Raw genomic sequence first — 144,179 nt, 5'->3', positions numbered from 1 at the left:
TTGTAAGCTATGAATTGTACAATAACCCGACCAGTGTTATCTTGAGAAAAGTGTAAATGCGCAATGTTAAAGAGAAAGTGTAGGTTTCCTATTTAGGAACCAGTGTTAAAGAGAAAGTGTAGGCTTCCTATTTAGGAACCAGTGTTAAATTGTAGCGCAATATGTTGTACATGTTTAACACATGAGTGTGAGGTCATGGGTATTGTATAATTCACGAGCAGTGTTTGTGTGCTAAAATGATTTTAGGGGTTGGACCTGAATCAGGAGGGAGAGGCCCTGACGGACTCTTCGGAGTGTAGGCCTTGGGGGTCATCGGGTTTGAGTGCTCCTTTAAGCCTATGCTGATCCCATATGGTTGGAGCATTCTTGCAAAACATCGTGACCCTGACTGGTCTCCCTATGATCTTACTTAGTGAGAGTGACCTGACAAACTCATTGTGTGGTGTGTCTTGTTATGTACTCCTAAGCGCCCCTGGGTGGTTTTTCACTGACATGGTACCACATTGCATATAGGCTTGAGTCTTAGCATAACTGTCTCATGTGCTTGCTAATTGTTTATTATGAAAATGATGTGTTATTATGTCTTGATCAGAGCGTGTGATTCTTGTGTAATGTGATTGATGATTGAAAAGTGAACTTTGAATGACAAAGTGGTGGAATTACGTGTAACTAAGTTTTATTTGGTTTATATGATATGTATATCTAGTTATCTTGTTTCTCTATTAGTTAGGAATGTGATAACTTACTCCCTGTGTGTTGTTTGTGTTTGGATCCTGTGATGATCTTGAACTTTGTGTTCGGGGGAGCAGATGACTAGGTGAATTGCTTTAAGGAACCATGTGCTGAAGGATGTCGGGACACAACGCTCTGATAGGATGTGGCATTGGGGTATATGATTTTATAGACGGCCTTGTTTAAGCCGAAGTGAATTTATTATTTATTTAGAAGAGTTTTATGATGATGTTTGAAAGGTGAATGTGAGCATACTACCCTCTTGAAAGGCTTGTATTTAAATATATTTTAAAAACTTGAATTAAGTTTAATTTTTTTTAATTATTTCTTTTATTATTAGTACATATATGTGTGGGGTAGAGGGTGTCACAAGATGTGCATTATAATTCATTCAAGGTATGATAATGTATACTACTGACATTCTGCACATATGAAAGACAGTATAATCCTTAAAATATAGCCACAAAGTTTCAATTTTATTTGGTATTATTCTTGTGTCTAAGCATGGACACAGTTAAAGACAAAAATACATGACAATAAAAAATAGAACAGTTCCAACAAGAGAGATAATTGAAACCCTGCCATGAAGCTAAGCATCACCTTTTTCAAGGGATGAATTGGTTAAGCCAACCGCTCTCATCAATAACATCTTCCAATGTTCAAATAAACCCAATACTCACCAACAACATTGATGTTGTCATTAGACCAATTCAAATTTGGCATCACATCCATATTGTCCACGAGTGCTTGCTCTCTTTCAGTCATGGTTTCTCCTCCATTTTCAATAGCTGGTGTCACCTCTTGGACTTAGAGCATTTCAATTTTCTTCGTAATCTCCTCCAATTTTTTATCAACCAAGAATGTGATATTATTCAAATCAATAATGTTGTCATTGTCAGTGTTGTTCCCATCATCAAAGTATTGACACATGAAAAGGCCAATTTCCTTCTTCCTGTTTTCATTCCTCAGTTTCTTCAGCTGCCCCTGGGCTTTGATTATGTTTCTTTTTTAATGGTTCTCTTAACATAACATTCTCTTGCTTATTGCCAATTCAAAAACTCCCCTAAACCTAGAAATGACACTATCCACTCTCTGGTCATATGGCCAAACCTCAGCCTTAGGTTCATCTGGAGTATAAATGATAGCACACGCTTGAATGTCACAAAGAGTAGTGATTTCACCAACCTTTTTGAGCAAACCTGTTGAGAAACATTGCAGTCCATAAGGATAAAGGATCAAAAGTGAGAAATGGTTAGAAATTAAAATTTTATGAAAAGATAAATATGCATGCTACAAGATAAATAATTATTATATTTCCTTCTCATGAATGGCAGGTGATGATTACATTGTTTTGATTTAGTTTTTAAGTAAGTACACGACTGAAAGAGTGGTGATATTTGAACACTCATTATCTACAAACACTCCATCAATACCTTGATTTCTCTCTATTTTCCTCTTTCAGTCACATAATATCACCAATCTTATCAATCATTTATCTTATTTTCTTCTTATTTCTCTCTATTTTCCTCTTTCAGTCACATATTATTTGGAATACACAAATTTTGTTTCTTCCATGGGTGGAAAAGTTGTTAGCTTTAGGAACTATTTTTCTACTCAAAAGTATATAGATGAAAACTACCAGTTTTAAAAGTTATAGACGAAAACCAAAAGGCTTAATAAATATGTTTTTAGTCCCTCATATTAAAAATTATATTTTTTACTCCCCAAATATGAAGTTTGGGTAAATCCATTCTATGTAAAATAAGAGATAAATAAATCGAAATTTCATGGCCTTATTGATATGACTAGGAAAAAAACTTATTACCTAAAAATTCAAAATATTTTGTGGATTGGTATGAATTTTTGACCATCACAACTTTTTCGGAAATGTTTCTTTTAATTCATCACGCAGCAAAAAACCATGATAAATTGTGCATCAAAACCACAAAATCTTTAAGCTCATATCTAGCATATTAGCTTGTGCATCAAGTTCTCCCAGCACAATTAGTTTCTTAACAAAATGCCAAGGACTAAAATTGAGTACCTACTCCATCTTGTATTTTCTAATAAAGAATATGAAAGTAAATAAATTCATACCTGCATCACAAATTTTAAGGGATGAATTGGTTAAGACATTAACATCTTCCAATCTTCACATCAATCCCATCCCCATCACCATCATCGATGTTGTCATTAGACCAATTCAGATTTGGCATGGCATCCACATTGGCCACAAGTGTTTGCTCTCCTTCAGTCATGGTTTCTCCTCCATTTTCAATAGCTGGTGTCACCTCTTGGACTTGGAGAATTTCATTTTTCTTTGTAATCTCCAATTTTTTATTAGCCAACAATGTGATATCATTCTGATCAATAATGTTTGCATTGTCAAGGTTGTTCCAACTAGCAAAGTATTGACACATGAAAAGGCCAATCTCCTTCTTCTTGATTTCATTCATCAATTTTCCCTGAGCTTTCATTATGTTTCTTTTCAAAAGGTTCTCCTGACACAACATTCTCTTGCTTTGTGCCAATTCAGAAACTCCCCTAAACCTGGAAATCACACTTTCTAGTCCCTGGTTAGATGGCCAAACCTTAGGCTCAGGTTCATCCAGAGTATAAATGATAGCACATGCTCGAATGTCAGAAAGGGTAGTGATTTCATCAACCTTCTTGAGAAAACCTGTTGAGAAACATAGCAATCTATAAGGATAATTGATCGAAATTAGAAATGATTAGGAATTGAAATTTTATGAAAAGATAAATATGCATGATACAAAGCTAGCTAATAAAGCATATAGTTAAAATAAATTGGAAGAGAAAGAACCATTTTTTCTTTTCTTGAACGTTGTTTTCCTCTTTAGGGGGTTGTTTATGTATGTATGGCGAAGCTTCTTTCTAGCCATGACAGTCACTAGAAAAGAACAGTTAAGAAATGAGAAGAAGGAATTTCTGAAATGCTACTTTGATGTGTATTTCTCATGTTTGTTGTGTTGTTTATATAATTCTTTTTAAGATGTAACTAGACTTAGTTTAGGAAAAGTATTGGTAGAGACATTTAGTCATTTGAGATTTTGAGGTGTATTAACATAAAAATGGTGATTAAATTCATGTATAATAAATAATTAGAGGGAGTTTATAGTAAAATATTTAAATGTTACTTTGATGTGATTTTCTCCTTCTTGATGTTGTTTTGTATACATAACCTCTTTTTAAGATGAAACTAGGTTGAATTCAGGGAAAGTACTGTTAGAGACATTTGGTATATAGAATTTTTCGTGTTATCTGAGTTGTATTAGCTTAAAATTTGGTAACTAAATTGTGTTACAATAAAATAATTTTTAATTGGCTTTCCATATATGGGAGATAAAGGAAATGACAATTTCATTCAGATAACAAAATTAATATTTGTTTTATTCTTTATCTGTCTATTTAAGAAGATAATGTACAAATTAAAAATATAATTAATATTTTATTAATTTATCAGTTCATGTAATACTTTAATTATTATTATTATTTCCTTGTCATTATTTAATGATTACATACATTTTTTGACTTAGTTCTTACATGAGTACATAAGTGAAAGAGTGGTGATATTTGAACACTAATCTTATTAATCATTTATCACCAATTTTATCAATCATTTATCTCTCTTGTCTTCCTATTTCTTTCAATGTATATACACCCTTTGGGTTATCAAGAATTATTTCCCTAATTAAAAGTATAATAATCAATAGTTGTATTAATATTTATTAAATAGTACTCATATTATTTGGAATGCACAAATTTTTTCCATAGGTGGAAAAGGTGTTAGCCTTAGGAACTATTTTTTTTCTTTCCAAAAGTATATAGATGAAAAACTAGTGGTTTTAAAAGTTACAAACAAAAGCCAAAAGGCTTAATAAATATGTTTTTAGTCACTCAAATTTGGATATGTTGTTTTTAGTCCATCATATTAAAAATTATATTTTTTACTCCTCAAATATGAGAAATGTTTTTTTTTTTTGGTTCATCATGAGGCCAAAAAACACCAGAAAATTGTGCATCGAAACCACTAAATATAAGTCAAGAAGAATTGAAAAACATTCTTCAAAATCAAGTTTGCCTAGAACAATTAGTTTATTATCAAAATTTCAAGGACTCAAATTGAGTACCTACTCCAACTAGTTTTTTTTACTAAAGAATATGAAAGTAAATAAATTCTTCCATGCATAATGGATATGCACTCTTTTTCAATGCACGTTAACTTGTTGCTAAACAGTGAAAAGTCAAGGATTAATTAACTTTTTAGTCCCTTAATTTTTTCAGATTCTAATTTTTAGTCACTCCATTTCTTACACAACTTTTAATCCTTTATTAATTTTTCATTAGCAATCTTATGTGGTCCCTTAAAAAAAATTGTCCAGTTTTAGACTTTCATTTATATTTTGAATGTCAAAATTATTCTCAAACATAAAATAAATGAGGGACTAAAATGGACAAAAGAGGGAGTAATTTTGAACAATAGAAATAAACGAGGGAATAAAAATGGAATTTTTTTAGATGAACTAAAAATATTTATTGAAAATTAATAGAGGACTAAAAGTTGTAATATTTTTTTAAGGAACTAACAATTAAAGTATAAAAAGATAAGGGAGTCAAAACTATATTAACCCAAAATGAAAGTTAAAATGCATCTAAACAATTTTTGCTTGTTGCTTTTCATATATTTGTAATGCCAACATGACAATATGTTAAATTTATATTTAGATTTATTTTTGGTAAAGTTATTTGATGATTACTTTCTAAGGTTTTCATTTCAGAGCAAGAAGGAATTTTTGAAAAATCATACTTTGATGTGTATTTCTTATGTTTGATGTTGTGTTGTTTACATAATTCTTTTTAAGATGTAACTAAACTTAGTTTAGGAAAAGTATTGTTAGAGACATTTGTTAGAGAGATATTTTGGTCATCTAAGGTGTATTAGCATAAAAGTGGTAATTAAATTCATGTACCATAAATAATTAAAGGGATTTTACAATAAAATATTTAAATGGCTTACCATATGTGGAAGATAATGGAAATGAAATTATCTTATTGAATTTGAAATTAATATTTTTTTTATCTGTCCATTTAAGAGGATAACATACAAATGTAATAATATATACTTCCTCATTGCAAAATAAGTGTTGCATTTGAAAAAATAATTTGTCCTAAAATGAGTGTTATGCTAGTTTTTTAGTGTAATATTATCTGTGTTTTTCACTAATACTTCTAACAAGTATCACTTTAACTTTTCAACAACGTAATTCAATAGTAAGATTAGTTTTGTAAAATTATTACTCTTCTTTATGCATTTATTAACTTTTATTGATATGTGTAAAAAACATAGTATGACACTTATTTTTGAAGGAAGGGAGTAATTAATATTGTTTTTATTTTATATGTCCATCTCTAGCTTTAATTATTACAGTATTTCTTACTCATTAATGATAGGTAATAATTAATATAGTGTTGAATTAGTTCCTACATTAGTACATAATAATTAATAATTGTTTTAATATTTATGAAATAGTGCCTATTTTTAAAAAATACAAAAAAAGTTCTTTTATAGGTAAAAAGGTCTTAGGTTTAGGAAATATTTTTTTGATATATATATACATACATATATATATATATATATATATATATATATATATATATATATATACACACACACATATATGTGTGTGTGTGTGTGTGTATAAACTATTAGATTTAATTAAAAGTTAAAAAGAAAAACCAAAATTTGAAATTTGAGTTTTTTTAGGAATACTATGTTAGTGGTATAGTTGGTTGTTGGATTAGTTTAGGCATGCATACATAGTCGTGCAAGTAGATAATTTATGTAAAGTATCATTTTCTTGAGGACTTTGGCTTTATGGCTATTCATGCATGGTTAGGTTATTTGAATAATCTAGCCATAACAATGAAATAACCAATATATGAACCAATAAGTCATTGATTCGATTGGTACTGGACTCAGTGCCCTTAAGCAAGGTCTTGGGTTTGAGTCTTGTGGATGGAAAAAATGAAGTTTAAAGGAAAAAACCCCACCAAAGGGGATCAACAACAGCTAAACAACTAGTCATATAATTTAGTATATATTCATAAGCGGTTATGAATATATAACAAGTTTTAAAAATAAATAAAAAAATTATTTTTTATTTTATTACATTTTTATAATCGATTTTATGCATTAATAATCATTTATGTTTAATTAAAATTAATTTTAAAGATTAAAACTATTTTTTGAAGACCAAAATTAATTTTTAAGTTAAGATATATAACTAGTTATACAACCGCTTTAGTTATAACAAATTATTCAACAAACCTCTAGCTTTGGCACTTGTTTTCATAGTAATTTTCAATTGAAATTTCGAAACTAAGATTGGTATAACATAGGCACCTATTATAGAATAAATTTTGAGCCAAAACTACAAGCACACTTCCCTTTCACTTTTTTTTTCCTGGATACTGATTTTCCTGCCAACTTGTGTGATTTTTCGTATTTTTTCCTTTTATCCAAATCACTTGTTTCTTTTTTTATAACTTTTTTCCAGATTTCTAGAAATTTCAGTAAAAATTTCAGCTCAAAATTCGAAGTAACCAATTCTCAGTAATTTTTACAAGTTTGTATGTCCAAGCTGCCAGCACCAACGATTTGTTTCTTTAAGCATGGTATATTGATTGCCTTGGGCTTACTTTCAACCTTCCTATGTATGTTGAACTCACTAGGATTGTTTAACACAGTTTTAGGAGTTCAATATTCACTTAGGATCAACATTTCAGCCAGCAATTCAATCACCAAAACTCAAATTCACAATAGACACAATCATAAGGAAACCTAAAAGTTCAAGAAAAGGTTCACAATCAAAGACTCTCTAAGAATTTTGCATGAACATGTTAAGGACTAATTAACATGAAAGATTTGACTCAAATCAAATAATAGGCTAAAATAATTTCATACACTCATGAACAAATGAGTTAGACAAAGAAACAAGAAAATAAAATTCAGCACAACATAAGAAATCTTATGTGACAAGTTTCATGACTAGACATGACTTCTATGACAAAACTACAATAGGTGAACAAGTCACTCTAGATTTTTGAGGTTTTCTTCTACTTTAATATTTTTGTAAGAATTTTATGGTTTAGGCTTCAGCCACAAAAAATAACAAGACAAAACTCAAAGGAACCTAAACTCAACACAATTCATGGTTCAAGAACAAGAACAAGAAATTTGAACCATAGAAAATCAAATCTAACTTCTATAGCAAGTTTAATCGATGCAAACTCTAAAGAATCATGTTAACAACATTTAGAACAAGACATGTGAGGAGATACATGGAGAAAAATGAAGAAAAAACAATGGAAGAGAAGGTAAAGCAAAAAATTAATGGAGGTTTAAGGAGCACCTACTTGAAGCTCTTGTGCTCTTATTACCACTTGATGGAAGCTTGCTTGTGGGGCTTCTATGGAGGCTGGATCTTTGAGCTTCAATGAGGTCCTTTAATTGTGATTTTCCACCATGGAGATGCAGCGGAAGACAAAGGAGAAGAGGTGAGAGGAGGCGCCATCCACTAGGGAATAAGCCATGGAAGAAGGAGCTTCACCACCAAGATGAGCCTTGGATAAGAAGCTCGGAAGGATGCTTCAATGGAGGAAAAGAAAGAGGGAGAGAAAGAGAGAGGGGGGAGCACGAAATTGAAGGAATGAAAGAGGGAGAGAAGTGGAACTTTGAAGTATGAGAATTCTTTTGACTCTTCCCTTCCCCTTAAACAAAAGATTTCAAAGGACTAACCGCCTGAGATATCTTTTGTTTCCCCTTACAAAGATTCAAAGGACTAACCGCCTGAGAATTCTTTATCCTAACCCATTGAAGGGTACATCCTTTGTGGCACAAGTAGAGGGTACATCTACTTGGGTTGTTATATTGAGAACAAGATAGGGTGCATCTCTTGTGGATCAGTTCAAGTAAAGGGTACATCCACTTGGTTGTTCAAAGAGAACAAGGGAGGGTACATCCCTTGTGGATCTTTGGCTTGTAAAGGTTTCTACAAGATTGAAAGAAATCTCAAGAACCGTTGATTGCTTGGGGACTGGAGTTAGGCACAGGTTGTTGCCGAACCAGTATAAATCTTGTGTTTGTCTTCTTCTTCCCTACACTCTTTAATTTCTGCTGTGTATTTTTAATTGTCACTTTTACTTTTGGTTAAGTTTTTGTTTCTGTTCTTTACTTTCTTAACTTAGTAGTAAAAGCCTTGTTGAATCTAGTAACATTAAGAATGATAAATTTTTAATTAGTCAAGACACATTAATAATTAATTCAACCCCCTTTTCTTAATTATTCTGAGGCCACTTGATCCAACATCAAGCTGTTGGTTCCTCTTTTCGTCTTCCCCTGCATGACTATTTATAGAAAAAACCATTTAGTGTAGAGAAATTCGCCTAGGCGAGCTATAGCTCACCCGGGTGAGTTTGTGACTTAGTGTTAAAGGAACCATTCTCCCAGGTGAGTTGCTTGCTTAGGGCTGAAGTAATATCTTAGCCCAGGTGAGCTAGATGTTAGCCTGGGCGAATTTAGGGTCTAAAATCTTCATGAGAAGACCATTTTGCCCTTCCTTTTAGCTTTGTTTCTAGATCTAACAAACAACCATCAAAACCTACAAAATCATGGATGAATATTTCATATTTAAACAACAATATTAGTAAATGTACAATATATAGTTACAACTAGTTCTAAGGATAGTTTATAAGAAAACTATTACAATTAAAGAATAAGTGCTAACAATTTAATCCCAAAAATAATTGAAATTTGGCACTTATCAAAGACTTGGGGAATGTGAATCTCAAACATGAATGAACTTTATATGTATGTATGTATTTGTGGAATGTGATCACTCATGATGTTGTTATTGATGATAATAATTGATATGAGACGATGTTGGTGCTTATGATAGTATTGATATGAGATGATGTTATTATTGAGATAATAATTGATATGAGACGATGTTGGTGTTTATGATAATATTGATATGAGATGATGTTGATGTTGATAATGTCATTAAGATGAGATGATGTTGATGTTGAGAATGACATTGAGATGGGATGATGTTGATGTAGATAATGACATTGAGATGAGACGATGTTAATGTTGATAATGACATTGACATGAGATGTTACTAATGTTGATAATGTCATTGTGATGATATATGCTGTGTATGTACATGGGGGGTGCAGTGACCAAGTTAGATATCCCTAGTGGGAGAAATAGAATGGTTAAAGAGTTTTAAGCATATCTAGAGTGAAGGGGTGGCTTAGAATATTTAATTATCCATGGTCAGTGCATTGATGGTGGTCATGTGCCATACTTCAAACTGCATGGAAATAGTATAAACTTTGTCCGTAAGTACTTGTAGTTTTTCATGAGGGAAAATACTTGTACTTGGGGGATGTCACTCGATTTGGAACTCCCTTGTGACTTAGGCTAATCACCATAGGGGGGGAGTTGCCAATGCACAAAAGGATGACCTCGACACTTGCTGCTTAGTTTTCCTAAGTGTGAGTGTCACGTGGACACGCTGAGGCTATTTCCTGATGACTGGTACCATATTTCATTAGAGAGTTGAGGTCACGTGCATGCATCATACTGAGCATGATTGATTGGAATTGTGGAAAAGTTGCTAAATAGTTGTTAATTGTATGTTGAATTGATGGATTATTGTGTATGCGCATGGTACTTGTTGTTGTTTCTCTTGCTAATTATGGCATTTGATAATTGTTAGTTTCTTTTATAATAAACTCACCCTTACAATTTTGTACCATGTGGTTGGTACCTGTGATGATCGCAAAGTTTCGTTCGTGGGAGCAGATGAACAATAGTAGATGATGTGGAGGGAGATTCTTTTTTGTGGGAGCCTCCAAACCGATGTGATAACGTTGGTATTATTTTGAGATAGAGTTGTGTTTTGTTATTAACTCCTTGTAGTGGCTCCATGATTGTTTATTATTTGGGCATGTAAATCTCGGATTTAGATACATGTAAAGACTACATTATTTTTTGTCATGTGAATGGTATATAATGGTTTAAGATATACATACATATATATATATATGTGTGTGTGTGTGTGTGTGTGTGTGTGTGTGTGTGTGTGTGTGTGTATGTATGTATGTATTTATTGATTTAAGTGTTTGAGCATTGTTTGGTTAATGTATATCGCGAAAAATTTACTCTCATTTTCATAATCAAATTAATAGAGATTTTCATTTAAAAATTGAAATTACACGTTTTTAGAGTTAGTGACATTGTAGTGACGAGGCGGGTCATAACAACCTTGATGTATGAATTTTTTTCCATATTTTGGCCAAGTTTCAGCCCATTCTGAGCTAGTTGCATGTGAAATGACCAACATGCCCCTATCACTAAAACTCATATTTAGATGCTAAATTGAAAATTTTGACCCAAACCTAACTCTATCAAAGTTACTTTTGCTGAGAGTGTGGGATAAACTTTGAAAACCAAGTTGTTCAACCAAACTCCACAAGTCAGTTTACCTCTACGACACAAAATGCACAATTACATTACACAACTACACTACACTACTACTCAATGCAAAATACTCTACTACTCACGCAGACTCTACACAACAACATTAACATAACCAATGCAATATATCCAATATTTAGTGGTATGAAAAAGGAGAATGCAGAATGCAACAAAATGCAAAACATGCAACCGATGTGTATTTTTTCTTTTTCCAAAAGATAGATGCAAACCTACTATACTAATATTAGTTGTATGTATACTATGTAGAATAAAGGATCAAGATGAATGTTTTCTTCAGTTTCTTTTCACTATGATTTTTCTTTTCAGATTTTTCCATCTTTTTCTTGAAGATGGGACAATCAACCCTCAGATGTCTAGGTTGATTGCATTCAAAGCATTTTAGAGAAGAGGATGAATTTTCTGTCCTTCTCTTTGATTTAAAATTGGGTCGCCTCTGATTTCCTCTTATTTTAAGAAACTTGTTGAATCTTCTTACAAAAAGACTTAGATCATCATCATCATCTGGATCATTATCCTGATCACTTTCTTCTTGAATTGAAGATGATGCTTTAAGAGCAATTCCTTTCTTTTTCTTGTCATTTTCTTCATGTTGGTGTAATCTCAATAATTCCATCTCGTGTTCTTGCAACTTTCCAAATAGAGTGGCAAGGGACATGTTAGATAAATCTCTTGATTCATAAATGGCCGTTACTTTGGGTTGCCATTCTCTACTTAAACATCTTAACACCTTGTTTATGAGATCCTCATTTTGAAATTCTTTTCCTAAGGCTGCTAGATGATTTACTATATGTGTAAATCTCTTTTGCATGCTTTGAATATTTTCATTTGCATTCATTCTAAATAATTCATACTCATGAGTTAGTGCATTTATCCTAGATCTTTTAACATCTGTAGTTCCTTCATGTGTTAATCGAAGAGTGTCCCACATTTCCTTAGCACTCTTACAATTTGAAACCCTGAAATATTCATCCATTCCCAGGGCAGATGTTATTATATTTTTGGCTTTTAAGTTGTATTGTACTCGTTTTCTATCCTTTTCAGACCATCTATCTCTAGGTTTTTCTATAGTTATGCTTTCACTTGATGAACTACCATCTATTGAAACTCTTTCCACTGTGGTGGGTATATAAGGCCCTATTTCTATGGCTTCCCAAATATTTAGATCTATTGCCTCAATAAAAATTTGCATTCGGGTTTTCCAGTAATGGTAACCCTCTCCATTAAAGATTGGAGGTCTATTGATAGAATTCCCTTCTGGAAATAAGGAGTTTGCTGAGGCCATCTTTTTTTCTTGAAGCTTCTAAACTTTATACAAGAATGAAGCAACGATACCACTTGTTAGACAAGCGGCCTCAGATATCTTAAGAAGGGGGGGTTGAATTAAGATATCCCAAATTACTTTCCCTAATTAAAAATTTATTTCACTTTCTTTTCAAGTTATAGATTCCCTTAACAATGAACTTCTTAAATATTAATTCAAATAAAACAATTTGAATATGAATGTAAAGCAATAATAAACAAAGGAGATTAAGGGAAGAGAAAGTGCAAACTCAGATTTATACTGGTTCGGCCACACCCTTGTGCCTACGTCCAGTCCCCAAGCAACCCGCTTGAGAGTTCCACTATCTTGTAAATTCCTTTTACAAGTTCTAAACACACAAGGACAATCCTTCCTTTGTGTTTAGAATTCCTTTACAACAAGAGACCCACAGTCTCTTAATCCCTTAGAGAATGAGTAGAAGAAGAAGAATGAATCTCTCTAGAAAGAGATAGATTTTACAGATTGAGCGCTCAAATAATTCCTTAATGAATTGCAATTGAATTGGCCAAGGAATTCTTAAGAGGATAAAATGAATTTTCTCTCTGAGAGGATAAACACTTTTTGTTCTAAAAAAACTCTTTTCAAATCGTGTCTCAAGTCACACATATATAGGCCTATGATAGCCATTCAATAACCACATGGAAGGATGTGACTGTTGAGAATGTTTTCTGAAAAACTCCTCTGGTAATCGATTACAATAAGTGTGTAATCGATTACACTCTTTAGAATTTAAATTAAAACGTTCAAAAACTGCTGGTAATCGATTACCATATATGTGTAATCGATTACACAGTGCAAATTTTGAATTCAAATTTTAATAGCTGTTGTAAATCAGTTTTGGCCACTGGTAATCGATTACATCCTCTGGTAATCGATTACCAGAGAGTAAATTTGTTGAAAAACACTTTTTTAACTTAAAATTCTTGGCCAAACCTTTTGCTAATCCAATTGGAATTTCCTTCCATTTTAATATCCTTTCTAAGACTCTATAGACTGTCTTGATCATCCATCTTGATTATCTCTAATTGCTTTGTCTTGAGGAAATCTTTGAGAAGCATATGATTCATGTAATCCTTTGGCATCATCAAAACATTCATCTTGATGAAAGCATACATCACATGGGATGAAAATGATATGGAATCCTCTGAAGATTATGAAAATGAAGAGATAAATCTCTGCCTTATGGCTAAAAGTTACGAAAGTGATGAAGAGGTAACATCTTCGAATAACTTATCTATTTCTTTTGATGAATTGCAAGATGCATTTGCTGATCTGCATAAAGAGTCAATTAAACTTGCAAAATTAGTTTCATCTTCAAAGAAAACAATTTCAAAGTTAGAAAATGAGATTTCGAAATTAAACAAAGAATTAGATCTTCTTAGAAATGAAGTCTCAATTTCTAAAACAAATGAAAAAGTTAATATCTCCACTATTTCTGACAAGAAAATATCAGATTCTTGTAGTTGTTGTGATAAAGATGTAAAAGAAATTAAAGACTTGAAGAATTCACTTGCAAAATTTTCATATAGTAAAAATAATTTAGATGTTATATTAAGTAAACAAAGATATGTGTCTAATAAAAATGGACTAGGGTATAAATCTGATAAACAACAAAAGTTTCATAAAAACTTTTCCACTTCCACACAAAAATGTAATTCTAATTCTATCACTTGTTTTTACTGTGGAAGAAGAGGTCATGGCATATCAACTTGCTACTTCAAGAAAAATTACAGTAACATTAAAATGATATGGGTCCCAAAAGGATCCTCAGTTTATACTAACATACAAGGACCCAATAAAATTTGGGTACCTAAGTCAAAAACTTAATTATGCAGGTATCTTTGAGAAAGAAGTGGTACATAGATAGCGGATGCTCAAAACATATGACTGGAGATGCATCAAATTTTACACATATCTATCCAAAGAAAAGCGGGCATGTAACATATGGTGACAACAACAAAGGTAGAATCCTTGGAGTGGGTAAAATAGGTACAAATTCTTCAAACTCCATTGAAAATGTTCTACTTGTTGAAGGACTTAAGCATAGCCTGCTTAGCGTTAGTCAACTATGTGACAAAGGCTATCTAGTATCATTTGATTCTCAGAAATGTCTTATAGAACATAAGCATGACATTAATATAAAGTATATAGGACATAGAGTCAATAATGTTTACATGATAGACTTAAGCATAAAACAAGAAAACAATCATTTCTTTCTTAGTAAAGATGAAGATCCATGGTTATGGCATAAAAGAATTGCTCACATAAACATGGATCACTTAAATAAATAAATTTCAAAAGATTTAGTAGTTGGTTTGCCTAAATTGAAATTTGAAAAAGATAAACTATGTGATGCATGTCAAAAGGGCAAACAAACAAGAGTCTCATTCAAACCTAAAAATGTTGTTTCAACCACTCAACCCTTACAATTGTTGCATATGGATTTATTTGGTCCATCTAGAACCATGAGTTTTGGAGGAAATTACTATGCTCTAGTTATAGTTGATGATTTCTCTAGATATACTTGGACATTATTTATTACACATAAAAGTGATTCATTCCAAGCATTTAGAAAACTTGCTAAAATCATACAAAACAAGAAAAATCTCAAGATTGCATCCATTAGAAGTGATCATGGGGGTGAATTTGAAAATAAAGATTTTGAATTATTTTGTGATGAACATGGTATTGAACATAATTTTTCTGCACCAAGAACCCCTCAACAAAATGGAGTTGTTGAGAGGAAAAATAGGTCATTGGAAGAAATTGCAAGAACTTTATTAAATGATACTTTTCTTCCAAAGTATTTTTGGGCTGAAACGGTCAATACTGCATGTTACATCATGAATAGGGCCTTAATAAGACCTATTTTAAAGAAAACCCCATATGAGTTATTTAATGGTAGAAAACCTAATATTTCTCATCTACATGTTTTTGGTTGCAAATTCTTTGTGCTCAATAATGGAAAAGATAATCTAGGAAAATTTGATGCAAAATCTGATAAAGGTATTTTTCTTGGATATTGATTACAAAGCAAAGCATATAGGATATATAATAAAAGAACTATGAATATCGAGGAATCCATTCATGTTACCTTTGATGAATCTAATGATATCTTGTCAAGAAAGAATATGCTAGATGATATTGCAGATTCTTTAGAACATATGAATATTGATGAACAAGATTCCAAAGGAAATGATAAAGGAAACAATGAAAATCCTCCAGAAGAAGTCAAATCCAATGATGAACTTCCAAGAGAATGGAAAGCTTCAAGAGATCATCCCCTCGACAACATTATTGGTGATATCTCAAAAGGGGTAACAACTAGACATTCTCTTAAAGATTTATGCAATAATATGGCTTTTGTATCTATGATTGAACCTAAAAATATAAAAGAAGCCATAGTAGATGATAACTCGATCATTGCCATGCAAGAAGAACTGAACCAATTTGAAAGAAACAATGTGTGGAAATTAGTAGAAAAACCTGAAAATTATCCTGTTATAGGAACAAAATGGGTTTTTAGAAATAAATTAGATGAACATGGTATAATTATTAGAAATAAAGCCAGGTTAGTAGCAAAAGGATACAATCAAGAAGAAGGAATAGACTATGAAGAAACATATGCTCCTGTTGCAAGATTAGAAGCCATTAGAATGCTTTTGGCATATGCATCCATAATGGATTTTAAACTTTATCAAATGGATGTTAAGAGTGCCTTTCTAAATGGCTTAATTCAAGAAGAGGTATATGTTGAACAACCCCCTGGTTTTGAAATTCCTGATAAACCAAACCATGTTTATAAATTACAAAAGGCTCTTTATGGTTTGAAACAAGCCCCTAGGGCGTGGTATGAACGCTTAAGCAATTTTATTCTAGAAAAAAAATTCTCTAGAGGTAAAGTGGATACCACATTGTTCATAAAGAGAAAAATATATGTTGATGATATAATTTTTGGATCCACTAATGATTCATTGTGCAAGGAGTTTTCCCTTGATATGCAAAGTGAATTTGAAATGTCAATGATGGGAGAACTAAAGTACTTTCTGGGATTACAAATCAAGCAAACTCAAGAAGGCATATTCATCAATCAATCCAAGTACTGCAAGGAATTGATCAAAAGATTTGGGATGGATAGTGCAAAACACATGTTCACACCTATGAGCACTAGTTGTTACTTAGATAAAGATGAATCTAGTCAATCTATAGACATGAAACAGTATCGAGGTATGATCGGATCTCTTCTCTATTTATCTGCTAGTAGGCCTGATATTATGTTTAGTTTATGCATGTGTGATAGGTTTCAATCCAACCCCAAACAATCATATTTGAGTGCAGTTAAAAGAATCGTGAGATATCTATTAGGTACAATAAATTTAGGATTATAGTATCCTAAGAACTCAACATGTAACTTAATAGGACATTCTGATTCTGACTTTGCCGGATCTAAAACTGATAGAAAAAGCACAAGTGGAACTTGTCAATTCATTGGATCCGCTCTTGTCTCATGGCATAGTAAGAAACAAAATAGTGTTGCTTTGTCCACTGCTGAAGCGGAATATATTTCTGCCGGTAGTTGTTGTGCACAGATTTTATGGATGAAGCAACAATTATCTGACTATGGTATCCTTCTTGATCGTATACCTATTAGGTGTGATAACATTAGTGCCATAAATCTATCCAAAAACCCAGTTCAACACTCTAGAACTAAACATATAGAGATTAGACACCACTTTCTTAGAGATCATGTCCTAAAGGGAGATTGTGTATTAGAGTTTGTTGATACTAAGAATCAACTTGCTGATATTTTCACAAAACCTCTCCCCAAGGAAGTGTTCTTCTCTATTAGAAGAGAATTAGGTCTCTTAGATGTAAGAGATTTAGCAAAATAGGGATTGATTGGTTGATTGATTGATTGATTTACTCTTATTTATTGTTTGTAGATTAATTTGTTTGTTTGATCTTGTTTGAATTCTTGTTTTTATGATATAATTTATGATTTCTTGTGTATATAATAATTGAATGATTGAATTTAGTGTGTTAGTATTGAAAATTAATCATATAGGATGTATTTTAGCATAAACATAGATAGTCTCTTAAGAAACTAGCCTAGGATAGGTTCTGGTAATCGATTACCATTTAGTGTAATCGATTACACTAGAACAGATGGCCTGTAATCGATTACACAATATTCATGTAATCGATTACCAGTAGGCTGCCTCCTCCTGTAATCGATTACCATTACTTGTAATCGATTACCACGCGTCCTGCTCTATAAATATCACGTTTTCAGAAATCTCCTGCGCAGCCCCTTCCTCCTTGCGCCGTACCTCCATTCCCAAACCTCCAAACCTTCCTATCTCACTCATTTCTTCATCAAATCGACTCCCGTAAAGTGCAATCTTCTTCTTTTTCATTTTTCTTTTGATTTCACCGATTAAAATCTACAAAAAAACTCCCTTAAATGGTAGAATCGTCAAAGAAACGAAAGGGTTCTTCCGCCTCCGCTTCGGCTTCAAGAGCTCATCGTTCTGGAGCCACTAGCGCATCCACAGCACCAATTCCACCCTCATTGTCCTCTTCCCCAGTGTTTTCTTCCGACGAACAGCAGAAATGGTACTCCAATCTTTTCTCATCTTGTTCCATTATCGACCCTAAGTTTATTGATATGGAATTCTTTTCTGCTGAAACCTTTGATTGCATTCAAGCCTTTCAGAACTTAGGTCTTCTACCTTTTATGTCATTACAATTGCCTATTTATCCTGAATTGGTTAAAGCTTTTTATTGTAATCTTAAAATTCAGGACAGCACTCTGATTTCTGAAATTTTTGGGATAAAAATGGTCATTGACCAATCCCTTTTCCATGACTTAACCAAATTACCCAGTGACGGTGTACCATTTGAAGGTACACTGAATGACGACTGGAAATTTGATTTCTCTGCCCGTGATGCCCGCCAGTTGGTTTGCACCAACAATGCGGATATGACCGGACGTCTTCTTGCCGGGTCATTGGCTTTTGAAAGCCGCATCCTTCACTATTTAATTGTGCGTATTTTGCTTCCATGGTCTTCCAACCTTGCCCAGGTTTCTGAGGAAGATCTAATTATCATGTGGGCCTTTCATACAGGGTGTCAACTTGACTGGGCACACTTAGTCAGATATCGCATGCATAAGGCATTGCGATTAAATGCTCCACTACCATATCCACAGCTTGTCACTCTCTTTTTCCGCCATTTTCAAATTCCTCTTGATTCTGAACCTTACGTTCCAATCAAGATATCCTTTTTAATTGGTGCTGCTGTGATTTCTTCTTTTGGTTACCGCAAAGAGCATGATGGCTCTTGGGTCAAAAAGGGTGCTCCACCCATTGATGATGAAGGCAACCTACCAGTTGAAGATAATTCCTCTCTTCTTCGAAAGCTTTTGGAAAAGTTCGATGGTCTTCAGACTTTTGTTGGTGACAAGTTTGATACTATGGAATTGCAAGTCGACATGCGGTTTGATGCCATGGAATCAAGGATCACCAAAGTTGAAGAAGATGTCTCCTTCATCCGTACTTGCTTTGATCCACCACCACCGCCTCCATCATCCTCTTAGCTTATATGTTATTATTAAGACTAAGTATTATTAGTGGTTAAGTATTATTAGTACTCTGTTTTATCGCCGTGTATTTGCCTTTTTATTGCTCTAGTTATCGTAATCTTGCACTATAATTATATTTCTAGACATTGCTTTTGTTGATTATGACAATGTATGGATTTATTTTGGTTTAATGGTTGGCTTTGTTTGGATATTTATTGTGTTAATGTTTGGATATTGATTGCCTTGCTCTAGTTCTTTTTGATGTTGCCAAAGGGGGAGAGAACTTGGGAGAGAACATGGGTTAGAAATCAATTAGAAATTTAGAAATTTATCGTTAAGAAAAGTTAGGCATACATGCCAAAAGATAGGGGGAGTAAGGGTTGTGTGAACGTGCTATCATCTTGCATATAGCTTGTCTTGATTTCAGGTATTGTCATCATCAAAAAGGGGGAGATTGTAGAATAAAGGATCAAGATGAATGTTTTGATGATGCCAAAGGATTACATGAATCATATGCTTCTCAAAGATTTACTCAAGACAAAGCAATTAGAGATAATCAAGATGGATGATCAAGACAGTCTATAGAGTCTTAGAAAGGATATTAAAATGGAAGGGAATTCCAATTGGATTAGCAAAAGGTTTGGCCAAGAATTTTAAGTTAAAAAAGTGTTTTTCAACAAATTTACTCTCTGGTAATCGATTACCAGAGGATGTAATCGATTACCAGTGGCCAAAACTGATTTACAACAGCTATTAAAATTTGAATTCAAAATTTGCACTGTGTAATCGATTACACATATATGGTAATCGATTACCAGCAGTTTCTGAACGTTTTAATTCAAATTCTAAAGAGTGTAATCGATTACACACTTATTGTAATCGATTACCAAAGGAGTTTTTCAGAAAACATTCTCAACAGTCACATCCTTTCATGTGGTTATTGAATGGCTATCATAGGCCTATATATGTGTGACTTGAGATACGATTTGAAAAGAGTTTTTTTAGAACAAAAAGTGTTTATCCTCTCAGAGAGCAAATTCATTTTATCCTCTTAAGAATTCCTTGGCCAATTCAATTGCAATTCATTAAGGAATTATTTGAGCGCTCAATCTGTAAAATCTATCTCTTTCTAGAGAGATTCATTCTTCTTCTTCTACTCATTCTCTAAGGGATTAAGAGACTGTGGGTCTCTTGTTGTAAAGGAATTCTAAACACAAAGGAAGGATTGTCCTTGTGTGTTTAGAACTTGTAAAAGGAATTTACAAGATAGTGGAACTCTCAAGCGGGTTGCTTGGGGACTGGACGTAGGCACAAGGTTGTGGCCGAACCAATATAAATCTGAGTTTGCACTTTCTCTTCCCTTAATCTCCTTTGTTTATTATTGCTTTACATTCATATTCAAATTGTTTTATTTGAATTAATATTTAAGAAGTTCATAGTTAAGGGAATCTATAACTTGAAAAGAAAGTGAAATAAATTTTTAATTGGGGAAAGTAATTTGGGATATCTTAATTCAACCCCCCCTTCTTAAGATATCTGAGGCCGCTTGTCTAATTTTGCAGTACAGGAATAATTTTGCAGGCCTTGAAAGGAATGCAAAAACACAAAAAATGAAGTGCAGAATTTAAGATAGAATAGAATTTTGAAAGCAGAATATGAAATAGATTTAATAGCAATTCAAATTATCATAGTTGCTACAAGCGATGATCATATTGTGAAAGTTTAGTCAATGTCATTAGAGGTAGTTCAATGGAATTAATCCCTAAATTCATTGAGATATCAAATTAGATTGAAACATCATCCAATCAATTTGTGATTAAATTTGAAATTAGGAAATGAATCCATAACCTAATTCAGTTCCAATCCTAAGCACCCTCATAATCATGAAAATGAAAAATAGGATTGAAGAAGAAGATGAATATTCACACAGGATTTGAAATACTAAACCAGAACTTAAATTCCTTCTTGCTTGGACTAGATCCTTGGACTGATTAGGTTTTTAGCCTTTCATGATCATCACCAATGGAAGAGCAACAAAATTTGTGCAAGAAAAATGAATAACAATTGAGAGAAAAAGAGAGAAAAGAGTTTTTTCTAAAAGCTTGCAAAAGAAGTTTCTAAATTCTATTTCATACAAAATGGAAATAACTAACTAACTATACTAATATATATTGTGACTAATTGGAAGGAAAAGATGGGTCTTGATTAGGCCCATCTAATCTATCTAATTAAGCTAATTACACAAAGCAAAACCTAATTTCGCAGCCCAATTATCCAAGTGCAAAGGCTCTGACTTCCAAGCCTAAAATGACCCTCAAAACAAAAGAATTGGCCTAAGCTTATTTCTAAAACAATTGTAGCTTTTTCCCTTAGCTTTCTAGGGATTACTCATATTCACCATTTGGCATTTGGTAGTGTCCTATATGATGGAAGATTGCTTGAGAAGCTTCTAAGGAGGCTGGATCTTTGAGCTTCAATAAGGTTATTCAATGGTGATTTTTAGCCATGGAGTTGCAGCGAAAGATAAAGGAGAAGAGGTGAGAGAATGTGCCATCCACTAGGGAATAAGCCATGGAAGGAGAAGCTTCACCACCAAGAGCGTGCCTTGGATTAGAAGCTTAGAGAGGAAGCTTCAATGGAGGAAGAGAATGAGAGAGAGAGAAAGTGGTGTGGAAAATTGAAGAAAGGGAGAGAAGTTGAACTTTGAAGTATGTTTCACAAGACTCTCATTCATCCAAGTTGTGAAAAGTGTTACACATGTTTCTATTTAAAGTCTATGTCACTAACTAAATGATATTCACTTTATTTCATGTGAATCAAAGAGGAATTTCCAAGGATATGTCAAAGGTATCTTAGCATATTCCCTTTAGATGCCACAAGAATGGAAGGTGTAACTCGAGCACATGGGAAAGGAATATGCCACAAGAATATTCTACAGGAATATTCCAAGAATATGCCAAAGGCATCTTAGCATATTCCTTAAGAAGCTAGAGGGGGGAAACTCCACACCCCTCTAATAGCTAAGCTCACCCCCATGCCAAAATACATGAAAATACAAAAAAGTCTCTATTACAAAGACTACTAAAAATGCCCTAAAAATACAAGGCTAAAGCCCTATACTATTAAGGTACCCTTAACTCGTAGGGTAGGGTGTTATTAATTTGTAGGATATCCTACAAACCTAAAATTGCAAAAATACAAGGCCCAAAAGAAGGAAAGCCTATTCTAATATTTACAAAGAAAAGTGGGCTCATACTTAGCCCATGGGCCCAAAATCTACCCTAAGGCTCATGAGAACCCTAGGGCCTTCTCCTGCATCTCTGGTCCAATCTTCTAAGAGTCTTTTATCCAATGCCCTTGGGGGGTAGGATTACATCATCCCCTCTCCCTTAAAAAGGATTTGATCTTAAATCCAGAGGTTAATGAAACTTTGGGCTTCTTCTCTCAATACCTGTAAAAAGAATAAAAACATATATATTAGTGGTGTTGAGTATGTTAAAGTAGGGTGAGGTCTAAAAACCTCTTTCCTGGGTACCTTCCCATGAGGGAACATGGTTCCTCACCAACTCAATGAGTGGTGCTACAAGTATAGAAAAATATAGGACAAACCTTTTGTAAGAGTTTGTTAAGTCATGCAAGCCCCAAATTTCTCTTATACTTGGCGGAGTAGGCCACTCAGGAAGGACCTTTATTCTCTTTGGGTCTGTGGAAACCACTTGATCACTATTTAAAAAATTAAGGAAAGTAATGAAATAAAACATACCTTTTTATATTTTCATGTTGATTACTCCTACCAAAAAGTATGATAAACCTAAGGTGTTCCATATGAGCACCTAGGTTTGTATTGAAACCAAAAATAAGAACAAACCTACCTAATGAGTCCCTATGTATGTGAATCATGAAGATATTGGATGCATGGGTGGTTTTACCAAAGAGGGTTGCACCACTCAACACATTCATCATACCACCTATCATAGGGATTTGGTGCCTCTTAATACCTATTTTGGGCACCAACAAAGCACAGGGGTTTAAGCTCTTACGAACCAAACCCTCATCCAACAACTCTTTTACTTGAGGAATAACCTCAAGCTCAAGAGGTATGGTAGTGCTAAGGGAGGTTTCCCTTGATAGGAGAAGATAGAAGGATTATTTAAGAAGGAGTGTTCTTTTGATATCACCTTTTGTTGCAAAATGATTTTCCTTCTTAACGATCTTCTTGGAGGAATCCTTTTCCCCTTTTTCCTTCCCCTTGGCCTTTAATAAAGACAAGGCCTTACTATCCTTCTTTTTCTTTTTCCTTAACCTTGGTCTTTCTTTGGATAAGAGTGAGAGCCATAAGATTTTAAAGTAGGCTTTCTTTTAAGTTGTTGCTCTACCCTTATGCAAAGTTGGACTAGGTCATCTAGGTCCCTATATGGAAGAGCTCAACCTTATCCCTCACTTCCATATTAAGTCCACTAAGGAACCTAGCAATACTTGTTCTTTCCTCCTCCCTAAGCCCAGCTCTCAAAAGGAGTAGTTCCATTTTTTACCTATACTCTTCAACACTCATACTCCCTTATCTAAGCCTTTGAAGCTTGTCCCTAAGCTCCCTTTCATAGTAGGAGGGGATGTGCCTCTTCCTAAGGGGACTTTTCAAGTCATTCCAATACTCTACTGGAGGATTCCCATAAATCCTTCTTTCCCTAACAAGGGAAGTCCACCTATAGAGGGCATAATCTTGGAAGCTAAGGGTAGCCAAAGGAATCTTCCTTTCCTCACTTGTATGATGGAAAGCAAAGAGTTGCTCAACCATCATTTCCAAATCTAAATAAGCCTCTACATTGTCCTTTCCATTGAAGTATGGGAGGTTAATGTTATCCTCTTGAGGCTTTCTTTCCTTTTCTCTCCTATGGGAGTGAGGTCTAGGATATGACCTATGCCTTCCTCTATAATAGTCACTAAGTTCTTCACTTAGGCTTTTGCAAGAGTCATGACTACTATAGGAGGCATGTTTTTATTTTCTTAACTCTTTTAGTATTTTCCTTCTTTCTTTTTTCCTTATTTGTTCCCTCTCATCTTGACTTATTTCTACCCTCTCTTTTCCTTTTTCTTTTCTTTCTAGTTTTTCTTTCCATAACTAAAGGGAACTCAACTCATCTAATATTCTAGATAGAGGGTCCTTATGACTAGCTAGTACCCTCCCCATTAACACTAGATGAATGGTGACTCATGTTGGTTCCTAAGTTGTGGTTCTTTCTTGTTGGGGGTTTGCAAAAGGTAAAAGCTAGGGTTCAAAAGAACTCAAGAAAAGCGTGATAGGAAGAAGAAAGTATTATATAATAACAAGATAAACTGGGCGTGACTAGTAAAGAAAATAAGCTATGAAGGTAAGCAAGACACTCACTATCCTAAGAGTGTTTGGATGACCTTATTTAAGGTTCCCAACAAAACACTCACTATCCTAAGGGAAAATTGCCTAAAATTATTACACACAAATGGAAGTAGGGTGACCTATTGGATGCTCCCAACTTACTTCCAATGAAACACATTTTTGTTACAAAATTTGAAAGCAAAGCAAATTGCCAATTACAAAATTAGAAAAAAAATTCCTCAATTTTGGTGGCTATTCTCTCTTTGGTGTTTCACTCAATTTGGAGTGCTTCTTAGTCCAATAGCTCTTAAGTGTGTTAGCCCCTTGCTTCTTGACTCAAATTCTCCAATTGATGTCACCAATCCTCCTTTCCAATTTCCTATATGGCAACTCATAAACCAAGAAACAAAGAGACAAGCAATGATGTAGCTCCATGTGGAGCTTGTAGGCCTTGGATCTTCTTCATAAATGGAGTCCTTTTCTTCTTGAATATCAATGGAAGTGAACTGGAGAAGGAAGAAAGATGATTGGAGAAGTCACTTCAAGGAGAAGATGAGTCAAGAACAAGCTCACCACTATAGGAAGCCATGGATAAGAGCTTGAAGGTAGGCGAAGATGAGTGGAGGGAGAAGAAGAGAAGGAGCACAAAATCTTATGCCTCAAATGAGGTCTAAACTTTGAATTTTAATTCTCAAATGATCAAAGTTGACCAAAATGCACACACAATGCCTTTATTTATAGCCTAAGTATCAAACAAAATTGGAGGGAAATTTGAATTTCTATTTAAATTTCACTTGAATTTGAATTTGAATTTGTGGAGCCAAATTTGGAACCAAAATGTCACTAACTATGATTAGTTAATTTTAGCTATGGTTCAGCCCACTAATCCAAAATCAAGTCCAAGATTCTCCATTAAGTGTGCTTAGGTGTCATGAGGCATGTAAAGCACGAAGGACATGCGCAAAGTGTGACTATATGATGTGACAATAGGGTGTAGCAAGCAAATGCTCACCTCCCCCTCCATAATTTAATTGGATTGGGCTTCTCCAATTCAATTAAATTTATCTCCCAACACAAACACACATCAAATAGTGCACTTAATCCATGTGAAATTACAAAACTACCCCTAATGCAAAAACTAGTCTAGGTGCCCTAAAATACATGGGCTGAAAAATCCTACATTACTATGGTACCCTCCCTACACTATGGAGCCCTAAATACAAGGCCCAAAAATAACGAAACCTTAATCTAATATGTACAAAATTAAGTGGGCTCATACTTAGCCCATGGGCCCAAAATCTACCCTAAGGCTCATAAGAACACTAGGGTCTTCTCTTGCCTCTATGGCCCAATCTTCTTGGAGTCTTCTATCCAATTCCCTTGGGGCATTGGATTGCATCAAGCAACAACCAAAGACCACAAATGAAATGAAAGCTAAACCAATAGAGTTTTAACATGAAAAATTTTCAAGGATTATTCAACAATTAAAGCAATGAAAAGCACATAAAAGCAAACTAGGACTCAAAGAGAAACCTAGAATGGCTCTAGAGTAGAGTAAAAAAAACTATAAAAAAAAGACTCAAGAAATATCTAGTTTTGACACTTGTTTTCACACTACTTTTCAATTGAAATTTCAGAACTATGATTGGTCTAAAATAGGTATTAATTATAGAACAAATTTTGAGCCAAAACAACAAGCACACTTCCCTTTCACTTTTTTTTTTTATTTTTTTCCTGGACACTGATTTTTTTCTACCAAATTGTATTATTTTTTCCTTTTACCAAAATCACTTGGTTCTTTTTCTCTAATTTTTTTCCAGATGTCTAGAAAATTCAGTAAAAATTTTAGTTCAAAAGTCGTAGTGACCAATTCCCAGTAATTTTGATAAGTTCGTATGTTCAAGCTTCCAGCACCAGTAGTTTTAGGCTTTGAATTTGTTAAGCATGGTATATTGATTGTCTTAGGCTTACTTTCAACTTTCCTATGTATGTTAAACTCACTAGGCTTGTTTACCACAGTTTTAGGAGTTCAATATACACTTAGGATCAAAATTTCAGCCAGCAATTCAATCACCAAAACTCAAATTCACAATAGACACAATCATAAGGAAACCTAAAAGTTCAAGAAAAGGTTAACAATCAAAGACTCTCTAAGAATTTTGCATGAACATGTTAAGGACTAATTAACATGCAAGATTTGACTCAAATCAAATAATAGGCTAAAAACAATTTCGTACACTCATGAACAAATGATTTAGGCAAAGAAACAAGAAAAATAAAATTCAGCACAACATAAGGAATCTTATGTGACAAATTTCATGACTAGACATGACTTTTGTGACAAAACTACAATAGGTGAAAATGTCACTCTAGATTTTTGAGTTTTTCTTCTACTTTAATGTTTTTGTAAGAATTTTATGGTTTAGGTTTCTGTTCGACCAGAATACCTGTTTACTCCCTCTTCCAAATTGGTATTACTTGTTTTTATATGGGAGTGGTCTTACCAACAAGCGCATCGGGTCGCCAAGTAAAATAATTAAAACAGAATGAACCGAGTATCGAACACAGGGAACTTGTTCATTTAGCAAAGTTTTGTTAAATAAGCAGGCATTTGCAAACAGAAATTAATGATTGTGAATTAAAGCAAAAATATGTTCTATCCTAAGTAAAAGCAATAAACGAGAACAAGTAAGTGTGAAAACATATATCTAAAGGCATTCGGTCCTCCTACTGAGTAAGTTGATGCAATTAAAGATGTTTTTCTAATTAAAGATGTTCTTGTGTTCTATGCTGAGGACGAAAATACCAAACACCGATTCCTCTAGAGTTTGGACTAATTTAAATCAAACTTCGTTCGCAGATCCCTCTTGTTGAACTTAGCCTAATAAAGAAAACTAAAACCCTGCACATTATCCCTAGCAATGCAGTTATTCAGTCCCTGCTCTATCAAGTTTTAAGGAAGCAGTACATTTCCCAATGCTAAAGTCCCTAACGGCACACACAAATGGGTGATCAAGCCACAAGTATGCATACAATAAGCATAGATAGAAGCAGTGAAGACATAAAACAACCTTAATTAGATATGAAAAAGAGTTTACATCAACTACTCAATAAGAATCCCCAACTGAGGGTTTTATCCTTTTATGGCAAGGAAGCGCTTTTTACACTGAAGAAGAGGAATCAAAAGAAATTGCTTGCTTACAAAGGAGTGGGGATGTCTCCTCCACCTCTAGGAATCTCACAATCACTCAAAAACTCACTAATCTCCCTAAAAGATGAAAACTTGGCCCCTTGCTCTACTCTACGCTCTCTGAAATTCACACTCTTCAGGCCTCTGAGTAGTGAATAGTTCTCTTCACTCCCTCTCAATTCTGTGCAAATCAAGCTTAAAAAGGGCTTCCTGATCTTGACGTCGCGCTTAGCGCCAATCTCGCGCTTAGCGCGAGTAAGTGAATTTGTCTTAGCGACAATCTCGCGCTAAGCCTGGAAAGCAACAGACGACTCACTTAGCGAGCTAATAACGCGCTAAGCACGTGCTTGCATAGCAGATGTCTTTCCAGATTCCCCTTTACTTGCTAAGCATGCTGGTGTTGGGCTTAGCCGTTGATGTGCATTAAGCGCATTGAGCTCACTTAGCGCGATGAATTCTTTGGCACTTCTTCAAAATAGCTCCTTTTTGCCTGAAATTAAAGAAAATTTAACATTAATTCCATGTAAAGAGGCTTCTACTGAGCAGAGATCAAAACAAAGCAATTTTATTTACAATCCTACCAAAAAGAACCATAAATTGGGAGATTTATATACATTTTGGAAAATTTTTCTATACAAAAGTTAGTTGTAAATGACGACTAACAGTTTCAGCCACAAAAAGAAATAGCAATACAAAACTCAAAGGAACCTAAACTCAACACAATTCATGGTTCAAGAACAAGAACAAGAAATTTGAACCATAGAAAATAAAATCTAGCTTTTGTAGCAAGTTTAATCGGTGGAAATTCTAAAGGATCATGTTAACAACATTCAACACAAGACATGTGAGGAAATACATGTAGAAAAATTAAGAAATAACAATGAAGGATAATGGAGGTTTAAGGAGTACTTACTTAAAGCTCTTGTACTTTGATACCACTTGATGGAAGCTTGCTTGAGAAGCTTCTATGGTGGCTGGATCTTTGAGTTTCAATAAGGTTCTTCAATGGTGATTTTTAGCCATGGAGTTGTAGCAGAAGATAAAGGAGAAGAGGTGAGAGGAGGCGCCATCCACTAAGCAATAAGCCATGGAAGGAAAAGCTTTACAACCAAGAGAGTGCCTTGGATAAGAAGCTTAGAGAGGAAGCTTCAAAGGAGGAAGGGAATGAGATAGAGAGAAAGTGACATGGAAAATTGAAGGAAGAAAGGGAGAGAAGTTGAACTTTGAAGTATGTCTCACAAGACTCTAATTCATCAAAGTTGTGACAAGTATTACATATGTTTCTATTTATAGCCTAGGTCACTAACTAAATGAAAAGTGAATTTCATTTTCATTTCATGCGAATCTAAAAGGAATATTCCAAGGATATGCCAAAGGCATCTTAACATATTCCAAGAATATGCCAAAGGCATCTTAGCATATTGCAAGAATATGCCAAAGGCATCTTGGCATATTTCTTTTAGATGCTACAAGAATGGAAGGTGTTACTCTAACACATGGGAAAGGAATATGCCACAAGAATATTCCAAAGGAATATTCCAAGAATATGCCAAAGGCATCTTAGCATAGTCCTTGAGAAGCTAGAGGGGGGAACTACACACACCCTTCCAATAGCTAAGCTCACCCCATGCCAAAATACATGAAAATACAAAAAAGTCTCTACTACAAAGACTACTCAAAATGTCTTAAATTACAAGGCTAAAACCCTATACTACTAAGGTACCCTTAACTCGTAGGGTAGGGTGTTCTTAATTTGTAGGGAAAGCCTAAAAGAAGGAAATCATATTCTAATATTTACAAAGAAAATTAGGTTCATACTTAGCCCATGGGCCCAAAATCTACCCTAAGGCTCATGAGAACCCTAGGGCCTTCTCTTGCATCTCTGGCTCAATCTTCTTAGAGTCTTCTATCCAATGCCATTGGGGGGTAGGATTACATCATCCCCTCCCCCTTGAAAAGGATTTGACCTCAAATCCAGAGGTTCTTGAAACTTTGGGTTTCTTCCCTCAATACCTGTAAAAAGAATAAAAACATATATATTAGTGGTGTTGAGTATGTTAGAGTAGGATTGCATCACTATAGGTCATGTAGAAGGCAGATAAGTCAAGTAAGCACAAAAAATCCGAAAATAAGCAACAATTATCAATGAGGCCTATATATTTGCCTAAGTTGAAACTGAGTTGAGGTGAGAAAATAAGAGTCAAAGAGAGGTCCTATGAGCTAAGAAGAATAGAAAAACACTAAACTAAAAATGCTCAATCAATGCACAAACACACAAATATTATGAAGACCTTGAAATGGGAAAACATAATCTTTGGGTGGAATATGAAGAACACAAGAAATCAGTGAGTTTCTTGAACAATAAGCTTTTGAAGTATCAAGAACTTAAGGGTAAAAATTCATGAAGAAATAATAACCTTAAAGACTATATTATCCAAATTTATCAAAGGAATAGACAATCTTAACAAGTTGTTAGGATATTATAGAAGTTCTTCTAACAAATCTGGAAATGGATATGATGGAAAGGTATATGTTCATGATGAAGACACAATTGTATGTTGTTTCTATGAAAAAAACTGGACACATGAAATTCAGATGCAGGGATCGTCCTAAGACGGGTTCACCCAATCATTTCATGACTAACACAAAAGGACCTAAAAAGATTTGGGTACCTAAGAAAATATTTTTTTTTTGTTACAGATATCCTTGATAGTAAGAAACAGATTCCTGTCATGGTACCTGGATAATGGTTGCTCACGACACATGATGGGAGAAAAGTCTATGTTCCAATGCTTAACTCTCGATCATGGTAGAATAGTGATGTGTCATTATTTTCTCATATTTCTTAACCCTTTTTGTCACCATTTTAATTACTGATTAGCCTTAATTATCAAATTAATAATGCAGTTTTATCATTTAGGCCTACTTGACTAATTTTGTGTATTTAATTTAATTTCAGGAGAAATATAAGCAATTGGACTTGAATCCGGAATTGGGCTTGGACTTGAAGAGAGCAGACAATTTTATTTTATCAAATCTTATCTTATCCAGATTTTATTTCATCCAATCTTATCTTATCTTGTCCAGATTTTATTTTATTTTGTTTATGGGCTTGGACTTGAAGAGAGCAGACAATTTTATTTTATCAAATCTTATCTTATCCAGATTTTATTTCATCCAATCTTATCTTATCTTGTCCAGATTTTATTTTATTTTGTTTATGGGCTTGGACTTAAAATAGAATTGTAAGCTTTGGGGCTGAGAACCAATATAACAACACCAAGATTTTAGTTTTAGGGAGTTTTGGGAGTTTTTCGAAGAGAAGAATAATTCTAGGATTTTAGAATTCCAATTTTTACTGTTCATGCGCACTGTTCACGTAGAATAAAATTTGTTTTCTGAAATTTCGTTTATGCTTCAATCTACAATTTCGCTTTCTACTGATTAATGGAAGGCTAAGTCTCCAGCGTTGTTTTCTCTCGAGGATCAAGCACAACTCTCTTTGAGGTTTTGTTATTATTATTGAATTCTGATCAGTTTTTCCTCTTCGCCAATTACTCTATATTTGTTTCTATTAATCCATGCATGCTTAGTGCTTGATTAATTGTCTCTGCGCTTAATTTACGTTCATGCTTAATGATCACTTTCGTTCATGATTAATTGGTGTATGTGTTGCTTAATCACATAATGACAACCTTATGTTAATTTTTGCTTAGTAATTTAATTTAGGGTTGGATTAAGTGGTTGAACTGATTAAGGATAAATTCTCGTTACCTAGGATAAGAGACTTGCTTGTGAATCAAGGGGAAACAACATGTTTTAATTCTGTTATTTTCTAATTCAAATTTGCTTGTTGTTTAATTTACAAAAACAAACAACCCATCCCCCAATTCGTTACTATTTTCTTACTATCTGTTATGAGCGTTTGGTTGACCATTGCTCGTTGGGAGACGACCTAGGATCACTTCCTATATACTTCATTTTTAATGTTTGTTTGATTCGGGTACGGCCTCAATCAAATTGGGTGTCATTGCCGAGGAGCAGTGGTCCAAAGTTTCATAATAGTGTTTAGTTGTTTTGAGTCTAGCTCTGTTGTTTAGTGTGTGAGTGTGTGTTGTTTTTTTTTTGTGTAGTGTTCTATTTCGCATTTTAGTCGTGTCCCTTGTTTAGCACTTCCCTGTTTCAGTTGCTCACAAAATTGCGACTGATTTTGTGTAATGCTGATTTTTTTGTGTAATGTTGTGAACAATGTTTAGTGACTGAACTAGCGACTGATTTTGCAATTTAATTGGCGATTTTTGTTTTGATAGTTAGAGTTGTTATTTTTGGCTGATTTTTTGTGTGGTAGTTTCTTTGGATCCATATTTTGTGTGAAAAATACCAGGAGCACTTGGTGTGGCTGAATTTGAGAGAGACAAAAAAATTGGGAACTTGTTTTTAGCAAAACTTAAAACAACCATAACTTTTGCTCCGGGTATCAGAATGACAATTATTATATATGCATTTGGGGTAGAAGAAAATTTCCCATGCCATGGCAATAGACCGGAGGTCCATTGCCATTTTAAACTTAAAAAATCAGCCGCTTACTAAGTTTTTTTTTATTTTTTAGGTATTATTGTCTTATTTTTCTAAACTTTCCTTAGGTAGTTTTCATTGTTAGACTTTTGAATTTTTGTTTGAAATTTTTTGTGCTATCTTTTCATGATTTTAGGGTGTTGTTCACAAAATTTCAGCTCATTTGGATATCGTTTGACTATAGTTGTAGTTTTACCCCCTTGTTAGGTGCTTGTTGAGAAACACATTATTTGTTGCATATAGTGCATGACTAGGGGCAATCCAGGTGATTTAGAATCCTTTGATCCTGAAATAGATAGAACCTTTCATAGATTAGCTAGGCATAGTGTGCATCCTGATCATTTTGAGCATTTTGAGCATTCTGAGCATATGTTCTCAAGACTAGACTAACACACTTGCTACCTAAGTTTCATGGTCTTGCAGGTGAAGATCCTCATAAGCATCTTAAGGAGTTCCATATTGTTTGTTCCACCATGAAGCCCCCTAATGTCCAGGAAGATCATATCTTCCTAAAGGCTTTTCCTTATTCTCTGGATGGAATGGCAAAAGATTGGTTGTACTACCTTACTCCCAGATCCATCTCCAGCTGGGATGACCTTAAGAGAGTGTTCTTGGAGAAATTCTTCCATGCATCTAGGACCACTGCCATCAGAAAAGACATTTCAGGCATCAGGCAACTTAGTGGAGAAAGCTTGTATGAGTACTGGGAAAGATTCAAGAAATTGTGTGCGAGTTGTCCTCACCACCAGATTTCTGAGCAACTCCTTCTTTAATATTTCTATGAGGGACTTAGCAACATGGAGAGGAGTATGATTGATGCTGCCAGTGGTGGAGCTCTTGGAGATATGACCCCTGCTAAGGCTAAGAATTTGATTGAGAAGATGGCTTCCAACTCCCAACAATTCAGTGCAAGAAATGATGTTATTGTCCTTAGAGGAGTCCATGAGGTGGCCACGGATTCATCTTCATCTACTGAAAATAAAAAGCTTGAGGGAAAACTTGATGCCTTGGTCAACTTAGTAACTCAGCTTGCCATGAATCAGAAATCTGCACCTGTTGCAAGAGTCTGTGGTCTATGTTCTTCTACAGATCACCATACAGATCTTTATCCTTCTTTGCAGCAATCTGTAGTCCATGAGCAACCTGAAGCTTATGTTGCAAACATTTATAATAGACCCCCTCAGCAGCAAAATCAACAACAGCAGAATAATTATGACCTTTCGAGCAACAAATACAATCCAGGTTGGAGGACAATCATCCAAATCTGAGATGGGCAAGTCCTCCACAACAACAACAGCCTGTCCATCCTTTTCATAATGCTGCTGGTCCAAGCAAGCCATATGTTCCTCCTCCAATGTAGCAGTAGCAGCAACAACAACAATAAAGGCAACAACCAACTGAGGCCCCTCCTCAACCTTCCTTAGAAGAGTTAGTGAGGCAAATGACCATCCAAAATATGCAATTTTAGCAAGAGACAAGAGCCTTCATTCAGAGTCTGACAAATCATATGGGGTAGATGGCTACTCAGTTGAACCAATCTCAGTCCCAAAATTCTGACAAATTGCCTTCACAAACTGTGCAGAATCCAAAAAATGTGAGTGTCATCACCTTGAGGTCTGGCAACCAAATTCAAGTGCCTCCACCAGTAGCAGCACCTGCACCTGAACCTGTCAAGCTTCATTCTACACCTGAAAAAGAGGATGAGATAGTTGCACAAAAGAGAAAGCTTCCTAACAAAAATTTTCATGCAGGTGGACCTTCTTCTAGTAATTCTAACTTACAGCAGCCTTTTATCCCTCTTCCATTCCCACCTAGAGAAATTCCAAACAAAAAGATGGAAGAAGCGGAAAAGGAGATCTTGGAGACCTTCAGGAAAGTAGAGGTGAACATACCTCTGCTAGATGCCATCAAGCAAATTCCATGATATGCCAAGTTTCTAAAGGAGTTGTGCACCCACAAAAGGAAGCTCAAAGGAAATGAAAGGATTAGCATGGGCAAAAATGTGTCAGCATTGATAGGTAAATATATTCCTCACATTCCTGAGAAATTTAAGGACCCAGGTACTTTCTGTATACCTTGCATTATTGGGAACAATAAATTTGAGAATGCCATGCTAGATCTAGGAGCATCAGTTAGTGTCATGCCTTTATCCATTTTCAATTCTTTATCTCTTGGACCTTTGCAATCTACAGATGTGGTAATTCATTTGGCAAATAGAAGTGTTGCTTACCCCGTAGGTTTCATAGAGGATGTGTTGGTTCGGGTTGGTGAACTTATTTTTCCTGTTGATTTTTACGTTCTTAATATGGAAGAGGGATTTTCCCATGGTTCAGTTCCAATTATTTTAGGCAGACCATTTATGAAAACATCCCGAACCAAGATAGATGTTTATGCTAGCACGTTGTCTATGGAATTTGGTGATATTGTTGTTCATTTTAACATTCTTGATGCCATGAAACATCCATTTGAGGATCATTCTATTTTTCATGCTAAGATAATTGATCAGATTGTTGATGATTATATGTTTGATTTTGATTATGTTCTTCATGGTAGGAAACATCCATTTTTATCTGATCTGCATACTTGTCATTCCTTATGCATTAAATCTAAATCTGAGTTTGAATTTGATCTTGTATCTGATTTTTATCCTGAGAGTGAATTTGAATTTGAGTCTGGTTCTGATTTTCTGGGTGTTGTACCTCTTGATGTTGATTTTTTAGAGTCAGAATGCACTTACCATGTTGCAAGAAGTACATATACTTCTGACTTGCTTTATGAGGTATAGGCTGAGGAACCTTCCTCTTCTCCTACCCTGGTTCCTCCCACTGTTTAGCCACCACCCACACCAAAGTTGAAGCCCTTACCAGCAAACCTCAAATATGCTTACTTAGAGGACAAGGAAAAATTTCTAGTGATCATCTCTGCCTCCCTTGCTGCTAAGCAAAAGAAGAAGTTGTTGCTAGTGCTCAAGAAGCACAAAAAAGCCATTGGATGGACTTTAGTAGACATTCCTGGTATTAGCCCATCTACCGGCATGCATAGGATACTTTTAGAGGATGGAGCTAAACCAGTGAGGCAGCCACAACGGCGACTCAACCCCGTTATTCTAGATGTGGTGAAAAAGGAAGTGACCAAGCTCTTACAAGCAGAAATCATCTACCCCATTTCTGACAGCCAGTGGGTGAGTCCAGTCCAAGTGGTCCCTAAGAAGACAGGCCTCACAGTGATTAAGAATGAAAGGGATGAGCTTATCCCCACAAGAGCGCAAAACAGCTGGCGAGTTTGCATTGATTATAGGAGGCTGAACCAGGTAACCAGAAAAGATCATTTTCCCCTGCCATTCATTGATCAAATGCTTGAGCGCTTGGCAGGTAAGTCCCATTATTTTTTATTGATGGTTTTTCTGTTTATTTACAAATTCATATTACTCCTAAGGATCAAGAAAAAACCACATTCACTTGTCCCTTTGGCACTTTTGCCTATACGAGGATGCCTTTTGGCCTATCCAATGCCCCTGGTACCTTCCAGCAGTGTATGCTTAGCATTTTCAGTGATTTTTTAGAGAGTTGCATAGAGGTGTTTATGGATGATTTTACTGTTTATGGATCCTCTTTTGATGATTGTTTGGATAGTCTGGATAGAGTTCATAATAGATGCATTGAAACTAACCTTGTGCTGAATTTTGAAAAATGTCACTTCATGGTAGACAAGGTATAGTTTTAGGGCATATCATTTCCAGTAGGGGCATAGAGGTATACCCTGCAAAAATAGCTGTTATTTCACAATTGCCTTACCCCTCTTGCATTCGAGAGGTTCCTTCTTTTCTTGGTCATGCAGGGTTTTATAGGCACTTTATCAAGGATTTTAGCAAAGTGGCCCTTCCATTATCCAATCTGCTGCAAAAGGAGGTGGAATTTGATTTTGATGACCAGTGCAAAGAGGCTTTTGATTGCCTCAAGCGTGCGGTGACTACCACCCCTATCATTCAGGCACCTGATTGGACAACCCCATTTGAGCTAATGTGTGATGCATCCAATAACGCATTGGGGGTTGTCCTTTCTCAAAAGATTGATAAGCTGCCTCGGGTGATCTACTACGCTTCCAAAACTTTGGATGCTGCTCAAGCAAATTACACTACCACAGAGAAGGAGCTATTAGCGATAGTTTTTGCTCTTGAGAAATTTCGTTCATATTTGCTTGGTACTCGTGTTATTCTTTATACTGACCATGCAGCTCTGAAGTACCTATTGAAGAAGGCTGAATCAAAGCCTAGATTCATCAGGTGGATGCTTTGGCTCCAAGAGTTTGATTTGGAGATTTGTGATTGGAGCGGTGCACAGAACCTCGTGGCTGACCACCTAAGTAGGATTGAGCGTGTGTCTGAGGACTCACCCATTCGGGATGATTTTCCGGATGACCATTTGTACATTCTGTATAGTATTTCTGATTCCTTCCCCACTCCTTGGTTTGCTAATATTGTGAATTATTTGGTTGCTTCTGTTTTTCCTCCCTTAGCATCTAAAGCTCAAAATGATAAAATTAAGAGCGATGCTAACATTATATTTGGGATGACCCCTATTTGTGGAAGTTGTGCAGTGACCAGATTATTAGGAGATGCATTCCAAACCCTGAGATCGACTCGATCCTACAATTCTGTCATTCTTCCGCACCAGGTGGCCATCTTGGCATACAGAGGACAGCTCGCAAGGTGCTTGACTGCGGTTTCTATTGGCCCACCATCTTCAAGGATGCGTGGAGAATTTGTAGCACTTGTGAGCCTTGTCAGAGAGCAGGAGGCTCACTTTCATGGAGACAACAAATGCATCAACAACCCATGTTATTCTGTAAGGTGTTTGATGTCTGGGGTATAGATGTTATGGGGCCTTTCCCTGTCTCTTTTGGTTTTGTTTATATTCTCCTTGCTGTTGATTATGTTTCAAAATGGGTGGAAGCCAAACCCACCAGAACTAATGATGCTAAGGTTGTTGTAGATTTTGTTAGATCTAATCTGTTTTGCAGGTTTGGAGTCCCTAGAGCCATCGTTAGTGATCAAGGCACCCATTTTTGTAACAAATCCATGTATGCCTTGCTCAAAAAGTATGGGGTCGTGCACAGAATTTTCACACCTTACCATCCCCAAACTATTGCGCAGGCTGAGATTTCAAACAAGGAGATAAAAAGGATCTTGGAGAAGATTGTGCATCCGAATAGAAAGGATTGGAGCACCAGGCTGGATGATGCTCTTTGGGTGCATAGGACTACCTATAAAGCACCCATGAGAATGTCCCCTTATCAGGTTGTCTTTGGCAAGGCATGTCATCTTCTTGTAGAGATAGAGCACAAAGCCTACTAGGCTGTAAAGACCTGCAACTTCTCTATTGATCAGGCTGGAGAGGAAAGGAAGTTGCAACTGAGCTAGATGAGATCCGTTTCGAAGCCTATGAGAATTCCAAATTCTACAAGAAGAAGACCAAGAAGTTCCATGATAGTTTGATAGCTAAGAAGGACTTCGTGGTTGGACAGAAAGTTCTATTGTATAACTCTAGGCTCGAACTCATGAGTGGTAAGTTGAGGTCAAAGTGGATTGGTCCTTTTGTGGTGACTAATGTTTTTCCTTATGGTACAGTTGAGATCAAAAGTGAATCCACAGATAAGAGCTTGAAGGTCAATGGACACCGGCTGAAACCATTCCTCATAAATCCCTCCTTGGTGGATATAGTGGTAGAGGAGACCTCTTTACTTCACCTTAATTCTCTCCCGTCATGACTTGGGGAGTTTTCTTTTTCTATCTCCTTCTTTACTTTTATTGCACTTGTCCAAATTTATCGATTGTTTTGATTGCTCTTGATCTTATGATTGTGCTACATTGAGGACAATGTGTTTAAGTGTGGGGGGGAGGGGGAGATTGTTCTTTTTTGTTCTTTATTTGGAGTTTTCTAGGTTAATTTTGTTAGGTATTCTAGGTTAATTTTGTTATTTTGGTTTTATGTTTTGTGTACAACATTGCATGGTTCTCTTTGAATTATAGGTTATGTACAGATAATGAGTAACTATTTTTGAAATAGGAGTTTTATGGCATTTTGTGAATAGAAATCCTTGTTTTTTCTCTACATTTCAACTTAGTTTTGAAAGTTTGAATTGAAAGTGATAGATTTACCCTTGGTGAGAATTTGAGCCATCATCATCTATTTTATTCGGTGTGTTTTGCCCCATTGATTGCTTGCACTATAGTCTTGGCTTGACTCTTGTTGATACTTCTTTCTTCACATGCATGATGGGAGATGATTTAGGCATTTTGTTCTTATAAGCCTCTAGCCAAATGAGCCTACCTTGAATTAATTCCTTTGATAGCCCCTTTGAGCCTATGTTCCCCTTTCTTTGTTTTGAAGCTCATTACAAGCCTTAAGTGAAAAACCATGATCTCACCCTACCCTTAAGGAATTTTGGAGCTTTTGGAATTGTTTTGGGAATAAGTGTGTGTGTGTGGGGGGGGGGGGGTGGGGGGGGTATGTTTCATTGGATGATATGTTTTTGTTGGTCATGCTTGATGATGTATTTTGGTCATGCTTGATGTATATACATATATTGCCTAATTGTTGCTTTATTTTTCAAATGCTATTGTTCACGTTTAAAAAAAAATGAAAAAAAAAACAGAAAAAAAGGAATGAAGTTGAATAAATAAGGTCTTGGTTTGAAGACTTGGATTGGTTTGAGGACTTGGTTGATTTTGTTTTGGGTTTACTTTTTATGCTTAATTTTTAATTTTGGATTTGGGGTTTATTACTCTTTCTTAGTTCCCACTTATTCCCCATTGCTCCTCTATTCCTTTGGGTTTTAGCTACTTATCCCATACTTTCCTCTACCTTGCCTTGGCCCCATTACAACCTTAAAAGACCTTTTGAACCTCATGTGTATGTGTTTGTGGTGTGGTTGTCAATTTTAGAGTCTTGCCAAGTCTATGTGGTGTTTGTTTTCATGGGTGCTCTGAGAGTAAACAGTAGCCTAGACACTTGAGAGATAGAGTGCATATCTTATGAGGCTGTATCACTTTCCATTTTTGAGTTGATTGACTATCTTGCCATGTTTGAGATGCTTGGATGATTTTCATGACTGTCTTGATTCTTTAACTCTCTACGTGTTAGATGTTGCCCATTCCTTTCATTCATTGAGATTCATTGAGAAATATGTAAATGTTTTTGTGTTTGTTTGTCTCTCTTTAATGTCTCTAGATTTGTTTCTTGCTTTGTTTTTTTATTTTGCCCAGGAGTGCAAAAGGATAAGTGTGGGGGGATTTGATGTGTCATTATTTTTGTCTATTTCTTAACCCTTTTTGTCACCATTTTAATTACTGATTAGCCTTAATTGTCAAATTAATTATGCAGTTTTATCATTTGGGCCTACTTGACTAATTTTTTGTTTTTAATTTAATTTCCTGAGAATTATAAGCAATTGGGCTTGAATCCGGAATTAGGCTTGAACTTGAACAGAGCAGACAATTTTATTTTATCAAATCTTATCTTATCCAGATTTTATTTCATCTAGATTTTATTTCGTCCAGATTTTATTTCATCCAATCTTATCTTATCTTGTCCAGATTTTATTTTATTTTGTTTATGGGCTTGGACTTAAAACAGATTTGTAAGCTTTGGGGCTGAGAACCTATATAACAACACCAAGGTTTTAGTTTTAGGGAGTTTTGGGAGTTTTTCGAAGAGAAGAATAATTCTAGGATTTTAGAATTCCAGTTTTTACTGTTCATGCGCACTGTTCACGTAGAATAAAATTTGTTTTCTGGAATTTCGTTTCTGCTTCAATCTACAATTTCGTTTTCTACTGATTAATGGAAGGCTAAGTCTCCAGCGTTGTTTTCTCTCGAGGATCAAGCATAACTCTCTTTGAGGTTTTGTTATTACTATTGAATTTTGATCAATTTTTCCTCTTCACCAATTACTCTGTATTTGTTGCTATTAATCCATGCGTGCTTAGTGCTTGATTAATTATCTCTGCGCTTAATTTACATTCATGCTTAATAATCAGTTTCGTTCATGATTAATTGGTGTATGTGTTGCTTAATCACATAATGACAACCTTATGTTAATTTTCGCTTAGTAATTTAATTTAGGGTTGGATTTAGTGAGTGAATTGATTAAGGATAAATTCTCGTAACCTTGGATAAGAGACTTGCTTATGAATCAAGGGGAAACAACATGTTTTAATTCTGTTATTTTCTAATTCTAATTTGCTTGTTGTTTAATTTACAAAAACAAACACCCCCCCCCCAATTCGTTACTGTTTTCTAACTATCTGTTATGAACGTTTGGTTGACCATTGCTCGTTGGAAGACGACCTAGGATTACTTCCTAGATACTACATTTTTAATGTTTATTTGATTTGGGTACGGCCTCAATCAAATAGTCACTTTCGAAGGGAATCAAAAAGGTAGAATAACCAACATAGTTAAGATAGGTATTCACCCATATCCCTCTATTGATAATTTTTTATTTGTTGAAGGTCTTAAACACAATCTACTAATCATAAGTGAATTATGTGACAATGGATATGATGTCTCCTACAACAAGGATGAATGTGCCATCCTATATGATGATGGGTCCCCATTATTATCTGCCAAGAGAAATGGAAACCTCTACAGGATAAGATTGGGGGAACTCTCAAATCAAAAGGTGTCATGCTTACTTTCTATCAAAGAAAATCACTCATTATGGCATAGAAAACTTGGCCATGCAAGTTGGAAGTTAATCTCCAAACTACAGAAAAACAACCTCATAAGAGGTTTACCAACTATGTCATATAAGGATGATTTACTTTGTGAGGCATGTCGAAAGGGGAAACAAATTAAAAACTCTTTTACTAGTAAAAACATTTTTTTCACCTTTAGACCTCTCCAACTATTACTACTTGATTTATTTTGTCCAACCAAAACTGCGTCTACCAGTGGTAAGATGTATGGACTTGTCATAGTGGACGACTACTCTAGATAGGCATGGTTTATGTTCCAAAACCACAAGGATGAGTCTTTTGACATCCTTAAATTCTGTAAATGTTTTCAAAATGAAAAAGGAGTATGCATTACTTCAAAAAGGATAGTATGGGAGGATTTGACTCAAAAAGACTCCCTACAAACTGTGGAAGCGAAGGAATCCTAACATATCATATTTTTATCCATTTCAATGGAAATGTTTTATTCTTAACACAAAGGATAGTATGGGAGGATTTGACTCAAAAAGTGACTATCGTATATTTCTTGGATACTCTAAAACTTTGAAGGCATTCAGAGTGTACAACTCAAGAACCTTAGTTGTTGAAGAAGCTATCCATATAAGATTTGACGAAAATAAGCCTGATAAAGAATTATCAGAGCTAGATGAGTCTTGTGTAGATTTACACCTGGACTATAGCTCCATAGCAACTAACTCGTCTAGACAGGACCTAGAGCTAGTAGCATCCACTCAATAAGAAGCTCATGCTAAAGTTAGAGAACCAACTAGATGCGTCATGAGAAAGAATCATCCAGAAAGTCAGATCATTGGTGATCCAGCAGATCATGTTCAAACAAGATAGTCATTAAGAATACAAGGACACATTGCATTGATCTCTAAGACGGAACCCAAACACATTGACGAGGCCATGAAAGATGGCAATTGGGTGAAAGTGATGCAAGAAGAGCCTGACCAATTTCAGAAGAATGATGTTTGGAAGCTAGTCGAACTACCAAAAGGAAAGAAAGTAGTTAGAGCAAAATGGGTATTTTGCAACAAACTGGACAAAGGTGGTAAGGTTATGAAGCAAGGCAAGGTTATTTGCCAAAGGTTACTTACAATAGGAAGGTATAGACTACAAAGAAACCTTTGCACCTATTGCACATGTATGAGCAATATGCATTTAACTTTCATTTGAGGCTTATAGCAATATGAAGGTGTATCAAATGGATGTAAAAAGTGCATCTCTAAATGGCTTAATCCAAGAGGAATTTTATGTTGAACAACCTCCAGGATTTGAAAGTGAAACCCTTCCTAAACATGTTTTTAAAATCAACAAAGACTTATATGAACTTCAACAACCTCCCAAAGCTTGGTATGAAAAACCAAGTTCATTTCTTTTGGAAAATGGCTTTGAACGAGGAAAAGTTGACACAACCCTCATTTGTAAGAATTATGATTCTCAACTTTTATTAGTACAAGTGTACGTGGATGATATATTTTTTGGTGCTTCTTAAACACCAAATTTACTAAAATTTCATATCCATTTTATGACGTTTATTTGGCATTTTAGTTAACTTTAGGCCTTGTTTTGAATCAAATTAGCTTTAAATTCAGTTTTTACTTTGTCTTCGGTATAATTTCATGTTTTAGTTACTTTTGATGAATTTTTTAATAGTTTTTCTAGCCAAAAACCGGTCACTCTAAGCATAGCTCTAGATGCCTAAAATTAGCATAATGTTTTGGAAGGAGAAATTGCAAAAATTGAAGATAAAAGCTAGGAAAATCAAGAGCAAGATATTTTTCAAGGATATATCACCTGAAGAAAAAGATAATTACTTGAATTAATTATAGATATTACTTGTTTATAATTTCTTGTGATTATCTCCTTAATTAAACCTAGTTATAATTCTATAAATAGTAGATTACACATTCATTGTAATAGTGGTAGAAGTCCCGAGCAGTTCTTAGAATTATATTTTGGATTTCCACCTACTAGACGCCTCCATTATTCCATTAGACACTCTAGGTTTCATTGTATTATTTTTATGAGTGCAATTCCTTCCACCTAGGAGATGAAAGGATGAACCTTGTTTTACTTTAATTCTATCAATTCAATACTTTAGCTTGAGTTCTTTATTTGTTTTCGTACTTAATGCTTTTATTTGATTGGTCATCTTATAGATGAATTCAGGAATTGACTTGCGCTTTGGCGAGCCTTGTTGAAACCTAAACATGAATCAAGTACTTAATTAGGATTATCTCAAGGGATAGAATAATCTTGGTTAATCCTCGCTAATTCTCCACCACTAATGTGCATTGTTTGTGTCGGTATGTCCAAGGCATTGGGTATTGGGCAAGAAATTTAGAATCTCCGACCATGTGGGAACTGGGGTAGAATACATTACTGAATTTGGGATGAGCAACAGAGAAGAGTGGAGAATTGTGAAGTTGCAGTGGATTAAGTGAATTCCATGTCCAAACCTAGACATTCATTCATTAAGATCGACTTCACCATCCAAGTCTAGTATTTGTATATTTAATTAATTATTTTATTGTCATTTAATTTTGATTGCAATTTATTTTATGTTATTTATTTCATGACATTCACAAAAATACAAAAACCTAGTTTTTAGTTAAATAATTACATGAAATCCCTCCTTTATTTCTTTGGCAGACGACCTAGACAATAGTTCAGTTACTACATCATGATTGGGTTACACTTGGCCTATAAGTTGAATCTAACGTGAAATAAAATCCTAATAGTGCTACTAATGAAATGCTTTGTGAAGACTTTTCTAAGCTAATGTAGATTGAGTTTGAAATGAGCATGATGGGAGAGCTAAAATTCTTTCTTGAATTGCAAATAAAGCAAACAAGCCATAAACCAAGAGGGGGTGAATTGGTTTTGAAATCAAATCAAACATAAAAATAGAGTTTTGGAAAACTTTCACTTCCAAGGATCGTATCACAAAATTTTGTTTAAAACCAATATCTAATCACTTGATAATGATTGTCATCATCTGTGAATCATGCATGTTTTGATTATGCCGAAAAGAATTTACTTGATAATGATTGTCGTCATAAAAAAGGGAGAGAATGTGAATGTATGAATATAGGGTTTTGATGATGTCAAAGTAGAATCAAACAAGGTTTCTTACAAGGTTACTTCAATAAACATTCAAAGGTTAAGCACTGCTTCAAGATTAATTCAAGGTCAAGCAAACAAGATCAAGAAAAAGATAAGGCCTTAAATAATCAATTGGTTGATTGGTTTTTTCCTTAAACAAATTGTTTCCAAGATATCAAAGGCTCTGGTAATCGATTACCAGGCGGTGTAATCGATTACCAGAAGACAAGTTTGCAAATCAGCTTTTTAAAAGGGTTTGAAATTTGAATTTTGAAAGTTGTAATCGATTACTAGTTGTTCGTAATCGATTACCAGTAATAGAACTCCTGAAATTCAAATTGAAAAGTCATGACCCTTCAAAATATAACTGTGTAATCGATTACCAGAAACCTGTAATTGATTACCAGTGAAAAGTTTCAGAAAAGCTTTTTGAAAAGACATATCTCTTCAAACCATTTTGAAAAGGCACAATGGGCCTATATACATGTGTGTCTGACTTCGAAAAGCAAGAAGAGAGAGTTTTCGAAGAAAACTTAATTGTCAAATGCTCTCTAAACAACTTTTGGCCAAACACTTGCAAATCTATTGAGAATTTATCTAGGAACTTCAATTTGTATTATCATCTCTAAAAGAGAGAAATTCATCTAGGATCTTCAATTTTTATCATCTACTCTAAAGGAGAGAAATATTTCTTTTCATCTCTTGAACTCAGTTGTAATCAAGAGACGGTGTGTCTCTTGGAGTGTGAGAATCTTGAACACAAGGGTGAGGGATCCCAAGGTGTGGAAAATCTCAAGTGGGTTGCTTGAGGACTAGACATAGGCACGGGAAGTGGCCGAACCAATATAAATCGAGTTTGCATTTCTCTCTTCCCTTATCTCATTTATTTTATTGCAATCAATTTTGTCTTGCACATTTAAAGAACATTATTAAATTGATTGTTGCTTCTTCTTCTACATTCTAAGCTGATCATTTAAAAAGGGGGTTAAAAGTTTGTTAGTGGGAAATTTTGTAAGACTTGATTCACCCCTCTCTTAAGTTATTGAGGCCATTTTTCCAAAAATATCCTTTTGATAAAGTTCTTTAAATAAAAATCTTTTAAACTCAGTAAGTTGATCAAGAAAACAATGAGAGAGAGACAAGATCAAGAGAAAAGGTACACCAATTTTTATACTGGTTCACTCTCTATCTCTAGAGAAGCTACTCTAGTTATCTAATTCAATCTGAATTAGATTCCCACTATGCACTTTGAGTTCTTACAAGCAATCACAATCAATCTCAATTCCTACCCAAATAAAAGAGACTAAGGTACCCAACCCTAGGGTCCTTTGTGAATGAAAGCCTAAGAGACTCCTACCCTTAGCCCAAACTAGAAACCCTATTCTAGCATGCCTTCATAAACTCATGCATATGCTAAACAACATAAAAAAACATATGAAAATTGAGTGAAGGAGAAACACAACCTGGTCATTCAAATGCAAGAACCAAACTTGATTGAATGGATCTCTTCTTGATCTCACAAGATGTTAACAACTCACTTTAACCATGAATGCTACAAAAATGAAGACTAGAATGTGTGAGTCGCAAATGCTCGTTCTAATTCATTCATTCGAATTCATGAAAGTGAGAACACAAGGTGGGTATATATAGAGAAAACAATTATAACTACCTGTAGTTGATTAAATTGCCATGGTAATCAATTATTTCAAAGAAGTAATCAATTAGATTCTCATTTTAATTGATTAAAGTGTTCTTCCCAACACTTGGAAAAATTTCAAGAACAATGTAATCAATTAGATTCTTGATTTAATCGATTAAAGTGTTCTTGATCACTATTGGGAACACTTCCAAGAACGATGTAATCGATTACAATAACTTGGTAATCGATTAAAACAAAGACTCATGAAAATGAGACATGGTCTCAACTGAATAATGTAATCGATTACAGATAACTGGCAATCGATTAAACCAGAATGAGGATCTCTTTACAAGCTTCAAATGACTTGTGTAATCGATTATGAATAGCCTGATAATCAATTAAAATAGAGGGTTTTATACACTGAAGAGGTTTCAAACTCTAGAAACAATCTTCCTACTTCTACATGATGATGCATGATGTACATGAGGATAGATTAAGACTAAGACACAATAATCAATACAAATGTCACTCAAGGAGTTGCGCATGTAAAAAGACAAAACTTCTTCAACCTTTAAAGTTTACTCTTTATGTTGCTCCCCCTATCTCTAGCAAAACAGACCGTGGTATCTTGAGAAGCATGGGGATACCATCTTTTCCACTCTTATCACCTCGAGCTATCTGTATGGAGAATAATAATTATAACAGGAAAAACAACATCATGTATGAGGCCAAAATCAAGCTCTGTGAAGAATGGTAGAGGTGGGGGATTGTTCTTTTAAACACTCACTACTATCATCACACTCTCATGGAACCACCGTTTAGAGACAAACGCGCAAAAGATGTCATATAGGAAGGCACAATTGAGAAGAATAGTTCCAACCTGATTAAGAGAAAAAGGTATATGTCAATCAGTAGGTGCTTTTGTTCATAATAAAAGTTCAGTAGTATCCAACAAAGCTATATCTTCAATGATTTGTTAGTTTAACTATTATATACATGCCCCATGTGTGACTCTTATTCTTAAATTCAAGAGTATCACAAACAAGTAAATAAGGACATAGTGCCTTAGATGAGTTTTTTCAAAAAACCAAAGATTGAGAAAAAAAAAAACTATAAATCATTAATTACCTTGAGATTTAGTATGCAAACAATCTGAAGAACTATAATTATCAATGTGATACCTTGAATGACAAAAGGAAAAAAAGAAAAGAAAACATGTTTAATAAATATTGATCTGCCTCTTGATTCCTTGGAAGTTTTATACTATAAATGCTTACAATCTTAAATAAGGAGTGTTAGTAATAATTAGTAAGAAATCCTTAAGGGCGGAACTTTAATTTATATTCAAAACTACATTAAAAGGGAACAAGTATTATTAAGAGAAATAGATTTTTTAAGTGATAAGAGAGGAAAAACATTGACGTGAAGCAGAAAAGTAATAATCATGGGAATGGAAACTAATAGCAGGTATATCAATGGGCCAAGAACAATCTATGACCATGTTTCATTTTGATGATTAGTTACAGCCAAATTTCTTATATAAAGTAGATATTAGGAATTTGATTTTGTTCTTCAAGACGTTTCCATTGATCGATAGCAAAAGAATGCCTTCCTTGATACTTAGTTCATGATCCCACACTAGCAAATAGTGTTAATGCAATAAATAATTGGTTATTGGGCATGTATGATATGTAAACCAAAACAAAACATTTGAAAACTCAAACGTGGTATCTTACGGTCATTGCTTTAAGGGAAAAAGTTGTTTTTAGTCCCCATATTTTCAGTCAAACTTTGTTTTGATCCTTGTACTTTCAAATTGGTGAATTTAATCCTCTAACTTTTGAAAATATGTGAATTTAGTCCCTCCTTGTGTTTTAACTTAACATTTAGTGGTAGTTTTTTACCGCTACAAAGTTGAAATTGGGACTAAATTCACATATTTTCTTAAGTTGAATGACTAAATCCATCAATTTTAAAGTAAATGGAACAAAACCAAGTTTGACTAAAAGTACATGATGCAATCCTACCCCGCAAGGGCATTGGATAGAAGACTCCAAGAAGATTGGGCCAGAGATGCAAGAGAAGGCCCTTGGATTCTCATGAGCCTTAGGGTAGATTTCGGGCCCATGGGCTAAGTATGAGTCTGTTTATCTTTGTACATATTAGATTAAGGTTTCATTATTTTTGGGCCTTGTATTTAGGGCTCCATAATATAGGTAAGGTACCCTAGAAATGTAGGATTTTTCAGCTCTTGTATTTTAGGGCACCTAGACTAGTTTTTGTATTAGGGGTAATTTTGTAATTTCACATGCATTAAGTGAATATTTGATTGTGTGGTTGGAAATAAATTTAATTGAATTGGGAGAAGCCCAATCTAATTAAATTTTAGAGGAGGAGGTGAGCATTTGTTTGCTACACCCAATTGCCACATCATATAGTCAGACTTTGTGCATGTCCTTCATGTTTTACATGTCTCATGACACTTAAGCACACTTAGTGGAGAATCTTGGACTTGATCTTAGATTAGTGGGTTGAACCATAGCTAAAATTCACTAATCATAATTAGTGAAATTTTGACTCCAAAATTTGGCTCCATAAATTCAATTTCAAATTCAAGTAAAATTTGAATAGAAATTCAAATTTTCCTCCAATTTGGTGAGAGGGCGAGGTTTGGATGGTGAGTGAGTGAGGGTCTGAACGTACCTTTAATTTGTAAATTAAAATAGTACACAAACCTCGATGTTTTTACAAAAAAAAACCTCGTTGAACACAAAATTTCACAACAATTTTTGTAAAGCCATTGTCATTGACCTCTTCCTATTTGCAAAATTATTACCTTCATATATTCTAAGATAATTATTTAGAATCGATGTCTTTTGGCATCATAGAATGTACTCTTTTTAAAATATTATTCCTTAATTCATTACTGATTTTTTTTTTTACTGCTGGGTGGACAAAATGTTTTAGTGTATCTCAACTTTTGTTATTTTATGAAATTATATTGATCACGCTTTCTCATTTAGAAAACATATTTGGACACCGATTAATATATTTTTATATTCTAATACGGTTATTTAAATATTTATGTCGCATCACCTGACTAAAACGGTGGGAACGTACACGGTACACCAGACGGTGTCCACTGCTTGGTCCAAAATTAAACAACTTTTCTGATTTTTTTTTAAAATTTTAATAGAAAAAGAGAACACATTTTATTAAGTACCAGTTTGGAAATTAATATAAGAAAAAAATATAAAAATGTTTTGATTCCCTCTTTTATCTTATATTTAGTACTTTTTTCATCTCGTTCTTTTTTTATTAAATTATTTATCATTTTTATTATTTTTTTCTTCTTATTTTTACCCGAATTCTCCCAAAATAGGGTACATGATTGTTTTATCATATAATCCTTATATGAAATTACTGAACATATTTTTACTTTTTTTTCATCTCATTTTTATCGTATATATTTTGTTATCTTTATATGTCAGTTATTTTTTCATCACATATATTTTATTACATTTATTACTTTCTCATAGTATCTTTTTTTTTATCTCTATTTCTTGATGCCAATCCACCTCATTTCAAAGTGTGCATTTATCATTATTCATCCTTATATAAATAGGAATAATTACTGTGTTTGTTTTTTCCATTTTGAACCCATCAAATAAAGTTCAAGCAAGCGCAAGAATTTATTTCTTCTCACACTAAGATAAGTATAACGTGTATATCAACATGCTCATTATTATTTGACGAGATTCTACTCCTTCAATAAATTTTATTAATGTTTTGTCAAAATAAAAAATAGTAACATAATATATTTCATTAAAAACTAAAAGTCTTAAAAAATTAAAGATGAAATCTTAACACATCAGAATCTCATTTTGTTTTACCACTTGAGAGAATATCTTTCCCCTAACATCTAGATAACACCTAAGGAGAGAAGAAAGAAATAAAAGTACAATAGATGAGAAAATATATTAAAATTGTGAAAAAAATTATTTTTATAATATCATATAATCACAAATTATTATTATTATTATTATATATATATAATAAATTTATTAAATTTAAAAATAATTACTTGAAAAATCACACTAAAATTATTAGTGTTTTTTTACGGGGTAAAATTGATTAGTTACGTCTCAGTACTTATTCATTTAACTTATAATTTTTTTTGAGAGCTTCATTTAAATTATAATATTTAATAAGTTTAAATATATTTTTTTATCTTAAAAAAATATCTAAATTTTTTTTATGCTCCCTACAATTTAAAGACACACGTCACCTATCCATGTGGTAGCAGACGAAACCTAATTAAAGGGAGCAAAGACAAAAAAAAAAAAAATTAATTATAAGAACCAACATTAAAGAAAAAAATTTCTGAGAACAATAATAAAATTTAACTATTTTTTGGAATAAAAAACATATTTAATTCCGATTAATATCATATCATATCATACTCTAAATAAACGACCCCCGACTCTCCAACAAAACTTAAAACCTTTTCATTCATCATTCCTTCCTTCGAATCCCCAAGCACACATCAATGGCAACCAAAACCTCCATTCCAAGTTCTCAATCCCCAAAACTCTCTCGTCTCCGCCCTCAATACATTCCCAACCACATCCCCGACTCCTCCTACGTCCGCATCTTGGACACCACCCTCCGCGACGGCGAACAATCCCCGGGAGCCACCATGACAGCAAAGGAGAAGCTCGACATCGCACGGCAGCTGGTGAAGCTGGGCGTGGACATCATCCAGCCCGGCTTCCCTTCTGCGTCGAATAGCGACTTCATGGCCGTCAAAATGATAGCACAAGAGGTTGGCAATGCTGTTGGTGATGATGGTTATGTGCCTGTCATTGCTAGCTTCTGTCGGTGCGTTGAGAAGGACATTGCTACTGCATGGGAGGCTGTGAAGTATGCTAAGAGGCCACGGCTTTGTACTTCCATAGCTACGAGCCCTATTCACATGGAGCACAAGCTGAGAAAGAGTAAAGATCAGGTGATTCAGATTGCCAGGGATATGGTCAAGTTTGCACGGAGTTTGGGTTGCAATGATATTCAGTTTGGTGCTGAAGATGCTACTAGGTACGAGTCTTTCATTTGTCTTACTCTTTTTGGATCACATTTTTACTCTTTATATTTTAAAATAAACATATTTAGTATTTCATTTTTGTAAATTTTGGGTTTTTCATTAAATTCAAAACGCATAATTGATAAGAAATTAACATAATGTGATTAAAGTATGTTTTCAGATTGAGAGAGAATGAACAAAACCGCAAATCTTGCAAAAAAAATAGAGAAGTAAATATCTCTATTTTAAAATAAAAATTAAAATTATAGATTTTAAAAAATAAAAAAAATTAGATTTCTTTATATTAAAATGAGATCAAAATTAACGATTTAAAAAATTAAGAGACCAAAATTTCTTTTAAAATGTTTATGAGAAATACTCCTAGCATCTCTCACACTTTCCTATTTATGATTAACTAAAATTTATTAAAAATTTCTCATTTTAGCAATTGTCACTTTTAAATCAGAAAAGAAACATTAAATAAAAAAATATGATTTATGAGAATATAAGATTGGTCTAATGCTAAAAAGAGAAGGAAAGAAAAAAAATCAGAGTTCAAATTTTCTCACTGACAAAAACTAACCATATTTACAATTAATAATTACTGATAAAAAGAGAGTGGTAGAGAAAGTATTCCTACCATTTCTTTAGAATTTTTATAATTTTATCTTCAAAGAAAATTTTGATCTTCCTTTAGACTTATTTATATCTAATTTTATAATATTGGATGAGACAAGATTCATAGATGGAAAGTATAAGTATATTTTCTTTAAAGAATTCAAGAGGTTATAGTTAATTATTTGGCTACCCACTTTATTCCTATCTGTGTTATAAATATATGTGTCAGAAGATTAAGATCCTTATATTTTTTAGTGGCAGCCATGTTTCCATTATTTTGTGACACTTTAAGGCCTACTTATCGGAAATATTCGCTCTCACAGCATCACTAATGGCTGTTGTTTTATTTCTTTCAAAATATATAAATGTATCAGAAGATTAAGATCCTTCATTTTCTTTTAGTGGCAACACCATGTTTCTATTGTTTTTTACACTTTAAGGCACACCTATCGGAAATATGAATTCGCTCCCATATGGCATCACTCATGGCTGTCGTTTAATTTCTTTCCAGAAATATACCATGCTGAAGCCAAAGCAACCACCCTTCTTAATTACCTTCTTGTTGAAATTTCTTTTGTGCAGCGAGAGATTTTACTATTTTAGTTACAAGTACTAGGACGATGGACTAATTTAGGGAATTTAACAAACTATTTATTAAAATGAGGTTGTTTTAAAACAAAAATTACTGACATAAGATTGGTTTAAATTACTAATGATTATCTTCTGAATATCTAAAAAAATACACTAATGGTCATTTTTTGACAGTTTTTTTAGACTGTAAAAAATGACATTAAGTAGTTTTATATAAATAATCTCATACCAGTGATTCGTTTTAAATAATCCTATTTTTGTAAATAATTTGTAAGAGAGACCCAAAGGTCAATCACTCTTGATATGATGTATTTTTAAAGTGTCAAACTTTTTTACGCATTATATTATTTGTCTTACATGTTAATGTTAATGTTAATTACTTTAAAATTTCTTACATCTTGGCTGTGTTATAATATCATATAATCATAAACCATTAAAATTGTGAAACTTTTTTATAATATCATAATTATAAATTATCATATATATATATATATATATATATAAAAGGTCTTGCATGTTAATTATGTTAAAATGTTTGACAAAACTAACTTAAAAATAAGCTAAAAGATAGAAAGTTATTTGAAAGTTGAAAAATTAATTTATTAAATTATAAATATTAGATAAAATTAATTGTTGAAGTAGTTGAAAAGTATATAATAACAGAAAAATAATAAAATTATGATTTATTTAAAAAGAATAATTAAAAATTTTGATAAATAGATTAACAATAAAAATGAAAAGAAAATATAAAAAGTTAAAAACTAAAGTTTCAAAAATGCTAAAACTACTAGAAAAAAAACTTATTTAATTTATTAAACAGTTAAATAAACTTTCAATTAATAAAAAATCTAAAAAATAGCTGAAATGAAATTCCTTCCCAAAAAAGGCCTTCACTTCTATCCCGGTAAAATCTATATTAAATTACTGTTGATATACGCCGTTGACATGATATTTTGTAGCTCATATATACGCTTGTTCTAAGTTTGAAATATTGAATAAGGATTTAACTACACTTAATCAGTTATGTTGAATCCTTGTTTTCTCTTCAAGTAGTCTAGAATGAAATCTTTTAAACTTTAAACACCGGTTTTATATTGAGATAACTTCCTTTTTAAATGGGTTGTCTCTAGTCCGAATTTGACTATTGAATTCTAAGGTTGGCAAGTGTACGATGATCATTTCTTCCTCTCAAGATATACTATATGTTCCGAATTTTAAAACTTATTCATCTCATGGGTATTTGTTTAAAAACAAGATTTTTTATTTATTTAATAGAAAGCATTAAATTAAGAGTGTCAAATTAATATTTCGTTAAGATTTGAGAAAAATAAAATAAAGATTAGGTAATTGGCAAAGAAAAGAGGAGAACAAATATATTATAGGCTAACCCGCTAGATCAGTTGATTTAGTGGTTGAGAGTTTGAATAATATGTATGAGATTAAAGGCTCTATCTACCCTGTAACCATTGCTATAACAACTTGTTACGTAAAGCTACAGGAGAAAGAAGGAGAGTATTCGGAATAGAGAGAGAACTAGATATTTTCTTCTTATTCCTCCTACAATGCGCTATCATATATATAGGCATTTGTCGGGCACTAAAAGATAAGCACTACACGAAAATACAAATATTATAATGGGGAACAAGCCCTAACATCAACTCGACAAGCATAAAGAAATATAATTGCCTAATAGCATATTGTTGTATGCTACCCATCACTCGACAAAGACATGCACTAAATAATAGAATCTAACAACGTCTAGCTATGCTTTTGGAACATTAGCACTTAAACGTAATCGCAAAAACGTTGAGGAGGTGAGACCTTCCTCTGGGGCCTTCCATGCTGGGCTTCATGCATGTTGACTGGTCTATCACTCCTGGCCCCTTCTAAAATCACCTTGTCCTCAAGATGATATTCCTCCTTTAATGAAGCCCATTATTCCCAAGATGTGTCATCAACTGGTAAACTGGCCCTTTGCACTAGCACTTGTAAATGAGGTCCATTGTTTGTGTCTACCCAACGAGTATTGAGGATAGTTAGAGGGGTGATGAGAGGACGGTTGTCGAAGTCCTTTCCAGGTAATGGAAGTGGGCTGGGTTCAGTTCTTGCATCATGCCGGAATGGCTTGAGGAGTGAGCAATGAAAGACAAGGTGGATACGTGAGTCCTACGGAAAAAGGAGCTTGTAAGCTCTGGCGTCCCCAAAATAATGAATGGTTTAATAGTAATGATTTAATTAACAAAAACCATGGTAAATTTTTTTTTCCTTCTTTTTCTTTTTCATTTCTTTCTCTTTTCACCATAACTAGGTTTAGAAGGAAAATCCTCACTATAGAGTCCTGAATGGCCAGTTCACAACTCTATTCGGAGTCATTTCTTTCTTACCGCTCATAATCTCTAAACTATTTTACTGTTTCAAAAGGAAGAATGTACCAGTCATTACTTTAGGTCGTCACGTGAAAATAAAAGAATAAAATACGGTCGATAAACTCTTTTACAAATAAATTTGCTAATGCTTTCTTTTCGAGTAACAAGATTGATCATAAATACATTCATCATTTAAAGCTGTCCAAAATATGGGAGTTTTACAAAATACATAGTGTCATCCAGAGCAAAGGTGTCCACAGTGTTGACTTGCTCATGTTGGAGGTAGCCATAGGTTGCTTCCCCTTGTTGCTAGCATACGGCTTCATCCTTTTGTTACTATTTCCTCTAAAAGGATGGTTTCTCTGAGGTCCTCCAACGCCTCTAGCTTGCCTCTCCTTCATCTTATCTTCAAAAATCCTGCACTTTGTCACCAGCTGGTTAAAATCTGTGATCTGCATGTAGCTAACCGCCTGTTGGATCTCCAACCGAAGCCCATTCTCAAACTGAGCACATAGATCTTCCTCATTCCGAGCATCTTGGTATTGAGGCCAATACTGCAGAAGCTCATTAAACTTAGCCGTGTACTCCCAACAGACATGTTTCCTTGCTTCAAATCCAGAAATTCCCTCGCCTTCCGCTTCCTGAGATCTCGTGGAAAGTAATTCTCCAGGAATTTGTCCTTGAAGGCATTCCAAGGAATCACGCCTCCAGGTGCAACAAATGAAGGCTTCACGAACTTCCACCAATTCTCGGCCTCCCCTTGGAGCATAAATGTCGCATAAAGGACCTTATGCTCCTCAAGGCAACCCATCGCCTCGAAAATCTTCTCCGTCTCAGCCAACCACAACCTAGCACCTTCCGGATCATAGTCTCCACTGAACTTTGGCGGGTGGTTCTTACGGAAAGCCATGAGTCCCCGATACTCCGCCGGCTCCACATCACGTTCCTGCACTAGAGTTTCCAGCACAGCGGTGATGCGGTCGAGGACATCACGGTTCTGATCCCTACCACGTCCTGCCATACCTATCCTATAGGAAAACTATTAGTACCCAAGAAATCCTAATGAGAGAGTGTACCACACAGGCTATGACAGTTATAACAACATCCTTCTCTTTATACATACTTATACACGCAACAACCCTATGAATCAGTCACACATCCATGCTTAAGACAAGAAAGTAGAAATACACACAATGTGTGACTTAACATCACTCCCCGAAACCTACTTCCAAGTTTCAGAGATACACAACATTCACACAGCAAGACCATAACAGGTTCACTAGAATCCAACTTTTGCTCTGATACCACCAATTCTGGCGTCCCCAAAATAATGACTGGTTTAATAGTAATGATTTAATTAACAAAAACCATGGTAAATTTTTTTTTCCTTCTTTTTCTTTTTCATTTCTTTCTCTTTTCACCATAACTAGGTTTAGAAGGAAAATCCTCACTATAGAGTCCTGAATGGCCAGTTCACAACTCTATTCGGAGTCATTTCTTTCTTATCGCTCATAATCTCTAAACTATTTTGCTGTTTCAAAAGGAAGAATGTACCAGTCATTACTTTAGGTCGTCACGTGAAAATAAAAGAATAAAATACGGTCGATAAACTCTTTTACAAATAAATTTGCTAATGCTTTCTTTTCGAGTAACAAGATTGATCATAAATACATTCATCATTTAAAGCTGTCCAAAATATGGGAGTTTTACAAAATACATAGTGTCATCCAGAGCAAAGGTGTCCACAGTGTTGGCTTCAGCCACATGTATACAATCATCAAATTCCTATACAATAGGTCTACCCATACAAAAACAAAAGAGTAAACCTAACAGTCAGTCCTAGATACGCCCACCCTCAAAAAGTATATAAAGCTAGTCCATGGAACTATCCACTATGATGAAGAGCCTCCACTGGTCGCCATCTCTCTCGGGCCACTATCCTCCGTAGAGTCTGCCTCAGATGCCGACATGACTTCCTCGTGAGAATCCACCTCAAGAAGTGGATCCTCATCACCCTCTAGAAAGTCAAGAGCATCCACAGCAGGCTCAGGAGGTAGCTCCTCAAGATCCTCCTCAGGGTCTTCCTCGGATGACGTTACCTCGATCACTTGGACGGGTTCCACTAGACGATATGGTGTAGGCGTGGGTAGTATCCACGCTACAGTGCGCTGAAGCGTACGTGCCGATTCATCTGGGTGAACCAATGAAGTAGCCGTAAATCGGATCGTGCCCCGAAATCGGCACCTCGTGTTGCCTTCGAGGGTCTCCCAAGCTCCCTCTAGGCACTCCATCTCTACTCGATCACGGATTAGCTGCGCCGCCATCACGATCTACAAGAAAGAAAAGAAAGGGGTAGACTCTTTCACAAGAATCTAGCTATGTCGCCGCACAATGCGTCTCATAACCACTACATGCAAGTAAAAAGGGGTATCTTTAGGCTTTTCATCTCTGGTAATCGATTACACAGCCTTGGTAATCGATTACCAGAGGCCAAACTTGAATGACACAGCTTCAGAACATGAAAACCTGAAATAGGCACTGTGTAATCGATTACACATACCTGGTAATTGATTACCAATGACCCATTCCTCTGTGTAATCGATTACACAGACTGGTAATCGATTACCAGAGGCCTCTACAACCTGTTGCCTTCAATTCTAAGCCTGGTAATCGATTACACCCCCTTGGTAATCGATTACCAGAAGCCCTCATGGCTTCCTGACCTCGTTTTCAAGCCTGGTAATCGATTACACCCCCTTGGTAATCGATTACCAGAGACCATCTTAGCCTCCTGTCTTCATTTTTAAGCCTTGTAATCGATTACCCACCCTTGGTAATCGATTACCAGAGGCCATAACCCATATATCACACAAGATTCACAGCTGGCCAGCCACCACAAGCCTCCTTGCTTTGTGGTCTTTGTTCCTTTTATCTGTTGACTGCCAGGAGCTCGCCTGTTTAGGTACATCACAGGTTCTCACTGACTAACTATGCCCGGGTTGGGTCGGGATTGGTCAAGCTTGGTTTTGGGCAATAGCACCCCACCTGACGTCCCCAAGGTCTCCTGACCCTCGCGACATATCTCCAAGTACCACTCTGTGGTCAACGAATAAAAGTAGGAAGTTTCACCCTTCTACACTTCCTCATCTCAAGCTTGTAGGATTATGGGGTACCCATCACATGTGGTACTAGGTGGCGGTCGGGCGATGGTGCACAACAAGTTTTCCACATCCACAAAGCGCGCATAAACCCACCATCCCCTGTTGCCCACCTCCAACTGAGCTCACGTACTCCCACGTAGCCCATATCCTCGTTTCTCTCAACACCGGGTCTCCATCAATCCTCCCAAGCTTCCCCAACATCCAGGTAAAAAACAACATTCAAACAGCACAAACTATCACAACCAAGAAAAACAGGGCAAAGGCAGAAGCTCAGCCCAAAACACAACTCAAAATCACAGCTTTTTTCACTTAAAGACCCCAGTAACAATTCTTTCTTTCCAGTTCGTTAACCGTTGGATCGACTCGAAAATTTTACTGGAAGTCTCTAGTACATAAGCCTACATTTCGGCCGTTGGGATCTGATAGTAAACATCCAGAACTCATTCTGCACTACTCTTTCCACAACCAGCAAAACATAGCATTTTTATGCACTTATGCAAAATTCTGCTGCACAATTTCACAGCACAATTCTGCATAAAGTGCAGATTTCGAAAACCACACTTCCTCTCATCCAATCTTGCCCAAATCAAATCCTACAAGTCCCAAATCATGTATCAATCATGTCTAAACCAAAGTCCAGATTCAAAGCACAGCAACACAGAATCTAGGTGTCCAATACCCCTCAATTCAATGGGTTTTCTAGGTTTGAGAAGTGAAATTGAGAATGAGGTAAATTTGGAGCAAACTCTCACCTCACACAAGTCTATAACATCAATCTAAACTTGCTCAAACTGGATTTACACCTAAAATTCCACCGAATCAAAATTTGACTCCTCAACACCCAATTTTGCTCTAGAAATGGCTCTTGGTTCACTTTGGTCATTTGTTTTTCTCTCTAGCTCAGCCTAACCTTTCTCATAAATCCTAAATGGCATTTCAAGCTAGGATTAACTCATTTTAACCTCCATTTACCACATAATCCAGATTTAACCTTCCAACTCTCAAAGCCTCACTCTTTTTCCACTCATAACACCACATTCTCACTTTCTAACCCTAGGTTAACTCTACCCTTCATCTCTAATAGTTTTTCATAAGCAATTTCAGCACATAAACATCACAAACATCATCATAAAAACCCTAAAACAGAATGGGTATGTTTAATTCATCCAAACATGGCAAGTTCAACATGCTTTCCACAAGTTCCTTCACAAATAACTATCATGAAGCAGAAAACTAGCAAAACTACCCATCATATCTCCCAAAACCCCATACCCACGAAAATCAAGAGAGAAAGAAGTCCACCCAAACCTGAAATTTCGAAGTCCCACACGTAGAGACGCGCTTCACGACTCCAAAAATGCCCTCCTTTCGCGATTTGGAGCAGAAATGATGGCCAAAGGTTGGAGCTTTGTTTGGAGCTTCAATGGAGAATGAAGGAGAAGAGAATGGCAACGTGAGAGAGAGAGGAAAAAGGCTTCTGAAATTGTGGGGCTGAGTGAGGAGAGAGAGAGTTGCTTTTTAGTTTTAAAAAAAAGTTTTTTCCTCTTTTCTTATTATTTTATTTAAGCTATGCCACATGTCCCCATTTGAGTGGAGCAAAAGGGCCCACTTTCTCTTTTGATTGTGACCCATACTCAGCCACAAAAGTGAGAAAAATCTGACCTTTGAAACGCTAAAATCCTGCCTCGGTTTGCGTGCCATTTCTCTGGTTCCAGTTCCTCGCGTTTCTCTGCGTCCGTTCGGGGCCAGTTTTCGAAAGTAATCAATATATATATCAAAACGCTCAGAATAAGACCCCGAGCGTGGTTCAGAGGTTGGTTTTGCTAAATTTTAAGTCACACGCAAAACGATGATTTTTAAACTAATTAATTAAGAATTAACCCATAACCTCCCAGTTATGGATTTCTCTTCCTTAATTAGCATAACCCGCGTATCTTGCCCCCACTATTCCTACTTCTACCAAGTACATATATGCACATACACTGAATAATCATTCAAAATACATCGTTTTCAAAAATTCCGGGTAGAATTTTCCAGGATGTCACAATACTCCCATCCTTTTAGGAATTTCGTCCCCGAAATTAACTACTCTACGAACAAACTTGGGTACAATTCTCTCATCCTATCCTCCAACTCCCATGTAGAATCACCCTCATCGGTTCCCCACTGCTCCTTCACCAACGCGATCTCCTTTCCTCTCAACGACTTCATTCTTCGGTCAGTGATCTTCTGAGGTTGTGCTTTATAGTGAGGTTATCCTTTACCTGTACCTCGTCCACTGCAAGTATATGTGATGGATCTGGGTTGTACCGTCTCAGTTGAGAGACATGAAACACAGGATGCAAATTCGATAAACTCAGAGGTAAGGCGATATGATAAGCTACAGGCCCAACCTTCTTCAAAATCTGATACGGACCTAGGTACTTGGGCGTCAACTTCCTAGATTTGAGAGCTCTTCCGACCCTGGTTACGGGAGAAACCTTCAAAAACACATGTTCTCCTTCCTGAAAATCTAGTGGCTTCCTCCTTCTATCATAATAGCTCTTCTGCCTATCCTGAGATGCTTTTATCTTCTCTCGAATCAATTTCACTTGTTCGTTAATCTATTGTAGCATTTCAGGTCCAACAAGCACTGCTTCTCCATCATCGTACCAACAAATAGGAGTTTTGCACTTTCGTCCATATAAAGCTTCAAAAGGAGCCATACCAATACTGGCTTGGTAGCTATTGTTGTAAGTAAACTCAATCAATGGCAAACAATCCATCCAGCTACCTTGTTGCTCTATAATACACGCCCGAAGTAGATCTTCCAGAGTCTGAATGGTTCGTTCAGTCTGACCATCTGTTTGAGGATGATAAGCTGAACTAAGTTTTAGCTTTGTCCCCAAGGCTTCATGTAGACTTGTCCAAAATCGTGAAGTGAACCTCGGATCCCTGTCAGATACAATACTAGAAGGAATTCCATGCAACCTTGCTACTTCCTTGATGTACAACTCCACTAGCTTCTCCATTCTATACTTCATATTCACCGGAATAAAATGAGCAGATTTGGTGAGTCGATCTACTATGACCCACACAGCATCATGTCCACGACTAGTCTTGGGTAAACTAGATACAAAATCCATAGATATGCTCTCCCATTTCCATTCCGGAATTTCCAATGGCTTCAATTCTCCTGATGGTCGCTGGTGCTCAGCCTTAGCCTTTTGACATGTCAAACATCTCGCTACATATTCAGCTACATCTTTCTTCATGCCATGCCACCAAAAACTTCTCTTCAAATCTTGGTACATCTTAGTCATTCCTGGATGGAAACTAAGACGACTTTTATGCGCTTCTTCCAAGATCTTAACTTTCAAATCATCTAAAGATGGCACACATATCCTCCCCTTGAATCTAATTAACCCGGTTGTGTCCTTCTCAAACTCCACACCCTTATCCCCCATTACTTCTAACACCTTGCCTTGCAAAAACGGGTCATTCTCTTGAGCTTCACGTATGTGATCTACGAATTCATTGGTAATCTGCAACACTCCCACAAATAAGCTCTTGGGTCGCATCTCGATTGCTAGATTCAAATCTCGGAATTCTTCTATCAACCTCTGCTCCAAACTCATCATAGTCGCAACATGTAAGGACTTCCGGCTTAGCGCGTCGGCTACTACATTAGCCTTTCCCGGATGGTAGGAAAGACCAAAATCATAGTCCTTGAGGAACTCCATCCATCTCCGTTGCCTCATATTGAGTTCCTTCTGATCGAACAAGTATTTGAGACTCTTTTGATCACTGAAAACTTCAAAACGAATACCGTATAAGTAATGCCTCCAAATCTTTAAAGCAAAGACCACCGCTGCTAGTTCCAAGTCATGGGTGGGATAGTTAACTTCATGAGGACGTAATTGAAGTGAAGCATACGCCACTACTCTTCCCTCTTGCATCAACACACACCCCAAGCCTTGCCCACTTGCATCGCAATACACTTCAAACGGTCTCTTAGGATCGGGTAAAATTAACACTGGAGTTGTTGTCAACCGCCTCTTCAACTCTTGGAAACTTTGATCACACTTCTCATTCTAGACAAACTTCTCATTCTTACGAGTCAACTTAGTTAGGGGCAATGCCAATTTAGAAAATCCCTCAATGAATTTTCTATAATAGCCAGCTAACCCCAAGAAGCTTCGAACCTCCGTTGGAGTTGTCGGTTGTTGCCACTCCATAACCGACTCCACCTTGTTCGGATCCACCGCAACCCCGTCCTTAGAAATCACGTGCCCCAAGAACTGCACTTTCTCCAACCAAAAGTCACATTTCGACAGTTTGGCGAACAACTTCCTATCCCTCAGGATATGCAACACAATCCTCAAGTGCTTCTCATGCTCCTCCTTATTCCTTGAATACACTAGGATATCATCAATGAACACAACCACGAACTGATCCAAGTAATCATGGAATATACGGTTCATATAATCCATGAAAATAGTTGGAGCATTAGTCACTCCAAATGGCATGACTAAATACTCGTAGTGCCCATACCGAGTCCGAAACGCAGTCTTTGGGATATCTTCCTTCTTAACTCGGATTTGATGATATCCCGATCACAAATCTATCTTCGAAAATACCGTCGCTCCCCTCAATTGGTCAATCAAATCATCTATCCTTGGTAGAGGATATTTGTTCTTGATAGTGACCTTGTTTAATTGCCGGTAGTCTACACACATTCTCATACTTCCATCCTTCTTTTTAACCAACAAGACCGGCGCTCCCCACGGTGATGCGCTTGGGCGAACAAATTGTTTGCTCAAAAGATCCTGCACTTGTGCCTTCACCTCTGCTAGTTCTACCGGAGACATTCTATAAGGCGCGATCGACACTGGATTCGCACCAGGCACCAAGTCAATAATGAATTCCACTTCTCTCTCAAGTGGCAATTCACAAATGTCGTCAGGAAAAACTTCTGGAAATTCCGACACCACCGGTATACTACTAACTTCAGTGTCCTCTTCCACATTCATAGAGAACAACACCATGTAAGTTCGAACATCCCCCGTTCCCTCGTTGGCCGCATCCTCTTTCAATGGTTCACTTGGAACTACATCTCCACCAAACACTAGCATCTTCTCCTTGCAGTCTAGAAAGATATGGTTAGTAGATAACCAATCCATCCCCAAGATCACATCTAGGTGAGCTAAAGGTAGGCAAATCAAATCCGCCATAAAAGGTCGACCCTCCACAATTATAGGACACTTCAAACACACCCGAGAGGTGGTTACAGGCTCGCTTGTCGGAGTAGACACCACCATATCATATGGTAACTCCGTCGCACATAACCCCAACCTCTCCACACATGCATGAGATATGAAAGAATGTGTAGCACCTGAATCATAAAGTACATCTAGTAGTTTATCAGCAATCAAACACTTACCCCGTATCAAATCATCGGAGGCAGCCGCTTCTGAACCACTCATAGCAAATACCCGGGAGGGTACTTTTGGTCTTCCACCACTAGTGTTGTTGTTGCTAACATTATCGCTCCTTGTGGAATTAGCAAGTCCACGATTGACGGTGTTGGAATTGGTGGTCACCGTCGGTCTCCCGGTCACCCTACATTCTCGAGCATAATGGCCCACCTTGCCACACACATAACAACGGTTCTCCTGTGTCTGTTGGAGCTGTGGGCAATTCCTCATAAGATGCGGTCCCCCACACTAAAAGCACTGTACCCCAGTCCCCCTTGACTGGCTCATGTTGGAGGTAGCCATAGGTTGCTTCCCCTTGTTGCTAGCATACGGCTTCATCCTTTTGTTACTATTTCCTCTAAAAGGATGGTTTCTCTGAGGTCCTCCAACGCCTCTAGCTTGCCTCTCCTTCATCTTATCTTCAAAAATCCTGCACTTTGTCACCAGCTGGTTAAAATCTGTGATCTGCATGTAGCTAACCGCCTGTTGGATCTCCAACCGAAGCCCATTCTCAAACTGAGCACATAGATCTTCCTCATTCCGAGCATCTTGGTATTGAGGCCAATACTGCAGAAGCTCATTAAACTTAGCCGTGTACTCCCAACAGACATGTTTCCTTGCTTCAAATCCAGAAATTCCCTCGCCTTCCGCTTCCTGAGATCTCGTGGAAAGTAATTCTCCAGGAATTTGTCCTTGAAGGCATTCCAAGGAATCACGCCTCCAGGTGCAACAAATGAAGGCTTCACGAACTTCCACCAATTCTCGGCCTCCCCTTGGAGCATAAATGTCGCATAAAGGACCTTATGCTCCTCAAGGCAACCCATCGCCTCGAAAATCTTCTCCGTCTCAGCCAACCACAACCTAGCACCTTCCGGATCATAGTCTCCACTGAACTTTGGCGGGTGGTTCTTACGGAAAGCCATGAGTCCCCGATACTCCGCCGGCTCCACATCACGTTCCTGCACTAGAGTTTCCAGCACAGCGGTGATGCGGTCGAGGACATCACGGTTCTGATCCCTACCACGTCCTGCCATACCTATCCTATAGGAAAACTATTAGTACCCAAGAAATCCTAATGAGAGAGTGTACCACACAGGCTATGACAGTTATAACAACATCCTTCTCTTTATACATACTTATACACGCAACAACCCTATGAATCAGTCACACATCCATGCTTAAGACAAGAAAGTAGAAATACACACAATGTGTGACTTAACATCACTCCCCGAAACCTACTTCCAAGTTTCAGAGATACACAGCATTCACACAGCAAGACCATAACAGGTTCACTAGAATCCAACTTTTGCTCTGATACCACCAATTCTGGCGTCCCCAAAATAATGACTGGTTTAATAGTAATGATTTAATTAACAAAAACCATGGTAAATTTTTTTTTCCTTCTTTTTCTTTTTCATTTCTTTCTCTTTTCACCATAACTAGGTTTAGAAGGAAAATCCTCACTATAGAGTCCTGAATGGCCAGTTCACAACTCTATTCGGAGTCATTTCTTTCTTATCGCTCATAATCTCTAAACTATTTTGCTGTTTCAAAAGGAAGAATGTACCAGTCATTACTTTAGGTCGTCACGTGAAAATAAAAGAATAAAATACGGTCGATAAACTCTTTTACAAATAAATTTGCTAATGCTTTCTTTTCGAGTAACAAGATTGATCATAAATACATTCATCATTTAAAGCTGTCCAAAATATGGGAGTTTTACAAAATACATAGTGTCATCCAGAGCAAAGGTGTCCACAGTGTTGGCTTCAGCCACATGTATACAATCATCAAATTCCTATACAATAGGTCTACCCATACAAAAACAAAAGAGTAAACCTAACAGTCAGTCCTAGATACGCCCACCCTCAAAAAGTATATAAAGCTAGTCCATGGAACTATCCACTATGATGAAGAGCCTCCACTGGTCGCCATCTCTCTCGGGCCACTATCCTCCGTAGAGTCTGCCTCAGATGCCGACATGACTTCCTCGTGAGAATCCACCTCAAGAAGTGGATCCTCATCACCCTCTAGAAAGTCAAGAGCATCCACAGCAGGCTCAGGAGGTAGCTCCTCAAGATCCTCCTCAGGGTCTTCCTCGGATGACGTTACCTCGATCACTTGGACGGGTTCCACTAGACGATATGGTGTAGGCGTGGGTAGTATCCACGCTACAGTGCGCTGAAGCGTACGTGCCGATTCATCTGGGTGAACCAATGAAGTAGCCGTAAATCGGATCGTGCCCCGAAATCGGCACCTCGTGTTGCCTTCGAGGGTCTCCCAAGCTCCCTCTAGGCACTCCATCTCTACTCGATCACGGATTAGCTGCGCCGCCATCACGATCTACAAGAAAGAAAAGAAAGGGGTAGACTCTTTCACAAGAATCTAGCTATGTCGCCGCACAATGCGTCTCATAACCACTACATGCAAGTAAAAAGGGGTATCTTTAGGCTTTTCATCTCTGGTAATCGATTACACAGCCTTGGTAATCGATTACCAGAGGCCAAACTTGAATGACACAGCTTCAGAACATGAAAACCTGAAATAGGCACTGTGTAATCGATTACACATACCTGGTAATTGATTACCAATGACCCATTCCTCTGTGTAATCGATTACACAGACTGGTAATCGATTACCAGAGGCCTCTACAACCTGTTGCCTTCAATTCTAAGCCTGGTAATCGATTACACCCCCTTGGTAATCGATTACCAGAAGCCCTCATGGCTTCCTGACCTCGTTTTCAAGCCTGGTAATCGATTACACCCCCTTGGTAATCGATTACCAAGAGTTTCATCATTCTTGTGCCATTTAAGATCTTATTCACTCAACTTTATTGCTTTTCTTTTTCTTTTTTTTTTTCGAATTTTTTTTTTTTTTTTTTTTTTTTTTTTTTTTTTTTTTTACTCTTTGGCCTTTGAGAAACAACATTTCATTCAGCATGTCCAACATTTAACCAATATACAATGTACATCAAGTATGGCCCAAAATACATCATGAAGCATAGCCAACAAAACAAGTTGTCCAATGAAACAAAAACCCCCCACACTTATTCCCAAAACAATTCAAAAGCTCCAAAATTCCTTAAGGATATGGTAATATCATGGTTTTTCACTTAAGGCTTGTAGTGAGCTTCAAAACAAGGAAAGGGAAACAAGGCTCAAAAGGGCTATCAAAGGAATTAATTCAAGGTAAGTCCATTTGGCTAGAAGCTTATAAGAACAAAATTGCCTTACTCATTTCCAAATATGCATGTGAATTAGGACGCATCAACAAGAATCAAGCCAAGGCTATTGTGCAAGCAATCAATGGGGCAAAACACACCAAATGATTATAATGATGGATGGCTCAAATTCTCACAAAGGTAAAATCATCACTTTCAAATTGAGCTTTCAAAACTATCATGACATGTAGAGAAGAATCAAGGATTTCAAGTCACAAAATGTCAAGAACTTTTATTTTCAAAACAATTACCCATTTCTTGAACATATCCTATAATTCAAAGAAAAACATGCAAAGTCGTACGTGCACATGAAATTGACCCAAAATATTAAACTGAAAATCCGACGAAACTAACAAAATTAACAAATTAACACAACTAACAAATTAACAAAACCAACAAAACTAGCAAAACCAAAGAACACTCCCCCCCCCCCATACTTAAACAACACATTGTCCTCAATGTAGCACAATTAAAAGATTAAAAACAATTAAATCATCAAAGAGAATCGGACAAGTGTAATAAAAGCAAAGAAGGAGATAGGAAAAGAAAAACTCCCTAAGTCATGGTGGAGGAAGAGTAGGGTGGAGTAAGGAAGTCTCTTCCACCACTACGTCCACTAAAGAAGGGTTCGTGAGGAATGGCTTAAGTCGATGTCCGTTGACCTTGAAGCTCTTGTTTGTGGAGTTGCTTTTGATCTCAACTGTACCATAAGGAAAAACATTAGTAACAACAAAAGGACCAATCCACTTAGACCTCAACTTACCACTCATGAGTCCAAGCCTAGAATTATACAATAACACTTTTTGCCCAACCACGAAGTCTTTTTTAACTATCATGCTATCATGGAACTTCTTGGTCTTTTCTTTGTAGAACTTGGCATTCTCGTAGGCTTCTAGGCGGATTTCATCTAACTCACTCAGTTGCAACTTCCTTTCCTCGCCAGCTTGATCCATAGAGAAGTTGCAAGTCTTCACTGCCCAGTATGCTTTGTGCTCAATTTCCACTGGAAGATGACATGCCTTTCCAAAGACAACCCGATAAGGAGACATTCCTATGGGTGCTTTGTAGGCAGTCCGATGTGCCCAGAGAGCATCATCAAGCCTGGTACTCCAATCTTTCCTGCTTGGCTGCACAATCTTCTCTAGAATTCTCTTGATTTCCCTGTTAGAAATTTCTGCCTGTCCATTAGTCTGGGGGTGGTATGGTGTGGATACTCTGTGTACCACCCCGTACTTTTTAAGCAGGGCATGCATTGTCCTGTTGCAAAAATGGGTTCCTTGATCACTAACAATTGCTTTAGGTACTCCAAACCTGCAAAATAGATTAGACCTGACAAAGTCTGCAACAACTTTAGCATCATTAGTTCTAGTGGGCTTGGCTTCCACCCATTTTGAAACATAATCAACTGCAAGGAGAATATAAACATAACCAAAAGAGACAGGAAAAGGACCCATGAAATCTATACCCCAGACATCAAACACCTCACAGAATAGCATAGGTTGCTGAGGCATTTGTTGTCGCCATGTAAGTGTATTTCCTGCTCTCTGACACTGCTCACAAGTGCTGCAGATCTTCCACGCATCTTTAAAGATGGTGGGCCAATAAAAACCACAATCAAGCACTTTGCGAGTTGTCCTTTGAACACCCAGATGACCTCCCGGTGCGGAAGAATGACAGAACTGCAGGACTGAGTCAGTCTCATGATCTGGAATGCACCGTCTAATGACCTGATCACTGCACAATTTCCACAAGTAGGGGTCATCCCAAATAAAATGCTTAGCATCACTTTTAATCTTATCTTTTTGGGCCTTAGATGCTAAGGGAGGAAAAATAGAGGCAACTAAATAATTGACAATGTTAGCAAACCAGGGAGTAGAAAGAGAGTCAGAAATACTATACAATATATACAAATGATCATCCGGGAAATCATCCCGAATAGGTGAATCTGCATCAGAGACACGTTCGATCCGACTCAAATGATCAGCAACTAGATTTTGTGCTCCGCTCCTATCACGGATCTCCAAGTCAAACTCTTGGAGCCAGAGCATCCATCGGATCAACCTAGGCTTAGAATCAGCCTTCTTCAACAAGTACTTTAGAGCTGCATGGTCAGTATAAACAATAATGCGAGTACCAAGCAAATAAGATCGAAATTTTTCAAGAGCAAAAACTATGGCTAGAAGCTCTTTCTCAGTAGTAGTATAATTTGCTTGGGCAGCATCTAAAGTCCTAGAAGCATAATATATCACCCTGGGCAATTTATCAATTTTCTGAGCAAGGACAGCCCCCAATGCATAATTTGATGCATCACACATAAGCTCAAAAGGGGCTGTCCAATCGGGTGCCTGGATGATGGGGGTGGTAGTCAACGCTCTTTTGAGGCAATCAAAAGCCTCTTTGCATCTGTCATTAAAGTCAAACTCCACCTCCTTTTGCAACAAGTTGGACAGTGGAAGGGCTACTTTGCTAAAATCCCTTATAAAGCGCCTGTAGAATCCTGCATGACCAAGAAAAGATCGCGCCTCTCGCACACAAGAGGGGTAAGGCAATTGTGAAATAACAGAAATTTTTGCAGGATCTACTTCAATGCCCTTATTGGAAATAATGTGGCCTAAAACTATACCTTGCTCAACCATAAAATGACATTTTTCAAAATTTAGAACAAGGTTAGTTTCAATGCATCTATTCAAAACTTTTTCCAAACTATTCAAACAACCATCAAAAGAGGATCCATATACAGTGAAATCATCCATAAACACCTCTATGCAATTTTCTAAAAAATCACTGAAAATACTAATCATGCACCGCTGGAAGGTACCAGGGGCATTGCACAGGCCGAAAGGCATCCTCCTATAAGCAAAAGTGCCGAAGGGGCATGTGAATGCGGTCTTTTCCTGATCCTCGGGAGCAATAGTAATTTGCATATAACCAGAAAAACCATCAAGGAAACAGTAGTGGGATTTACCTGCCAGGCGTTCAAGCATCTGGTCAATGAATGGCAGGGGAAAATGGTCCTTTTTGGTAACCTGGTTCAGCCTCCTATAGTCAATGCAGACTCTCCAACTGTTCTGCACCCGAGTAGGAATCAGCTCCCCCTTCTCATTTCTGATCACTGTGAGGCCAGTCTTTTTCGGGACTACCTGGACGGGACTCACCCATTGGCTGTCGGAGATAGGATAAATGATTCCAGCTTGCAAAAGCTTGGTTATCTCCTTCTTCACTACATCAAGAATCACCGGGTTGAGTCTTCTCTGTGGCTGTCTTACTGGTTTAGCTCCATCCTCTAAATTTATTTGATGCATACATGTGGATGGGCTAATACCAGGAATGTCCGCCAGGGTCCAGCCTATAGCCTTCTTATGCTTCTTGAGAACTGACAACAACTTCTCCTCTTGCTCATCAGCAAGGGAGGCAGATATAATCACTGGAAAACTCTTGCTATCATCCAAGTAAGCGTATTTTAAATTTGATGGCAGAGGCTTCAATTCTGGTGTGGTCGGCTGGACAGTGGTAGAAGGAGATGGTTTCTCAGCCTTGACCTCATAAAGAAAGTCAGAGGTATGTGTACTTCCTGAAACATGGTTAGTCCTATCTGACTCTATAAAATCAATCTCAAGAGGTAAAACACCACCACCAGGCATGCAATCAATATCACTCTCAGATTCACTCTCAGCATCAAATTCAGACATATGATCAAGTACAATTTCAGACTCAATGCATGAAGAGTGAGAAGCATGCAGATTAGAATAAAGATCAGTCATGTATTCATCAACAACATGGTCAATTATTTCAGCACGAAATACAGAAAGATCTTCAGATGGGTATTTCATAGCATCCAGAATATTAAAATGAATAGTTATATCACCAAACTCCATGGACAGTGTGCCTGCATAAACATCTATCTTAGTTCTAGCAGTTTTCATAAAGGGTCTGCCTAGAATGATGGGAACTGATCCTTGAGAAAATCCATCTTCCATATTCAAGATATAAAAATCAACAGGGAAAATCAGTTCACCAACTCTAACTAAGACATCTTCTATGAAACCAACAGGATAGGCAACACTTCTGTTAGCTAAATGAATTACCACATCAGTTGACTGCAAGGGACCTAGAGATAGAGAATTAAAAATAGACAGAGGCATAACACTAACAGAAGCTCCTAAATCTAGCATGGCATTGTCAAACTTACTATTCCCTATGATACAAGGTATGCTGAATGTACCTGGATCTTTGCATTTTTCAGTAATTTGAGGAACAGATTTACCAATCAATGCGGAGACATTTCTGCCCATGCTAATCCGTTCACTTCCTTTAAGCTTCCGCTTATTAGTGCACAGCTCCTTCAAGAATTTGGCATATCTTGGAATTTGCTTTATTGCATCCAACAGAGGTATGTTTACCTCTACCTTTCTAAACGTTTCCAAGATCTCTTTCTCTACCTCTTCCATTTTTTTGTTGGAAACTGCTCTTGGAGGGAATGGAAGAGGGGGAATGTGCTGCTTCTGCAAATCAGAATTACCTGTGGAAGAAGATTCACCTGCACAGAAATTGTTAGGTAAATTTTTGTCATCACCTTTTTCTGGAATAGAGTGAAGTTTGGCAGGTTCATTTGCAGATGTGGAAGGTGCTACGGGTTGAGGTCCTTGACATTGCTTTCCCGACCTCAATGAAATGGCACTGACATTTTTGGGATTTTGGACAGCTTGAGAAGGTAGCTTGTCAGAATTCTGGGACTGTTGTTGATTCAATTGGGTAGCCAATTGTCCCATCTGATTGGTTAAGCTCTGAATGGAGGCTCTGGTCTCTTGCTGAAACTGCATGTTCTGCATAGTCATTTGCCTCACAAGTTCTTCGAGGGAAGGTTGTGGAGGGGCCTCAACTGTTGGCTATTTCTGGGGTTGTTGTTGTTGTTGGATTGGTGGAGGAATGTATGGTCTGCTTGGGCCAGCAGCATTTTGGAAGGAAGGAGCAGGCTGCTGTTGTTGCTGAGGGCTAGACCATCTGAGGTTAGGGTGATTCCTCCATCCAGGGTTGTATCTGTTGCTGGAAAGGTCATAATTGTTCTGCTGTGGTTGATTTTGCTGCTGAGGTTGAGGAGGTCTATTGTAAATATTTGCAGCATAAGCTTCAGGCTGCTCAATTGCTCCAGGTTGCTGCATGGAAGGGCAAAGGTCTGTATGGTGGTCAGCAGAGGAGCACAAACCACAAACCCTTGCGACAGGTACAAATTTCTGATTCAAGGCCAGCTGGGTTACCAAGTTGACCAACGCATCCAGTTTGCCTTCAAGCTTCTTAGTTTCAGATGATGCAGATGGGTTTGTAGCTACCTCATGCACTCCTCTAATGACTATGGCATCATTTCTGGCACTAAACTGCTGGGAGTTGGAGGCCATCTTCTCAATTAAATTTCTGGCTTCAGTAGGAGTCATGTCTCCAAGGGCTCCACCACTGGCAGCATCTATCATACTTCTCTCCATATTACTGAGTCCTTCATAAAAATATTGGAGAAGAAGTTGTTCTGAAATCTGATGGTGAGGGCAACTGGCACATAGTTTCTTAAATCTCTCCCAGTACTCATACAGGCTCTCTCCACTGAGTTGTCTAATACCTGAGATATCCTTCCTGATGGCTGTGGTCCTGGAAGCAGGGAAAATTTTTTCTAAGAATACTCTCTTAAGGTCATCCCAGCTCGTGATGGACCTTGGAGCAAGGTAATACAGCCAGTCCTTTGCCACTCCCTCTAATGAATGAGGAAAAGCCTTCAGAAATATGTGATCCTCTTGGACATCTGGGGGTTTCATGGTGGAGCAGACAATATGAAATTCCTTCAAATGTTTGTGCGGGTCTTCACCTGCAAGGCCATGAAACTTTGGAAGCAAATGAATTAGTCCAGTTTTAAGAACATATGGGACATCCTCATCAGGGTATTGGATGCACAAGCTTTCATAGGTGAAATCAGGTGCAGCCATTTCCCTTAGAGTCCTCTCACGAGGTGGAGGTTGTGCCATGTTCTCAGAATGTGCAAAATCAGAATGCTCAGAATCAGAATGCTCAAAATTATAATGCTCAAGATCAGGATGTTCAAAATCACCAATAATAGAATGCACAGATTCACCAGTTATGGAATGCTCAGAATGATCAAAAGGTATAAAATGATGCCTAACTAATCTATGAAATGTCCTATCTATCTTAGGATCAAAGGGTTGTAAGTCAGATGGATTGCCTCTAGTCATACACTACATTCAGCATGCACACAACTAGTTGCCTTGTCATGTAAATAAAGGTGTAGGTTTGAACTACAGCTACCCTCAAATGATATCCAAATGACTTGAAATTTTGTGAGCAACCCTATAAAATGATGAGAAGATAGCACAAAAAATTTCAGACAAAAATTCAAAGTCTAACTATGAAAGCTAAAAATGGTAGGTTAAGAAAAATAAGTGAATAAAACTTGAAAAATAAAAAACTTTTGACAGAATCGCTTTTTTTGGATGATGGAGACCTCAGCCAGCCTATGGCAGGCTGCCACGGCGTAGGAAATTTTTTTCTACCCCAAATGCATATATAATAATTGCGATTCTGATAACCGGAGCAAAAGTTATGGCCGTTCGAAGTTTTGACAAACACAAAATTTGCTAGTTTTTTGGAACTTTCAAATCTGACCAAACTAAAGGCTCTAGCTATTTTTCCCACAAAATATGGATTAAAAGAAGTTACCACAAAAAAATTCAGCCAAAAATAACAACCCTAGCTACTAAAACAAAAAATCCCAATTAATTCAGCATGGGTGGTCGCTAAAATCCGTCTCTAATTGATTTCTACTACTACTCTGTTTTTGCCGCAAACTGATTTCTACTACTACTCTGTTTTCAAGCACAATCTTCACAGCAAAACACACAAGACTGAAACAGGGGAAACGCTTAATGGGAAAACTGAAACAGAACACACATTAAACAAAATACCAGGACACTAAACAACACTAACACACATACTAACAAAGGATTAAACACACAGCACTAGCTAGCTATTATGAACCTTTGGACACTGCTCCCCGGCAACGGCGCCAAATTTGATCGAGGCCGTACCCGAATCAAATAAACATGAAAATGCAGTAACTAGGAAGTGATCCTAGGTCGTTTCCCAACGAGCAGTGACAAGCCAAATGTTCATAATATACTTGCAGTAACAGTAACGATGGGGGGGGGGGGGTTTGGTTGTTTGGTAATTAAAGAGCAGACAAATAAAATGGAATACGAAACTACTAATATTAAAAACGGGTTATTTCCTCTGATTCAGAAGCCACTCTCTTATCCTGGGTTATGGAGAATTCGTCCCTAACAATCATCCACTTAATCCAACCCTATTTCAATTTACTAAGCGAAAATCAACTTAGGTTTTTCAATACGTGATTAGGCACCACATACACCAGTTAGCCCTTCGTCCATTAAGCATGAACGCAAGTTAGGCTCAGAGGCAATTAATCGAACACGAAGCGTGCACTGATTAATATTCACGAAATTGGGATAACTGGTGAAGGGAAAACTGCCAGGAAACCACATTACAAACGAAACCTCAAAGAGAGTTGGGCTTCGTCCTCAAAAGGAAACAACACCAGAAAATCTAGCCTTCCATGGATTCAAACAGAGAACGCAATTGAAACATGAAGCAGAAACGTAAATGAACGGAAACGTAAATGAACAGAAACGTAAACAAACAGAAATGTAAAATGGAACAGAAACGTAAATGAGAGTAGAAGAAGAAACAAGAACGAAATTGTAATTAGAAGCAGAAAACGTAAAATTGCATTACGAACTCAGAAACGTCAAAACAGAAAAACGAAAACCCTAAAACCAAGCTCTGAATAATGAATAGCATAACAGAATAGAATTCCTGCACGAATCCCAAGGCAGCTATTTAAAAAGAGTCACTCAAAGTCACTGGGCCCTATTACAATACTCTGGCCCAAAACGAAATAAACACTGAACAACATAAAATAAAATTGCGAAATTTCCTAATTAGAAATTAACTAAGGTAAGCGCTTCTTTATTTGCCCTCTTCAAGTCCACAACCAAAATCCGGATTAAGCCCAATGTTTCATTAATTCCTGAAATTAGATTAAAAACATCAAATTAGCTAAATGAGCCCAAATAATAAAATTGCCTAATTAATTGACAATTAAGACCAATCAATAATTAAAATGGTGCAAAAAGGGTTTAGGAAATAGAAGAAAATGATGGCACATCAGTAATCGATTACCAGAAGCCCTCATGGCTTCCTGACCTCGTTTTCAAGCCTGGTAATCGATTACACCCCCTTGGTAATCGATTACCAGAGACCATCTTAGCCTCCTGTCTTCATTTTTAAGCCTTGTAATCGATTACCCACCCTTGGTAATCGATTAGCAGAGGCCATAACCCATATATCACACAAGATTCACAGCTGGCCAGCCACCACAAGCCTCCTTGCTTTGTGGTCTTTGTTCCTTTTATCTGTTGACTGCCAGGAGCTCGCCTGTTTAGGTACATCACAGGTTCTCACTGACTGACTATGCTCGGGTTGGGTCGGGATTGGTCAAGCTTGGTTTTGGGCAATAGCACCCCACCTGACGTTCCCAAGGTCTCCTGACCCTCGCAACATATCTCCAGGTACCACTCTGTGGTCAACGAATAAAAGCAGGAAGTTTCACCCTTCTACACTTCCTCATCTCAAGCTTGTAGGATTATGGGGTACCCATCACATGTGGTACTAGGTGGCGGTCGGGCGATGGTGCACAACAAGTTTTCCACATCCACAAAGCGCGCATAAACCCACCATCCCCTGTTGCCCACCTCCAACTGAGCTCACGTACTCCCATGTAGCCCATATCCTCGTTTCTCTCAACACCAGGTCCCCATCAATCCTCCCAAGCTTCCCCAACATCCAGGTAAAACAACATTCAAACAGCACAAACTATCACAGCCAAGAAAAACAGGGCAAAGGCAGAAGCTCAGCCCAAAACACAACTCAAAATCACAGCTTTTTTCACTTAAAGACCCCAGTAACAATTCTTTCTTTCCAGTTTGTTAACCGTTGGATCGACTCAAAATTTTTACTGGAAGTCTCTAGTACATAAGCCTACATTTTGACCGTTGGGATCTGATAGCAAACATCCAGAACTCATTCTGCACTACTCTTTCCACAACCAGCAAAACATAGCATTTTTCTGCACTTATGCAAAATTCTGCTGCACAATTTCACAGCACAATTCTGCATAAAGTGCAGATTTCGAAAACCACACTTCCTCTCATCCAATCTTGCCCAAATCAAATCCTACAAGTCCCAAATCATGTATCAATCATGTCTAAACCAAAGTCCAGATTCAAAACACAGCAACACAGAATCTAGGTGTCCAATACCCCTCAATTCAATGGGTTTTCTAGGTTTGAGAAGTGAAATTGAGAATGAGGTAAATTTGGAGCAAACTCTCACCTCACAAAAGTCTATAACATCAATCTAAACTTGCTCAAACTGGATTTACACCTAAAATTCCACCGAATCAAAATTTGACTCCTCAACACCCAATTTTGCTCTAGAAAGGGCTCTTCGTTCACTTTGGTCATTTGTTTTTCTCTCTAGCTCAGCCTAACCTTTCTCATAAATCCTGAATGGCATTTCAAGCTAGGATTAACTCATTTTAACCTCCATTTACCACATAATCCAGATTTAACCTTCCAACTCTCAAAGCCTCACTTTTTTTCCACTCATAACACCATATTCTCACTTTCTAACCCTAGGTTAACTCTACCCTTCATCTCTAATAGTTTTCCATAAGCAATTTCAGCACATAAACATCACAAACATCATCATAAAAACCCTAAAACAGAATGGGTATGTTTAATTCATCCAAACATGGCAAGTTCAACATACTTTCCACAAGTTCCTTCACAAATAACTATCATGAAGCAGAAAACTAGCAAAACTACCCATCATATCTCCCAAAACCCCATACCCACGAAAATCAAGAGAGAAAGAAGTCCACCCAAACCTGAAATTTCGAAGTCCCACACGTAGAGACGCGCTTCACGACTCCGAAAATGCCCTCCTTTCGCGATTTGGAGCAGAAATGATGGCCAAAGGTTGGAGCTTTGTTTGGAGCTTCAATGGAGAATGAAGGAGAAGAGAATGGCAACGTGAGAGAGAGAGGAAAAAGGCTTCTGAAATTGTGGGGCTGAGTGAGGAGAGAGAGAGTTGCTTTTTAGTTTTAAAAAAAAAGCTTTTTCCTCTTTTCTTATTATTTTATTTAAGCTATGCCACATGTCCCCATTTGAGTGGAGCAAAAGGGCTCACTTTCTCTTTTGATTGTGACCCATACTCAGCCACAAAAGTGAGAAAAATCTGACCTTTGAAACGCTAAAATCCTGCCTCGGTTTGCGTGTCGTTTCTCTGGTTCCAGTTCCTCGCGTTTCTCTACGTCCGTCGAGACCAGTTTTCGAAAGTAATCAATATATATATCAAAATGCTCAGAATAAGACCCCGAGCGTGGTTCAGAGGTTGGTTTTGTTAAATTTTAAGTCACACGCAAAACAATGATTTTTAAACTAATTAATTAAGAATTAACCCATAACCTCCCAGTTATGGATTTCTCTTCCTTAATTAGCCTAACCCGCGTATCTGCCCCCACTATTCCTACTTCTACCAAGTACATAAATTGACATACACTGAATAATACATATATATATATATATATATATATATATATATATATATATATATATATATAATCATTCAAAATACATCGTTTTCAAAAATTCCGGGTAGAAATTTTCAGGATGTCACATAAGCCACAGTACTTATGCATTCCAAAACCTTGAAGGGGCCATAAAAACGTTTAGCGAGCTTGGTCTTGTTGGGGCCCGTTAGGGACGACTGACGTAGAGGATGGAGTTTGACCATAGCCCAGTCACCTTTTGCATAGTGTACTTCTGGATGTTTATTGTTTGCAAAATGTTTCATTTGAGCTTTCACTTTTAACAATTTATGGCGTAAGCTATCAAAAACTGCCTCCCATGTGGTGAGTAATGTGTCCACTGCCTCCACTGAAGAAGAGCTTGTGATATACTGAAGGATTGTCGATGGTTTATTGCCGTATGTGACCTCAAATGGGGAGGTTCCAGTGCTAGTATTTCTGGAAGTATTATACGACCACTCGACCCAAGGTAAGAACTTACCCCATGGCAATGGGTGATGATGAACGAAGGCATGCATAAATTGCTCAATTATGCGATTCATAACCTTGGTTTGACCATCAGATTGAGGATGATAAGTCGAGCTTAAGTGTAACTTTGTGCCAGATAGCTTAAACAGTTCTTGCTAGAACTTACTAATAAACAAGGGGTCTCTGTTGGAGACTAAGCTCTGAGGCATACCGTGAAGCTTGGAAACTATGTCCAGGAAAAGGGTGGCAACTTGATAGGCTATATTGAGATGGAAGAAGACCCAAATGAATACCTTTGGAGAATCGATATACAACTACCAGTATTGTGGTGTTTCCTTTATATATTGGTAATTCAACAATGAAAATTGAGTGATAAGTTCTCCTATGGCTGAGTATGAAAAGGTAGTGGAGATACAATCCTGCTGGTTTCATGGTCACATATTTGTTGTGTCGACAGTTGAGACACTACGCAACAAAATCGTGAACGTCCTGTCAAATAGAATTCCAGGTGAAGTTGTCTTGTAGTCTGGCCAAAGCTTTTGTGACACCCATATGACTGTTTGTGGGTGTGGAGTGGAATTCATGCAATAAAAGCCTGATGAAGTTCAGTTTGTTGGGTAGCCAAATGCGACCATTTTGTAAGACCAACCCATCAGTGTAAGTCAGAGTAGGACGATTGGTTGGGTTCTCTTGTAAGTCTTGTCGTAGAGCATTAAACTTGGGGTTACCAGCTAGCTCTCCTTTTAGTTCATCCATAAAAATGAAATATGGCATTAACAGAGTGAGGACAATTCCCTTGGAATGGTCAAAGGTACAAGATAAGGCATCTGTGACCACATTGGAGCAGCCAAAGCGATATTGTATGATAAAATCATATCCCATTAAACGCATGAGATACTTCTATTGCTCTGGTGTCATGATAGTTTGAGTCATTAGTTCCTTAAGACTCCTATGGTCAGTGAGAATAATCATGACCCAATAGGTATTGTCTCCATTTTTTTTACGACAGTTGTTATGGCGCATAGTTCACTGACATAGGTGGAGGCATGGAGAAGCTTAGGGCACAATGGTTTACTGAAAAAAGCTATGGGGTGCTGGTAGGCATAACACTGGTGCTGAGCTGACTGCCTCTTGTAACGCGTGAAAGGCTAGTAGGGCCTCCGGTGACCAGACGAGGTGTTCCTTGGTCAAGGGATGAATCAAAAGGGCTGCTATGGTAGCATATCCTTTGATGAAGCATCTATAAAAACCTGTGAGACCCAAAAATCCCTGTAGGGCTTTAAGGGAGGTGGGTCATGGCCATTGTTGAATGGCAAGTATCTAGTCAGGAACGGGCTGAACACCAGTAGCGGACACCACATGACCCAAGTATTCAATTTGTTGTTGGACGACACAACATTTAGATAACTTAAGGAAGAATTGACCATCTTGTAGGATCCAAAAAGCACAATCCAAATGTTGAAGGTGGTCTGCAAATGTCTGACTGTAAATTAAAATATCATTGAAGAAGATGATAATGAATTTATGCAGAAAGGGTTTAAAGGTGGTGTTCATCAATGCTTGGAATAAAGAAGGAGCATTGCAAAATCCAAAGGGCATTACAAGGAATTCGTAATGCCCATGGTGAGTGCGGAATACAGTTTTATGTACATCGTCCTCGCGCACAAGTATCTGGTGATACTCTTGTAGAACATGAAGATTTACAGTGAGTCCATGTCCCTGGAGCTTAAGCAAAATGTGCTTGCAAATTTACAGACATTCGATCTCGATACCATTACCAATCATAACGCGTAACAGTGGAGTAGACTGTGCATGTAGCCCTAGCATGGTGACCAAGCGTTCCTCGATGAAGTTATGAGTACTACCTCCATCCACCAAAATGAGGACTTTCTGGTCAGACATAGACCCCATCATGCGTAACGTTTCTGGTGCCATGTGCCCTGAGATGGCATGGAAGTTAATTTGAGTTGGAAGTGGATCATCGGGTTCCTGTGCAACCGGAAAAGCTTTAGTTGGTGGAATCTCTTCCGGTGAAAGTTCATCATCATCAGCTATCAGTAGAAAACATTTGGAAGAGCAGCGATGGCCGCGACTAAACCACTCGTCACAATTAAAGCAAAGTCCCTTCTCTTAGCGTATGGCTATTTCTTCAGGTGAAAGGCATTTGAAAGGTATGGAGAGTTTTGGTGGTGTGGGTAATAAGGGTGGAGGTAGGAGTAATGGTGGGGTTGGTGAAATATTTAGTTGAGGGGGACGAGGGCCGAAGGAATGCGGAGAGTAAGCATGAGAGTGGGTTGGATGACGTAAGTCACAAAAATTCTCCTCTTGAAGCCGCACGAGAGCGGTGGCTTGACTAAGGGAAAGAGGTTGGAGCGCTTGGACTTCCCATCATATTTTCGGTGAAAGGCCAAAGCTAAACCAACTTAATAAAAAAAGGAGGCGAAAGGCCTATTATTTTGTTAGCCAAAGCCTCGAAGTCAAAGAGTATTCACTCACGGAATCTTGCTGGATGAGTTTGAATAGGGAACCAGTGGGATCATCAAAGTGAGAGGCTGCAAAGCGAGACTCCAGAGAGACATGGAACTTCGAGGGTCAGACCCATCAAAACATGGAACTTCGAGGGTCATGCAATATGGTTGCATGGACAGAGAGACAGAAGAAGCGGGGGAGTGTGTGGAAGACGAGACCGAAGAATGGTGAGTGGACTCCATAACCTCTAGTTTCTGATGAAGGTCATCGAGCTTGGTTGACATTGATGCTTGAGTTGGGGTGAGCTTGGCTATCGCATCCTCTAAATGATCGAGGTTGGATTTGGAGCGAGTGGATTCCTCCATGATTTAACTCAATGAAAGCACCAGTGTTACGTAAAGCTGCAGGAGCTACAAGAGGAAGAAGTAGAGTATTGAGAATAAAGAGAGAGAGAGAGAGAGAGAGAGAGAGAGAGAAAGAGCTAGATATTTTCTTCTTATTCCTCCTATAGAGCACTATCCTATATATAGGCACTAGTAGGGCACCAAAAGATAAGCACTACACGGAAATACAAATATTATAATGGGGAACAAGCGCTAACATCAACCCGACAAGCATAAAGAAATATAATTGCCTAATAGCATACTGCTACCCATCACTTGACAAAGACATGCACTAAATAATAGAATTCTAACAACGTCCAACTATGCTTTTGGAACATCAGCACTTAAACGTAATTGCAAAAACGTTGAAGAGGTGTGACCTTCCTCTAAGGCCTTCTGTGCTGGGCTTCATGCATGTTGACTGGTCTATCACACCCAATGGGATATTACATTTGTCTTCTTATATCACTAAATTAATAAAACTTAGCATATAAAAATTATCAGAGTAACCTACACAGAAACTAAAACTTAAAAGTTAAAACATACATTACATGAACAAACTAATACAAATCTCTTGACTCATGTCTTTTACAAAAATATAAGAAAGATACATTAACATCCACTAAAATCCCATACATTGGGAGACACAAACCATACTAAACTTTTTCCAAGTAACTCCATGCTCCAAGCTTCTCCTTGAGCACATTCACCTGCTTAACTTAAACATAAAACTAAAAGGGATGATACATATCTCAATGAGTGCTCTAAAGACTCTAAGCCGACTCTCCATTCTAGATATCCTTTTCTTAACTCTTGCTTTCTCTTTTTCTTATATACCTCACGACTATTGCCCCAAAACATCAACATTATATGCGTGTTGGATCATACCTTAATCTTTACTTAGGCCATTAGAATTGATCTCCTATACCAAATCTAAGACCACTAGTGCACTAATGCACCTAAACGTCATTCTTACTCTTGATTGCTCACTAGGGTTTCACTTGACTTCAGTATGACATTGGATAGGAATGTGCATAGCATTTACTTTACTCTAAATTTCCTAAATATTGGGTTTACATCACCTCTCTCTCTGTGACGCATAACTTCCAACATACCTCTCTATGTAGCTTACATCAAATTTCTGTGGGTATAACCCCTCTCCAACCACTAAGGGTAGATTCCAACTACACACGTCCTCATCTAATGTATTGATTTACCTTACATCATACAATCAAAATTTTCTAGTTTGTTTCTACAACTGTGTTGCTTGTAATATCTTTATTATTAGATTTCACTTCCGCACATAAGGTATAATAACATGAGGTATAGTCTTAAATGTCATAACCATATCTTATTAAGAGGTTTATCGTTCCATACAATCCTAAGCATATGCAACAATCATATGAATAAAACCACATTTAGCTACACAACTACATCCACAATCCATAAATAAGATTTAATAAGAACTCCAAGCAATAACAACTATACAAAGAACATACATGGGAGGTAGTGAAATAAACAAGCATAGATTGCACATTAGTCCTCAAACAACTTTAATTCTAATTCTAATAGTCTCACTCCCAACCTAAGGTGTTTCCACACTTAACATGAAGTTTAGAAACTCAAACCCCCTCTTTTGCCTCCCACACACCCAACATGAGGAACCTCATGCTAAGCTTAAAGTCCCAAGCCCAACCTTAGCCTTTCAAACTAACATTCTAATCTGGTTGTGAATGTCTTCTTATGGTCATCCATAATCTATCAAAAATTCATACTTAGGGTTCAAAGGGAAAAGGGGGAAAACATGAAACAAGTATGGAGGGATAAGGAAAACAAAGGAAGGAAGCACTCACCTAATCTCTGGATCTAAGCTCTCTTTTCTCTCTTCCTCTTCTTCTTTTCTCCTCCTTCTCTCTAACTTTCCCTTTCTTTTTTATTTCTCTCTCTAACTCTCCCTTCCCTCATCTTATAATAACATGAATGTGTGTTAGATGTGGTGGGCCTTGGGTACCCATTTGGATCCTAATATCTTGTTCCTGTCAAATCCTAATATAAGGTGAGTATTATTAATAATGGCTAAAGGTATCCTTTAACCATTAAATAAAAACTATTTCCATAGAAGGGGTCTATTTTATTTTATTACTAAAGTCCATAAAATTTGGGATGTTACAATTGTCACTACAACAAAATTTGAATTTTACAATAGGATTCTATATTAGTTGCAAAACAACTAATCTAAAACAATGTGGTGACATTTTTGTAATTATAACAATCTTTTTTACATTGATTGTATTTAATTATAATTGATGTAAAAATATATGTTTACATGTGCTGGGAAATATGAGGAGAGATATTCACCAATGGGCCATGAACAAACCACATAAGTGAACTTGACACCACACTTTAACCCAAAACCTTAAGGCATTAACTTTGTGGATCTTTTTCTCACTTATATGTTATTAAAGTTTTTTCCAAAACTATCCATTGTGTGACTTCAACTGTACACTTGCACTCCAACTATATCTCTAGAGTTGTTAGTAATAGAAATTAGAATTCTACAATAGAGTAATCACACACACTAACACAAGATTTACGAGATTCTGCAAGTGTGTCCACGTCCTCAGGAGAAGAACAATTGTTTCTTTTATCCTTGTTTGAAATCAGGGTTACATATGTTTATAAAATAATATATTACAAACCACTTACAATATCTTACACGTAAAACATTATCCTTGTATCGTACCACGAGGGCTTCACCCCTGTACCCTTACCCACATCGTAAGCCAACAACAAGTGACTCAAGCTAAGCCCAAAGGGTAGATGCTTATGCTTTATTGTGCTATTCTTTACTACACTCCAACATTTGTCCGCTCATAAAACATGAGCCATGCACAACAACGTCATCTATATAAATTGAACTAATGTAAAATGTTATCTTATACTAGTTATAATTATAAATACAACAAATTTAAAAACTTTTATGTTTTATTTGTATCTAAAACATCCATTCTTCATTCCCAACCTCGTCAAACACCCCAACTCAATTCAAAACCAAGATTCTGAAGAAGAAACCCTCATTCAAGTCCAAATAAAATGTCAGTGATTTGACATTGAAGATCATTGGCATGATGTCGAAGCTCCTCCACCTCTGGCTCTCTATCTTTGACACCGCCATCATTCACATCTAAAACAACATTGTTAATCTTGTGGGCATGAGGAAGATCATCTTCAGTAAGGATATGTAGATATGAACCTATGGCTTTAGTTCCCTCTACATAGGAGGTTATTGATTGGTAAACATAGTGAAAAGGCTTTAGGTTATTCTTCAATTCAATTTCACTTCTTGGTGCTATTTCTTCATTATCAATGGTGGTAATATTTTGGAGTGGCCCATGACTTTAGTGAAGAGGGTGTGGAAGAGTTTCTTGGTGGACTAGGTTTGAGAGGTTGGGCCCAATGAGGGTTGGGATGTGGTGGGTCTATGAAGGGTTTTCAGATTTTGGGGATTAAGGAGTGACAATGTACAAAAATAGAAAAGGGTATTGAGGATACTCATGGAGAAAATTAAATGAGTAAAGTATCAACCAAATGGCGAAACCTCAATTACATCCACAACATTGCACATTGTGAGCACCAACAATGACAAAACCATTTGTATTTGGAACTAGCAATTGTGACAACCAAACATTCACATATGGAACTAGTATTCACATTTGGAAAATGGAAATGACACTATGTATAGAACCGATGTAGAAAAAGAAATATTTTACATCAATTCAGTTATAACTAATTTAAAAAATTCTGACTTTGTGTATCAGATGTCTACATCACCATAATATCCCCTATGCAAAGTGTCAAAAGTGAAGTGGTGTGTACATCAGAAAAAATATGTATCATAGGCTATAAAAGGTAAAATAAAGCATTTACTCTAAAAAATTGGTACCACTTTTTAATTTGATATATGATATTATGAAAAAATAAATCTAACTCCAGTCTTCGACAATAGTAAATCAATTTGGTTCCTAAGATAGATATTATAAGATAACTTAGCTCTTAGCTTTTTTTATTTTAAGGTAGCTCCTAGCTTATTAAATAATCCATTTTTTGAAAAAAAAATATTTGCACTGAAAAAATCAACCATTAGTATTGAAAGTTGGCGATTAAACTAAATTCGGCCCCTAGATTCATTGTTATCTTTGATGTTAGAGGTCAAATTAATTAACATGTATTAGGGACTAAAATGCATGATAAATATCAACATGAAAGATCAAACTATATATCCTAATGTTTAGGATTGAAATGACCAATAAATAATACGTTCAATTAATTCGTAAATCCTTGAACTTTGATATTTTTTTAAAATGTTTCCGGAACTATTTTTGTTAATTGGGTTCTCGAACTTATTCTTTTTTTTTTACTTGGGTCCTTCTGTGTAACGGCCTTTACGAAAAATTAACTGCCTTAGTCAATTACGTGAGTTTGAGCGGGTTGTTGTAGAATGAAGCTTGGAGAGACTTGTAAAAGAATAATTGAGTTGAGTGGATCTAGAGAGGTGAGAAATATTGGTTGAAAAACTTGATTAAGAATACTAGATTTAGAATTTATAGAGGCGAGAAGACTTACATGAAAAGGCGATCATATATACTTACATAAAGAGGTGTGAATATTGGCCTATAGAGATGAAAATGCATAGTGTAGACTTGTAGAGGTGACAATACTAGATTCAAAGACTAATTAGGTTCTTGTGATTCATTTTCCATAATGAGAGTTAGACAAAATGACACAATTAAAAACAAGTACAGGTTTAAGGACTTAATTGAAACTAAAATTCAAGGAATTAATTAAAAAATAATGTTAAATAGTTTAGAGACCTACAAATTAATTTAACCTAAATATATTAATTTCAAATACTTTTATTTTAAGGACTAAATAACTAACAACAACTAATGGGGGTTGGTTTAGTGGAAGGAACTAGTCCTTTAGTATGTGATGAACTAAAGTTTAAATCTCTATTGAAAGAAGTATCCATATGTAGTGTCAGATTATATCTCTAAATAGAGTTGTCTTTAAAGAAAGATATATATAAGAGAAAAAAATAACTACATTTTTAGAAAGTTTTACATATTTTGTTAGGGTTTTCTTAACCATTCTCAATTATTTGTATGCACTAGTTATGCGTAGTAGAAATTGTTTAACATTTTCTAGATTATGTAACAACAATGCCTATTTAATTTTTATTACTTAAGTATGTAGTGAATTCAGTACCAATAAACATCACAATTTTAAAGCTTCATATCACCAGGATGATCTATATAGCACTTGTTTAATAAAATGTTGTATCTACGGAATATTATGTACATAATTGTTTGTTTTAAATATTGTTGTATTTATGAATTTGAACCTTTATTTTGTATTGTTCAATATGATAACAGATCAGATAGAGAATTTCTCTATGAAATTCTTGGAGTAGTTATTGAAGCCGGGGCAACAACAGTGAACATAGCCGACACTGTAGGTATAGTAATGCCATTGGAGTTAGGAAAATTAATTGTTGATATAAAAGACAATACCCCAGGAATTGCGAATGTTATTATTTCGACTCATTGTCATAATGATCTTGGGCTTGCTACTGCTAACACCATCGAGGTATAAAGTACAACTCCACTAGTTAATTTGGACAATTGAACTACATAGCAATTTTTACATAGTCTTGGTTACTCTCAGGGTGCTCGTACAGGTGCACGGCAATTAGAAGTAACCATTAATGGGATTGGTGAAAGGGCTGGAAATGCATCGTTAGAAGAGGTAAGTATCAATCTTTCTTATGTATGAATTTTTCCATTATGGAAAAAAATCATTTTGTTATATTTCAACATGATTCCTTTGGATTCATGCTCAATTTAACACTATTATAAATTAATTTGTCCAATGCGAATATGAGACTAAACACAATATTTTGTGTTTCCTAAATTTTTCCACGATAAAGGTGTTAAGTCCTAATGTTTATTTCTATATACTACAAACTAAAAGGGTAGAAATAATGCATTACGTTTCCCTTGATAATGTTCATAGTCTCTATATTTGTAGCTTTCTTTATTTCTTCATTTTTTGTCATCAATTTATTTACACAATGTAATCTAAAGGTTTTTGGTTTCCTTTGTTATTCAACTTAAGTATCACTACTCTTAACATGCATGTTATCACTGTTTTTTTTTTGTGAATAAATTTTTTTAACATGCATCATTTATAATTTTTGTTTGTCATTATGCTAGTTATAAAGAATATCAATGACACAATCAGTTTCTTAATCCTAAAAATTAACAAAGATCACATTTCTAGGCATGTTATCTTCCATGAGAATGTTTTTTGTTTTCTTTTTTTATTTTTCCACAATCCGTTTCTTTTGTTAATCTTTTAAATTACTTAATCATACCATAGTTTCATATTTTTTTTTCGAATATCACTGCACAATAAACCTATATCTATTCAAACTTTCTGAAAGATGATCATAAATAAAATTGTTTTATTTATGTAACCATTCAATAGTCATGTTCTAATTAATCTGATGTAACCATTTCCCTCCTTATCATTGTTTATAACTTAAATTTTATGTCATATCATTTGTACTTTAATTGGCTCCTAAAAAACATTCTATAACATTCTTTGAATATAAATTAGAGGGACACGATGAAAATGTTCATGAAAACTAGTTAATACACACTTTGGAGTATTACTGTTAATGGTGATTATAATGTTCCAAAATCACCTGTAGGGATTCCTTTCTTAAAGGGAAGAATAGGCTATAGAAAATGTAAGCAAGATTCAATTGAATACAAAAGTATGATACCTTATAATGTTTTTCCTTATAAAATAATAGAATATATGATTAGGTATATGCTATTGGACACAACCTTGTACTTACTGGAAAAACAGCATTCCACCATGATTTTTCAAAGCATTCAAAGATGGTTTTGAATCCAACGTCGTGGAAAGTGAAGACTTTTCAGGATGATTCTTAAAAAAGCATCTTAAAAAAATTATTATTCTAAGACAGTTTTTAAATAAATAATTGTCTTAGAATGTATTTTTTAAAAAAACAAAAGGTTCAAAATTGAGAATTCTAAGATGATTTTTCCAAAAAAATGTCTTAGATTGTAGACTGTTTTTCAAATAATCGTCTTAGAATGTCTTTTTCTTAACAAAAAATTTAAAAATTGAGAATTCTAAAACGATTTTCCCAAAAACCGTCTTAGAATGTCTTTTAAAAAGGGAAAATTAAAAGAAAACCACTATTTTTTTGAATAATAAAGAAGATTTATTCATGAAATCATGTAACATATAACAAATCATATATATTACTTTAATAACTATTTAAGTGACATAACATATCTAAATAATTTATAAAGAATAAATTAAAGTCAAAAGGAAATAAATTAATAACCATTGAGCTGAACCAATGAGCATTTATATCATGTGGATAAAGAACATAAAATCTTACCCAAAAAAAAAAAAAGAAAGCTAATTAATGCAATAATGATTCAAGCATTGTTTAATTCTTCATCGTTCCTCATTGCCAATCGAATGTGGCGCGACACAACTCGAGTCTTCTTATTGTCTCTCACAGCGTTTCCAACCAACTCCAAAACTTACAAAATAAAAACATCAAATTCAATTTTTCCAATCATCCAATTGCTCAAAAAACAAACAAGTATTAGGGGAAATTAAACCAATTGAAATTCAAAACCCTAGATCGAATCACATGGTGAGATAATTTCAAAATCAGATTTAAAATTGCGGCTATTACCTCGGCTGTGAGATATTCGAGGATAGTGGCGAGGTAAACGGGAGCATCGACGCCAACACGCTCGACATATTTTCTGGCCTTGAGGAAACAGGCGATAGGCTGACCGAGAATTGGAGGCCAGCTTTGCTACTCCTTGAGATTGCCTTTTTGCAACGCTGGACCCTAGGGTTTTGCCACAACCAGCCATTGATGAACTTTAACCTAGTTGTCGGAAAGAGAGGGTTCAAGATGTGCGAAGTGAAGGTAGAAATGAGTTATGGTGACTGAGAAATATGAGAAGAGTATGTATTTCAAGACTTTTAGCGAATGCGAGGTTTATATGGTGGGATGCGTGAAAATTTGGCCAATGAGAGTGAATGATGTAGAGCCAAACCAAAACATAAAGGAGGGGAAAGGGCATTGCAGGCGAGAGCAGAGGTGGAGCCAAACCTCAAAAAGAAAGCGCGAGAGGTGATGGCTTGGGAACCTTAGAGGGGGAGTCGAAGGGGAAGTTGAAAAGTGAGAGCGCGAGAAGGTGGAGGGAGAAATGTAATATTAAAAACAGTGTAAAATATTCTAAGACTATTTTGTAAAAAATGTCTTAAAATGACAGTTTTCTAAGAGGGTTTTCGCAAAATTATCTTAGAATGACAACCTTCTAAGACGATGTTTGAAAAACCCTCGTAAAGCTGTTACATTTATTTACAAAAATGTCACCGTGTTCTCTCTAAGTTGGTTTTTTTTATCACAAACGATTTCTTCATGAGGTGTGTTTTGGCAATGCCCCTAAAAGATTTATCTGTGGTATCCCATGTAAGTCCCCCATGACACAACAAGAAATTCTCATACATTATGAGGCTACAAAACTAGCAAGGGCTAAAACTTAAACCTAGGAACAGAGAAAGCAAACTAGAGAAGAGAAACGAGGTGAGATAATTCTTGATGTGAAAAAATAGACTCAAAGAGACTCATATTTATTGGGTTGGAAGGGACCACATGACTGTTTGAGTAATTAATAATAATAAAGATAATAATTAAAATAGTTAATGATAATTGATACTAATTAATTAAACAATCAAATGATTGAGGAAGAAAGAAGGAAAATCCCATGATTTTCGTAATTAGATCAAATAAAAAAATTGTCTCATTAAAATTGGAACTTTTGGATAGGCGTGCTTTTTGAATTCAAAATAAATCTCAAAATAATTTAATTGAATAAAACTTTAAAGGATTTCACTCGCAAGGGGGAGGGTAAAATTAGTGGATTTGCACTATGACAAACCCACACAACTCAAGCTCATGTGCATGAGACTTCCATCTCTTGGCAGCCACTTTGAAAGTCCATATCACAAAATGGTATATAAACACTTGAGCCAAAGCTATCCCAAGCAACATGGGACTTTGTCTTTTGCAATACTCAAAACTACAACATATTCATGTATGATTGCAAAGGAAATATAAGTCACATTGACTTTCACTTGTGATTAAACTAAGTTCAAAGAATGAAGATTGTATATGTTGGTGGATCAATACAATATATTGAAAATGAAATACATAGAAACTAATGATAAAATGTTTCAAATATTAAAAACTATCATTAATGGTTTTATGGCTATCAGAAGAAAATACAAATATAAGGATAACATGATAAAACTCCTCACAACTTTACCTTTATCTAAGAGCCTAAGATCATTGTCAATCAACAACCTTTTTAGATGAAAGGAAAGAGAAATTAAATAACTTAAAATTGTTGAAATACATGTAAAGAGTGCATAAATACACAAGCATACTGAGTTTTGAAAGTGGTAAATACATCCAAGGGCATGAGTGAGTCAAAGCGCATATAATGGAATCTGATGGTTGAATATACAAATAAAAGTCTGAAGCCTAGGCCTACCCATAACAAATACATTGAGAGATAAAGGTCTTGGACTTAGAGCAGTAATCTCTAACACCCAACCCAATTTGGAAACTACACCCAAGCATAAGTCAGTAGGTGTTTGAGCATAACTAGGATACCCAAGGAAGTGATCTATGCCTCTGATCACATCGTGTATCCATCGCCTCCAAGTGCACTTATCCTCAAGATAGTGTCATCTCTTTACCCCTAGTATGATCCTAAAATGAAAACATAAGGGGTGAGTCATTCTGCTTCATTAGACAAAACACAAAAACCCTTAGTTAAGTCAAAACACACAAGGATAACAACCACTACATTATGGTTATTCACTAGGTCTTACATGCATCCTAAGGTGTCTATTTTTACTAACTCAATCATATAGATCACATTAGCCAACCACCACTGAAACTCCCAAAACTCATTAGAGTTACAAAATTTTATTTTGGGTGATTACCAGGAACACACCCTATGCCATGGTATGATGGCAAGCTCTCACTGGACAGTTATGTCTTGCATTTTTCAAGATTGCCAAGTCGGCACTATGGAAAATGAGACCTCAACCTCAACACCATATCCCCAAGAAACAATAAGTTAGTGAACATAACCCAGGTACCACCTGTAAGGCCATCCTAACTCTAAGGATTTAATCATCTATCACTCCTCATTGAGTGCTTACTTTGTCATTGTCGTGGGGCCCAATTGCAAAGGTACAAAACATCATAGAAAGGTGAACCAAGTCCAAGAATCAATCAAACTTAAGATAATCACAAAATAGTAATCCCATCTACACCTCTTGGTGGAAACTGCCAATCGATCATCTTCTAGAGAACTCTCACAACTTCTTGCACGTCCCCCAAAGTTGACTCTCTTGAAAAAAAATCTTCGCATATCGTTGAGAGTCTAAATTTCTTTGTACGTCTCTTAAGCGCATTAATCTCTTGAAGGAAACATCCTAGTCACATGGGTACTTATGTTCATGTTCTTGCAAACTAACGCAAAGCATTGTACGTCGTTTGAGACACACAATGTTCACTAGAACAGGGTTCTAATCCACGCCTGGTGCATGCCTTTCGAGATGCACTATGCCCATTAGAACATTGTCCTAGTTGACACCAGGACTCGTGCCCGAGTCCTTGTATCTACCACACATAGGTCTTAGCACACAAATCATTATCGTCTCCAGTTGCAAGCCAACCAGGTCACACACAAAAGATCACGTGCAACAGTGCCTGATGTCACACCTCCCAGTCTCCAATTAAAACATCACATTCCATAGTTATAGTTGCTCAAAATTCACACTCCTTTGGCCTTTCAATAATCAAAAAACAGGTCTTAACTCATTGAAATCATTAAATTCAGCACACAATCCTTAGACAAAAAATTAACAAGGAAACACATCAACACATAGTGAAAATTTAATGATTCAATACATCAAGTAACATGCATTAAAGACCCTAGGTTTTAAAAACATGGAAGATTCAAGCCTCTTTAAAATTTATCAAAAAAATTTGATTGAAAATTTTTCATACAGCCTTAAAGGAAAATTTCTTATCTTTCCAACAAGGTAAAGTACTTCATTAGCAAAAATCTACAAAAACATATAAAAATTTCAATAAGACAGCAAGACAGGGAACACTTCAGTTTGGACATAGTTCAAAGATTTGCGAATTTATACCTCTTCCCAAAACCAAAAAGAATTATATTTTTTACAGTGTGAAACTAAAAAACCTTCTTTTAAGCAAGGTAAAAATTACACAAAAATTCTCCCTATGTTTCTCCCAGTAAAATTTTCTTTCTAACACTTTTCCCAAAACCTAAATATTTCCTTTCTTATTCAACTCCGTTTTGCTAGGCCTTTAGAAAATGAAGATGAAATCCATATTTTTTTAAATTTAAATTTCTAAATAGAATTTATTTCTATATTTTCATAAAAAGCAAACATTTTGTTCAGATGACAACCACATAAGCTAAAAGTTACAAAAAATCGAGCACGATCAGACACTCGTTGCACAACAAGTTAGTCACTTTGCATGTCATAGATGGGCTTCAAAATGACCCCATCTCTCAAGGTCTTGAACACTAAAGGTGTTGAAAATTGTGCCTAGAGTTAAAAACAATTTCACAAAAAACCAACAAGTAAGTTTCATTCAAGGCTTGAAACCTCGAGACTTGTCCCGAGAACAAAGCCTTCCAGCCAGCCTCTCCCTAATCATTGCCCATTTTTGAAAATCCAAACTTTCTTTATAAAATATAAAAAAAACATGGAAAAAGTCTCCTTTTTACTAGGAGCTCTTCTAAAGCATGAAAATGAAAAAAACAAGAAGATAAGTCATGCATGCAAAGAAAAAGATCTTAGCTTGTCAAAGCACAGTTGCAAAAAAACTATAAAAAAAAATACTTTTGATGTGTGCAATGAAATGGAGGATCAAATCACCATGGTTTCCAAGGTTGCGTTCACCAAAAAGACCCTCCTGACCATAGATTTCACTGCTACATGAAAATTAGAGGAAGAGGTGGTTAAGATTATGTAAGCTTCCAAGCCTTGCAAACACAACACAAAACTAGTACAAAGATTTTAGAGTGACTCTTCCTTCCAACTTGGTGGTTAATGAATTTGTGTGTTTCAGAAGAGGATATGAGTGCTCTTGGTTCAATTGAGGGTCATCTGAAGCGTTTTTGGTGAGAGAGAGAGAGAGAACCTAAGTTATTTGCTAAGTTGAGGGAAAATGAGTAGAGAGTGAGTGTGAGGGATATGCATGAATTTTGATTGGTTAGGAGGGTGGTGTGTGAAGGTTGAGTGTTGAAGTGGCTAAAGAGAGGATTCAGGAAGGGTGTGTCAAGGAATTGTCAGCCCCTTCCCCCATTGGTGACTAGAGATTTGCTATGATTGTGAAAAGGGTTTACACTGGTAATTAATTTACACAGTGTAACTCTACATTGTAAAAATATATTAAGAAACTACTAATTTCTTCTATTTTTCATTTTTTACACAATTATTTTATTAATCACATGCAATTTCTAAAGACATTCTTATTATAAATAATTAAATAAATCTTAACTAAATTACTTACGTAACAATTTACAGGGTTATATATTTTGAAGTGTTACAAATAAACTTTTTAGTTTATTAAGAATCTGAGTTATATATTAATAAAGAAGAACCTAAGTGAGCATGTCCATTACCAATCCAAAAATAATATTCTAACTTCAAGTCTTAAAATTATAGTGACCATCCCTATGTGTTTTGGGTGTTGTTGGGGTATTTTGTTTGGGATTGAGTTGTTGGTTTTATTTGGCTAAATCATATGTGACTTTTTAACATGGCTAATGCACTTCTCTTGCTTTTACCTACTCTTTATATATATATATATATATATATATATATATATATATATATATATATATATATATATGAAAGTTTAGCTTATATTTTAAAAAATTATCCCTAAATTTATATGGTAAAAACTATCATGAAAAACCTATTAAATATTACAATCAAATGTAATTTATGTTCAATTTATACAAATAAAAATAAATAGTGAAAGTAAGAGTATTATTACACAAGGAATTTGAATAATAACTTAAAACTTTACTAAGGATAGTTTTCCATAAAGATGTTTATTTACATCTCATCTGCACATATCAATAAGTCATATACAACTTTACTAAGGCTTTGTCATATTTTATTGTTCCGTTATTTTTTAAATAATCTATTTTTTCTTTTGTTTCTTAAGAGTCAAGATGGTGATAAGATAAAAAGATATATATTCATTTTATTTTCATAAGATAAGATCAAAGTGCTACTTTCTATAAAAACTTAAAAAAAAGTAAAAGTTGTTTGTGAACTTTCATTTTTAAGATTAAAAGTTCCTTTCAAACAAAAAGTTGAATGGTATTTTTTAAAAAAAATGCAGTTTTATTTAAAAATCATTATCTTATCAAAGACAAAATATTTTTTAAAATAAAAGTAATATTGCGAAAATTTTATTATATGTGTATAGAATTATTTTAAAGATGATAAAATATTAATTTAAGTAATTAAAACTTTTAACTTTAAAAATATTAAACATATTCTAATTAATAAAATTTTATGAAATTATATAAAAAGATTATAATTTTATAGTTAATAATTCATACATAATGGGAATTAAATTTACAGGTCAATAATCTATATTTACAAATATCCCATGAAAAGAAAAGATTGAAGTTAGCATAGGTGTGTTCCACCCAATCCATTTAGGTTGCTTTTAAAATTATAACAACTGAACTTTCAAATCAAAGCAAAAAAATAAAGAAGCAAAGTTAAAAAAAACATATCATGACATGATTCAAACAATGAATGTTTAGAAAAAGCTCCACTTAAGTTGGATTTAAGTTCCTCTCATTAGCTTTTATTTAAGCTATATTATTTTGACAATTTTTTTAAAAAAAATAAGCGACTTGTTTTTTAAGTACATGATTTTTAAAAAGAGTGTTTGGATCAACTTCTGTTTTTTAAGATATAAAAAAGTAGAAAATAAGTTGGGCTAAACATACTCTTATAGTGCTTACATGTGTCCACTGTTATTTAATCAATCTTTTCCTTAATATTCTATCACACATTCCCTTGTTATTTTTTTCAATCTAGGTTGTGATGGTCTTGGCATCCAAGGGAGATCATGCCTTAAATGGTCTATATACAAGAATCAATACAAGACACATATTAGAGACAAGCAAGATGGTTTTTAATTTGAATCCATTCTTGTATTTTATATTTTCTCTCTTTTTTACTTACCTTTGTTCTTATCAAATTTTCATAACTTCTATCAATAGGTCGAAGAATACTCTGGTATGCATTTACAACCTCACAAGCCTCTTGTTGGAGCTAATGCATTTGTCCATGCAAGTGGCATTCATCAGGTTAGTCGTATCCTGTACATGCTATGTGTTGCTATATAATAGTATAAAGACACTTCACTCATTGTATTCCTAAAGCATACAGGTTTTAGCTTTTAAGTTATCAATTTAATCTACCAGTATGCTACATTTTTTTATGTAAAACAGTTTACTAGAGTTTTTAACAATTAGTAATTTAGTCATACTAGTATACTAGCATGAAAGAAGTATTAGCAAACACTTCATTGCGATATCCAAATTTCAAAGTTAATTAGTTTCGCAATTTGTGTTTTCTTTTAATAAATCTATGGAATTTTAAACTTTGCATTGTAAATGAATATCCACAAATAACGTTTAAGAATTTGAAAACTTACTTGATGTTCTTTTAATCTATTATCTTAATGTATATTTTATTCTTACTTTGATTAAGATTATCATTTAGAACACAAAACAACACTTCTCTCTCTCTCTCTCTCTCTCTCTCTCTCTCTCTCTCTCTCTCTATATATATATATATATATATATATATATATTAAATATTTCAATATTCATTTTCTATTACTCATAGTTTTTTGGATTCGTGAATTGCTTGTCATTTACAAATTTTAATGTCTTTAAAATTCTTAGCTTGTTTTAAATCAATACATTTGTTGAATTTTCTATTATATTAAACATTCAACAATACAAGATTTATAATTTATAGTAAGAATCTAATATATGATTAAAACCTTTTAATCTTCATTTACACAACCCTTGTAAAACTCAAAATCAAATGTATATTATAATTTTATTTTGATTCCTTTTATATAATTAAATTTCTTTGCAAGAATACAATTTAAGTTTTTCATTTCTTTCTTTCACGGGTGTTATTTGTCTAGTGAAGTTAGCTCTAAGACTATATGAAACTTCTCCTTTATATTTTGTCCAATTTTTTTATTATTTTATTTTCTACTTTGTAGGATGGAATGCTTAAACATAAAGGTACATATGAAACAATATCTCCTGAGGAAATTGGACATAAAAGAACCACCAGAATTGGTATTGTGCTAGGGAAGCTTAGGTATGCAAATTACTTTTTTTCTCAAATATGCTTATGTTAGAAAAAGCATGACTATCAATATAAGAGGAAGGTGAATTGGACTTTCAACAATATTATTTCACAAATTTGTTTCTGACTTCCTCAAATTGAAATTTAATTGAAAATATTATTTTGTGTTGTGCTTGTGATGTAGAAATTGAAATAAAAGAAACACACTAGAAGATGAATTGAATAGTGAGTATATGAACTTTGAAAACTTTTTGCAATTTTTTTGCAAAACAAAAACTTTAAAAACAAGTATGAAAAGCTTTTCATCAGGAAAATGTGAGAAAAGAAAACAAAAGAAGTGTAAACACAAGAACACAAGTTGTATACTATTCACTCAAAATGAGCTATGTCAACTTTTCCTTCAACCTTAGAAGGGTTATACTTATCAAATTGAGGTTGTGGACGAGTATTTTTTATGTCACTTATGGCTACACCAAATATTATCTAGTCCATTTTTGACTTTACAACAAATAATTTCTCATTGAGATTGAAAACTTGAGTGTTGTTTCAAACTATGTTAAGTTCTCTTTCAACCTTAGAAGGGTTATACTTACCAAATCGAGGTTGTAGACGAGTATTTTCTATGTCACTTATCGCTACACCAAATATTATCTAATCCACTTTTGACTTTACAAAAAATAATCTTTCCTTGAGATTGAAAACTCAGGTATTGTTTCAAACTAATCCACTTCTCACTTTCACAAACAACATGTTTGAATATTGCAAGAATCTACTCACAAAGTCAGGATATAGAAGTTTAGCACACAATTATAAAAACTGTGCAACGCATAGGATGGACATTTTAGAGCGCTTATAGTATCAGAATGTCTTGTCCACATATGCTTTGAATATTTTTGTTAATGAATCCTTCTTTTAATGTCTTCTCTCCTAGTCTTTATATAGGCACTCATAATAATATTTTCATTGGGAAATGAGACCTTGAAAATTTCCCATTATCAATCTTTGTTGAATGTAAGGAGAGCTTGACACTTTTCTACTTTAAACATGTCTACTATTGGAAAGGAGAAAGAAACATGTTTCTTGAAAGGGACTGTCCTTTTTTTTAATAAAAAGACACAATTGTCCTTTTTCTAACCATTTTTTCTTTTATGAAAATCCTTGCCTTCACTACTCTTGTCTTTGATCGGGAGTAGTACTTAGACTCAATTCTTTTTTTGCTTTTTATTAAATTATTTAAATTCAAATGTTAGAGACAATACAAAAAGTTGAGGAAATATTAAATGCATAAAGAAATATAAGAGCAGGGAAACCTTAGCATCCGAAAACACAGATCTGATCCTGTGATATTGCTTTGGATGAAAAACTTAATAAAATATATAAATTAGGGTGTAAGTTTCTTGTTAAGTGTTGGATAGAAACAACACATTGAACATTGGGTTTTTTGCAAAGCACTGAACACAATATTTTGTTAGCCTATTGGACACTATGTATTTTATGAAATCTGATTGCAATAACAGCACTACAAAGGTGGTAGCTAATGGCAGACCAGCAAGGAACCATAACAAACCCACTTACCTCAGGGATTACGTTTAGTGGAGACAACCTTAGTGCGCTTTATTCAAGCTCCAACAGCACGACTCGGTGAATGAGTATCTCACCGAGTTCAAACATCTTGCGAACCGCATAGTTAGCCTAGCTCCACCCTCCTTGCTGAGTTGTTTCATCTTCGATCTACCCTGAACTCCACCGCGAAGTGCAGGCGTTTCAACCCCTGTCCCTTCTACAGGCCGTAGCTCTCACAAAGTTGCACGAGGAGAAACTCAACGACTGTCGCCACCATTATCGGCCCAACCCTTCTTCTCTTGTCCCTACCACTGCCTTCCCTCCAAACCTGAAACCCCCGATTAAACGCCTTTCGGTGGAAGAGTTGGCCACTCGATGAGACAAGGGCCTGTGCTATCATTGTGATGAGAAATGGGTTCTCGGCCACAGATGTCGCCCTCATCTTCACTTACTCATCACAAAAGATGAAGACAATGAATCCTCCTCGATTCCTCCGGCTCCCCTTTCCACTCCTAATCTGGACCACCATCAACTCGACTTGCCTTGTGAGCCCCAAATCAGCTTTAGTGCCCTATCAGAAATGCCCTTGCCAGAGACGTTTTGCATCTACGACACTATTGCTCACCATCGTGTTGTGATTTTGGTGGATAGCGAAAGCATTCACAACTTCCTCCAACCCCGCTTGGCTAACTTCCTCCACCTTCCTTCCAACCCGACGTCCACGATGCGCGTTATGATTAGTGATTGCACCATGCTGGATTGCACCTCTATGTGCCTTAACATCCCCATTACGATCCAGAGACATACTTTTCCTGTGGACCTTTACCCCTTACCTATTGGGGGCACAAACATCGTCTTAGGGGTACAGTGGTTAAAGCTTTTAGGTCCTGTGACCATAGACCATTCAGCACTCACGATGAGCTTTAGTTATTTGGTCCATAATATAACATTGCAAGCAGATGTTCCCTTTACCCAAGCCCAGCCTCAGCCCAACAACTCAAACGGTATGCCCAGACTTATAGCATTTCTCCTCTTTACGAGATAACCCACATCCCAAACCCAATAACCCCTCAGTCATCTTCTACACCACACCACGACCTCCACACACCCCCTTCCCTCGACAACCTCACCAACTCCCACCGTCACACAATATTACCCATCATGTTCATCTTTTACCTAATTCGAGCCCCATTAATGTCAAACCATACAGATACCCATACTCTCAAAAGAATGAACTCAAACGCCAAGTTATCGTGATGCTCCAATCCAACATTATCTAACCTAGACATAGTCCATTCTCTACCCCTGTCTTACTGGTTAAGAAAAATGATGGCAGCTAGCGCTGTTGTGTTCACTATCGGGCACTCAATGCTATCACCATTAAGGACCATTTTCCCATCTGACGAATGATGAGCTACTGGATGAACTGGATCGTGCTTCTTGGTTCTCAAAACTAGACCTCAGCCAAGGTTTCCATCAAATTCGCATGCACGAAGCCGACATCCATAAAATTGCATTTCGAACGCATCACGGCCACTATGAGTTTAGAGTGATTCCTTTTGGATTTTGCAATGCTCTGTCAACATTCCAGGCCACCATGAATGATCTTCTTCGGCTATTCCTCAGGAAATTTGTCGCAGTCTTCTTCGACGACATTCTAATTTACAGTCCTTCATTTCTCTCTCATTTGGAGCATTTGGAGGCCGTTTTCTCGTCCTTGTCACATAATGAAGTATACCTCCGTCGTTCCAAATGCATATTCACCAAACAACAACTCAATTACCTTGGCCATGTGGTGTCGTCTCATGGAGTGGCCCCAGACCCCAACAAAATCCAGGCCATGCTGGATTGGCCTACTCCATCCCCCCCCCCCCCCTCAGATTTTCTTGGTTTTCTAGGCTTAACCAGTTTTTACCAGAAATTCATTCGCCACTATGCAGCCATTACAACACCATTAACTGTGCTCCTATGGAAAGACCAATTCTCTTGGTCACCATCCGCTCAAACTGCGTTTGACCAATTGAAGCTAATAATGACGCAAGCCTTGGTGTTGGCGACGTCGGACTTCACCATTCCCTTCACCATTGAATCCGATGCTTCTAGCACGGTGATGGGCACAGTGTTGTTACAAAACTCTCACCCAATCGCTTTCATTGATTGTTGCATGAATTGTGAACATATTATCCTATTATTTTATATATGTTAAAACTAAGAAAAAAATAAAGTATTATTGAATATTATGAATATGAAGGTCATGGTAGGTTAGCATACTAATTCTGATATCCATCTCATGGATATTATATCTTGCAAAGATCTTATTCTCTTGTCAAGATCAATGTTGGCAGAACTTGGAGGAGATAATTCTTTTATTTGATGTAGCTCCATTTTTTCCACAAAGTAGCTATTTAAAATAAAATTTATAATTTTTTAGCTACATCAATCAAAGAATTAGAATAAACTAACAATTTTGTTTGTTGAATGTTACAAAATGTGTATAATAAAAAAAAAAAAAAGGAAGTTCATTTTACTCTATCTTGAACTTTGCAAAATTAGGATTGTTGAGATTGATATTAATTCTTGTACTTGAAGTTGAATTGATTGAATACTCATCTGAAAAATAATTATTAAAATATAACTGTTAGTAAATTAAAATTATCATAGTAAATAAAATATAAAAAAAATTATTGTAAGCAGAACGTATGATATAGACCTAATTGAATTAAAATTATTTATTTATTAAATAAGTTGAATTGAAAACAATACTTAAGATAGTAAAGAAACATCTCATATAAATAAATAAATATCAAATTAAATAAACATGCTAACATAAAAATAAAGAGATAGGAAATTATGGATTAATTTTTATTTAAATGTTATTTAAAGATATTATATATATATATATATATATATATATATAAAGAAAAGAAAAGAGATAGAGTAGTAAGATATATAAAGTGTAGAATATAAATTTTGTTAAGGATTTTAAATGTGTGAAAGTAATCAAACCTCTTAATTTCTTAACCATGATAAAAGTGATTGCAACTATCTTTGAATCTTCTTCTTGGATGTTGAATGTTTTTTCAAATTCTGAGGCTATGTTTGTCTACAAAGTAACTTTAACAACTTCATTTATGAAAATAACCCATAAAAAAGGGAGATGTGAAAATATAATGATATATATTACATTCTATTGTGTAAAAAATGTATATATTAATGAATTGTATAAAATTATTATTTAAACAAAATTTATAATTAATAAAGTAAGGATAATTTATTTACTCTTTTAGTAGCAATTCCAATCCCCTTATTTTTTGTTGATTTGCCACTAACAAGTACCTTTTCTTCATTTCTAAGTGCATGAAGTATACCATTAATGTCTATAATAAAATATGAGATATGTTAGAGTGAAATAAGTTAGTTATGAATTTGCAAAAAAATTAATGTTGTACTTGTTAAGAAAACTCTATCATTCATCCTTTGAGTTAGAGTTTCCATTGAACCAAACTCAAAATAGTTTAGAGGAATGCTAATGGATATGTTGTTGACTTTCTTGACAACAGTAGTAAGCAAAAATAATTTTTTAAATCTTCCTTTGAGATAGGTTTATATGCATCATTTGTTGAGATGATTCTTAAATTATGTATGATGTATAAGTTTTCCCTCTAGTAAAATATCATTGAATTTTGAAATCATATTTTCCTGTATCGCTACATGTAGTGGAGTTTCCTGTTGCAGTATATTTAAAAGTGCAAATCAGGTTAAAATTAAAATATTAAATAAATTTAATCAATATAAAATTTGTTTAAATTAATTTAATGTAAAAACAATTTTCATTTTGTGATATGTAATATTGGAGATAGTAAATAAAATTATATTTGCAATAGTTAAAGTTGATGTTAATATATTTTTTACATCATAATGTGAAAAATAAATAAATTTCAATTTTGTTTAACCAACATATTTATTTTATAGATTAGTTTGAAAACTAATTTTAGATCATGAACTTTGTTGATGTGAAATATTTATTTATATTTATATAGCAAAAAATATATTAGAATTTAGAAATTACTAATATGAAAAAAATGAATGATAAGCAAAATGTAAAAGAAAATGGTTATAGGATGCAATATAGAACATTGAAAAATGATGGTTGTGAACGTGAGAAGCATTTGAAGGTCAATAAGATTGAATTGAAATGTTTTGGTATAGAGTTTTGTTATGTTGTGAATAACATTGAAGAAGGAAGAAAAAAAAAAGTGAATATTATTCTTCCTCCGAATCATCAATTTTGCTGACGTGACCGTGTAAAAGTAAGGAACTCAACTTTTATATATTATAAATAGATATTTGTTGATGGCAGAGCAAGTAAAGGCCTAAACTTGGGTGAAGTAGTAGGCCATTGCATACCCAACAACCTTGCACCTTAAGAAGTCAATCGAGTTCAAATTCTACCCTAATAGGATTTGTCAAAGGTTTCCAATCATTAACTTTCATAAAAGGAAAGGTGTGGAACCTGAGGAAGTAGATATGGCAACGAAGGCCAAAGTGGAGTTCCAACAATACTTTGAGCTTTTTAAAGAAGTTTGGAAAAAACCTTGGCTCACAAACCTAGAAACAAAATTTACATGAACTCATAAAGGAGATTTCATCATCCAATCTATTAGAGGAGGAGGAAAAGGAAATAGAGACAACATTCAACAACGCTTGGTCCTTGCATCTAGTAAGAACATACCATTTCACAAATACAATGATCATTGATGAAGAAGATATCACTTATCTAAAAAATAGTTACACTTATTGGATCTTGGTTCATTGTTTGATAGGATGAACTTTGAGATTCTATTTTGTAAGATGTTTTCACCTCCTGAGCCTAAAATTCTACCCTCCAAGGAAGACACTTCCATGATTGGTGTTTCTTCACCATAAGGTGAACCTCCAAAGACTCTTCCACCTCCTCTTGAGATGTCAATGGTTGTTGCATCTACTTTTGCACAAACTTCTAATGTTGCACCATCTCACATACTGCTAAAATGCTAACTATGGCTAAAGTTGAAGAGCTTATTGATGTCTAGATCAAAGATCATCTTTAGAAGCAAGATTCTAGGATCATTGAAAAACTTAGTCATAAGTTTTGGTATCTAGACTCATGATTTGATTAGCAATTCAAAAACAATTTTCCCCTATGATGGCACTCCTTCAATCCATAATTCCATGGATACCTATTCAAGCATCTTAAACTAAGAATCCACCTCAAGCACCACCTTGTGTGGAATCAAAAGAGCAACAACAATAGCCTCTAGAACCACCCAAAGTACCACCACCACAATTACTATCATGTTTTTACTCTTTACCTTTTTGGATGATGCCAAAACAGGGAGTATTATTTGGGACTTAGAACATTCTAGTTTGTCTTGTAAATATGGTTATTTTGATTGCAATTGAGCTTATGGTTTGGTTTGCTATGATATATCTTGTAGTTCTCTTATATATGCTATATGATATATGCTCTGATTTGTATGCATAATGATGCATTATGCTTTGATTCTCATGCCTGTATGAGTATTGGACTCAAGGGGAGTCTAAATACTATGCATATATCTATAGCTTTGTTTGATGACATATTTTAACTATGATGTATAGCATGAGTTTCTGCCCCGATGTTTTTTTTTACGCTATGTTTGATCAAAATTTAATATTGTTTGTCATTATAAAAAAAGGAGAATTGTTAGAACCAAAGACATAGAAGATGTTTAACTCCTAAGAAAATCTTGTAGTTTTTATGAAAAAAAATATATTAAAGTTTGATGGACTAGTAAGTTTGAACGAGTTATTAAGGAAAAACATGCATCTAATGTTGATATAGGTATAATCTTCCTTACTTTAGATACTAAAATTGTTTTAAATGAACATGTATCCAAGTCGCTAAAATGGAAATAAAAAATTGTTGGGGTTTCATGGTCTATAATTTAAAACTTTCTAAATAAACCTTGAGCAGAAAGAACCCTATCCAATGGACTACACATTACGTAAGAGTCATGAAGGGTTTAGAGGTTACCTTCTCAGGGTTCTTTCAAACAACAAAGAGGTTGCCTTTGATCACCAAGTGTTGAAGGATACAATACCTTTATTCAATCAACAAGAGCAACAATTGAATGGGGTTTCAGTGCAATTGACACGTAAAATATGTATGCATAAGGGAAATTATACCCTACATAGTAGTAACAATGAACCTAGTCTAGATATCATACCCAAAGGACCAATTGTGTTCCCCAATAGCTAAAATTATTAAACTAAACAATCGGAAGAAATATTAAAAATTAATAGAACTATTTTTTGTAAATTTGGTTTTTAAAAGAAAGCAAGTAAAACAAGATAAACGAGAAATTTGAGTGATAGTAAAAGCTGTTGTGATTATGATTCACTAGTACGAATTCTACCCCAACCCCGTTCCTAAGAAATTCCTACCCCGAGTTGATTAATAATTCCCAAAGTCACCTAAAGCCTTTGATCTGGGTCAATGGATGTTTTTGCCTTAAATCAATACTCCAATGATCATGAATATATCAATTTAAGAAAAAGTATAAAATAAAGTCTAGGGATAACTAATTTAAAGATAAACTAATCTATTGGAGATTACCCAAACAATTTGATTAAACAGTTTGGTATAAAACATTCACTACCTAGATCTACAAAATACACGTGGATGATCACCACTATATATCTGATTAAGTTAAGATTGATCAAGTCTTAATTGACAATAAAAATAAGGTAGAGAACTAATTAACATAAAACATTGAGGAATTATGTTAAGAACAAGGGAAAGAGTACAATTGGGAGGTTATATCATAACCTCAGACTAGGGGTGATTAGCCGCTCATGATCAAAGCAAAACTAGAAAGCCTAGAAGAAATTAGTATAGATATACCACTAGGGAAGCAACCATGATAGGTATTCGTCATCCCAGTGTTGTCCATGCCTCAGAAGCGCTCAAAACACTCTCAAAGCTCTCAACATAAATAGGTAATGAATTTCAAATATATAAACTATAGACTCCAAAATCTTATTTATTGACTCCTAAACATAGTTTTCTTTATTAGGCGCACTACGGTCGTGGTCAGAGTTATGACGTTGAAGCCTTAGACATACAGGATGTACCACTGTCCATTTTAGATGACCACAACCATGGTAAAGTTTACCACAATACGGTCATTGTCAAAAGTTGAAGGCACTAAAGGCTTGAGACATTGTAAAATTCGTGGTCAAATTATAGCTTCCAAAAATCTCTTTAACTTGTTTTGCTCAAATTGTAGTCTAACCTTAGGTTTTAATAGCCAAAGAACTCATATTTGGCATCAAAATTTCAAGAAAAAATAGCCTAGCATATAGTTCCAAGACATGGCAGCAAGCACGAAAACTTCAAGAACACCACAACTACATTTTTGAAGCTAAGTTTCCATGCATCACATGGTTAGGATTCAAAGATTGGAGAGACCCCCCTTACCTCTTGTAGTTTCCATGTGAAAGAGAAGGGTACAACCAAGAATGAAGTCTCTTGAGTAAAAAACAAGCTTCAACAAAACTCAAGAACATGAGAGAAAATTCAAGTGATGAAGAAGAATGAACAAGGCTAGAGTGAAGGGTCAACTTGCTTACCAACAGGCTTCAAGGTTTCTAGACCAGCCCTCAAGAGCAAGAAGGAGAAGAAGTTTTGCTGCTCTAAACTGCCCTAAAGCTAACATGAAAATATGAAGAAATGATCATGTTTTAGGGTTTTAATGAAGCTTGTAAGTGTGCTTAAGGCTTTGGTCCAATGGATTAAGGTATTAGCTTATCTTAATCACTCAATTTTTACTCAAGAATGACTCTTGGCATCTCATGGAAATCGTGTACATCAAGCCCACAATTAGTATTGTTTCCTTTTGAATTTTCTACTATAAATGGTTAAAGTACAGCTTTGCAAAAAATGGATATTCTTGTTTTTTTCATCAAAACTAGTAAATACTATCCTAAACACCTTGATTACTGTGCTAATCTCCCTAGAATTAAGTGTAACCAAAGTGAACCTCAGACAGAGATTGATCGAGGCCGTACCCGAATCAAATAAACATGAAAATGCAGTAACTAGGAAGTGATCCTAGGTCGTTTCCCAACGAGCAGTGACAAACCAAATGTTCATAATATACTTGCAGTAACAGTAACGATTGGGGGGGTTTGTTTGTTTTGTGATTAAAGAGCAGAACAAGTAAACTGGAATACGAAACTACTAATATTAAAAACGGGTTGTTTCCTCTGATTCAGAAGCCATTCTCTTATCCTGGGTTATGGAGAATTCGTCCCTAACAGTCAACCACTTAATCCAACCCTATTTCAATTTACTAAGCGAAAATCAACTTAGGGTTTTCAATACGTGATTAGGCACCACATACACCAGTTAGCCCTTCGTCCATTAAGCATCAACGCAAGTTAGGCTCAGAGGCAATTAATCGAACACGAAGCGTGCACTGATTAATATTCACGAATTTGGGATACTAGTGAAGGGAGAACTGCCAGGAAACCACATTACAAGCGAAACCTCAAAGAGAGTTGGGCTTCGTCCTCAAAAGGAAACAACACCAGAAAATCTAGCCTTCCATGGATTCAAACAGAAAACGCAATTGAAACATGAAGCAGAAACGTAAATGAACGGAAACGTAAATGAACAGAAACATAAACGAACAGAAATGTAAAATGGAACAGAAACGTAAATGAGAGTAGAAGAAGAAGCAAGAACGAAATTGTAATTAGAAGCAGAAAACGTAAAATTGCATTACGAACTCAGAAGCATCAAAACAGAAAAACGAAAACCCTAAAACAAAGCTCTGAATAATGAATAGCATAACAGAATAGAATGCCCTGCACGAATCCCAAGGCAGCTATTTAAAAAGAGTCACTCAAAGTCACTGGGCCTATTACAATACTCTGGCCCAAAACGAAATAAACACTGAACAACATAAAATAAAATTGCGAAATTTCCTAATTAGAAATTAACTAAGGTAAGCGCTGCTTTATTTGCCCTCTTCAAGTCCACAACCAAAATCCGGATTAAGCCCAATGTTTCATTAATTCCTGAAATTAGATTAAAAACATCAAATTAGCTAAATGAGCCCAAATAATAAAACTGCCTAATTAATTGACAATTAAGACCAATCAATAATTAAAATGGTGCAAAAAGGGTTTAGAAAATAGAAGAAAATGATGGCACATCAGAGATCACTCTCACATAGAGCTAAATTACACTATCACTCAGTGTACAACACAATTTTGTTATAGAAGGAATTTTTGTTCAGGAAGTTTCCATATCTTTGCCAAGCTAGACTAAACAAATTATTTACACTAAATATAGACATATATAGCATGGAAATTATGCACTTAAAATTATATAGAGAATAAATTAAATCATACAGGCACAAAATTAAATTACACAATACAAATTTTCACTGTCTAGCTTATCAAAGTGTAGCAAAGTAAATTAAGAAGGAAATTTCAGGGTGTTACATTAAGCCAGTTCAAGTCATGCATGCTAATGTTCCCTCCTGAGGAAATTCTCAAAACCCAATAAAAACATTTTTACACATTGATGGAATCGGAATAAATGCAAAAAGTCCCATATATCATATAAGCTCAAAGTTGGGAACTGATGATACCCCTCCCCCACACTTTATACATGCAGTGCCCTTAATGCATAAAACAAACTAAAATATAGCCTAAAATACAAGACTAAAAATGAAATACTGAAAACTAAAAACAACCAAAAATGAAAGTGAAGATAGGCTAATATAAAACAAAAAGAAATAAAGGAAAACGAAAATAAACCTCCCTAAGATGAAGGTGGACCTTGAAAGAAGTGGTCCAACATCTTCCTAAAGAACACCATTTGAGCTGCAAAGCTCTCAGTCATCAGCTAGTGATGCTTCTCAAATCTAGCAACATGTGCATCCAAACGACTAAGCACCATCATCTGATGTAGGTCTCTAGCTAGTCAAGGTAGTGCACCGAGGAGGTAATATTGAACTGCTCTTGATGTTGAGCCCTCTCCTCTATGTGATGTACTGGAGAATGCCGCTGATAGTATCATTTTGGTGGTTGTTGCAGTTGAGGCTCTGGCTGTTATGGCTCCCTAAGTAGTAGAGGAAGAGGATGCGTGAGAGCATATCCATTACCCCTCTACTGAATCACCTTCATCTAGAGAAGGGTGTAACAGTCAATGGGTTTTGTGGGAACATCACTAGTGGTCATCACAAAATCAAACCCAAAGTGGGTGGCAATCCTTGTGATAAAAAAGCTGACAGAAAAAAACCCACTATGGTTAGGGGAGACATACACCTTTATGTTTTGGCAGTGTCTAGTGAATTACATACCAACATTGGACTGTAGTTCATGGCTCATGCACCAGATAGGGAAGAGGTCCTTGGAAGTGACAAATTTGTGCTCTCCCTCTTCCCATGAAGGCTATGGCACCAAAAACTTGATGTGTAAAATATGTATGCATAAGGGCAAGTGTAACCTAAGTAGTAGTAACAATGGACCTAAGTCTGGATATCTTACCCAAAGGACAAGTTGTGTTTCCCAGTAGCTAAAATTATTTATCTAAACAATTGAAAGAAATATTAAAAAGAAGTATAATTATTTTTGTGGTTTTTTTTAAAAAAAAGCAAGTAAAACTAGATAAACGAGAAATTTGAGTGATATTAAAAGTGATCGGGGGTTCTAATTTACAAGTATCAATTTTCCCCTAACCCTGTTGTTTCTAAGTAATTCCTACCATAAGTTAATTACCAATCCCTAAAGTTACCTAAAGCCTTTGATTCAGGTCAATAGGTGCTTTTTCCTTAAATCGATACTCCAATGATCATGAATATATCAATTTAAGACAAAGGAAAAAATAATGTCCAGGCATGACTAATTTATTGATAAACTAATCTATTGGAAATTACCCAAAAAGTTTGATCATGCAAATTGGTATAAAGCATTCACTACCTAGATCTACCAAATACACATGGATGATCACCACTATATATTTGACAAAGAAAATAAGGTACAAAATAAATTGACATAAAACATCAAGGAATTTTCATAAGAACAAGGGAAGGAGTACAAATGGACGATTACATCATAACCGCGATACTAGGGGAGACTAGCCACTCATGTTCAAAGCAAAACTAGAAAGCCTAAAAGAAATTAGCATAGACAAATCAGTAAGGAAGGAACGATGATCACAACTCATCTTGTCGGTGTTGTCCATGCCTCAAAAACGCTCAAAAGCATAAATAGGTAATGAATTTGAAATATGTAAATTATAGGTTTGAGAATCTTATTTATAGACTCCTAAAGATAATTTCCTTAATTAGGTGAACTATGGTCGTGGTCAAATCCACCATCACTATGGTAAAGTTTACCACACCCATTGTCTAAAGTTGAAGCTATTCAAGGCTTGAGTCGTTGTCAATTTGCCATAACCCTTATGAACTTACCATGACAGTGGCGATATTTACCATGGTCGTTGTTGACAATTATTCATTGAGGCCTTGGTATATTGTAATTTGGACACAACCCTCCTCATGAAATTGACCATGGCCCTCTATAGCTGACCATAACCCTTATCAAGTGAAAATAGCATTAGATCTTCATGAAATTGGGCATTTTCCAACTTTTCCTCTTGATTGAGTGGTTGTACTTCTTCAATGTAAAAACTAACGTCTAAACATGAGTTCTGCTAAGAAAATACATGAAATAGCACAAAATTCACACAAAATATTACTCAAATTATGGTTTATTAGTTAGTTGATGGTACACACGTAGGGATTTGGTGTGATACACTTCTCTCTCTCTCTCTCTCAATAGTGAATTATCAGTTTCACGTCATCCACAGTTCCATCTCTCTCATATATATAGGAGCAAGGTTGTCAAAATCAAGATTTTACCTAAGATTGGATGGGAGTTAAAAACTTGAAACTCGAGAATTGTAACTCGGATTGTAAGATCCTACGTCGCTATCTAAAATATTAGTATATGATAGTATAATACATATGCATGGAAAATTACATTGATAATAAAGAAAAAAACCAATAAATGACAACATTAAATAACCTAATATCACGATTCTTAAACTATACACTTTATTTGCTTAAGAAATAATATAGAGAAAAAAAAGGTTTCTTTTTAAATCCAAGAAAAAAAGGTTATGGCACAACCAATATAACACGTGAGTATTAAGAACAATCCATGTAAGTGCATTGGTTATTTGTTTTGAAAATACTACCAAGTCCATAAACTAGAAATTAGGGAAATATGATAATTCTAGGCGAACAAAAACTAGCAAAGCTTCATCTTCGCGTGCAAAAGTTTGATTTTGTTTTTTCATAGATTAGGTAGGTAATTCTCGATGTTATTGGCCTTAATGGTGCAGTAAAAACATTGAAATAACAACTGCCACACTAGAAAGGGGGGTTGAATAGTGTGTTAATCAAAGATATAAGAAACTTATATCAACTTTTAATGCGATTATATATATGGAAATGTAGAAGAGAGATAACTTATCCACTAAGGAGAAAAACAAATTTTAATAAATACAAGTTTAATCGTCTAGAGACCTAGTAACAGAGAGTCCTTTTAAAACTGTTTTTCAAATAAACACTTGGTATTAAATAATTGACAGAGAGTGTTAATAGAATGCTCAATAAACCATAAAAGAGAGAAGTAGAAACACTTAGTTTATACTAGTTCACTCAACCTAAGCTATGTCCATTTTTCCTTTACACAATAGTAAAGGGTTCTACTAATCAAAACTTGATTACAAACAAGTATTTGGACCTATCACTCCTGGCTCTACAAGTATTTTTAATACCACTTATGACACTTTCTTAAACTCCCCCTGAATCTAAGAAACTCAAGTATTTTTAACACTAAGCAACTCCTGGCTTTCAGAAACACAAGTTTGAATGAATACAAGTATTCAACAACACTCAAAGAATGAATAAAAAATAAAGATAAATTACAAAATGAATTTTCTTAGCAAAGAATAAACAAATGAAAATGTTGTATTGATTGTCTAGTAATTTCAGCAGTATTTCACTTTTGCTCATTTCTTGCTTTTCCGTCAGCATTTTCCTCTACTTCTTTTTTAGTAGTGGTTGCCTTTTAAAGACCGTTGTCTCATAATGAAGGAAAAGCTACGTGTCGTGCTTTGATTTGTGAGGATTTGTATGATAGTACAAACATCCTCATGTTCTCCTTTGTCTTTTAATGAAAGCAACCTTTAGAGAATATTCTTATTAGCACATTCTATTTTTCCATTTCCTTAAATTCAAATATTAGCATTTCAAAATAAAGAGAGACAAAATAAATTTGTATAGGATGGAATATGTGTACTTCCTTTTTATGGTTACCACAGACTTTTTGTTAATGCTGATCATTTCAAAAGATGTATGAGTTACTTATTGGTTGGACGCGTGATATAACCAATAACATAGTGTATAACACTAATTGTCATAGAGAGTGGTCGCCGTTTAGTTTTAGCGTGTTGGACGCTGGATAGATAGTTAACAAAGTAATCCTTCTAGGACAATACAACATATTCTTAAGTCTTTTAAGAAATAGAACCAGGCCACTTGTCAAAAAGTCATTAGAATATTATTAATTTATACTTTTTGTTATTCATCAAAATCTAAAGTAGATAAGACTAGTGATTGTCTAGACCTAACAAACGTGGCAACCAACAAGCACCTAAAAACGGGCCACACAGAGAGATATTTGGGAGTGACTCATAATTTGATATCGAAAGGGATCAAAGATCCCACGCTTACATTAGTAAGCTTGTGATTTTAGGATGATTCAATATCTTGACAATCTTGTGCACGAGCCAGCATGGTGAAGAGGCTGTCAATTGTAAAATTGAATAACACTACGAGTTGTAGTGTGATCCTAATAACCAGGTATAAGAGAATGATCTGATTCAAATCCCAATCATATCTTATCCTACCAAATCCTATTTGATCTTATCAAATCTTATTCGATTAGATACATACATACTTATCTTATTTGATTAGATCTATAGATAATTAATTAAATCATATATAATTAGCTATCTTACTAGACTATGTCCTATTTAATTAAATCTTAATTAAATATGTCATTAATTAAGTAAATCATATTTTATTAATTAACTATGAACTAAATTAACTCACATTTAATTTATTCATTTGCTCTAATTAATCACTCTATGTGTTTGACTTTATAGGCTCCCACTAGACTGGAAACAATATTATCTTTATAATATTACAGAAAGTGTTTGACATCTAGCAATGCATCGTTGCCACCCCGCTGATAAGAAAATCGGTGCTTCAATATCAATCTTACCATAACCATTTTCACCATGTAACGTTTGTCTCTTCATCCAAATGTCTTGATCAAACAAGAGGCACAAGAGAGTCATCCTTGTCAAGTTTGATCTTCAATTTCTCGATCCCAAAGTGGACACATAAACAAACTACTCACATAATATCCTCAATGCACTATTGTCACCCTGTCAATAATAATACTTGACTACAGATACTTTTAAAACAACAATGAATCTCACACTCAAGTCTCATTTGATTTGCCATTGAATGAATTGCCTATTCTAAAGAAATTATTATGCTATAAAACTAATAACATAATAATTGACATGTCTTATGTATATAAAATATATAAACAAAAGTCGTGATATAAATATAGTCTAAAATAGGTTAGCCTCTAGGGTTAACTCCAACAAATTCATCATAAACCCATTGATCCCAAAATGTTTGTTTACCAGTAAAACATAGGTGATGTTCTTCATTTACCCTTAGCCATTCAAATTCCTAAAATATATTAGTGTAGATTGTAAGGGGATGTTGAAGGAAATACCTTCTAGTAGATGAAAAGGGCCGGAAAAATATATGAATCTCAGTGATGAAGTCTTTTGACCTCACTTTGGGAAAGATGGCCTTGTTTAGAATTTGATGGAACACTTGAGCATTACACCTTAGCATCCCTTGTCATGTTTCCAAATGACAGAGGAAATTTGAATTTGTCTCCTAATAACACCTTCTATATTGCCTTGGACTCAACATAGGGCATATCCTAATCATTCTACAAATAATTGTCTACTCTTTCACTACAAATTGTAGTAGTAACGGTTGTGGGTGTAATTTTCGTTGTTTTCCCCAAAACTTCTCCAACAATCATCCATTTACTAGAAAACTTTGTAGTCCTTCAATACATCATGATCAACTTTGGGTATATGACCTCATTCATATTGAAGTAGCTTCTGATTCCACATATCTATGTTCTTCTTGATCTTCAGGCCAAGTTTATCTAGATAATCAATAGTGAAGTAATACTAAACATTGAGTATTGCACTATTGATATCAAGAGGACTCTGTGAGTAGGAACAATGTCAACAAAATCTTCGTTGGAATCCATATTCGGGTTCTGGTTAGGATTAACATTAGAAGTGGTCTTCTTGGATTATGAGTGCAAAAGATAGAAGAGAGGAAAGTTATGTAGTAAAAATCACAAGATTGTAAGTGAGACTCGAAGGCTAAATTTTTTTGGTAATGTGTTTATTTCAAATGCGAAAAAAATTTGGCACTCATTGAATTTTAGTAGAGAGAAAAGGTAATTGTTCTGCATTTAATGTGACATGATGAGGTGTTCAAAGGGAGGTATGGGTAATGATGCATAGTTCTAGGCCATTCATGTGATTCGGTAGGGAATTTGACACTTATTTCAAATCATTGTTAGTTAACGGACTAATGAATTTTCCGTTTTGCATACAAATGCACATATAGATTATAAACACAAAGACATATGATACACCATGAATTAGACGCAACACATGGATGGATGAATGCTCATGTATTGGATGCAACCATCCATTGGATGCTAGGTCCTTTGCATGAAAGGTCCCATTGGACGCAACATATGGAATTGTTCATTCCTTTGTAATTTCTCCAATGGTAGTTGAAGTCTTATTTTAATGTTTTTCAACATGTAAATTCACTATAGTAAGGAACCTCGTCTTATACAGGTGATTGGTGATCCTCTTGGTGCTAACCTAGTTGGGATTATTATGATGCTTTAGAAATCCTAGCCTTTTATTAAAAATTAAGAAATGTATATTTATAACCAAGAAAAAAATAATATTTTTTTGTGTTAGGATATTGAATTCCAAGGCTTCTTGTGTTAGGATATTAAATTCCAAGGCTTTTTGTGTTAGGATATTGAATTCCAAGGCTTTGTGTAATCTTTACTAACAACTTTTTCATTATTTTGGTATTTTATTCATTGCGCAATCAATTTCTAACTAATGTTTTCTTGATTTCTATTATTTTTTACATTTATTGATGAAGTGGAAGCCAAGCTTTGAGAAAGCGACTTGAAGAGGTATACAAATACTTTTTTTTTATTGCGTATTTAGATATAGAGTTTTATGAAAGAATGTAACTTTAAGGAGGATATGAAATACTATGTTTGGCTTTATAGCTTGAGTAAATTTAAAATTTTATACTAATCTCAATGGTAATTTATTTCTTAAATGTGCTAAATTAAAATTTCAACAAAATAGGTGGTAGTCTACTAAAATACAAAGACAAAAAAGTATTTAAGAGTGTACATGCGCACTCACACACATATATAAGTGAATGTTAATATCCATCCTAATTAGTTTGCATTAGCGTTTAACACATAAAAATTGGACTAAAAAATCATTCAATCTTTTATTTTTCAAAATTTAATTCAAAGACATTATCGTATTTTATTATTTTAATTAAAAAATAAAAATATTTCTCATATATAAGAGAGAATCGTGGAAAAAGATACGAGAGAGAAAAAAAATTATTTTTATTTTGTGAATTAAATGACAAAGTTCTATAATATCCTTAAATTTTGGAAAACAGAAAAATAAATAATTTTATAGTCCAAATTATTTTGTGTTGAATGCTAATACACTCCAATTAAGAAGAATATTAGCATTCCCCATATATATCTCATTTCTTTTTCTTTCTTCATGATCTTTTCATATATGACTTCTTTTAAAATATCCATGTATTCATTTTGTGTGCTTTAATATCGATCAAATTCAACACTACCATAGTCCATGAGATTTATCATCAAGTTTACATTACTAATATATATTTTTCTTGCATCAATAAACATTAAACAAATTAAGATTCACCAAAAAAATATAAATTAAATTAATCAACACCTAGCAAATTTTATTTTTTACAATATAACTTTTTTTTTTCAAAAATGAAGAAAACTTAATTTAATTATTCTATTCAAGAAAAAAATAGAACTAAGTAAATTCAATTACTATAGATTCGACTTCACCGGGTGGAGTAAAGCTTTGTTATTGTTTTTTCTATTACTCTATTGAAACACATTGTTAATGTTTAAAATATACTTAATGTTACCCTTTGCTATTTTGGTTATCATCTATATTTCAGCTTGGTTATGATCTTAAGGAAGATGAAGTTGATAGTGTGTTTAGGCAATTCAAAGCAATGGCTGAGAAAAAAAAGGTTAAGAACTACTAATTTTCTTCCCTCCATATAATTTTATTTATGTGTCTTTCTATATGTAAGCATATCAATTGAATTATTTTTTTAGTTTTGTGAAGTGGGAACCATAAATATGAGTCATACAATTATACATAAATGATCAAGAATAAAATTTAGTAAGTGGTCACATGATCACTTAAAAAATCATGGGCATTTTTCTTTTAATCTTGATCATCCTTTTATTATAAGCAAAGATGTATGATTAAAAGTTTTTCAACCTTAGCACAAGATGTGCAAGGAGTAGAAACATAATGTATAGTACAAAATTCCCATTTTAGCCCAACCCCACCTATATACAAAACCAAAACACCCCATCTTTAATATTGATCATTCAAATATAGTAAGATATCACAATGTTAATTCAAAATGTTAGGTCCATGTTGGTATATTTAGAATAGAATACAAATAACCTTTTATTGTTACATCCATTTTCACTATGCCAAAGTTAATTTATAACACATAATACCTCTAAGAGAATAGCAACATACTATCTAATACACCCTTTTGAATATAATTTTATTATTGATTAAATTTTATTAAAAATCACATAATTATATAGGTATTTTTTTTAGTAAAAAAGGAATTACAAACTAGAAACCATGAGGAAAAATAATGGAAGTATTAGCATGAAGAGAAACAGTTATAAAATCTGGAACTATATTGAAAATCCTATAAAAAGAAACTTCACTAGCTAGACTATATTTAACTAGGAGATTAAACAATTGATTTACTTATCTAAGTAATGAGGATCTACTCATAATTTTTTAATTGGTAAATTTTAACTAAAACTGGAAAAAAAATTTAAAAAATTTGTTAAAATGTATGTTACTAAGATTCCTTTATTTCTTATTTTGTATTTAATCTAAAAACATCACTGTTAGATATACCTTTGACAACCTCTTAAACATGGTCTACCTACCAACAATCTCTTAAAAACTACTTTTTTATCGTTAGATCAATGGGTTCATGTTATCTATGATTTTCTAATTTTCTTTTGTTCTTACATAACCTCTAGCTGTTAAAGTAGAACCCTTTTTAAGCAAAACAGTTTTAATGACAACAAGTTTTTAAGAAGCAAGTTCTAAGTTGTTTAGACTTGTGCTACTAATGGATAATTTGTCTTTAGTGTTTTTAAAAGACAAAACTTAATCAAAAAGCATGGAGAAAGGTCTAAAGCATTAGCCTACAGTGAAGGTACCTCAAGTCTTAAGATTGTCTAACTTCATAAGAAATATACTATAAGCAGAAAGGTAATCATGAGTTCTTTGTCAAAGTGCAAATATTCAAAGTTGCATATGACTAAAAGCATGATTCTGGAAGTCACTTTAGTCAAAGGGTAGATACTAGAAGCTACACATGACTAAGGGATCATTAGAGAATGCACTACAAAAGAGAATAGTGTAGACAAACATGCCTACACAGTTCATAAGCACGCACCGGAAGTTATAAAGAAGACGTCATAAAAAAATGTACTCGGGTCCTGTCATCTAAAGTGACAAGTCGTTTTGAAGACAAGAATCATCTTGAAGAAGAAAGAGATAGTCATTAAACTATAAGTCCTATACAAGCAAGGCAACCAAGAACAAGAAAAGGAGTCTTGAGAAAATTTCACCTATTCAAAGAAGACTTACTTGTAGAAGACTTATCTTTGAAGTATAAAAAACTCATGGCTATGCTAGAGAAAAGAAAAGTCATGAGCCACTAACAACAACAAGCACCAACGATCATAATTTCAAATTTAAAAATATGCAACCTTTTCTAATTAAGAATAAGTACGAACCAGCGGTGTTAGTGAAGACAATTCACATATGATATCCTTGACCTCCAAGCCTCTCGAGAAAAGGAGCAATGATCATCTCGAAGCTCTATTTAAGGATGGTGAAGTGAAGTTCAAGTTCATTGCTAGGAAGGAAAGTAGGATACAAAGAATATAGATCAAGAAGTCGTATTTTACATATGATATTATTTCCTTAAGATACTTGTCTTTCTAAGCCTAGACTCTCTAGGAAATTAGAGTCAAATCCACTTAGCCATAGAGTGTCTATAAACACCTTCTCGGGGGGAGCTTACTAATTAGTTTCCCCTTAATGGTGTATTAGGTACTTGTCCTCAAATAGAACCTATTTAGGATAGAGAACCTCATAAGAGAAGTCAAATGATTGTTGCTTTTGAAGTTTGAGAGTCAACACAATATAGTGTTGCGTTAGTCAGGTAGGAATTGCTCCTTTGAGGTTCGAAGCCTACAGAGACCTTTTGAAATAATATTGGATAGAGTCTGCAAAGGCTTGGAGAATACTGGAGGTAAAGCCTACAAAGACTATTAGAAAGAATACTTGGATGAAGCTTGAATAGGCTTTTTGAAAGAATACTTAGGGTGAATCCTCGAGAGGATATTCGAAAAATACCCAAGGGGAGCCTTTAAAGGCTTGGAGAATACTTGTTATAGGAGCCTTGAAGGTTCTTGGAGAATACCACAATTGGTGCTTCTATTAGTGGAAACCCTACAGGTGTAGAAACTAGATGTAGCTCAAGGTTGTGGGTGAACTGGTATGAATGGTGTGTGTGCTTCATCCTTCTATACCTCTATGGATTTTTTGTTTATCATAAGAAACATCTATTTTTCTTGAAAAGAGACAAAAACATCTATTTTAGCTAGAATATGATATTTTCAAGTAACTTCTGAAGCAATATTTATTAGTATCTTTGAAGTAATTTAGTAGTTAATTATTATCATACAAATTAATTACTATAGAAGTATAAGTTGTACTCCTAACAAGGCTTTTGATATTCAATCTGAAAGTCTATGCATAATCTTCAAAAGTCGCATGTTCTTTTTTAAAAAAAAAGTGATTGGTAGCTAAATGCTACTATTCATCTTCTAGTGTCTCTCTGATCCACTTTACTAAGTTTAGTTTTATGTTTAATATGTGAATTTTGGAATAAACAAACTAAAATAGGGCTTCATGACTTCTCCTTATTCTTCTAATGTTTTCTAGGTTTTAAATAATTGGCGAAATTCATTGGTTTCCATTTGGCAAGGTCTAGATCACTATAACAATTCTAATTCTGCACACCAAGGTCATTAAACAACCATTCACGTAATAAGCTTTATTCTATAAACATTATTAAAACTAATCCCTTTGTTAAAAATTAAAGATATGAAATATATAACGCAATAGCATGACTATTCTTTAGTATCTTATTTCAACATGTGTTCGTTTAGTTTACAATAAACACATTTCATCATTTAAAAGGATTTATATAAATATTCCTTAGTTAGTTATTTCAATTAATTTATTGAAGAAATAAGGCATGTTGCCCATAAATAAGAAGGGGGAGAGAAAGAGATCATGTTATTCAGGTTAGCTTGTGAGAGGAATAGAGCTTTTGGGCATTGGGAGGTATGACCCTCGAAATTCTGCTAGTTAGAAATTTTTCTTTCTATATATTTAGTCTAGTTTTTATTAACTAGCATGAAAGCTATGATATTTGGAGCCAGGGAAATAGTCATGAAAAAGTTTAAAAGATTAATTCCATGATTTGATGGACATGAGGTATACTATCGATGTTATTTGGGCATTGGGAGGTGTAGACCCTCAAAATTTTACAAGTTAGAAAATATGTTTTTAGTCCCCATTAAATAATTAAATTTTATTTTGGTATCTAATATTTTTTAAACTTTTTAGTACGTAATTTTTTTTTCTTTTTAATCCCCAAATTTGTTTAAATAACCCTTTCAAAAGTACTTTAGATAGCACTTGAGGGACAAAAAATAAAATAAAAATTATTGGGGATCTAAAAGTTAAAAAAAAAGTATTTGAGACTTTAAAAAAGTATTTATCAGGATCAAAAATATATTTAAGCTTTATTTATCCCCAAAAATAGAGCCTAGTTACCAAGGAGTTTACAACAGCCGATGAATCATACTCAACCAACTAAGTTAAACCCCCTTGATATTTAAATACTATTTTAAAATTGCATTTATCAAATTTATGTAATAATTACTTTAAAAATATTAAGAAAATGATTTATGTTTTTATTTTTGTTTTTATACAAGTCGGTTGAATAAATTACTTAACATTTATATTATTTTATGCTAATAGATAAAAAAAAAATCAAAAGCATGAAGAGATTTATTAAGACCTAAAAGAAGCATACTATCATAACTATAGGATAACGAAAAATGTAGAGAAGAATATACACATGATGCTTAAAGTTTACCCAAATATTATGTATGGTGCATGCGAACCATAGCCAGCTAATTAAACTTATAACACTAGACAAATTTGTGTAAAGCTCACAAAAAAGGTTACCATTTGACACCTCTAGTTCTAAACTAATTGTAGTCCCAAACTAGGAATGTGACAAAGATTCAATGACTCAATATATTTAGCATGAATCTATCCTTAGATGGAAGAAACTTTAATTAGTACTCAATAACTTGGGCTATTTTGGTTAATGCATAACAAAACTTTATTTAATCAGGGTCAAGTAGATATGGTAAGCATCTTAAATCTTATCAAATCTAGGTCTTGGTCATGGATTATGGCAACAAAGAAGGAGTATTGTTTTCAATTTTCAAAATGGGATGTCAACGCTTTAAATTGTATTTTTATTGTGATTGGAATTATTTGATGTGTGGTTTGCACATATTTTTTAGTACCCCTTGTACTCATCTAATATAATTTATTTATCAAAAGGAAAACTAATTATATCACATAACAAACTTTTAGAGTTTTTATGGGTTTATTTAATATACTAGACATATAGGGATTAGTGCGTCAAATAGTGTTGAAAGTTGAAGAAAGTGATAAGTGGGTGCGGAGGGCATACCCCTCTAGTGCAAATTTTGTAAAATAGATATATAACGTTATTAGGATTGCAAATAAGTCCCACTCAGATGATTTTATCAAAAGCATTTGGAATGAATGTGCACTCTCCAAGGCGGTTGCTTTATTATGGGAATTAGCTCAAGACCAACCACCAACTCTTGATAATGAGGAAAGTATACATGTTATACTGAGGAAAAAAGTATATGCAATATCTTATTGAATGAAGTGCAAATTGCAAACCATATTTTTTTGAGTTTGAATTCGTAGACAAATGTGACTAATGTGGTTGCAATTATAGAAAATACTACAAAATTCTTTTCATTATTGCTACAAACACAGTCTCACCATATTTTAAAAACCTTATGCCATAGGAAGCAATCTGACCTCACTCATAAGGAAAAGGCCTTATTCTGATTTGTGATGGAGATGAAGGAAAGAATGTATGATATATGTTTTATTTTTAATTTTAAGAAACAAGATAACAAAAGGAACTGTGCAAAGGTTTTGCCACTTCAACTCTGCATTAGTGCATTTGATTATAGCACATGTTAATGGGAGGTATTTTGCGATGTTGGAAAGAAATAAGAAAGAAAAGAATAGGAAATCAAATTGGATGCTATTTATTTATTGTATGAAACACCAATTTGGGTGTCCTTTCATGTGGGTGTGCCAAGATCCTAAAAGTGTTATTCGTGTAGTATTCATAGTAGTTTGCACTGACAAACATCTTTGATGTTACACCTTTGTATATTATATCGATGCATTTAAGCAGTAAACCTTGTCCTTAAGTTGCATTCTTCAATGTAGAGAAAGAGATCATGCTTAACATTTGGTTCTTAAATTGTTAATGTTTTTTGAGGTGTTGAATTTACCATGGGTGTTAAAACTTGTAATCTTGTGTTGTATGCTAAGATATTTTTCATCATACGTGTTTACTTTTTACTATAATTGTAATTGTACTATTATGATATATTATTATTTGCAAGATATCTACGCATCCATTTTGAAGAAAATATTCTTTTCTTACTTTTCAATTTCAATTTTTGTGTTCTTAGGTTGTAACTGATGTCGACCTCAAAGCACTAGTATCACATAAAGCTTGTCATGCAGAATCTATCTGGAAGCTTGGTGGTTTACAAGTATATTATAATATGCCTAATTTAAAACTAGATTTTCATGTAATGTCATAACTTTACATTAATTAATATTTACGAATGTAGGTGACTTGTGGAACTATTGGTCTTTCTACAGCAACAGTAAAACTTGTTAATATTGATGGTAGCACACATGTTGCTTGTTCTATTGGTATAGGAGCAGTGGATTCAACTTACAAGGCCATTAATCTCGTTGTGAAGGTTTGTAATTTACAAACATTTTTCACTATTAAGTCCTTTTCATTTTAAGAGCTTTATCGAACATATTTCAACCTATATAAACATTTAGCCCCTATTGTGATATGATATCTTATCTATCCTACAATAATCTAAGAGTTTAATTTCTATGGACTACAAGTTTAAAAATTTCATAGTATCAATCAATAAAACAATTATACTAGGTATGATTGTTATCAATAATTATTGTAATAGTCATCAAACATAACATACATCACAATTTAATATTAGTTGATTATGTAAAAATCCTTTTTACTTTAGGGCATACTCTATTTACTCATAATCTAATCATATTTATAGACTAAGCTTTAAAAAAGGTAAAAGGTTGTGATAATTTCCCCTATTTATGTAAGATTGTGATAGATTTTTATGGAAAAATATATAAAGGGCTAGAAGGTTTTCAATATTAAACGCTGATAATTTTGTATTGAAACATTATTAATTAATCTTGTTTTTCTTTAAATGTAACTTCAAAAATTTAAAATCACTATCACACAAAACTCTCTTGGTTATACAAATTATTCAAAAGGAAGTTTTAAAATCATTTAACTGGATTTTATATCAGACAAATTGCAAGGAATAAAAAATGGGAGTGAATTGAATTTTCAAAAACATGACCCAAAAAGTTTTTCTAAACCCTCGGAAAGATTTTCTTTTAAAAAGGTTAGCATAATTTACTTAGATTCTTGGGATGCAGAAAACATGATCATATAATTCTAGTGTTCCTATATGATGCATAAAATTCTGTTACAAGCAAACAACAATCAAGATACCTCTTGACATCAATCATTTTCTTGAAATTCCTCGTACTTAAAACACATTGTAGAACCCTTTTAAGAAATCCCTTTGACAGAGTTTCAACTCTTATGGACTCATAGACCTATACGCAAACAATGAAATCACCTAAATATGTAGAACAACCAACTTTAAATTCCAACTTCTTTACATTTATCTATCTTAATTAAGAGAAGAAACCCAATCAGCAGAGTTTGAATTCTATGAAAAATTGTAAATGATTATAGTGTAAAACAAGTGTTCTCTCACTTTTTGTTTTTCCCTTCATCTTTTTGTCATTATGTTATTTTTGGGTTTCTGTTACTGATCTAATTGATTATTGTTCCAATTAATCAATTAAACTATTCAATTAGACTATATGGATTTCAACTATAATCAATGAAATTAATTAAACTTTCATGTAATATATTATTATTGAACCATTTTTCTTATAAAAAGGTTTTAAGAGATAATAAATTATTAAATTCATTTGTAATTGATTATTAAAAACGAATAGTTTTTTATAAACCAATCTTTAGAGCATGTAATCAATTATCGTAAGCCACTGTCAAAACTCAAGACAAAGAATTGAAAGTCTTCATGTCTTCCTTCATCATCATCCTTTGCTTTGTTTCACATTCTTTTCATTCTTCATACATCTGTAACTATTTTTTGTAGGAACCTACAAAACTTTTGGATTACTCATTGAATTCAGTTACAGAAGGCATTGGTGTAAATGTCACAGCACGTGTTGTAATTTGTAGGGAGAACAATCATACATCTACTTATGCTTTCACTGAAGATGCTAATTATCCAACATTTAGGTATGATAATTAAGTTTATTTCTCTAGTCTATCATGTTCTTTTAAATCATATACTTGCACCACTACTTAATGTATTACATTTATTGTAGTGGGATTGCAGCAGAAATGGATGTTGTTGTTTCCACTGCTAAGGCCTATCTGGTTGCACTAAACAAGTTGTTACGATGGAAGGAATCATTTAGATGTGCTTAATGTATTCAATTTTTTTATTGAAGAGTTTTGAATTTGTATTATTATCAGGGATAATCATTTATATTTCATGGTAACATGAAAAAAAAATAAGAATAATAAGGAGTGGCGGTGCAAGTTCCATAAATCCAGCTAGTCTCCTCTATATATACTTTGTACTTGAATAACAACATATCAACACTTCATTCATTCAAATGAAATGCAGTACCTTAAGAGCATTTAATATATCTCTATTATATATTTTATATTTGTTAAAAAATGCAAACACTAAATATGTTTTTAATGTAATAAATAATTTTTGTTATATAATTTTTTTTGTTTCCTTTGCCAATAACTTATATCTTGAGAGATGCACCACTACAAGAAGTGGTTTTTATGTATTAAAAATGTCTTACCAAAAGGATTGGTCCAAACTCATCTTTTCCAAATTACCAGAATTTTTATACCCAAACTATATAAATTTTGAATTTGTAGAACTTATACTTTCTAATGTACAAATTGGACAAATGTTTGAGTTTTGTAGAATTAAGAAAAATGAGATTGTTATTCTTGATCCATTGAAGTGCCTTTCTTTAACTTAAAATCTATAAAGACAAAAAAAATACAAGAAAGAGAGTTGAATTGTGGTTTTAAAAAAATTCACATACTTTTTTTCCCTAAGAACATTATCGTTTGATAAGAGAAAATATAAAAAGAGTTTTAACAACAATGTGTCGGATGAAAGAGTTGAATTGGAATTTTTAAAGTAGAAACTTTCACAAAACAAAATCAGAACTAAAGTTTAGGAAACAAATAAATAAGACAACATAATAACACAAGATACAGGTATTCTTTACACTTAGTCACTTCTGATTTTTTCTAAGCATTGTTTACAGTATCTTTCCAAGCCAATATCCCCAAGTATTGTTTCCTACCAAGAAACTTCTAGATCTAAATAAATCAACAAATTTGTTTAAGGTTGGGCACAAATAGAGTTAAGTTAACGCTTTACAGACAAATATACAAGGTTAACCTAATTGAAATAACATATATCACACTGGTAGAGGGATTGAATAATGTGTTGGATAAATATGAAAATCATTTTGCAAAGAATATAGTTTTCACAAGCAAATAAGGTTTGGGATTAGACGGAGGTTGTTTCTTAGGTTTTTTGGCTCGATCTGAAGGCTTAGGGTCAGATGGTGGTGGAGGTGGGTCTTTTATTTGGGTAAGGAGTTTGGGTTTGGGTTATCTAGGTTTAGTCTTCTGAGATGTACAACTTGACTCAAGATCAACAGGTTGCCTAAGCGTGTCCACGTGACACTGTCACTTAGGAAAACTAGGCAGCAAATGTCGATGTCACCCTATCGTACACAGGCAACTCCCCCCTCCCCCCATGGTGATCAACCTGGGTCTCATCATTAATATTATCTAATCTCAATGACATTATCATCACCAACATCATCCTATCTCAATGTCATTCTCAACATCAACATCATCTCATCTCAATGACATTATCATCATCAACATCATCTCATGTTACATTATCATCAATAACAACATCATTAATTCTCATATCAATATTATCACCAATAACAACATCATTCTTTATCAATACTATCATCAATAAAAACATCATTCTTTATCAATATTATCATCAATAACACCACCACCTCATATCAACATTATCATAGATAACAACATCATCAGTAATCACATCCCACAAATACATACATATAGATTTCATGCCTAAGACTCACACCTCCCAGGTCTTCAAACAACACAAGTCTAATAAAATTATACATCATTTATCAATAGCTCATGTATCACATCCCATTAGTCGAAAATATTATTTTTCTTGAAAACCAACATGCACAGGGACAAACACTCATTCCCATAATTGGGTTCCTGGCCCCAATTATGGTATCAAAGTCATAAATTATAATAAACTCTTCTCACCTATCGTGAACTCTCTGTCAGCTCCTCTTTGCGTCACTTAGAGACCTCTGCATTCATGTTTGTCGGTCCAAATGCAGTGTTTTATATACCTAATCGAAGGAAATTTAATATAAATTTCACAAACAACGTTAATAATAACATTCAAGGTCACGAAAATAACATCAATTTTATAAAAAGATAACTTTTACAGCGTCTCATTTTTAAGGGTTTTTCAAAGGGAGTGTAAAAACATCATACTACGGTACCTAAAACACAAGAGACAGTAAGAGAACTTCAAACTAACTTGGAGAAAGACATATAAGTTAAGATTACCTTAGAGAAACTACAAAAGAAAGGATTGGGAGCTTCTTCTCCACCAAATCCTTGAGGTGGATTTTGAGGATTTTGCTCTGATTAAAGTGTTCCTCTCTGTGTTGTGGTCTGGCGGTAAGCAACAGTGACTCATGGTGGCCATCAGTGGTTGTGGGTGGTGGAGGAAAAGTTTCTAGGGTTGTTTGGGCAGAATTTGGATGTGAAATCGTATTTTTCACGTTGAAGAACGTATTTATAATTTGAATATCTCGCTTTGTGAGCTCGTCTCGCTAAGCGGAAATCCACTTTTAGCACTAAGAATAACATTTCGTGTTGATCACAATTCTACTCGGGTTGGAATTTGTGCTAAGCATGACATTTCACGTTGAGCGCAATTACTCTCGGGTTGAAATTGCATTTAGTGCACTTGTCTCGCTAAGAGAGATGTCCAAAAGCGTTACTTTTCAAATCCCAATGTTCAAAGCATGAAGGTGTGGGTTTTGAACCTACAGACCCAATTTGAAGGCGATCCAACGGTGAAAAAGTTCAAGATCATAGTTTTACTGGAACAGGTTTAGGTAAAACTTGAAATCTCACAGTTTCAACATAGGTCAATAAAACTCCACATAACCTAACATCCACATCAAGCAATCACAATAAGCTAATTAACACAACACCTCAACTCATCCAAATCAATCAAATAATACAAGAATTACATTAAACATCAATTTTAAGTTATCAAAATTCTAGGATGTTACATAAGGCACATTGGAAGTAGACTTAATGGGCTTGGTTGCCTTGATCATGTGGTTGATGATCAGATGGGGTAGACGGAGAGGAATCTTCTTGCATAAGTAGTAATTGACACAAAAATCATGGTCATTTACCTCTTGGAAGGTGCTAGCCCTTGGCACCACAGGGTGCATATTGATCCAATGGACAATCCTTCCAAAGGATGTTGAGACTTAGACTTAAAGTCTATATCCTTGTCCTCCAAGCACTTCTTCATAATCTTTGTCTTTTTGAGCCCCATGATCTCAAACTAGTATTCATAGAGCCTTAAACTATTAGCAGGAATTCCTAAAAGGTCTGCTAGGAGTTTTTCTGAGATCAAGGCCTTCAAGGTGGCCTTCAGGGTGAAGTTGTTTCTATCCACCACGATAGCTTCAAAGAAGGCTCTCACTAGCCTTGGGTAGATTGGTTCATGCACTTCAAAGAACCCTATCCACTTTTGCTTCTTGACAAAACACAAAATGTCCCATCCACTCTATTTGATCTATAAATGATCAATGTATTTGCCATAAACAACTTTCTTGCTTGCCCAACTCTTGTCAAACTTCTCCTTTAACTTCTTATCATTGAAGAGAGTAAGAGACTCGCATTTTGACCTTCTCCTATTTTTTCCAGACTTTTCTTTCTTCACAGAGCTTTTCTTCCTAGATGACCCACTCACAATGCCCTTGGTACATGGGGTGTGAGGGTCATTCCACTTTCCTTACTTGTGCTTTACTTTTAAAGACTAACCATGCTTTGGTCTATACATTCTAGTTTATGCTCACATAGTCTCATTCTAGATAAATTAATCTCTCTCTATGTTCTTAAAGGGTCGCATCTCATCCATTCCATGTCATCACAATAATTTCACATCATAATATATGATAACTAAGGATGGAACCATTCACACATAACACAACAGTAACCCAAGGCATTCATGGCATCCATGTGACACCCTCTACCCACACAAATATAAACTAATAACAAAAGAAAAAAAAACCACATGGAATTAATTAAAAAATTTAAAACACATTTAAATAAAAACAATTCAAAAGGGTAAAAGGTTCACATCCACTTAGTGAAATCATAATAGAACTTGTTCGAATAAATGATAAAATTATCCCGAATCAAAACAAGGCCACCTATTCTAAATGAAAAAAAAAACACTAAAGCAGAAAACAAAAAACAATTATATCATTCATGGGATTATAACATATGAAGTAAAACCCTATACCTCGATGCCACATTTATCAGAGCATTTCTCTATCACAGGCTAAGTCTCTCCATCTCTAGCCTGGAACTCATCATATGCTGGCTCACCTAAAACAAAATGGCAATCAACCCAAACACAAAACACACACTTGGAGTGAGTTATAACATTTTTAAATAAAATACAGATAAACAAAAACATAAGTAAAATACATTATACAATTATTTATAACATAACTCAACTTAATTCAATCCATATAACTTCACCACTATATCATTTAAAATTCTTATTTCAATCACCAATCACACACTCGAGTCAAGACATAACAACACTCATCAATTTCATAATAAACAATTCACAAGCATTATGCAACAATTATACTAAGTCTCAAGCCTATATGCAATGTGGTACTAAGTTAGTGAAAAACCACACTAGGGCACTTAGGAGTACATAACAAGACATAGCACACAATGGGTATGTCAGGTCACTTTCAGCACACAATGGGTATGTCAGGTCACTTTCACTAAGTAAAATCGTAAGGTGACCAGTCAGGGTCACTTTGTTTTGCAAGAATGTTTCAATCACATGGGATCAACATAGGCTTAAAGGAGCACTCAAACCAAGTGTCTTTACCCCCAAGGCTTAGACTCCAAAGAATCTGTTAGGTCCTTACCTTCCTGATTTTTTTTACCCCTAAAACAATTTTTTGCATACAGACACTATTCATGAATTATACAATACACATGACCTCTCACTTATGCTTCAAGCACATTTAACACATTGTGCTATAATTTAACACTTCAGGTTCCTAACTTGGAACCCTACATTTTTCTTTTAACACTTTGCGCATAAACATCTTTTTTCAAGAAAAACACCAGTCGGGTTATTGTATAATTCACAACTCACAACATAAGTAATATCACATCAAGTATTAATCACACACTTATTCATAATCATATCTCATGTCTACAATTTAACATCTCACAATTTAACTAATTACAAAATATACATAACAAATAGATAAGCATGTATAATAATAATAACAAAACACATCTAACTTGAAGACTTATAAATATATTTACATGTATCAAATATATATAACACACCACTATACAATTACATGTAATACTAAATATATATATATATATATATAACAATAATAATAAGTGTATCATTAGATAAATATTATATATATACATGCATAAAAATAATTAAACACATTAAATATATATATGTAAGTAATTAAATGTATTATAAACATTAATATATATATATATATATATATATATATATATATATATATATATATATATATATAAGTAATTAACATACTAAAAACATTAACATAAATATATTAAAATATTAACGTAAAGTTAATTATATATATATATATATATATATATATATATATATATATATAAATTAATAACAATAATATCAAACATATCATTGGATAAATATATGGTATATATATATAACAAATAAAAAAATTATATACTTATATGGATTTACATAGAAAGCATGTATACCTATATCCTAAATATATTTCAACGAAGTCATGGACATCCAGTAAATGCCTAATTACAAATGTGAATAAAGCTTTAGTCAATTCCTACAAATAGCTTTAGTCAATTCAATTATCTAATAACCACTGCACCTATGCATTTGATGGTGAGAAGTCATGTACGCAGAAGAAGAAAAATAAAGCTTGTGAATAAAAGTGTCAATAAGTGTACGTGTATACAGTTCAGCGTTGAAAATTTTAGACAAAACAAAAAGAAATCAATAAGATTGAAAGGCCGATATATCAAGTATAAAAAAAAATCACCGCCACACAATTTTTATGCTAATTATAAAGAATATCAATTTCTGGGGTTCACACTCAACACAAGAACACATCAATTTCACAACAAATTCGCATCGGGACACCAATTGGTCTATCAAACATAGTCAATCGGCGATTAAAAACATAAAAACAAAATTGAATTTCATAAAACAGTCCAAAATAACCCAAAACTTGATCTTCTAGGAATCCCTACACATGTTCATTCTAATCCCCAAGCATGAGTAACTCATCCCTTACCTTGAGATAGTCACTCAAGCGTTCTCCGTTAGCAATGGTGACATTTCTAGTGCTTTCTAGAGCTCCTCCTCCGGTTGCTCTGTTAGGATTCTTGAGAGTCAGAGAAAAAGGAACAAAAATGTTTTTACAAAGTTGCTCAGGATTAAAGTTCCTTTATATAGTGAGTACTAATGACCTAATCATATTTTACATTCCCCCTGTTGTTAATAAGTGCATTGAAGTTGGAACAAAATTGAATCGTATCTCTAAATCAACATAGGTTATTCTTGTACTGCGTAATTAATCCTAGTTTTATTTGTTTTGCAATGATTCGACAATCGTTATCAAAACTGGCATCGCTGCCAAGGATACAATTCATTGTGTGCCAACCTGAACTAACTCATAACTAGATAGTAGTATTAGTGTAATAGGTTTGCATCTGTACATTGGAAAAGAAAAAAAAATACACATCAAATAGATTCCAGAATATGCAAAGTTCTTGAAGGATTTGTGCACCCATAAAAAGCTGAAAGGAAATGAGCCATCAAATAAAAATGTTTCTACACTTATATGGGGCAAAACTATTGTTGCCATTGTACCATTCACCTTGCCACAGAAGTGCAAAGATCCTGGCACTTTTAGTGTCCCTTGCACCATTGGAGATTGCACTTTTACAGATGCCATGCTTGATCTTGGAGCCTCAATTAATGTCATGCACACTTCAGTTTACAAATCACTACATCTTTGTGATTTGAAACCTATCATTGATGTCATTCATCTAGCCAACCAGAGTGTTGTGATTCCACTTGGAGTTATTGAAGGTGTTGGTGTAAGTTAAGGATTTGATTTTTCCAGTAGATTTTTACATTTTGGATATGGAGAATGAGTCTTCCAACCATGGGTTCACATTGGTCCTAGGGAGACCATTTGTGACGACAGGCAGGACCAAAATTGATGTGCATGCAGGAACTCTTTCCATAGAGTTTGGTGATGATGTTGTGCATTTCAACATTTTTTAGGCCATGAGACATCCTGTTAGAGATAGGGGAGTAACATGAAGACTAAGCTTTGGAGCTTGAAGAAGTTTCATCTTTTTACATGCCCAACTCTTTGAGTGGCATTTGTATTAATTTTTGCATGTTAGTCTCTATCTTTTCATATGTACATCATGCATCATCATGTAGAGGTAGGAAGATTATTTCTAAAGTTAGAAACTTCTTCAATGCATAAAACTCTCTGTTTTAATCAATTACAAGGCTAATCGTAATCGATTACACAAGTGTTTGTATCTTGTAGAGAGATTTTAGTTTTGGTTTAATCGATTACCAATTAACCGTAATCGATTACATAGTTTAGTTGAGACCATGTCTGGTTTTTCATGAGTCTCTGCTTTAATTGATTGCCAGCTGATCATAATCAATTACTTTGTTCTTAAAGGTGTTCCCAGAAGTGATCAAGAACACTTTAATCGATTACATCAAGAATCTATTTGATTACATTGTTCTTGAAAGTTTTCCAGATCTTTGGAAGAACACTTTAATCGATTGATATGGAAATATAATCGATTACTTCTTTGAAATAATCGATTACATTGGATATGTAGTCAATTGCAGGCGCTTATAACTGTTTTTTCTATAAATACCCACCTTGTCTTCACAATTTTATAAAAGAAGGAAAACAAGAGAAGAAAAAGTGCTTCGAATAAGTTTATAACTCACAACTTCTAGACTTTGTTTTTTCTGAAGCTCTCATCGTAAAAAGTGAGTTGTGAATTTCTTGTGAGATCAAGAAGAGACTCATTCACTCAAGCAAAGGTTCTTGCATGTGATTGATCAGGTTGTGTCTCTCTTTGACTCAATTTTTTCATGTGTTTTACATGTTGTTAGAATATGCATGAATTTCTGAAGGCATGTTAGAATAGGTTTTTCTAATTTGGGCTAAGGGTGGGTTTCTCTTAGGCTCTTATTCATAAAGAACCCTAGGGTTGGGTACCTTAGTCTCTTTTTTTGGGGTAGGAATAGAGATTGATTGTGATTGCTTGTAAGAATTCGATATGCATAGTAAAAATCTAATTTGGTTTGGATTAGTTAACTGGAGTAGCTTCTCTAGAGATAGAGAGTGAACCAGTATAAAAAATGGTGTACATCTTCTCTTGATCTTATCTTTCTTTCTCATTGTATTCTTGATCAATTTGCTAAAGGTTAAAGAAAATATATTTTTGAATAAGAACTTTAACAAAAGGATTTTGTGTTAAGGATGATTGATTAAATATTATTTTTAACATAAATTTGTGATATGATCCTTGGAAGAGAAAACTTTTCAAAACTATTTTTTTATTTGATTTAGAAACAATTCACCCCCTTGGTTTGTGAGTTCCATCACCTTCTCTCACATCCTGCAAATGAGCATTATGTTTTCCTTGTAGATATCATTGATGATGTAGTAGATAGTGTAAACATTTGTACAAATTTACTTTCTGAGTTTTCTGACTTTTATGATTTTGATATTTGTTCGTTTAGTTGTGCATGTGATGATTCTGTTGTTGTATGTAGTACTTGTGTAGATATTTCCTCTGCAATTCACTTTGATTGTGATATAGGTGCAGGTCCTGATTCTTCTACTTCTCTTCCACCAGCCATCAACCTTCTATTGCCTTTCACCATTCAGCCACCTTCCTTGGAGCTGAAACCACTACCTGAGCACCTTAAATATGCCTATTTAGATTATGCTTAGAAGCTCCCATTCATCATAGCCAACATCTTTTCACATGAGAATGAGGATAAGTTTCTGCACTTTTAAGAGGCCACAAAAAGGTCATTAGGTGGACACTTGCTGACCTTGATGGAATAAATCCTTCCATATGCATGCATCAAATACTCTTAGAGGATAATTTCAGGCCTGTAAGGCAGCCAAAGAGGAGGTTGAATCCCACCATTCTTAATGTGGTGAAGATGATGAAGTTACTAGCTGCAGGGATCATTTATCCCATTTCAGATAGCACTTGGGTTTCACCTGTCCAAGTGGTCCCTAAGAAGTCGGGCATCACTGTTGTGAGGAACCAGGATAATGAGTTGATCCTAACTAGAGTTGCCAATAGTAGGTGAGTTTGCATTAACTATATGACACTTAACCATGCCTACAAGGACCGTTTCCCTCTCCCATTCATTGACCAGGTTTTGAAGAGGTTAGTAGGTAAATCGCATTATTTCTTTTGTTATCAATAATATTTTCCCCCATGGTGCAATTGAGATTAAAAATGAAGTTATCAAAAAAGTCTTCAAAATGAACGGTCACCAACTCAAGTTTTTTCATGAGAGCCCTCAAGTGAAGGAGGAGTTTGTGGCGAACCTCTCTTTGGTCCTGCCAATTTTATGTGATGATATGCCTTGATGGGCACCTGAGGAGTTTCCTTCTCCCATCTTTTATTTGTTGTCTCTTTGTTTACATTTCATTGCATGCTCACATTTAAGACAATGTGCATTTCAAATGTGGTGGGGGAGGGTTTAGAAAAAAATCTGTTTTTTGTTTCTGTTTAATGTTTACTATTTTTCTGTATCTGTTGTTGTTTTTTGTTTTTGTATTGTGTTTAGTTTTTGTGTTTGTATCTGTTTTTTGTTTGTTGTTCTGTCTGTTTTCTATATTTGTATGTTGTTTTTATTTTTCTTACTATTTTTTTCTATTTTCTTGTATTTGTTTTGTTTTGTTACTGTTTTTACTGTTTTAACATACAAAAAATAAAATAATAATAATAATAAATACGAGGTCACCATATCGTGCACAGACAACTTCCCTCCCCCACCATGGTGATCAACATGAGTCTCAAGGGAGTTCCAAACCAAGTGACATGCACCCAAGTACAAGTATTTTCCCTCATGAAAAATTATAAGTACTTATTGACAAAGTTTATACTATTTCCAAGCAGTATGAAATATGAAATATGGACACCATCAATACGCTGAATAATTAAAGATTCTAAGTCATCACCCTACAGAGATGCTTAAAACTCTTTAACCACTTTATTTCCCCCACCAAGGACATCTAACTTGGTCACTGCACCCCCCATGTACGTGTACATACACATCATACATCATCACAATGATATCATCAACATCAACATTATCTCATTTCAATGTCATTATCATCATCAACATCATCTCATCTCAATATCATCATCAATATCAACATCATCTCACACAAACATTATCATAAACAACAACATCATCTCATATCATCATCATCATAAACATCAACATCACCTTATATCATTATTATCATAAATATCTACATTATCTCATATCATTATTATCAGAAACATCAACATCATTTTATCTCTATGTTATCAACGTCACCAGTAATCGCATTCCATATATATACATATAAATTCTTATGCCTGGGATTCACACTCCCCAAGTCTTCAGACAAGACAAATCTCATACAACAACGATATCATTCATAATTTCTATCATCAATAACAATTAACTACATCCCATTAGTCAAAAACACAGTTTTTCTTGAAAATCGGCATGCAACAAGGACAGACATACATCACTATAGTTGGGTTCCCTGACCCCAACTACATTATCAAAGCGGTAAATCAACATAAACTCACCTCACCTATCATGAGCTCTTCGTAAGCTCCTCTCTGCGTCGCTCAAAGACCTCTCTTGTTCACATTCGTTGGTCCAAACACAAAGTTCTATATACCAAATCGAAGAGAATTTAGTATAGATTTCAGAAACAAGGTTAATAATAACATTTGGGTTTAATTACCCTTGTCAAATCAAAAGGGCTAATGGGTATTTTGGGTTCTACTACAAAGAGACATCATTTTGAAATTCTAATCACACCAATGTGACTGGGGTTCAGCGAAGGTCACAAAAATAACATCAATTTTATAAAAAGATAACTTTTTCAATGTCTCATTTTCAAGGTTTTTTCCAATAAAGATTAAAAATATCCTATTACGATACCCAAAACACAAGAGACACTAAGAAAAGCTCAAACTAACTAGGAGAAAGGCATAGAAGTTATGATTACCAGAAACTACGAAAGAAAGGATTGGGAGCTTGTTCTCCGCTGAATCCTTGAGGTGAATTCTAAGGATTTTTCTCTGATTAAAGTGTTCCTCTCTGTGTGTTGGTCTGGTGGCAAGCAACAGCAGCTCGTGGTGGCCACCGATGGTCATGGGTGATGGAGAATGAGGGTTTAGGGTTTTTGGGCACAAGTTTTAGAAAGAGGTATCTCAAAATACGTAATTTTATGTTGTTGGATGTATTTATAATCTGTAGATCTCTCTTAGCGAGCTTGTTTCACTAAGCAGAAATCCACTTTTGGCACTGAGCTTGTTTCACTTGGGAATTTCACTTAGCGCGCTTGTCTTGCTAAGCAAACTATCCAAAAATGTTATCTAGACAATCTCAACAGTCAAAACATGCATACTTGAGCTTTGAACCTATAGTCCAAATATGAAGGTGATCTTACGGCTAACAAATCTGAGATCGTGGTGTTATAGGAACATGTTTGGATAAGACTTGAAATCTCATAATTTTAACCTAGGTCAATTAAACTCCACATAACTCAACATCCATATTAAGCAAATCACACATGGATAATTCACACAACACCTCAAATCATTCAAATCAATCAAATGATCAAATAACATGGGAAATACATTAAACATCAATTCTAAGTTATCGAAATTTCAGGGTGTTACATCTTCAGTGTTCCCAGTAGTAGGCTCTACAGCCATTATCCATTCGTGATCAACATACCTTATACCAAGTGTCTTGGGATGTCTTTCAGTTATCTCACTAGAGGCTTTGGTAAAATCCACAATCTCATCATAGACATCAACCTTAAAGTAGTCAACGAATTAGAGGCAAGCACAACATATGGAAACTCATAATCCACAAGGCGATGACATTTCAACATAATGTCTTCAATTTGCAGTACCCAATTCATCTTGATACCTTATTTCATACCATAAACTATCTGCAGATCATCATCTGGTACCTGAGCATGATTGCTTGACCTTGGTGTGAGAATGTAGGTGATGAGGTATACTAGCATTTTGTCCTCAACAGTCAATCCACCAACTCCTTAGTGATTTCTCAAAATCCTAACAGGATCAAGAAACATTCCCCTATAGATCTGCATCTTGTTGTAACCATCTATAGTTTCATCAAACTTGCAGACTCCACCCATGTCCAGACTAGCAACTTCCTTCCACACAGTAGCATTAATGATCATATATACTTCATTAACAGTAGAGAAGAGGTTACCTTTAAGGTCAACATGTGCATATGTGTAGAACACTTTGACTAGTTCTAGATAAAATGTCCCTTTCATTTCCACCAACTTTGTTAGCTTGTGAACTTCCAACAAATTGGGAAAGTTGAACTCTTGCTGAGAAAACCACTCCAAGTCTAGATACTTGGGGACTCTCACATTTTTTACAACATAAATCAGCTTGTAGTCACTCTTTTTTCCTTCATCTGTGAACCATGTATCCAAGCGATTGATGGCAGCTTCGAAGCATTCACCTTGCTTCCTTTTGGAGGATGTTTCCTTCTTCTAAGCTTTTAATGGGTTACTTGCCATTTTCAAAGAGAAGACAGAAGGTTGGAGAGAAGAAGAGGTTTGGGTTCAGAGAAATGGTGGTTGCAAAAACTTGAGAAATGGTGTTGGTGAGATTTATGGATAGGTTTAGGTTTGCTTTTAAAGAAAGGCTAGGGCATTTTGATTGGCTGAGGTGGTTGGAGGGAGTAAATGCAGTGATAAAGGTGGTTGATGAAGTGAAGACGAAGAAGTGTAGCGGACTATAACACAAAAAAAATGCAAGTAATTGATTAAAATTACATAGTAATCAATTAAATTCACCCTTATTTCACCCAAAACCCAAAATCTGATATAATTAAAAACATAGTGTAATCGATTAAAACATAGAATAATCAATTAAAATAGAACACAAAGCCAAAAGAAACCATAAACCATAGCCTGTAATCGATTAAAACAAGGTTGTAATTAATTAAACCATAAACTTTAAAACATAAAAACACAAAAGCATACATCGCAATCGATTAAAATATCAAGTAACCGATTAAAATAGAAAAACACAAAACAACACTGTGTAATCAATTAAAACGAGCACATAATCAATTAAAATAGTGAAAAACATAGTAAAAATGTATCTTTTAAAAATTCAAACACATCTCAACATATCAACATACACAGGCTTTCAAAGAAAAAAAATAGATAGACATAGAAAGCATATATCAAGATGCACATACTATAGCACAACACCTTTCAATACTCGATCCATCTAGGATACCTAGCTCATTTCTAATAAAGAAGAACCTATCTCCAGAAAGAGGTTTAATAAAGATGTCAGCTAGTTGATGTTCACTATCAACAAACTCAATGCAACAATCACCTTTTGATACATGATCTCTTAGAAAATGATGTCTAATCTCTATATGTTTAGTTCTAGAATGCATGACCGGATTCTTAGACAGATTAATAGCACTTATGTTGTCACATTTTAGAGGAATGGGATCAAGGGTTACCCCAAAGTCTTCAAGTTGTTGTTTCATCTAGAGACTTTTAGCACAACAACTTCCAACTACAATGTATTTTGCTGTTGTAGTGGATAGTGCTACACAAGCTTGTTTCTTGTAATTCCAAGATACTAGTGAATTTCCCAAGTGTGTTTTTCCTATCAAGCTTGCATCTTGCAAAGTCAGAATCTGAAAAGCCAATTAGACTTAAGGAGGTACCCTTGGGATACCACAAACCAACATTGGATGTGCCCTTTAGGTACTTAATAATCCTTTTAAAAACTATTAAATGGAATACCTTGGGATTTACTTGATATCTTGCTCACAATCAAACACTGAGCATAATATCAGGTCGACATGTAGTTGAGTAAAGGAATGAACCAATCATACTTCTGTACGTTGACTCATCTATCGATTTACCTTTTTCATCCATGTCAAGATAGGCGGATGTTTCCATTGGTGTCAATGCTTCTTTGCACTTTTCCATATTGAATTTCTTAATCAATTCTATACAATACTTTGTTTGACATTGGAAGGTTCCATGTTTCATTTTCTTTACTTGAAGTCCAAGGAAGAAAGTTAATTCTCCCATCTTAGACATCTCAAATTCTTCCTGCATAGAACTAGAAAATTTCTTGCACAAAGCTTCATCAGAGACACCAAAAATTGTCATTAACATAAATTTGCACAAGCAAGAACTCGTTGTATGATCTCTTGATAAACAATGTTTTGTCAACTTGACCTCTTACAAAAGACTGTCCAATTAAGAAATTGCTTTATCTTTCATACCAAAATCTAGGTGCTTCTTTTAAACCACACAGTGTCTTTTTCAACTTGTAAACATGATTAGGATGTTCAAAGTCTACAAAACTTGGAGGCTGGTCTATATATATCTCTTCTTCAATGTATCCATTGAGAAAAGCACTTTTCACATCCATTTGATATAACCTGAAATTCATAATACAACCAAAAGCAAGCAATAGCCTAATAGCTTCCAACCTTGCACCAAAGGCATAGGTCTCATCATAGTCAATGCCTTCCTCTTGGTTGTATCCTTTAGCAATCAATCTAGCCTTGTTCCTAACTACGATACATGATTCATCAAGCTTGTTTCGAAACACCCATTTGGTTCCAATTGGCTTGTGAGAGGCAGATTGAAGGACTAAATCCCACTCTTCATTCCTTTTAAACTGATTTAGTTCTTTATGCATAGCCAACAAGCAATGTTCGTCATGCAATGCTTCATCTATGTTTCTAGGTTCAATTTGAGGAACAAATTCCATGTTATTGCATAAAATTCTAAGTCTAGATCAAGTGGATACTCTCTTAGATATTTCACCTATGATGTTGTCCAAGGGGAGGTCTCATTGAGTTCCTCATTCCTTTGGGAGGTCTTTAGGAGGTGTGGTTGTGATTTCCTTATTTTGTTCAAGATCCTTAACCTTGGTTTCATCTTCAAGTGCAATGTTCTTATCCTGAAGACCTATATCTTCATCTTCCAAAGCATTTTCTTGAATAAGAGAGTTAGTTTCATCACACACAACATGTATAGATTCTTCCACACATAATGTTCTCCTATTAAACGCTCTATATACCACCTTGCTTTCCAATGAATAACCAAGAAAAATTGCCTCATCAGCTTTTGCATCAAATTTTCCTAGAGATTCTTTTCCATTGTTTAAAACAAAGCATTTACATCCAAAAGCCCTTAAATGAGAAATATTTGGTTTTCTTCCTTTGTAAATCTCAAAAAGGAGTTTTCTTTAAAATAGTCCTTATTAGAAGCCTATTGAGAGTATAGCAAACAATACTCACAACATCAGCCCAAAAGTACTTTGGTAGCTTTGTTTCATTTAAAAAGGTTCTAGCTCCTTCTTCAAGAGACCTATTTTTCCTCTCCACAACACTATTTTTTTTAGGTGTTCTTGGGAAAAATTATGGTGAATTCCATTTTCTTCACAAAATTTTTCAAAATACTCATTTTGAAATTCACCTCCATGATCACTTCTAATTGAAACAATATTGAGACCTTTCTCATTTTGAATAACTTTGTCTAGTTTGCAAAAAGCATCAAAAGCATCATTTTTGGTTCTCAAAAACAAAGTCCAAGCGAACCTAGAATAATCATGAACAATTAATAAGTCATAGTAGTTGCCACCTAAACTCATAGTTCTTGATGGTCCAAATAAATTCACATGAAGTAGTTCAAGGGGTTTTGAAGTAAAAACAATGTTTTTACTTTGAAAAGAGTTTTTGGCGTGTTTCTCCTTTTGTTAGGCTTCACACAATTTATTTTTCTCAAACTTGAGTTTTGGAATACCAATTACTAAGTCTTTTTTAACTAGATGATTGAGATTATGCATGTTTACATGTGTAGCCCTACAATGCCATAGCCAAGAATCATCAATCTTACTTACCAAGCAACTAAGCTCATGAAATGATGCATGTTCAATATTCAGCATATAGATATGCCAATTCTTTTACCTACGTGAACAACCTCACCAGTTTTTGCTTCACAAATGAGACAGCAATTCTTGTTGAATTCAATTTTTAAGCCTTTGTCACATAGTTGACTTATGCTCAAGAGATTGTGCTTAAGTCCATCAACATATAGAACATTTTTTATTTGTGTCTTTTTCTGATTTCCAATATTTCCTTCTCCCATAATTCTTGCCTTATTGTTGTCTCCAAAAGTGACATATCCACCTTCCCTTAACACAAGGTCAGCAAGTCTAGACTTGTCACCAGTCATGTGCCTAGAGCAGCCACTATCCAGGTACCATAGTGAGTCTCTTGATTTTAGGCTACAAGACAAAATCAATTAAAGAGAGGTGGTACCCAATTGAGGTTGGGTCCAATGGGGTTAATTTCTACAATTAAATCTTTAGGAATCCTAACACATTTACCTCTCAGAACATCAAATCTCCTAACATAACATTTGCAGGATGTGTGCCCTCTTTTCATGCAACAATGATAAGTCTTTGCATCAAGCTTAGGATACATTATGTTTTTCTTTTTGGATACTCTGTTTGGGTTCACCTTTTTGGAGGATGCAAACTTAGTTTTCTTAAAAAATTTAGTTTGCTTGTTATACCCCAAACCAGTCTTACTGGTAGTATGCTTTTGCACACTGAGAAAGTGACTAAGATCATTCTTTTCTTTGTTCATTTTCCTGAAAAGATATTTAAGATAGGAAAACTCAGTTTGTAACTTTATAAGTTCTTCATAGTAATCCTTTTTAAACTTTTCAAACTCATTTGGCAAAGATTTGTAATCATCCATATTAAGAGAATTAGAAACACAAACACAACCAATGGCTTTATAACTTGAAACAAGTTTTTCACTTTCATGCTTCAATTTAACAAGCTCACTTTGTGTTGAAGCCAATTTAGTGATATGCCATTTTAGATCGCTTCTTAGCTTATAGTTCGAAATAGCAAGCCTTTGTGTTTCCTCATGCATTTCATTAAAGGCTTCCAAAACTTTTTCAAATTTAGAATTTACCTCAGTTTCTTCAATGATTAAAGAGTCATCCTGCAAGTTCTTCTTCACTAGAAGAATCAGAGGATGTTCATGCATTGTCTTCCTAAGCTATGTAGGCCTTTTATGGTTACTATATTTCTTTCCTTTCTTTTCAACAAGTTGTTTTTTAAGGTAGATAGGACAATCTGATTTGATGTGGCCTTGCTTCCCACATTCGAAGCATGTGAAGGTGTTTTTGTTGCTTTCCACCTTGTTTAATGGTTTAGAGAATTTTTTTTCATTGGATCTTTTGAGAACTTTATCAAAGTTCTTCACCATCAAGCTCAAATTCTCTACATCTTTATCATCACTAGAGCTTTCTTTGTGATCTTCCTTTGTGGAACTAACCTTGAGTGAAATCCCTTTCCTTTTCTTTTTTGTATCTTCCACATGAGATTGTCGAATCAACCCATGTTCATATTCAAGAAATTTTCCGAAGAGAGCTTCCATCAACATAGATGCCAAGTCCTTGGATTCCTTGATCATTGTGATTTTTTATTCCCAAGTTCTTGTGAGACAGTTGAGAATCTTAATGTTTAACTCATCATCTTCAAACGTTTTTCCAAGACCAAGCAAGTGATTTACTATATGGATGAATCTTGTTTCAAGTTCTGAAATGGTTTCACCATTGTTCATTCAAAAAGCTTTATATTTGCATACAAGAGTGTACTTTCTTGCTCTTCTCACATCTACAGTGCCTTCATGAGTGACTTCAAGCATTTTTCATATCTCCTATTGTTCGACGGCCAGCAAGTGCACCGGATCACGCAAGTAGTATAAAACGGTAAGTGAATACCAAGTATCGAACTCTTGGGGAACTTGTTTTACTTGGTAAGCTGTGGTTCAGTAAAAAGTGTCTTTGGATTAAATTTTGGTGTGTGGTATGGACAATTATGCAAACTAAACTATTCAAAAGTAAATCATGTGAGTAGTGGTGTGTGAAGACAGATAAAAAAAACGTGTTGGTCTTCCTACTGGATGACTGATGTTATTAAGGATGTTCTTTGCTTAACAATATTCATGTGTTCTATGTTGTCTCCTGGACTACTAAACCCCGATGTCCCGTGCATGTTTAGCCTAATCCTAATCAAGCGTCATCCTCAGATCCCTCTTGTTGGACTAAACTTAACCAGAATTGCATTAAGACATAACATAACAAAAACTAGGTTACCGTACCCCGATGTCTCATGAAAATACGATAAGCTAGCCCTATCCTATTAGGTTCTAAGGATCAAACCATTTCCCAATGTTGAGTGACCCTAACTAAGCATGCAAGTGCATGATCAAGGCAAAGGCACACTAGAATTAAGTACTGATAGCATAGTGAACACATAAAACATCATTAGATAGATATGAAAGTATTAGTACCCCATAGGAAGAACCAACCAAGGATTTAGATCTCCATAGCAAGGAAGCTTCATTTACAACAATGAGAAGAAAAGATGAAAGATAGAAGAAATACAAGTAGCGGGGATGTCTCCTCCACCTCTAGAAACCTCACAATCTCTCAAAATCTCATCTAAAGCTCCGCAAGATGGCTTCCTCTTCAAGCTCAGCTCTCTCTTAGTCTCTCCACAGCTAAAAACTCTCAAAAAAAACTTAACTCCTTCAGAAATCGTGATTTTAGCTTAAATAGGCAATCTTGTCGGTGGACGTGTGCTTAGCGCATGTAAGTGACTTCTTGCTTAGCACCAGTCACACTCGTTCAGCCAGAAGGTGAAGATGATGCGCTTAGCGAGTTGGCTTTCGCTCAGTGCCTCTATACAGCTCATCCTTCTTCCAGAATTGTTCATGCGCTTAGCCATCAGATGGGGCGCTTAGTGGATGATGCACTTAGCCAGAAGATGAGCGGCTTAGCGAGTTCATGAAATCTACACTTCACCAATATTGCTTATTTTACCTGAAATTGAAGTGGAATGATCATTAAATACACAAAATTGGGATACTAAAGTATCTATTACCTAAATTATCAAAAAGTAATTACAATACTACCAAAAACAACAATACATTGGAGGGGTTGTATACAATTTACAACAGTTTTTTACACAAAAGTTAGTCATATTGACTGACTAACACCTATGCACTTTTACACCTTGCAATATGGAAAAATTCAATCAGAAGATAAACCAAAAGTTAAAATGATTTTAGCTTTTTGATCATCTTGCACTTTTCTTTTCTCTTCATCTTTCATCTCATCCCATTCTTTAGGAACCAATTCACCATTGACTTCTTTAGTTAGTATAAATGGTCCTTTAACAATAGCATTTCATGCACCAGGATCAATTGATTGAATAAATATTTCCTTTCTCTTTTGCCAAAACAAAAAATGCTCTTCCTCAAACAATGGTGGTCGATTAAGAGAAGAACCCCTTTGAAAGTGATTTGTTTAGAGCCCATTTTTTGAAAAACCATTACCTTGAGCAACTTTCAAGACGTAGCTCTAATACTCATTGAAAAAGATGGTGGAACTCACAAACCGAGAGGGGGTGAATTGGTTTTGAAAACAAATCAAAATTAAAAACAAAGTTTTGAAAAACTTTTGCTTCCAAGGATCGTATCATAAACTTTTTATTTCAAACCAATATCTAATCAATCACCAATACACAATATCCTTATGTTAAAGGACTTCAAAAATAAATATCTTTAAACTCATCAAATTGATCAAGAATGCAATGCAAGAGAGATAAGATTCAAGAGAAGATGAATAACAAGATTTATACTGATTCAGTCTCTATTTCTAAAGAAGCTACTCCAGTTATCTAATTCAACCTAAATTAGATTTCCACTATACACTTTGAGTTCTTACAAGCAATCATAATCAATCTCAATTGATACCCAAAAAAAGAGACTACGACACCCAACCCTAGGGTCCATTGTGAATAAAAACCTAAGAGACACCTAGCCTTAGCTTAAACTAGAAAACCCTATTATAGAATGCTTTAGAAACTCATGCATATGCTGTAACAATATGTAAGAACATATGAAAATAGAGTCAAGGAGAGACACAACCTTATCATTTAAATGCAAGAACCAAAGCTCGATTGAATGGATTTCTTTTTTATCTCACAAGATGTTAACAACTCACTTTAACCTTTTAAAGCTTCAAAAACGACGACTAGAATGTGTGAGTCGTGAAAGCTCGTTCTAAATCATTGTTTAAAGTGAAAACACAAGGTGGCTATTTATAGAGAAAATAGTTACAACCGCTTGTAATTGATTAAATTACCAATGTAATTGATTATCTCAAAGAAGTAATCAATTAGATTCTCATTTCAATCAATTAAAGTGTTATTCCCAAAACTTGGAAAACTTTCAAGAGCAATGTAATCAATTTGATTCTTGACTTAATCGATTAAAGTGTTCTCGATCACTTCTAGGAACACTTCAAGAATGATGTAATCAATTACTATACCCACATAATCGATTAAAGCAGAGATCCTAAGAAAACTAAGATGGTCTCAAAAGAACAGAGTAATCAATTACGGATAAGGAGTAATCGATTAAACCAAAATGAAGATCTCTCTGTAAACTTCTCAAAAGACTTATGTAATCGATTACAGATAGCAGGTAAATCGATTAAAACAGAGAGTTTACACATTGAAGAAGTTTCTAACCTTATAAACAATCTTCCTATCTCTACATGATGATGCATGATGTACACAT

The 144,179-nt window shown here is 34.9% G+C and overlaps 2 protein-coding genes and 2 non-coding genes across 5 annotated transcripts; 2 read left to right on the top strand and 2 right to left on the bottom strand.

Annotated features, from left to right (window-relative positions):
• Window positions 1-1,752: 1,752 nt before the first annotated feature.
• Window positions 1,753-3,635, bottom strand: LOC102667813 (agamous-like MADS-box protein AGL80). The gene is made up of 3 exons (XM_006591527.2): window positions 3,557-3,635; window positions 2,873-3,412; window positions 1,753-1,931 (listed from the first exon to the last, which is right to left on the bottom strand). The coding sequence occupies exons 1-3, from the start codon at window positions 3,633-3,635 to the stop codon at window positions 1,753-1,755; spliced, it is 798 nt and encodes a 265-aa protein (XP_006591590.2).
• Window positions 3,636-32,983: 29,348 nt separating this feature from the next.
• On the bottom strand, window positions 32,984-33,090 carry LOC113000930 (small nucleolar RNA R71). Its single transcript, XR_003266226.1, has one exon. It is a non-coding gene; the product is annotated as a small nucleolar RNA R71 (small nucleolar RNA).
• Window positions 33,091-50,273: 17,183 nt separating this feature from the next.
• LOC100807538 (probable 2-isopropylmalate synthase) lies at window positions 50,274-123,381 on the top strand. Of its 2 annotated transcripts, XM_003538026.5 has the most exons (12): window positions 50,275-50,919; window positions 85,799-86,012; window positions 86,091-86,171; window positions 94,677-94,769; window positions 94,862-94,948; window positions 95,884-95,984; window positions 113,945-113,978; window positions 115,040-115,114; window positions 121,041-121,124; window positions 121,206-121,340; window positions 122,829-122,974; window positions 123,064-123,381. In XM_003538026.5, the coding sequence occupies exons 1-12, from the start codon at window positions 50,375-50,377 to the stop codon at window positions 123,164-123,166; spliced, it is 1,698 nt and encodes a 565-aa protein (XP_003538074.1). In that variant the 5' UTR covers window positions 50,275-50,374; the 3' UTR covers window positions 123,167-123,381. The 2 variants fall into 2 exon arrangements, with proteins under 2 accessions (XP_040862911.1, XP_003538074.1); XM_041006977.1 differs by lacking the exons at window positions 121,206-121,340; window positions 122,829-122,974; window positions 123,064-123,381 and having other exon boundaries at window positions 50,274-50,919; window positions 115,040-115,113; window positions 121,039-121,076.
• On the top strand, window positions 71,844-71,950 carry LOC113000934 (small nucleolar RNA R71). The gene has a single exon (XR_003266230.1). It is a non-coding gene; the product is annotated as a small nucleolar RNA R71 (small nucleolar RNA).
• Window positions 123,382-144,179: the final 20,798 nt, after the last annotated feature.

This window comes from Glycine max, chromosome 11 (genome assembly GCF_000004515.6).
Source record: "Glycine max cultivar Williams 82 chromosome 11, Glycine_max_v4.0, whole genome shotgun sequence".
NCBI lineage: Eukaryota > Viridiplantae > Streptophyta > Magnoliopsida > Fabales > Fabaceae > Glycine > Glycine max.
This window is presented reverse-complemented; position numbering and strand designations above follow the sequence as displayed.

Excerpts from the sequence above, each read along its gene's own strand:
- LOC102667813 (XM_006591527.2), bottom strand. The coding sequence starts at position 3,635 with ATGGCTAGAAAGAAGCTTCGCCATACATACATAAACAACCCCCTAAAG. Across the intron at positions 3,413-3,556 it reads GTTCAAGAAAAGAAAAAATG|GTTTTCTCAAGAAGGTTGAT; the intron begins GTTCTTTCTCTT and ends GTTTCTCAACAG. Across the intron at positions 1,932-2,872 it reads TGATGTGAAGATTGGAAGAT|GTTTGCTCAAAAAGGTTGGT; the intron begins GTTAATGTCTTA and ends GTTTCTCAACAG.
- LOC100807538 (XM_003538026.5), top strand. The coding sequence starts at position 50,375 with ATGGCAACCAAAACCTCCATTCCAAGTTCTCAATCCCCAAAACTCTCT. Across the intron at positions 50,920-85,798 it reads GGTGCTGAAGATGCTACTAG|ATCAGATAGAGAATTTCTCT; the intron begins GTACGAGTCTTT and ends ATATGATAACAG. Across the intron at positions 115,115-121,040 it reads CAATGGCTGAGAAAAAAAAG|GTTGTAACTGATGTCGACCT; the intron begins GTTAAGAACTAC and ends TTGTGTTCTTAG.